General features: G+C 36.5%; 2 protein-coding genes and 1 non-coding gene across 9 annotated transcripts; 1 reads left to right on the top strand and 2 right to left on the bottom strand.

Annotated features, from left to right (window-relative positions):
* Positions 1 to 9,054: 9,054 nt before the first annotated feature.
* LOC109580030 (inner nuclear membrane protein Man1) lies at positions 9,055 to 10,783 on the bottom strand. The gene has a single exon (XM_019992770.3). The coding sequence runs from the start codon at positions 10,625 to 10,627 to the stop codon at positions 9,194 to 9,196; it is 1,434 nt and encodes a 477-aa protein (XP_019848329.2). The 5' UTR covers positions 10,628 to 10,783; the 3' UTR covers positions 9,055 to 9,193.
* Positions 10,784 to 23,802: 13,019 nt separating this feature from the next.
* LOC105233071 (long-chain fatty acid transport protein 4) lies at positions 23,803 to 56,013 on the top strand. Of its 7 annotated transcripts, none has more exons than XM_011215025.4 (8): positions 23,803 to 24,462; positions 47,972 to 48,020; positions 52,817 to 53,030; positions 53,113 to 53,582; positions 53,639 to 53,789; positions 53,847 to 54,241; positions 54,301 to 54,740; positions 54,801 to 56,013. In XM_011215025.4, the coding sequence occupies exons 3-8, from the start codon at positions 52,834 to 52,836 to the stop codon at positions 55,107 to 55,109; spliced, it is 1,962 nt and encodes a 653-aa protein (XP_011213327.1). In that variant the 5' UTR covers positions 23,803 to 24,462; positions 47,972 to 48,020; positions 52,817 to 52,833; the 3' UTR covers positions 55,110 to 56,013. The 7 variants fall into 7 exon arrangements, with proteins under 7 accessions (XP_011213327.1, XP_049308048.1, XP_011213325.1 ...); XM_049452091.1 differs by having other exon boundaries at positions 23,804 to 24,011; positions 53,092 to 53,582; XM_011215023.4 differs by having other exon boundaries at positions 23,804 to 24,446; positions 53,092 to 53,582.
* Positions 30,593 to 30,797, bottom strand: LOC125777936 (small nucleolar RNA U3). Its single transcript, XR_007422457.1, has one exon. It is a non-coding gene; the product is annotated as a small nucleolar RNA U3 (small nucleolar RNA).
* Positions 56,014 to 121,896: the final 65,883 nt, after the last annotated feature.

Raw genomic sequence — 121,896 nt, 5'->3', positions numbered from 1 at the left:
CAGTTATGTTTAAATAGTTCTGTTTCTTTTGCGACAGACCTTGTAGTGTGAGGTTCTCGCTTAGCTTCTGCTGATCCTCAGATGTGGAGGTAGTTCGGGAAAAAGAGTCGACGTCGATTAAAACTGGCGCTGCAGAACTCAATGGGTTTGTGGTTACAATCTTTTTTAAATTACCAACATTCCTGGTGTATGTTTTACCACCAGCGGAAATCTGCGCAACATTTCCTTCTCGCTTTACTACCTTATACATACGTTGTAGGATCAAATGTGGGTGTCAACTTATGTGGAAATATTACATTCTTTAAGAGTACTGTATCTCCAACTTGGATGTCAACATCTCCCGCACTCCTGGCCTTGTCAGTCAATTGTTTCCCTTTCTTTTTTCTCGCATATCGTAATCTTTCTCTTCTGAGTCTTCTATTTCCTCTACAAAATCCTAAATGCAGGGAATTTTATCTCTTATTACTCTGTTAAACATTAGTTCTGTCGGTGGAGCGCCCGTGGTACCATGCGGAGTAACATTGTACATCAAAACGAACTTCTGAATATCTTTCTTGTAGTTGTCGTTGTTTGCATGAGCTATCTTTAAACGTTTCACTAAGGACCTGTTCATTTTTCTAATTCGCCGTTAGCCTGAGGCCAGTATGGGGGCGTAGTCATTGCCAATGCCGTTGGTATTGTAAAAACTTTTAAACTCAACGCTTACGAATTGCCTTCCATCGACAGACGTTAGTGTCTCTGGAAATTCCAATGTTGAAAATATCTCTTCCATTTCATCAATAATGGTTTCAGATGTTATCGACTTAATCACTTTGAACTCCATATATCTGGTGTAGTAATCAATTAGTACCAATATATAATATTATCCCCCTTAGGTAAAGGACCCAAAATATCGGTTGCTAAGAATTTCCAGGGTCCATTCGGGAAAGTGTGCCTCTCCATCTCCGTCCTAACAGAGATTGTTTACCATTTTCGATTACATAAAATGTAGTAATCAGTTCCGGATCGTTTTGTATCGAAATTGGAGTCTCAAAAACTTGTAATACTTTTAGTATACGATTTGAAGCATATGCCCGAAAATGATTCGCTGATTCAGCACGTGAGTTAAAAATAAAATCCTTTTCCTCGCATAATCGTTGCCAATCTGAATGGCTGATCAGGTTCAATTTAGAGCCCGAATTCATGATCATAGTAATTATGTAACCTCCTATTTTACATGGGATCTCCACCTCTTGTGATGACTCATTCTCCACTCTAAATAACCCAGTTCCCTTCGAACCGTCGGGTACATTTCCCATTTCACTGCTTATGGACTACGGTGGATCTCTTCCTCTCCAGCGTTTTCTATCCGGTTCATCTACTTTGAAGTTGGGCTTCCGTAACCTTGTGCGGCATTTCCTATAAAAATGTCCAATTCTATCGCATTTACTGCATTTCCGTAACTCCGTAAAACATTCTCCTTCCAGTGGTGTTATAGAACGAAACAAGTGCCTCTCAGAAGCGTAATTCCGTTGTACGAAAAGACTTTTTCAAAATGTGTTGCTAAGCGCATAACTCAACAACGCCTGGACCAATTTGGCCAATTCTTTTTTTAAATGTTCGTTGAAGTTCAAAGATGATTTTTTCGAATAACCGCCGGAAAACCCCTAAAAACACAAATTTTCTTTTTCCCATACAAACGAATGAGTGGTTGCTAGTAACGCTAAGGCTCGAGAACGGCTGAACCAATCTTGATAAAATTTTCAGAGGTTGTTCGCTGCGGATCGGGGAAGCTTTAGAAATAGCGTATGCTCTTCGTGAGAAAAAGTCAGAAAACTGGACAATTCCAAAAGTAACTTTATTTCATACAAAAATTCATTGGCAGCCCAAGGCACATGACCGAGTACTCCCAGGATGTGATGACATACATGTATACGTGGGGAATTATGGATCGCGGTGAATCAGCAAGCGATCGTCACAATGCCACAGCACGACTTTTCAAACAACAGTTACGAACAGTACTTTATCTTGAAGCAACGTGCTGTTAGATGGTGGATGTACTCTGTTGAGGGGCAAAAAAGAGGTTTCTTTTTTGGCTGGTGGTGGCCAGATCAAAGTAATGCAATCATTTCTGGGGAAATCCCTGATGCAGAGAAAGATCCAGTATTATACAAAGTGATGAAAACCAATATGGTTCATGAACCTTGCAGACACCACAATCCCACTTCAGTTTGTATGTCTGACAATAAATGCACGAAACACTATCCACGTGCGTTTCTTTCGGAAACGCAAACTGGAAATGATGGGTATCCACTCTAACGGCGTCGTTCACCAGATGACAATGGCAGAACATTCAGCATTCAATTTAGAAGAGTGAATATCGAAGTTGTCAACACATGGATCGTACTATATTCACCATTATTGTCTAATTCACATTCAAAACTCATGTCAATGTTGAGTATTGCAGTTTGGTGAAATCGTTGAAATACGTTTGTAAGTACGTTACTGAAGGAAGCAACATGGCGGTTGTTGGTCTATTGGCGCTTTGTAGGATATTTACCTTTGCAATTCATGAACGTTTTCCGATTGCGCCTTGCAGTTAATTTGGAGAAAGGCCAAAGAGTGTATTTCAACACAGAGAATACAGTACAGCCAGTGGAAACAGCGCCAGTAACAAAATTAACACTGACGAGTTTCTTTCTCAACATTCGTCAGTGAACTGTTTGCGAGAACATTGCTTTATTCGGAAATGCCTTGATATTATAAATGGAATGCATCGTCGAAGAAATAGTTTCGCAAAAAGCAAGGCCAACCAGTAGATGGACTTCCAGGAGTGTTCTCAACTAATGCATTAGGACGAATTTACACAATCCACCTGAAAAAAAGCTTCTACCTTCGGCTGCTATTGATTAATGTACGCGCTTCAAATTCATTTGAGTCATTGCGTACTGTGAATGGTACGGTGTGTGCAACTTTTTGAGAAGCAAGTCAGCAATTACAATTGCTGGAACATGATAATCACTGGAATCAAACGATGGTCGATGCGATAGCTACTTCGAATGCAAATGAAGTTCGCACACTTTTCGCGATGATCATTTCGACATATCTGCCTTAAAATACGCCAAAGACATTCTACATCGTATACGCTAAGAACCGGAAATGGCTCAATTCCGGTTGATACTTCCGGTGATTTGATATCAATTCCATCTGCCGTTTATGAATTCACGAAAGATAAACGCATCAATGTTCGGACATTGGCTAATTATTATAACTACGATAGCTGCCAAAAAACTGGAAACTCAAAGTCAAAATGAGACTTGCGCTCATATAAACCGATCTCGACACTAAAGATGACGCCGTGAATTATCCAGTAGAATTTCTAAATTCTTTGGAGAGGCTTGGTATGAAACCTAAAAATGTTATTTATCAAACTGCGTTACATTGAAAAAAATGTAGAAAAATCGCAAATACGAGTATATGATTAACAACACAATATAAATTTTGGGAAGAATTTAGTATACCGTCCCAGGATATCAAGGATAAAAAGGATATGGTCGGATAGAGGAGATTATCCTGATCAAGGATATATATGGTTATAGCCGCAGCAGGCTTATAGTTTCCGAGTTATTCGCGTTTAAATTTGAAAATTTGCAATATTTTATTTACATATTTTCGATATATAAAATTAATTTTGCACCTATATTTTTGAATTTTATATACACCAACACATCACTTATTCATTTGCACATATTTATTTTACATAATATAGTGCAGAAATTGCTTTTAATATACATTTAAGTTATTGTTGAATTATTATTATTTTAAAATAACAAATAAATTACAAATTGTCAAATAATCAGTGCTACTTTATCGACATCATTTGTAAAAATAAATTTATAAATTTGTCAAATAATCAGTGTTGATGTGTTAGTGTATATTAAATTCAAAAATATACGAGTAAGTGCAAAATTAATTTTATGTATCCAAAATATGCAAATAAAATATTGCAAATTTTCAACTTTAAACGCGAATAACTCGGAAACTATAAGCTTCCTGCGGCTATAACCATATATATTCGTGATCTGGAGAATCTCCTCTATCCGACCATACCCATTTCCCAAATCGGGGGACGGTATACTAAAGCCGACCCTAAATTTTTGTCTTTTCATTTCAAAACACATAATTTCACGCAGGACAACGGCTGCGGGATCAGCTAGTATTAAGATAAAATAATATCACGAATAGACGTTGAAAGTTTAGACACTGCTAAAAACCAGCAAGTCGATATATTGGATAGTATGAATTTAGTCCAGTTCAGTTTCAATCGAAGTATGAAGTAGCCCCTTCGTTTACCGCATTCCAAATTGCATCAAATAGGAAATTTTAAATATTGAAATGCTGGTGACAGCAGTTTTGTTGCTCCAGCATCAGAGTGCAGAGCTTTACAGTGGAAGTGGCATCACCACCGCCACCACAGGTAAACAAAAGGCAATGACAACCACAGGAAAAGCACAAAACTGCTACAACAAAGGCACTAGGAACAACAACATAAAATGAAGGCAGCAACTGAAAAGAGAAAGGCAAACAATAAAGGACATCTGCAAAGGAACACACACATACTCCTATGAAATATGCAGGTTATATCATTAGTAAAAGCGATGGCAGCAACAAAAACACGAACGTCAACAACAGTTTGACAACAAACTTAGTACACATCATCTACATATGTATGTACCTTCAAACGCCCATACATAAATTGGGCACAGTGACGATAAAAAAATCTGCACTGGACCTGCTGATGACCTGAAACGATAGAAGAAATTGATTTTTCATTTAAATAACTGATCATTTGGGCCAACTTTTTTTAATAATCCTCTTCTCAACTTCTTTCCATGTAATCCCAAAGAAATAACTAACGTTCTCTCTTCGATTCGTCATTTCTCTCCTCGCTAACTTTGCGGGTGGATTCCTCATTAAAGTGATATAACCGCTGTCTTCAATGCTACCAAATTTCATTCTCCATACTTTAGACCAGATTTACTATTGTGAACGGCTTAAATGGCAAAGGAAAATACAAATTTCTTTTTATTCTCCGATTTTCACAAGTTAAGACTTAAAACAATTTCAACATTTCTTGACTCGAAATATGTCAAAGAAATTCCAACTCTTGGCGAATGGAAGACATGTAAATGACAAGAGCAAGAATTAATATGAATAAAAGTTTCTAATAGTCAAAGAAGACTGTTTGATTTTTGTAATTTATTGGATTATTTTCACAAGCTAGACTATTTTAATCATAGCTGTATATACAACATGCGTAAAACCAAAGCACATATCTTTTCATATCCTCATCCTCATCATGCTTATCGGATTTTTTCCCGTATATTTGACTGCATTTCATACCGTCCTTATATGCTTGCCTCGAGGCGATAAATGCATGTAAAAGAGTGAATGAATGACAAGCAAAAGGACAATGAGAATTGAAGCGTTTTGTGGTGGGTAATGTGTAATTCTGAAACCTGGATAAACTTTTGAATATTCACTCAAGTGCCAAAACCCACCATAGCAGATACTAAACACGAATACAAAAGCCACTCAGGTAGTAAATTTTCTTGTAAACGAAATGCTGAAGGCGATGTAGAATTGAAGTTCGGTCGGATTGTGTGTGTGCTAATTTGTATACAAGTTAATACGTGGTTTCCCAGGTTTCTAATATATTACATATCTATTGTTCAATCTCATTCAAAATCATTGATAATATTTTAGTCAAAACGATTTTGTAATTTTTTTTTACCACCGACCAGAAGCCTTAGAAGTTTCTTTTGCAAGTGTATAAGGAAGCTCCAAGTGATGTAAGGTAAAACAAAGGAATATTATATATTATAAGATTAATGTGAGGTGAGTGGCTGATATTGTACCTGCTCTGGTTTAAATCTGGTTATTTTTGGCCGCTATTGCGATTTTCAAGCAAACTGCATTTTGGTTAAAGTTTTGAAATTCAATATTATGTACATCTTCTTCTTTACTGGCGTGGACACCGCTTACGCGAATATAGCCGACTTAACAACAGCGCGCCAGTCGTTTCTTCTTTTCGCAAGATGGCGCCAATTGGAGATCACAAGCGAAGCCAGGTCCTTTTCACCTGGTTCTTCCAACGAAGTGGAGGTCTTCCTCTTCCCCTGCTTCCCCCGGCGTCGAATTCTTTCAGAGCTGGGGCGTTTTCGTCCATTCGGACAACATGACTTAGTCAGCGTAGCCGCTGTCTTTTAATTCGCTGAACTATGTTAATGTCGCCGTATATATCATACAGCTTATCGTTCCATCGAATGCGATATTCACCGTGGAAAACACGCAAAGGACCATAAGTCTTTCGCAAAATCTTTTCCTCGAAAACTCGTAACTTCGACTCATCAGATGTTCTCATCGTCCATGCCTCTGCACCATATAGCAGGACAGGAATAATGAATGACTTATAGAGTTTGGTTTGTGTGTATGTTGGTCGCAAGAAGACTTTACTTCTCAGTTGCCTATTTAGTGCGAAATAGCACCTATTGGCTAGAGTGCGTTGGATTTCTCGGCTTACATTTCTGAATACTGGTACCAAGGTAGACGAAATTATCTACGACTTCAAAGTTATGACTGTCAACAGTGACGTGGGAGCCTAGTCGCAAGTGCCACGACTGTTTTTTTGATGACAGGAGATATTTCGTCTTGTCCTCGTGTACCAATAGACCCATTTGCTTTGCTGCCTTAGCCATTCTAGAGAAAGCAGAACTAACGGCGCGGGTCTTGAAGCCAATGATATCAATATCATCGGCGTACGCCAGCAGCTGTACACTCTTATGGAAGATTGTACCTGATTAAGTTCTGCAGCTCGAATTATTTTCTCCAGCAGCAGATTGAAGAAGTCGCACGATAGGGAGTCGCCTTGTCTGAAACCTTATTTGGTATCGAACGGCTCGGAGAGATTCTAAATATTGGAAATACAGTTTTTTCTTGAGTTTTTGAAGAACTCTGCAGGCAAGCTAGGAAAGGTAATACGAGTACATATTTCGCAAGTGAGTGTTTAAAAAATATTAGTAGCAACTTACTAAGTGAAACTACGTATCATCAGGGAAAAAGGCCTCACAAAACTCATCTGCTTTTATTCCCCTAACCAAATATTTTATTAAACCGAGTTTAATTGCACGTCTAGTAATCTGCGGAGTCGATTACTTCCTCAAATAATTAAAGTAAAGCATGTGTTAGATTACTGATATATGCACACAAGAAAATCAGTTTATTTTCAGACTTATATAGTATTTACATGGTTTTAGGCCTTAGTTTCTCTGGAGCATCCATTTGCAATGGTCCTCTATGCCAGTCTTCAGACAGTACCAGTGGATAAAACCGGCAAGTGTGTTGCTGCGAGTTCCTGCTGTTATTAAACTCAGAAAAGTTGCATACACGAAGAGTTCCGAAGAAAAACTTTTGACTGCCCCCTTTTGCTTCAATCTTTGCTTACATACCAATGAGAGGAGTGTGGAAGAGGACGAAACAACTGGAGAATAGCCGCAGTAAATTTTTTCATGGATAGACCGAAACTCAAACATATTATAGTTAGTTATCAAGCAAAACAATCATTCCATTAATATAGCGTCAATACAGGCCCTGAACTCGCACGAAGCTTGTAAATGAGTGTTTTGTTCTACTTGTTTGGGTGCTTAGTCCTAACGGAAATGTTTGACAAAATAAGAACTTGATGAACCCAGCAAGCATATTTGTAACTATAAACTGTTTTTGGCTAAAAAAAAGTGCGCATAGATCCGCTGAATTCTTTTCTATTAGTTAAGTTCATCTTGCCGCAACTATAGTGGTTCTTATTAGGCATCAAATAAGAAATTAGAACCAATGTTTACAAGAAACATTGTTGGAATCGGTCACACACTTGAGTTGTTATTAATGTGGCGAGAATCCCATAATATTGAATTAAATATACAAATAATATATTAGAGTGCCGTGACACAGCGTAGAGAAAACAAACTGCCTACCTCGCAACGTTACAATCGACAACAAAACGTGCGGGATGGGATAAATACCGAGAGTTGAAGAAGGAAGCGAGACGCATTTGCAGACAGAAAAAGAGAGAAGTATGCGTGAGTACCGACAGAGTGACCGACAGAGCTAATACTCGAAAATTCTACGAAAATATGCGGCGACTAACAAAAGGTTTCAAGACCGGAGCATACTCTTGTAGAACCACCAAAGTTGACCTGGTAACCGATGCGCACAGCATACTAAAATTATGGAAGGAACACTTCTCCAGCCTGCTGAATGGCAGTGAAAGCATAACGCCCAGAGAAGGCGAACCCGATGAAGAAGTGCGAATAGCAATTGCCCGTCTGAAGAACAACAAAGCGCCAGGGGCTGATGGATTACGGGCCGAGCTATTCAGACACGGCGGCGAAGAACTGATAAGGAGCATGCATCAGCTTCTTTGTAAAATATAGTCGGACGAAATCATATACAACGATTAGAATTTAAGTGAGTTCTGCCCAATCCACAAAAAAGGAGACCCAATATCTGTTCCAACTACCGTGGAATAAGCTGCCTTTATGCCACAATATCTGAATGTGGTATCCCCGCACAACTAATACGGATGTACAAACTGACGTTCAGCAATACCAAAAGTTCAGTCAGGATCGGGAAGGATCCTCCGAACCGTTCGATACCAAACGAGATTTCAGGCAAGGCGACTCCCTTTCGTGCGACTTCTTCTGGATAAGGAAGTGTAGCAGATGGGTCTGGCAGTGAACGAGGGCAGGGCGAAATATTTACTGTCATCAAACAAACAGCCGTCGCACTCGCGACTAGGATCCCACGTCATAGCCATAGACAGTCATAACTTCGAAGTTGTAGACAATTTGGTCTATCTAACGACCTGGCTTTGCTTGGAATCTCCAATTGGCGCCACCTTGAAAAAAGAAGAAACGACTGGCGCGCTTTTGGTAACTCGGCAATAATCGCTCAAATGGTGTCTACGCCAGTAAAGAAGAATAATATTACTCTGATAAATAATAAGACAAAGGAAAGAAATTGAAAGAAAGTAATTTCATTATTTATTTTGTAGCAATGGATAGTTAGCAGAAATGTTATGTTATTAGTAATTTATTTGATCCAGTCATAGGAGATTACTGTCAAAGGTAACAAAGAAATGCTGTGGAAAATTCAAACTTCAGCAGCTAGTTTCTGTCTTAAATAATCCCTCCCTGTGTCCAGGAGGGCTGCCTGTTAGTAATTCCTCGCTGTAATCTATCCAACTTATAGTGCGGCATTCCTGACCATCACGTACCGTCAGGCCAAATCGCACTCGATTGTCGCTTGCCTCCAGCTCCTTCAAAGCCTCATTAAAGAATCTAATTTCAAATTTTCGTTTGCTGGATGGTATCAATTGATCACATAAATGATTCACATCAACTTCGCGACCTTCTGAACTTTCGCTATTTGCTGCACGATTCTGCAGTTCCTCCATAATCTTGTCAATGAATCTGTGCACAGCCTGCAGATGTTGTTTTTGTATGCGACGTACATAGAAATATGAAAAACAAAGCAATATTAGGGCACACACTAGGAGCGATAGATTGCCACTGAGATTTATGAATCGGTAAGCTTTGTTGTACAGATGACATGCCAAAGATATCTCAGGCTGTTTCAGAACAAAAAATATGTTATGATTTGCTAATACATTTTCAACTCCAATAAATATGACCGGATCTCCTTTATCATCAACCATGTCTATCTTCCACTGGGGATTGCAAGTTATGAGATACTGAGCTGCTTTCAAATTGCGAATATCCACTAAATTACCCCCTTTGAGTTCTTGTCTAATAAGTTCGGTCACACTAATAGCTCTCGTTTGTTTCCGGTCGTAACAGTAATTTCGTTCCGATGGTTTTTTTAGCTGCATCATTAGCAGGCGCACAATTGTTAATGCTGGTTCCAAACGTTCCTTTTCTATACAGATGTACGGTGGTCGTAAAAACGGACCTGGAGAGTTAAGCTTGTCACAGATTACATAATTGGTATTCCCTTCATTGATGTTCTTTGAGTAATCGGCAATCTTCGTCATATACATAAAAGTTATGGTTAAGAAAAATAATGTAAAGGCCCACCAAACGCTGTTGGTGTAATTGTCTTTCAAGCCGAGAACTTTACAGAGCATAGTGATGTATCCGCATGGACTGCTGTTAGCTAAACTGAGTTGTGGATCTGCTAATTGAATGCTATTCCTTACATTCTGCTCAAATAAAGGATTCGGTAAAAGGAATCGTACTTGGTCGGCCATTCGATGATCGGTATTTGCGATACTGTACAGATTCGGATCAGCATTTGCTGTATGCTCCTCGCTGAGTAGTGCGCTACTCTGGACGCTTTGATGATTACAGTCCTGTGCTTTAGTAACCAAATTATTCAGCTCCTGTTTGGCGCGCAAGGTCAGATATGTTCGTGTTGGCACCTTTCGATTCTTCAAATTTTTTATATGGTTTTTAAGCTTTTTCACAAGGAAACCGCGACTCGTTTCTGTTATGGGAACATTCGGGAAGTCATATTCTAGCAACTTTTGACGTAATTCAATATCAGTTAAGTTCTCAACATTTTCCAAAGACATTTTCACAAATTAATAGTTTTAAATTTTGGATATTCTATATATAAATAGTGATTTAACAACAAATTTTATCTAATTATTTATTTCTATTTAAGTACAAATAGAATTTTTGTGTTTTATCATTCTCTCAAAATGAAAATTTGTATTTTCTACAAGATAAATAAGACATTGCATTCGTTTAAAAAATATTTTTTCAAACATTTGAGGGTTTGAGTAAATAAAATGATCAATGATTTCTTTTCGACATATAATTGAATATTCCTTCCCGGCAGGAACCCGTAGGGATATACATATGCAGTACTCGTACGTACCAAGTATGTGCACTTTGGTTTTAACGAATGGACAGATACATATATTCGATGGAAAGAACAAAGCTACAGGTAATTAAGCACAACAATCTTAAAGCCATGCTAATTTCAGCCATCCATTCTTTTTAAAGATTTAAAGCATGTATCAGTGCTTAACCTTAATTATACCCTGAATATACATATATTAAGTTTGTAACATTTGCTGCTCATTTGTCGGAACTGCCGATATCGGACTATAACATATAACTGCCTTACAAACAGAACGAGCGGAATAAAGTTCTTGTGTGGAAAACTTTCACATTTGACAATGTATCTTCACAAAAGTTGGCACAGGTTATTTTATAAGGCAATAAAATAATATACGAAGAAATTGTTCAGATCGGCTTACTATAGCATATAGCTGCTATACAAACTAAACGATCGGAATCTAGTGCTGGTATGGAAAACTTTGCATTTGACAAGATATATTTACGAAATGTGGTATAGATTATTTTCTAAGACAACAATGTAATCTCCGAAGAAATGGTTGAGATCGGTTCACTATAGCATATAGCTGCCATACAAACTGAATGATCGGAATCAAATGCTTGCATGGGAAACTTCCTCATTTAACGATATATCTTCACGAAATTCGGTATGAGTTATTGTTTATAAAAATTATGTAATCGAAAAAATTTGTTCAGATCGGCTCACTATAGCATATAGTTGCCATACAAACCGAACGATCGGAATCAAGGGCTTGTATGGAAAACTTTCGCATTTGACGTGGTATCTTCACGAAATTTAAATGAATTACTGCTTAAGGTAATAATATAATCTCTGAAAAAATTGTTCAGATCGGATTACTATAGCATATAGCTTCCATACAAACTGGACACATATGTAGTTACTGAAAAAAATGTACTTGTGAAGAGTATATTAGCTTCGGTGCAGCCGAAGTTAACGATTTTTCTTGTTTTTCTTTTTCGACTAGCATATAATTTTGACAAGGACAGCCCAGTTTTTAACTTCGCTCGAATTTTCATACAATTCTCAATATTCAGATTATCAAAAAATTAGCAAATACGAAAACTCGAGTGTTGTTTTGCATAAGCTAACGGCAGGCGAGCTGCAAACAAATTAAAAGGTCGCGGTCGTTTAAATAATTGATTCAAATGATACTTTATTCAGTTATGTAAATGAAGAAGGCTTCAGTCATTGTTTATTAAATACGCGGTAATTGGTGAAAAGCATTAGGTAAGTGAGCAGAGCCGTTTCCCGGAATACGAGGAGTAATCGTCCGAATATACACCGCGACGTCATTATAACCACTTTTATGGTTTTACAACTATCAATAGAAAAATTCATAGAATCGCACATATGTATAATATTTAGTTTTACAACAGTTTACATATGTACATGTAAACCCAGATAGATTATATTTATTTGCATTGCAGGTATATTTTATAAAAGAAAACATTTTTAATATTGAATCTATCGAAAAAGGAACTTATGTAAATACATACCTACATACATATGTATGTGGAAGTGCTTAAATATTGTATATCCTTACATCTGTGCTCAATAATTTAATTTAAAGTTAAGGCACTTTATATGTTTTCGGTTAATGGGGATATGTGGGCGTGACAGTGACCGATTACGCCCATCTATGAACTCGTAATTTTTTTGTACCAAGGAATCTGCAACATTCGGGAAGTCATATTCTAGCAACTTTTGACGTTATTCAATATCAGTTAAGTTCTCAACATTTTCCAAAGACATTTTCACAAATTAATAGTTTTAAATTTTGGATATTCTATATATGTGGGTGTGACAGTGACCGATTACGCCCATCAATGAACTCGTAATTTTTTTGTACCAAGGAATCTGCATAGCAAGTTTCATCGAGATACATATCTCAATTTTTACTCAAGTTACAACTTTCAACTTTTCTTGTCATCCTGATCTTTTATATACTATATATAACCCTATATCTATTTCGCTTTAGGTCCCATACACAACACATATGTGCGTTCGATCTGTGTGAATTCGTTTCGCCCATACACGACACACAAATCCATTTTGCGTTCGTTCTTCACATAGTTAACATGTGCGACAGGCAAGCGGAACATTTCTTCGAATTTATTTCTAATATAGCACTTTTATCTATTTCTTTGTTATTCGTTAATAAGTTATTCCAACTTTTATTTTTCTTTATTTTATTTTTATATTTATTACTTTTCGTTTGCAAAATTGCCAATTCATTTTTTATAAGATCAATAAATTCTGATACAAAATTTTTATTAACACACATGTGCGCGCACCGATCGTAAAAAATCAAACATTTTCACGAACATGGATCGGTACTCGCCAAGCATATACACGAGTATACCGCATGCGCACACATAGCGATCTATTTGGTGATACGTACAACTGTACAAAAAACTATAAGGCTACGTTTATGACCGAGCGAATTCGCGTCGCGCGATGCGATGAAAATCGCTACTAGCGATCAAATACATAAATCCATACGGAGGTGTTTATCGTGCAGCAATTCAGCGAAAAGCGGTTTCAGCGAAAATGGAGCGACTGCTAGCGACGAAAATCAGCGATCAAAATTTTTGATTCAGTTGAGCGAATCGCGTTAAACACGATGGACAAATTATCGAAAAAGTGCGAAATAAAGAATGTTTGTGGAATCTGCGTCATCCAGATTATCATAATAGAAACAAAATAAGAAAAGCTTGGGAAGAAGTAGAAAAAGAATGCGGTTTGGAAGGTAAGTAATAGTATTATTTTATTTTTATGTAATAAACAACCTATACTTAAGTGAATATAACATTTTTTTGAACAAAATATTCCTTAAAATTGTTTCGTATAGTCGTAGCAGCTTCAGAGCTTCTGTTATACTGCCTCTGCCTATTCATATTTAACCTTCCTATACCCGCGCACATGTCTGTGAGACCGACGAAACAGTTTTTCGTACATATTTTTTTTTGGAAAGTTTTGGAAAGACTGATAGTCATTAAAGTAATACATAATTTACGCTAACAACTGATATTTTTTGTTTTTTTACATCATTTAGTTCCTATAAAATAAAAAAAATATAACCGGTTTTATAGAAAAATAAAAAGGTAAGAGGAGTCAAAGTCTCGGTCTGTCACACCGTGCGCGGGTATAGGTGTTAAAACATTTGGCGCGGGTATAGGAAGGTTAAGGGAATAGTTTGCTGAACTTGCATTAAGGTTTGCATACAAACTCCCTCTTTATAAATTATAATATTGTGTAGCAAACAAATAGTTTTAACAAATAGTTCTGCACCATAAATATCAGTTTCGATTGATTTGGTTAGTAAACGTCATTTGTTTGTAATAATACCAAAAGCACATTCAATGGATTTTCTGGATTTAGATAGCATTGTGTTGAATAGTTCAGAGTCATTGTTCAAATTTGTTTTAGAATATGGGCGCAATAAATATTTTCTGAGTGGATATGCTTCATCCCCAAGCATTACGAATGGTGCTGCAATATCTGTGCCTGGTAGATTCCGCTCTTCTGGAATTTCATATTCTCCAGTTTCTACAAGCTTATGTAATGTTGAAGCTTCAAAAATGCCACCATCACTCTGTTTGCCATATGCTCCAACTTCAATGGCAGTAAACTTGTAGTCAGCAGATGCAACGCCTTGTAAAACGATGGAAAAAAAGTGTTTGTAGTTGAAAAACATGCTGCCAGAATGCGGTGGCCTTTTGCAACGAATATGTTTGCCGTCAATACTTCCAATGCAATTCGGAAATCCCCATTTGGAGTAAAATTCGTCTGCTATTTTTATCAATTCTTCATTTGTTTTGCGATTCAAATGTTTGGAAACCAGAGACGTCCAAAGGGCGGCACATACTTCTCTAGTAATTTTGGCCACTGTAGCAATTCCTATGCGATAAGAAAAGGCCAAAGATCGGAATGAATTTCCCGTTACCAAAAACCTGAAAATAAATTTAAACGAAATTATTATTTTTAAATGTGTTTCAGCTAGCTCTGGTGCAAAAAAATGGAAAAACTTGAAAGACACCTATCGTAGAGAACTTCGTAAGGAAACTGTGGTGGCTTCAGGCAGCGCTGCAATGCCGCATTCAAAATGGACACATTTTAAGGATATGTTTTTTTTACAAGATAATATGGAATCGCCTCCATGTCAGGTAACTTGATCAATGAAACAAGTTGTGATGAATTGGTGGAACTTGATGATGAAGATAAATCGGAAACTCCTGAATCCATAAAATTGATGCAGCCTGCACCTAAAAAATTAAAGAAAAAACTTACAGAAAGCTCAGCGTTTTTGGAGTTGGAGGAAAAGAAGCTCAAGCTTCTAGAAAAAAGCAACGATGAGGAGGATGATGATTACCATTTTCTTATGAGTTTCAAAAAGGATATGAAAAATATGGGTGAAGAAAAAAAAATAAAATTTCGCATAAAAATGCAGGAGGTTCTGTATGACATTACGTACGGCAGAGATAATCAGGAATCGGCTACGCCAGTTTCTTTTATTAGTTATGTGAGTAGCAGCCCAAATATTGAAACGCAGGATTCAAACAGCTTCATTTTTCCAAATGCGCAAAATTTTAATTAAGCTACTTAATATTAATGTGTGTAATATTATATTAAATACATACTTACATATGTAAGTTAACAAGTATAAATATTGAAATTAAATAAAAATTTATTATATATTACTTACCTTATGGTCAGTGCGAGCCTTTCTACAGCATCAATTGGTGTTTTCTGATTTCTAGTATTTTTTTCTATATGTTTGGATATATTATTCAAGATATAATTAAACGTGTCAATTTTCATTCGGTAATACTCCATAAATTTCTCAGGATATTGTAGAAGGCGGCTGTGTAAATGATGGAACTCTCCATGGCTTTTGCGTTCTTTGCAAATTGGATGCACTTGGAATCTTTTCTGTTTACAAAATCTTAAAATCTGCTGACGCACTAAAAGACTACTTTCTGTAAGCAAAATTTTTCGAACACGTGCACACATGTCTTTTTTTAATGAAATGTAAAAGAAACTACGAACGGATTTGACGTTATAAATTTTCAATCGCTTCTGATTTCGCTGTACTGTAAACACTCAAACCGCGAAACCGCTGGTAGCTATATAGCGATTTTCATCGCATCGCGCGACGCGAATTCGCTCGGTCATAAACGTAGCCTAATACTCTGTAGCAATTGGTTGCAAGAGTATAACAAGTAAGGAAGGCCTATGCTCGGGTGTAACCGAACATGTCATATTGCCAGAACCGGAGACTAAGAAATGACGTATGTAAGCTGCAACAAGTCAACCAGAGGGTGGGAATCGAACTAAACAACAAGTATGTATGTATAACTTGTGTATGAGTCATATTTGGCATAAGATTTGTTACAGTAACGAAAATAATTAAATATCTATAGTATAGTTACTACAAGTACGAGGTATGTTCAAAAAGTATCGCGAATTTTGAATTTTCGCGGGTTACGTATATTCGAATTTCGAATTTTTTGTGGCGTTATGTTGGTACTCATGTCTCTCACTTATGCCGACAAGCTCGGTCATTTTGAATGTTCATTTAATTGTTGACAGCTGCTTTGCTTGCACGTGTTTTGGATCGTCTTCGATTTTTACCTTTCAAAAAAATTGCACCACGATAACGCCCCTGCTCACACATCGTTGCTTGTGCGCCACTTTTTGGCCAAAAACAACACACTAATGATACCGCAGCCACCGTATTCCCCAGATCTGGCCCCCTGTGACCTTTTCTTGTTCCCTAAACTGAAGAGGCCCATGAAAGGACGACGTTACGCTTCTCTTGACGAGATAAAGACGGCATAGAAGGAGGAGTTGAAGAAGATAAAAAAAATGATTTTTTGAAGTGCTTCGAAGATTGGAAAAACCGTTGGCACAAGTGTATAATATCTCATGGGGATTACTTTGAAGGGGACAAATTAGATATTCATGAATAAATAAATAATTTTTGAAAAAACATAAAATTCGTGATACTTTTTGAACACACCTCGTAGTTATATGGGATTTTGGGTAATTCGCAGAATTTCGTTCATACGTTCAGTTAATTTTGACGAACGTTTGAAGATGTTATTTAGGTATATAAGAGATAGTATTGACCCGATTTTATCAACTTTTTGCAAAACCTACAAGCAGTTAAGGGGTTATATACAGTTAAATTTAATGTACATATGTATATTTAAATTTCATATCGTTCCGATGAATATTTCGGAAGTTACACCCAAATATGAAAAAACGTTTCAGAGTGAATATAAAGTTTTTAAAGTCGGTGACCAGAATTACTCTAAAACGGCCAAGCCCCAAGTTTTAACACGAGCTTCTCGTGTTACAAAGATACAATGTTATGAGCCAAACACTCTTTTTCAGTTTCATTGAGATATCTCAAATATTGTCCTAAATACGTATGTGGTATGAAGTCACCTAGAAATTCGATAATCTTTATATTAGCTCCCATATGCTAAAGGAAATATTGATCCGATTCAACCACTCTTTGACACACAGACATAATATTATCAGAAAGAAATTTTTCTTAATTATATACAAGTATCTCACACATGAACTGGTACCTGTGGGCTTGAATAGTTTTTGTTGGATTTGGACAATTTTTAACGTGACATACTTCAATGGCCCTAATCGTGCAAAGTTTTTTTTCGTATATTAGTTACTTCTTAATTTATGCACCAGAAAATGAGCGAGTTTGAAATTGTGTTATAAGCGTGGTTGTAACCATGCCATTTTCACAATGTGACATGGGGTATGTACCAAATTTGGTTTAAATCGATCTGACACTTCCTGAGAGTGAATGATTTCACCTGAAAGAAAGGGGTGCAACGCTTATTATCCAATTAAAGCTGTCTAATTTCATCTCTTTGGTAAATGTTATTGCCTCTGAGGTTTTTGGTTATTGATTTATCGCGCTTTTAGTAGATTTTAACAGTACCGTTATAATACGAGTAGGAGTGAGTGGAATAATAATCCGACTTCATTAATTTTCACTATTGGTAGGGCTCTTATAGGATTTCCTTCTAGTGTATTTGGTTATTTTGGCGTGAACACGAGAATAAAAAAAGATAGACGGCAAATCAAGGCTAAAAAAATAGGAGGAAAAATTAAAAAACAGATACCACTGTTTCCTTTGAAAGAGACCATACAAACTTGATGCATTTCGGTGATCAGATAGATCCACCAGGCATTTAGTTGAGACGCAAAATTAACAAATATTTTAGCAGAGAGTGTGGAGGGCTTAGATATCACAACTACATTTTCCGATATAAGCGTCGGCACTGAAAGCTTCAACATGTGTTAAATGGAAATGCCACAAGTGCAGGTTCGTTGTTTAGAGTCAATAGAGAACAATACAAAGACTATTAAGGGCTACGACTTCGTAAAACCCAACTATCATGAGTTGATCCTGAGTAGTCTACAAAATAGTGATATACTTTTTTCGCTTGTCGTAGACACCTTAGAAACAAAAACTAATATTACGCTTTCTGTAATAGTCGTCTCTTTCCTATATTCGGGCGAGTAACGAGTGCCAACAAAACATTATTTTCCCTATAGTTTTAGTAAATCCACATTTCTCCTCGAAGGATTTATTGGACTCTTTTTCTTTTCTCCGATTTAATTGAAAATACCTAAAACAAAATGAAAATAATCTGAAAACGTAGTTTTATTTGAAACTTATATAAGGTATAAGCATATGTGCATATACATATGTAAGTATTTACCTCTCTTCTTCATTTAAATTTATTTTTTTATTGTATGACACAAAGGAGATATTCTTTGGAAGCGTGCAACAGCTTTGAATTAATGAATTAATGGCAATAATTCTGTGTGTGTACCAGACCTGGGTAATATCAAGTACCAGTACGACTTGTAACAAGTACATTTTAAAGGAATTGTACTGGTACTGGTACTGGCATTCCCAAAATTGTAAAGTACAAGTACAAGTACAAGTACCAGTAATTGAAAAGTACTTGAAATTTTAACAAATACTTGAAAGTATTTGAAAAGAATTGAAAGTACTTGAATCTATTTTTCAATTCTTTGCAAGTACTTTTCAATTACTGGTACTTGTACTTGAAAATTCTTAAAGTACTTAGAACATACTAAGTACTTCAATATAAAAATTAAGGTATTTAAGTACGTGCTAGCACCATTACTACTCAGTATTACACAGGTCTGGTGTGTACGAATACATATGTACATACTACTGTGATCAAAAACTCGAAAATGTCTCCATAAACATTGACGGACACAGCATTACAACACAATCAGCACAAGGTACTTTGGTGTAATGATCGACGCGAGACTCAGCTACAAGGTCCACATTGAAAAAGTCTGCGAAAAAGCTTCCCGTGTAAATGCGGCCTTATCCAGAATTATTGCCAATATAGGAGGTCCAAAACAAAGCAGCAGAGCACTTTTGGCCAAGGTTAGCCAGTCAATCCTAATATATGCTGCACCCGTATGGGGACCAGCACTAATGCAAAAAAGTTATGCAAGAATGGCACAATCAGTGTTCCGGCTAAGCGCAATTACAACTATTAGCGCCTTCCGCACGGTATCTCATGAAGCCGCTAGCGTTATATCTGGAATAATGTCGCCAGACATAATGTCCTGAGAACTGAAGGGCATTTATGACAAGAAAAAAAGTATAGGCAGAAAGCTGACAATTGCAGAGCAAAAAGGGGAAAGACAAGAAAGCATAGAGGAATTGCAAAATCGTTGGGACACAACAACAAAGGGAAGATGGACGCACCGATTAATCAGATATATTCAAGAATGGGTGGATCGAAAGCATCGCGAGGTAGACTTTTATATGACGCAGTTTCTAACAGGACATAGGTGTTTCAGAGAGTACCTGCATAGGTATGGTCATGAAAACGGAGTTACTTGCTCTTTCTGTGGTAACGGTAGTGAAAATGACTCTGGAGATAGAAGTGGCAGGCCGAGTAACTCCAGATAACATAGTGACTCATATGTTGCAAAGGAGACGAGTATGGTATGCCATGGAGAAGACGATAGCTCTGATACAGCAAGAGCTGAGAAGAGCCGAACATCACAGAAGCAGTGAAGCTAGAGCCGCAAATAGCTTATGACGTGAGCCAATAGCCTAAGCTGACCCTGCGAAGTAATGCTTAGCGGCGGTCCCGCAGGGCCTTTCCTAAAGCTATAGATGACGGAATTAAGAGTTTAATACGTATGCGTACTGTTTCGCAAGTCTAATGTAGTAAGATATTACTTATTAGGCGTGGTCCCGAATGAGGTTAACCTTTAGCGAGCAGTACGAATCGTGCATACTGCATACTACTAAGTATCAGTATCTATGAAAGATTCCCTCATCGGAACAAAAAAAAAAAAAATACTACTGTGATCAAGCTGAAATATAAATTTTTAATTTATACTTCGCGTGTGTTTTTTTTTGGAAGTTGGTAGTACTGCTAGTCTATGCTAAATTGCACGTCAAAATATTCATGAGTATTTGAGATACGCGTCGTTTTGTGGGGCTCTAAAAGTTAATTCTTCGATAATTACTATGTCGAATTTATTAAAAAAAAAGTGCGATAATGCACCATCTCATACTGCATTGGTGATCCGTGATGATTTCGCCACATTTTCAACTAATATCGTGCAATCGTTGCAATCAGCGCATTCGCCTGACTTACCTTCGTGTAACTTCTGGCTATTCAGCAAATTCACATGATCATTCCAAGGACACGGTTTTGACTCAATTGAGGATATAAAAGCTGAATAGGAGAAGGTTCTGATGGCCAAGTGCTATGGTGACTGAAAAATTCTTTGGCATAAGTGTATTACAGAAGGAGGGGATTGCTTTGAAGGAGATGAAATGGACAAAATTCCTTTTTCAATTTGATCACAGTAGTATATGTGTGTAGAAATATGTGGCCATGAATGGTGGTACAGTACTTGGTGTTGCTATTGTGAACTGGATTGATTCTTGAAAAAACTATATTACTCGATCAAAGTATCAAATGATTAATTGCAAGAATAAAAAAATTATTACAATTAATTGCAAGATATTGTTGGATTAATTCTGATTTTGAAAGTAAAAATAACGCATAAACTTCATTTAAAATTTTTTTTTATTAATTATAGCCACATATAAAATAATTCACTTACTATAATTATTTTTCAAGCTAGTTTGCAAAAACAGTAGTTTTCAAAGCTTTTTGGTTGTTAATCTGCTCCGGCTTTCCGAAGTTCCAGCTTTAGAAAATAGACGTTCCGCGGGTACTGAAACATCAATGAAGTACGAATATATGTACATACATATGTGGGAAAATAGATAAAGTTTATGGAAACAATCTTCATTTCTTCCCTCGTAGCTCGTAGTGAGAACGTTTCGTTATTCATTCCAGAATCTTGACATTCCTACAGATATTGATTGAAATAAAATCATTTAGTTGCCTACTGTTGCTTTATATTCCACATTTTCTCTTTTGCAGACTTTCTTTTAAGATATAAAGCTGTAATTTCGTACAAAGAATCGCAGGAGATAAAACCACTTAAGCTACAACAACTAAATATGCGGAATGCTAATCTTATAAGAAATTCTATCGACAGTGTGAAAATGGATGAAATCTGTGGATAACCCCGCTCGCTCCCCATATAACGGTACTGTTGAGAACTACTAAAAGCGCAATAAATCAATAACTAAATACGCCAGAGACATTAAATTTTACCACCGACATGCTATGAGAGAGCTTTATGGAAGTCAGAGTGAAAATTGAACGATGGGCCCGGCACTGCCCACTTTCTGGCAACTTCATATCTCGAGACGCGACTGACCAATTTCGACTAAATCTAGTTCGTAGCATTCTTCTCATATTCCTATGTCTCATTGTAGAAATGGACGAAATCGGACAATAACCACGTCTATTCCTCATAATCACAATTATAAATTTCATTCGATTCGTTCAGTTTTCAGTACATAAATCAAGAAACAATTAATATAACATAAAACTAATAACGTCTTTTTTGTGCCACCTTATGACCGAAAATTGTTTAAATCCAATAAAAACTGTTCAAGCCCCAAAGGTACCGAATATTTAGACCCCGGTACCTATAGTTGACTTTTGATCGAAAATTTCGGTCAATGTGTGATATATATACATAGCTGAAATTAAGGGATAATCCTTCTCTTATAATGGCATGTCTATATGCCAAAAGTGGTTTGAATCGCACCAATACTTCCCTTAGCCCCCATATACTTAATATACAGATTTTCGAACTTCCGGGTGACTTTGTACCGTATGTATAGGCCAATATGTGAGTTATCCTAATGGAAATAAGAGAGCGTGTTTTACTCATAACAGTGAATCTTTGTGCATAAAATAGATAAATTTGAGCGAAAACTTGGCACATGCCAACCTATATAACTAATATCAGAAATTTCGAGCATCCGGCTGACCGGCTCCATATGAATGGTTTTTGTATGTGGTATTGGGAAAGTAGATAAAATCACGTTAATACTACCCAACTCTCACATATTTCCTTACGGTATTTCCCATTCTTTGGTCATTTGGTCAAGTTGCAAGAGTATATGTTTGGTTACAACCGAACAAAGCTCTTCCTTTCTTGTTTTAAACTGTATTTATTTAAGTTTTGTCCGAGCTCCATCATTAATGAAAACCTCATCTTCGGACTTCCAGAAACATGTTTTAAGATAAACCCAGATTTCAATTTGTTCACTGTCCTGAAAACGAAATCTGCGTAAAAAATGTTCACCCAATTTAAACCCACTTTTTCGGACGGAGGGCGACTGTTGTCGGTAGTAATTTTTATAAATCACTATTACATGTGAGATCTAAATAAATTAAATATTTTAATACATTTTTATTATAATAGTTAATTACCTGTTTGAACAATTTCTTTGTATATTTGATTTTTCTACCAATGAGATAATTTTTGTAGAACAGTAAATTTCATAGTAAACTATGAGGTCTGTAATTTAAGATTATTATTTTACTTGAATTATAGAATTAAAAAAGGCAATGGACTCAAAATAGTCAAACCGCAACCGTTAATATTTATTAAATGGATAAGTTTATGAAAAAATCGTTAAAGATATTTTTTAAAGAGATTTAAATTTCCTAGGAACAAAAACAAATCAAAATATTTTGCACACGTCGTTTTTCCTTAAGGAGCTTGTTTTTCGGAACCGCCAATATCAGACCACTATAACATATAGCTGTCATAATATCAAATCCCATTTTTTATATTGACATATACTTAGATATCATATAAACTTACGAAGTCAAGATAAAAAATCTTTTTAAAACTTTTTATGCCATAAGAAATGTACCTATGAATGGCATTCTAGCATTGATGCAGCCGAAGCTAACATTTTTTCTTAAATCCATAAATATTTCTAACAGTAACTTACAGACATCAGAATATGTGACGTTAATAGTGCAAAGACCAGACTGCAGGATAATTTTATTTATATCAGTAACGATATGACATCATGACAAATGTTTGAAATCAACTCGCGGAAATTAGTATCATATAATTTAAAGTTTTATGGGCGAAGCTTTGAATACGATCATATCCGGTTTGTGCCTTTGCTAAGTGCTTTTACCAACTAAACACGCCAAACTCATATAAGAGTTGCGTAGTAAACACAACTCATTTATCGCCCACTATTTGGCTTTTCTACAGTAATGACATTCTAACAAGTGGCTCGATATTCCACCTTGACGCCTCTTCTAATCATAAACTAGTAATAAATTTATACACTCCTGCATACATATACATATGTTCGAATAGGTAAAAAGCAAACTCGTAAAGCAATCAGCTGTACGCGAGCAGCTGTTGTCAGTTCATTCGCGAGAGTCGTTTATAACGGTTGTGTGATTTATGTGCCGCAAAATCGATTTAATTGTGAAACGAAAAAATAACAAAAGTACTAAAGAAAGCTATAGAACACGGGGGTTATTGCATATCTATTAAATAAGCAAAAAAATAGTATTTATGAATTGACAAAGAAAATTGGGAGCGAGTGCCGGCATTTGGTATGCAGACAAATAATATTTGAAGTGATAAATTATAATTACATACTATACATATGTACATAAGTATATACTAGAATTAGAAGCACTTGACTCAGCCGTTTAATGATTATTTGATGGCCAAAGTAGTTTGGTAGCTAGGTCATTCGGTGTGTGAAACTTGGATTGTTGTGACTCTCATGAGAACGTGTTGAGTATTTAACCGAGTGCCGTGCCAACAAATATATGTATATATATATACATACACCTTCATATAACTGTGCACTCATTTATACGCTAACGGCTAAATATCAAGGATAGAATAACAAAAAGTGAGACGGGAATTGCCAAAGTCAGCTGCGCAGTTGTAACTGATAAGAGGTGCCAGACCGAAGTACATACAAGCCTCGACGAGTGGAGCAAAGGAAACAGCTGACTGATTCATACACGAAGATATAGGTATTAAAATAAAAGGGTGAGTGTCGGGGAAAGTATAGGGATGGGCGGTTTCGTAATCACTTCGTTGTTATGGTTTCGGTTTGACTCGCTTTATTGCTGAGATAACCGTTTTGCTTAGTGTGAGTGGACACGCTCGCAATTATCACAAAAACGCTATATCACTACAGTGATAGGAGCCACAATTATCCAAGCATGAGCTTGTGCATAACAACAATTGGAACTCAGTGCTAATAGACGACAATAAAACTATAATTACGCATAAGTGTATATAGTAATTTCTATATGTAAATGGATGCAAAATTAAGTACATAGTACAGACCCATAATACATATGTAAATCTAAGTATATTAGTAATATTTATGTCGTAAAGTGAATTATTCAGAAATTGATATGTACAGATATATACATATGCAAACATTCGTATGTCAGTATATGCACAGTTGCATATCGAAAGTGGCGGACAAAAGTCTACAGACAACCACTGTTTTCTTTTTTTTCACTTTTTTGAAAATGTGTTGATACCGTTTTATTCTAATCTTATATGTGATTTATATTTAATAAACACAAATAAGTAAAACCCTATGATAATATTATAAAATGTATATCAGATCGGGGTGACTGAAGTACTTTCGCGTAGTACTCCTTTAAAAACCTAAGAATTGTATTATTTTATTGCGTAATATTATCATATTATATGCATGTTTTTGTAAATAGATAAAATCGCGTCAATACTACCCAACTCTCACATACATACTTATTTCCTTAGGGTATTTCCCATTCTTTGGTCATGGCAAGTTGCAAGAGTATATGTTTGGTTACAACCGAACAAAGCTCTTCCTTACTTGTTTAAACTGTATTTATTTAAGTTAGTTGTCTTTCTTTTTGTCCGAGCTCCATCATTAATGAAAACCTCATCTTCGGACTTCCAGGAACATGTTTTAAGATAAACCCACTTTTTCGGACGGAGGGCACCGTTGTCGATAATAATTTTTATAAATCACTATTTTATGTGAGATCTAAATAAATTCAATATTTTAATAAATTTGTACTATAATATTATAATAGTTAATTACTTGTTTGAACTCTTTTAAAAGTTAGTGGAGAACAATTTCTTTGTATGTTTGATTTTTCTACCAATGCGACCATTTTTGTAGAACAGTAAATTTCCTAGTAAACTATGAGGTTTGTAATTTAAGATTATTCTTTTACTTGAGTTATAGAATTAAAAAAGGCAATGGACTTAAAATAGTCAAACCTCAACCGTTAATATTTATTAAACGGATAGGTTTATGACAAAAATCGTTACACAAGTAGATCCTTTTTAAAGAATATCTCGAAAACTAAGCTATAACTCAGATCGCGGTCCCAAAGAAATCGGAATTGTGCCTTTTTTCCTAATCACAATAAACTAAAAAAATTATTGCGTTGAGATAACGGCGAAGTTTCTTTCATTCCCCTTTTAGTTATTTTCCCCCTTCACTGCAATGACTCCGCTAAAAGAAATATCAGTGGCCGGAAGAAATTAAGTGACAAAATATTGTATAAAACAGAAGCAAAAAATTTAAAAATAGCGGTTCTACTGATATTAAGCTGCACAGTGGTCTTCGAGAAAACTATATCGAAGAAACGTTATCGTAAATCTCAAAGTAGTAGACAAAAACTATATATCCAAAAACACTAGAAAGGACCCTAAACGATAACAATTTTCACAATAGAACACCAAGCAAGAAGCCTCTTATTTTGGAATAAATCAAAAATTGATAACTCAGTAATGAATATAAAAAAAACAATGATTTTTCTGAAAAATTTTTTATTTCTAAATGAGTCGAAGCTCAACATCTTTGATAGCGATGGTTAACAGGGACCCAAATAAATCTTAAAATGCCATAACATTTAGAATGCAGTAAAGTTTTCGCAATAAAACACTATGTTTGTAAACATTTGTCAAAGCAGTTTTTTGTGAAAAAGTTATTGAACTTTCCAAACCATGACAACAAAAAGTGTATGAATATTTTTGTTCCTCACTGTATAACTGGCAATTTTACATATGCTAGATGTGTGCCCGAACTTTTCCAACTGGTTCATTGATTTATACATATGTAGGTGGCATTTTGATCGAACATTTGGGCTTCCGAAAGATGTGTGCACGGTTTGTTCCGCACAAATTGACTGACCAACAAAAATTGGTCAGAATGCAACATACGAAGGATGATTTTAACCATTCCCCGGAATCACCTGATATGACACCGTGCGACTTGTTCCTTTTCAGAAAAATTCTTTTGCCCATGAAAGAAAAACGTTATGCAGACGTAGAGTCCATTCAAAAGGCTTGCACCGGCATACTGGCGGCCATACCGGCCAACGAGCTAAAACACTCGTTCGACATGCTTTTGGACCGTGCAAAAAGCTGTATTGAAGCAAAAGGAGACTATTTTGAATAAAAAAATTGATTTTGTCGAAAAAACCATTAGTTATGTTTTTTTTTTTGAAAGTCCTGTTTGCTTTGGAATGCACCTTGTATATCTCACACATTGACCAATATTTTCGATCAAAGTCAACTATAGGTACTGAGGTCCAAATATTGGGTACCTAAGGGCTTGAACAGTTTCTATTTGATTTAAACAATTTGTGGTCATAAGGTGGCACGCAGTAAAGACAAAGTTTTATGCCATTATATTAGTTGCTTCTTGATTTGTGAACTGAAAGCTGAACGAATCAAGTGGAATTTAAAATTGTGCTATATGGGAAGTAGGTGTGGTTGTTGTCCGATTTCGTTCATTTTCACAATAGGGCATTAGAATGTAAATGTAAACAAAATTTTGTCGAAATCGATTGGTCGGGGCCCAAGATATGGGATTTCATCAAAAATTGGGCGGCGTCACACCCATCTTTCCATTTTTACACTAGCTCCAATAAAGCTCTCTTATGCCATGTGGGTGGTGAAATTTAATGTCACTGACGTATTTAGTTATTGATTTATCGCATTTTTAGTAGTTTTTAACAGTACCGTGGGGAGTGAGCGGGGTTATCCTTCAATTTCATCTATTTCCACACTGTCGGTAGAAATTCTTATCATATTTTTACTCAGTAAATTTGGTTGTTGTAGCTTAAGTGGTTTAGGAGATATATGTATACATAAAACTTGTTAGAGGGCGGGGCCATCCTTACTTTTTCAAACAAATTTGTTCACAGGTGCCCTTTGCTATTGTGATACCAAATTACAGCTTTATACCTTAATTTGGTGCTTAGTTATGGCACTTTATATGTTTTAGGTTAAAGACGATTTGTGGGCGTGGCAGTGGTTCGATTACTCTCATCTACGAAATCGAAATTTTTTTTTGTACAAAGGAATCCAATTACTAAGTTTCATCTAGATATCTCAATTTTTACTCAAGTTACAGCTTCCACGGACGACGGACAAACAAACAGTCAATCGGATTTCTACTTTCTCGTCATTCTGATCATTTATATATATTGTATATAACCCTACATCTATCTCGATTATTTTTAGGTGATACGTACAACCGTTAGGTAAACAAAACTATAATACTTTGTAGCAACTGGTTGCAAGAGAATAAAAACTTTGTCGAGCAACTAACTGTATTTAAATTGTTGACAACGTAAGTGGAAGTAAGTAAATGTAAGTGTATTTTTTTGGATGCTAAGGTATTGTTACTCTTGGTTGCAGCTTAAAAGCTGGAAAGGTTTAAGAGAAAATTCACTTCAAAGTCAAATTATCTCTCTGTATAAGTTATTTTTGTTCACTGTATGTTTAGTGATATATTGGAAACTCGGGGATCATCAGTAATAGGACTTCTCTTACTACGGGCTTTTTTAATATTTTACGTCTACAGCAAATCTGAAACTATTAAATTAAGCCATTTTGTGGGCACAAAGAAACAACATCAAAAAGTGGTACTTTCAAAAGTCTTTAAATTTAAGAATGGCATTCGTATATATCTGTCCAGAAATGTGAAATATCTTGCAAAATTAATTCAGATAGTGTTTTCTAATCGCGGACTGCAATGGTACTAATAGTTGTCCAACAGTAAACCAGGTCTCGTATCGTTCCAGTGCGGAGATAATGGGTTGAGTGTGTATATTCTAGCATTTCATACACTGTGCAGTGAATGCCTGCAGCGATGCTCCTACCAGATATGTAGACAAGGGACATTTTGCTTGAATGCACTTCGTGTGCGAACAACTTTTGTTGAATTCGACGTATTTTTAGACACCCATACAGTCGACTGCTGTTTACTTTCGGGCTCATACGTATAAATCCACGATTCATAACCTGTCATGATTTGATAGACGTGTTTCGAAGCACAGTTATCGTATTTTTTAACATTTCTCTCGACCAATATTTAATGTATGCTGGTCTCACTAATGCTTATAGTTGTCTCAATCTGTGATAGGTCACATGACGATGTTGCAATATCAATTTGCTCTCAGCATCAATAGTTTCCGAGACAACAACTGATTTTGGCGACATTCCCGAAAAATGTCTTTGAGTGATCTACCACCTCGATTAAATTCACCATACCATCAATATACACTGATCGAGCGTCATCGTCCAAAATTAAGTGCATCGATGCACAGTTGCTGAGATAATCCACTATGAAAGTTATAAAAATAATAATCAAGCATAAATGTTCGCGATTTAATTCCAATTTTTGGTCGAGAAAAATTAGGCGTTTTCGTGAATTTTTTTTTTAAAGAAAGTACGTAATGGAATATTTCGAACTTCTTTGAACGTAATAAGGTGTATTTTCAGCTATATTTTAAGTTTTTTTTTACAAAAATTTTGAAAAATAACGGACTTATAGGCTGTCTTCAGAGGTGACAAAAAACAAGTGCCCCAACTGCTGGCACGATTCCGGCCGAATGAGTAGCTCAAACAAAAAAATTTGAAAAGCCTATTAAACTTAAAGATTTTTCTACGATCTTTGAAAATATCAAAAATTAACAATATGGCGTCATTTAAAAAAAAGGTGCGTGGAGTCCCTACGCGCGGAAGAAGTTATACTTCTTAGTGATATTCCAAGAAATGCATATCATTTTATATGAAAGAAAACTAGCGAGAGGGAAAGGATAAATATATGGTGAAGTGACCAACACTTTCTTAAATTCACATTTTATAAATTTATCATGCACATTTTATAAAGCAAAGTCTAATTCAATTATCATTTCTGGGTTCTGACGGATTTGATATCTATAATATTTACAATTGGATTATGATAACTAAAATACGATATGAAATGTCTTACATCTATTTTATCTATATTTCTCGCGAATTCCATTTATCATTTCTAATGGAAATTTCTCTCTGAGGCAGCAATGGTTCAGCTTCTGGCAATGAGAAATTTACATTGAAATCTCCCGCAAGGAATACCGGTTGTTCGCTACACTCTACTGGTTCTCCGATAATATCTGCAAAAAGCTTGCGAACCTGCATTTGACAACGGTAATAAAGCTTTACCGATGACAAATTTTATATATCTCATCGATGAATTTGGTGATATATAAATGGCAATTAAATTCAATTTTTTACTATTATGATTATCGCTAGGGTTCATTTTGCATTCTACCGCACACAAATCGCCAATTCTTGTTGATGTTGATATCGTCACATCAGCATCACTCGCGTACGGAGCCTTTATATCTAAATGAGGAGTGAGAAAATGACATTTTTCTTTCTCATTGTGATAAATAACAACGCCTGAATTTCTTTTTTCATTTCGCAAAGCGAGACATGACCTGTCATTGCTTCCAATGCCATGATAACATTTTTTCTGTTTGTTCACTGGGATAATGTAAACTCCTTTAATGGCAACAGTTCTTGATAGTGCGGCATAAACTAACTGTTGAGATTGAACTTTTTCATAATAGTAAACAATTTCATTGAAAGTTTCTCCTTGCGACTTGTCAACGCAGAGTATTTCAACCAAAAGTCAAACAAAGAATTCGCAGAAATGAAACAGAAACGAAAGAAATAAAGTCATACAAAATAGTTGAGAATTCGCAAAAATGAAAGACAAACGAAAGAAAAATAAAGCGAAAGCAAACAAACATACATAAGCGTACTGTACTTATGTATTTGACTGCATTATTTTTGTGTAAAACCTTGGAATTTATTTATTAAAACCACCACTCAGAAGTCGTTTTATCCGTTGTAAGCGAACGATTTTCGAAGAAACATCATTTCTAATACGCCACAAGGCAAAATTAGAAATGAAGTTCATAAACCTCACGCTGTCAGATAAAATGATATACCTCGTCATCGCGGGTCGATTTCCAAAAAAAATGTAAATGAAGACTAACTGCAGAAATGATCCTGTGAAGTATAGTCTTAATTTTTCAAAGGCCAACGCAGAGTACTTCAACCAAAAGTCACACAAAATAGTTGAGAATTCGCAGAAATGAAAGACAAACGAAAGAAAAAGAAGTATAACTTCAATAATGCACAAGCATACAAATATACATATGCGCACACATGTGAATATGTCACCAACCAAAATTTGAAACATTGTTCTACAAAAACAACAATAGCATAAGCATGGCAACATTGTGTTGTTGATAGAAAATCCGAGCTGTGCCGAAAGAAACGATCGCCGATTGTCACCGCTTCCCTTGCTACTCGAACATCTTCGGAGACAAGGTTACGCAATATGAATCTATCGCAACCTTTTCCGAACTCGTATAAGAAGTATAACTTAAAAAAAATCGTTTTTTTACGAAAAAAATGGTCGGTTTTAATGCGAAATTGACAATTTTCAACCAATCAAAAAGATCGTAATTCATTGTATAGTAAATGTATTCAGAAATACTCAGTTTTACCGTGCGATTCTGTAACGTGAGACAGTCTCAAGTCTCTAAATTTGAGATTTTAAGTTAGAGACAATTTTTGAGACTTGAGACGATTTTGCTATTCTGTAAGTGACAGTCACAAAATCTATTACATTTCATCATTCAGAGATGTTTTTACAGAGATGTTTTGAATGGAAATAAATATGTCGATAACAAATATTAAATTTTCTAATAACATCGTCAAAAAACATAGTTATCAATAAAAATGAAAATATACGAGTATGTTGACTTGGTTTCATAATATTTACGAAATTTATGTAAAATTTATTTATTTTTAACTTTTTCGTGTTTGAGTTGCTTACAAATATAAAAATACCACAATCGATTAATATCTATGATGATCTCTATTCAGTATATTCAAAATGGCAGGCAAGAGCTCTTTTTAGTGTTGTGACCGGCTAACTACCAGGTCTGAATATTTTGAGACTAACGCTAGAGACTGTTTAGTGAATAGTAACTAGTCTCAAATTGAGACTTTGCCTCAAAATGTCTCAAATAGAGACTAGAGACCGGTTACAGAATCCCGCTATTAATTTGAAGTCGATCGGTTAATTTTTCGTTGAGTTTTGATGTCAGCAATTTTGAAAAATGTCGCTTCGAGAAAAATGCGTTTAAAGTTTCACTTACATATGTATGTATGTTTGCACCCCCGAGCGGTCGCTCTTTAAACGCTGCCAAAACTATTCTAGATACGACCTTCCCAATTTCACAAGATATTTATGAAAATATAAGCTATCGAAAAATCAAATAAAAAAATTTTTTTTTGAAAGTGTCACTCTGGTATAGACCCCTAAAATCACTGTAAACAACACAAATAGCCTGAAAGATGACATTGAGTTTTACTAATGGGGCAATGTCATGGCTTAGCACGCTTAATTATAAATACTTTTTGGCGCTGGTACTCTTGCTTCGAAATAACTTTTTTAAGTAGGCGCCTCTATTTTATTAAGAATGAGGGTAAATATTTTCAATTAGTTCCCAATGCCCTAACATTTCTTGTAAATTACGTACAAAGTGCAAATATGTAACATATACAGAAATGTGTTCATATATGTACATATGTGCATTAATTTAAATACAGACATATTTTCATAACTGACGGTCAAAGAATGAATGAGAATCAACTTGCCAATGCTATTTTTCGCGCGATCTCGTGTGCTGGCAATTGTAAAAATTTCGTCCCGCCCTTCTCAATAACTTTGGCTACTTGCCGCACTGATTGACGCGAGAATCTATCAACGCATATACATATGTATATTATAGTATACTTACATATGTACATACAAGTAAACGACCCCGATTTCTGAGTAAGTAAATAGTTGTTGTTATTGTCAACAGTGAAGTCGATGGCTCTCCGTTGTATGTGTTTCGAATACAAATTCATTGAACTACTAGACTTTAGATGTATGCACGTAGAGTTTATCAGCATGTCAGATAGGTTTGCTTTCATATGTATGTACGTATACTTAGAGATAATTTGAGATACAGCAGCGGGCAATGTAATAGTAGTAAGTAGTTAAATTAATTTTGGGATATACATACATATTTGTCACTACGACAGATATTTTTTGTCAAGTGTATTTCGGAGAACAGAAAATATTGCGATGAAGTAGTAGTGAGCAATAAATTTGAAAAAAATTTGATTTTACGTCAAGATAATAGTAGACATCAATGAGTTTTTACTGGATTTCCCCATTTTTCGAACAGATAAAAATTTATAACACGTTTGTGTCCTTTAGTGGGACGAGCGAAACATTGTAGTGAAAAACGGAAAGAGGAAATTTGAAACCATATAAAAAGCTTCAAAAATTATCCATATTGCAATAATGTATAAAAAATAACAAGAAAATTGAGCTCGCAAACGGATTTTTCAAAAGTTGCTGAACGTCAGGTACGCTAAAACACTATTTTACAAATTCGAGATGATTAAATTTTAGTATGTGATGAACTGTGTTTTCGAGAAAATAACTACTTAGCTAGTAGCCTTCGTAAGGTGCCTTTATTAAAAAAAAATCACGTAGCACGACAATGAACATCTGATATGGCCAATTGAAAAATGGAGTAACATACATATATTGGACTGATGAATCGAGAGTATGTGAGAAGTCCCCCTAATACAGAGGATGGGACACAATTCACCCCAACAACTTTAAAACATGGTGAATCGAGTAAAATGATATTCACATGTTTCCGATCCATTGAATTGAAACATCACCACGCATATACTATAAAATGTTATGCTACCATTTGCAGATGACCCACTGCCATTTATACCAGGGGCGGGCACGGTAAAGATTTTGGGCCTGACTTCTATCCGATTGATGACCTTTAGGTTGATATGAAGAAAGTGTTCGAAAGGCTAAGACGAAAACAACAACAAACTGGGGGCGAAGCTAAGTAATAAGTAGATATAGAATTTCAAAATCAAACCGGAACCAAAATTTGTTAACAATTATGGTAAAAGAGTTTTCAGCAACTGGTAATCACTACTATTTCTTTGCTTGCAACATGCATATTTGTACAATAAGTATGTATTTAAAGGAAGGCATAAGTACATTCTTTTACATACCAACTAGTCAATAGCTTCATTTTTTAACTTACTGATATATATTCAATTACTTTATATGCGAACCAAATTCCAAAAACAAATCTGATTGCTCAACCTCTGTTTGGCTCAGTATTAGAAGTTCCTTTGATATAATTGAAGAGTATAAATACTACGTGTTAAAAATTTTTGATTTTTGAGCTTGTCGAATTCCACTTAATGCGAAGGTTTACTTAGATTCAGGCCGAATCTACTCAACATATGTTAGACATATTATGAAATGATTTTGGAATAATTATAATTTTGAATACTTGTAATTAGGTAGATATAGACTATATGTATATACTATTTTTCTGTATTAACATAAAACTTAACTTAAATTTATATTTGAAACCTTTGTCTTTGGACCATTTAAGTATATGTAAAATTGTTTTATTTACCCAGCGAGACAAAAAAACAAATTCATTGTAAACGGTATTGAGTAATGCCCGAATTCACTTGCAGACGTGCGGTTGTTTAGGGAAACTTTTTAGATATTTTGCTTTATATTTCAAAAATTTTAAATCATTTGCTTGTGTGATTAGCTCTTGTAATTCATGTTTTCTTTTAAATAAAAAAAAATTATGCCTACGCAAACTCAGCTTTCTTTGTCACAAAAAGCTATTAATATTTCGTCAGCTCAAATTCATTTTAACGAAAGCTCAGTGCGTGTTTTTTTAATATCGTAAAACTATCGAACTAGAGAGGAAGAGAAGGTAAGGGAGAAAGACATGGGTTATTTTGGTTTAAAAAAAATTTAACTAGACGCATAACAAGTGGACTTATGTAAGGTTTTCTGATTGGTCGAAGTTTAACCTTATTGAACCTGATGGTTATCAAGCAGTTCGTCGCAGACGTGGTGAACGATGCGCCGAAAATTGCATTATTCCTACTGTGAAGCATTCCCCCTGTATAATGGTATAAGGATGCATTTCCAAGTAGATATCGGAATCAATTTTAAATATTAATCGAGAATGATCGAAGCCCTATTTTTAGGATAATTCTGCACCTTATCTGTCTGTTCGTGCAATCTGTAACTTGAGGAAAATTGGTATGCCGGTTTCTTAATACAACAAAAATTAAGAGTTAATGGGCGTAATAGAACCAATGCCCCGCCCACAAATCGCCATTAACCGTAAATTTGTAAAGTGTCATATCTAAGCACTTACCAGGTTGTTCAATAAGTTTTGTCGTTCGATAAGAGAGGGCGTTGCTACTAACCAAAATTCTTTCTATGTTTTGCTGGTACACTCTTCATATGAACTTATGTGAAGTTTCATTGCAATCTGTCATTGTCGCCGTGTCCCAATATTTTTTTACAATGGAAAAAATTTAATATCGTGCAGTGATAAAATTATTATTTTTGGAAGGATTAGCACCAAGAGAAATTCGCGAACGAATGTTAAAAGTATATATTATATAAACGTAATCGTACAAGCCTTGAAGACGATCCACGTGAAGGACGCATCAACACCAGAAATCATAGCCAAACTACAGGTTATGGTTTTGGAAGATCGTCGATTGACTGATTGTAAGCCATATTTTAAGTGAAATTTTGGGTTTTAGAAAGCTATGTGCACAATGGGTGCCGCATTCGATGGAACAAAAACACATTCGAATGTGACTTTCTCAGCAACATGTGGAGCGTTTTAAAAAGGTTAAAGTAAATTTTGTGCCTCGATTCATCACTATGGATGAGACTTGGGTCTATCACCATGTTCCTGACCAGGACCAGTTGAAGGAAAAAATTCATGAAAAAAGACCCGGCTTGAAGAAGAAAAAATCTTTTCATCAAGAGTATTTTGACAATGGCTAAAATCCATGAATTAAAGTTCGAATTGTTGAAGCATGCACCGTATTTACCAGATTTGGTCCCCAGCGACTTCCATTTCTTTCCAGAACGCAAAAAATCCGGACCCTCACTTCTGGGATGGGATCCACAGATTGTAGGATCGTTGGAGCAAGTGTATTAATGTTTAGGGAGATTATAATATTAAATATTATTAAAGTGAATTTTGAATCATAAAATTTTGTTTTCTTATCAAATTACAAAACTTATTGAACCACCCTCTAATTAAGACATAAAACTGTAATTTAGTATAAGGTATCGCAGTAGCAAGGCGCACTTGCAGGCAAAATTTTTTTAAAAAGTGGGCGTGGTATCGCTCTCTAATAAGTTTAATGTATGTACATATGTCCTAAACTACTGAAGCTGGAACAACCAAATTTGCTGGACACAATATTATAAGAATTGAATTGTGAAGTGGATGAAATCGGAAGATAACCCTGCTCACTTCCCATATAACGGTACTGTTCAAAACTTTTAAAAGCGCAATAAATAAATAAATAACCAATAATGCTAGATACGTTGAATTGTATCTCCGAAATAGTATTTATTGGAGCCGGTGTGAAAATTGAACGATGGGCGTGGAAGATGGACGGTATGCCTACTTTTCGGTGAAATCACATATCTCGGGACCTGATCGACTAATTTCGATTAAACTTAATTCGTGACATTTTTTCATATTCTTATATAAAGGCGCGAAAATGGGCGAAACCGGTCCACAACCACTGCCAATATACAAATCAGGAAGCATTCAATATAGCGGGCTATATCCTTGCAATAATAATTCCTCCTTATTACCAAGAATTGTCTAAATCTAACGAAAACTGTGCAAGCCGAAGTATCTATAGTTGACTTTTGGCCGAAAATATCGGTAAATGTATGAAATATATAATTGATATAATTGAAATTCAAATAAAAACCTTTCTTGACAATAGTATTTCTGTCTATCAAAAAAGGGCGTGATTTAAAGTTAAAATAGTCGTATATGTATTTAAGTGCTTTATACGAACCCAATCCAAAAAAAGTCAAAAGTGTCAAAAACGCTAAAGTGCCACCAGAAATTAATAAAGAGATATAAAATGAATTTGTTGTTGCAAAATTGAATTAATATGCGTTTTCTTTAATTTTAGATGAAGAATTACTGCAAAAAATTATAATATAAAATATTTTTTGGTGAAATATAATATTAATGCCGTCAATAAAAGCTTGAAAAAAGTCCACTATTTTTGAAGGCACTCTTTATTTAGATGATATGGCATGTTTATTCGTGAAATGTTGTGTTTAATTTTTATGCACACATTATTTATATAAACTTCAAAAAAACTTTAAAATTAAATTTAATGAGTTATTTGAAGTTTCAGTGGATCTTTTTCAATTTAAACTTCAAAATAACAAAAATATTTTGAGAGCGCCATTTTTTTGTTTCGTTGGATGTACTTACTTATATATTCATCTTCTGAAATTTTGTTTAGTTCGCAGTTCACTGATTTCTGCTGTACAAAAAAATCTCACCGTTTTCATTTATATGCAAAAATTTAAAAAAAATACTGTATTCCTTATTACCAGGTCAAAATTTGTTGTATGCTCACGATTTTTCAAGACAACTTGACATCTGCGATATTTCTACCAGTTGCATTTACTATATGGAACTAAATACCACGCTTCCTTATTTTCCAGCCCAAAGATCTTCGGAATTTTCTAATTTTTTGCCCGATCGTAACTTTTATATAATTCCAGATGTTTTCTATCGATTAAGGTTACTTTTCGCTGGCTATTGCAATACATCTATTAGAGGTGTGCGTCATTGAGGCGTCGGCACGATTCCGATTACTTTAACGATCGGATAAAAACACGAATTTCGGTATAAATGGGGTATGTACGGATAGGGGAGCTTCTCCAGAGAAGGGATACGCAAAAATAATGTGGCGAACGCTTGTATTTTTTAAAATATTCCCGATTAAAAATTCAAAAATACTTTCCAAGATTTTTCAAGCTATAATTGAGTGAACACTTTTTCCATATACACAGATTTATATGTATGTATAATATGTGATTTATCTAAGTATATAAATAAAAATGAATTGTTGTTCGTTAGTCTGATTAAAACTCGAGAACGGCTGGGCCGATTGAGCTGATTTTGGTTTTAAAATGTTTGTCGTAGTCCAGGGTAGGTCTAAACGGTGAGCAAATTAGGAAAAATTGCGAGTAAGATAGAGTAAGACGACAATTCCATTTTCCCATATAAAAGTTGACCAAACTGTATGTACGTACGCTCATAACTTACATACGGCTGAACCAAATTTGATAATTCTTTTTTTAAAATATTCGTTGAGGTTCAAGGATGGTTTTTACGGAGAGAAACATTCAAATAATTGACGGAAAACCACAAAAACAGCCCTTTTCTTTTTCTCATACAAACGAATGAATGTTTGTTCGTTAGTATCGCTAAGAGAACGGCTAAACCAATACGAGTATTGATGAGATTTTCAGAGGTTGTTCGTTGTGGATCAGGGAAGGTTTAGAAATAAAAATATCTTATACTTTTCATGAAAAGTCGGAAATTTGGATAATTCCGGAAAGTAACTTTTTTCCATACAACTTTTTTTTCAATTTTTGTTTGTTTTGTTTTCAATATTTCGATTTGTAAATTATTTGAATAGTTCAATTTCGGTCGCTTGCTTTTTTATTGCGGCTATTCAAAAGAAAAATTATTGAAAATTATTTAGTGAAAACTTTAAGTGTGTTTCACACAAAGAGGTCAATTGTAGATTGAAATTTGTTACGAAGCCACCAAGAAGTCGCCCTAATATCGGTCGGTGTTCTTTTTGCCATCAAAGTATGGCAGCCCAAGGCAAGGCAAGCCAAGAAGTACTCCCAAGATGCGGTGACATAAATGCGGAATTATGGATCGCGGTAAATCAGCAAGCGATCGTCACAATGTCACAGCACGACTTTTCAAACAACAGTTACGATTTTTGATTGACTTTATCTTGAAGCAACGTACATGTGGTGCTGTTGGATGCTAAATGTACTCTGTTGAGTGGCAAAATAGAGGTTTTCCGCACGCACACATTCTTCTTTCGATGATGGTTACACCAGATCAAATTGATGAAATCATTTCTCCAGAAATTCCTGATGTAGAGGAAGATCCAGAATAATATGAAGTAGTAGAAACCTATATGGTTCATGAACCTTGCGAACACTACAATCCTTTTTCGGTTTGCATATCCGACAATAAATTCACGAAACACTATCCACGTGCTTTTCTTTTGGAAACACAAACTGGAAATGATGGGTATCAACTCTATCGGCGTCGCTTACCAGATAACAGAACATTCAGCATTTAACTTAGAAGAGTGAATATCGAAGTTGACAACACATGGATCGTACTATATTCACTACTATTGTATAATTCATATTCAAAACTCATATCAATTTTTAGTATTGCAGTTTGGTGAAATGGGATGGATGAGGATGGAGTCATGTGTAGAAGTTCACGCAAGTGAGGAAAGTTCTCTGATCGCCATTCACTTGGGAGCGGCCAGAAACGATTCTTTTAAATATGACTCAAGCAACTCACGACTTCCGGTCTTTGACCAAGTATCCTCTAGGTAGCCTAAGAACATCCGTTTGAAGGCGAGCTAAAGTGAGAAGGCGAAACATCCCCTGCATAGGGTTGTGCGCTGGGTTTGGGATCCGCCACGTAAAAAAAACACCCCCAATTAAAAGGAAAAAACAGCATCGAATGAGAGACCCCCCCTATGATTTGAGGGCATGCACCTGGAATGTCCGGTCCCTTAATTGGGAAGGTGCCGCTGCCCACCTGGTAGATGTCCTCGTAAAGATAAAGGCTGACATCACCGCCGTCCAAGAAATGCGATGGACGGGACAAGAACAGAGACGAGTAGGTCCTTGTGACATTTACTACAGTGGCCATATAAAGAAGCCCAGGTTTGGTGTGGGATTCGAGGTGGGAGAGAGACTCCGTCGCCGAGTACTATCATTCACTGCGGTGAATGAACGTCTAGCCACAATCCGCATCAAAGCGAGGTTCTTCAACATATCGCTGATGTGCGCCCACGCCCCGACGGAAGAGAAGGAAGATGTGACCAAAGATGCTTTTATGAGTGCTTGGAGCGCACTTATGAGAGATGCCCCCGCCACGATGTCAAAATCGTGCTTGGCGACTTCAACGCCAGGGTGGGCAAAGAAGGTATCTTTGGCACTACGGTCGGTAAATTCAGCCTCCACGAGGAAACATCCCCAAATGGGTTGAGGCCGATCGACTTCGCCGGGGCCCGAAATATGGTTATCTGTAGTACTAGATTCCAGCATAAAAAGATACATCAAGCTACCTGGCTGTCTCCGTATCGAAAAACCACCAACCAGATCGATCATGTTGTGATAGACGGAAGACGTGTGCTCCGAGGTCCTAACATCGACTCGGACCACTATATTGTTGCAGCCAAAATTCGCACCCACCTCTGTGCAGCAAAAAACGCACGCCAACAAACACAAGGAAGGTTCGACGTCGAGAAGCTGTAATCACAACAGACAGCCGAAAGATTTTCCACTCGGCTTACACTCCTGCCCTCTGAGAGCACTCGTCAACAACTCGGTATAAGGGAACTGTGGGACGGCATTTCAAACTCCTTCAACCGAAACCATTGGTTTTCGGAAAGTGCAAAAGAACAGCTGGTACGACGAGGAGTGGCGTGCCGCAGCGGAGAGAAAACAGGCTGCCTACCTCGCAACGTTACGATCGACCACAACACGTGCGGGATGGGATAGATACCGAGAGTTAAAGAGGGAAGCGAGACGCATTTATTGACAGAAAAAGAAAGTGGCCGAAATGCGTGAGTACGAAGAGCTTGATAAGCTGGCCGACAGGGGTAATGCTCGAAAATTCTACGAAAAAATGCGGCGGCTTACAGAAGGTTTCAAGACCGGAGCATACTCTTGTAGAACCCCCCCAAGGTGATCTAGCCACCGATGCCCAGAGCATACTTAAATTATGGAGGGAACACTTCTCCAACCTGCTGAATGGCAGTCAACGCATAACACCAGGAGAAGGCGAACCCGATACCCCAATCGATGACGATGGAGCAGACGTTCCATTGCCCGACCATGAAGAAGTTCGAATAGCAATTGCCCACCTGAAAACAACAAAGCGGCAGCGGCCGATGGATTGCCGGCCGAGCTATTCAAACACGGCGGCGAAGAGCTGATAAGGTGCATGCATCAGCTTCTTTGCAAAATGTGGTCGAACGAAAGTATGCCCAACGATTGGAATTTAAGTGTGCTATGCCCAATCCATAAAAAAGGAGACCCCACAATTTGCGCCAACTACAGTGGGATAAGCCACCTTAACATCGCATATAAGGTTCTGTCGAGCGTATTGTGTGAAAGATTAAAGCCCACGGTCAACAAACTGATTGGACCTTATAAGTGTAGCTTTAGACCTGGCAAATCAACAACCGACCAGATATTCACAATGCGCCAAATCATAGAAAAGACCCGTGAAAGGAGAATCGACGCACACCACCTCTTCGTCGATTTCAAAGCTGCTTTCGACAGCACGAAAAGGAGCTGCCTTTATGCCGCAATGTCTGAATTTAGTATCCCCGCAAAACTAATATGGCTGTGTAAGCTGACGTTGAGCGGGACCAAAAGCTCCGTCAGGATCGGGAAGGACCTCTCCGAGCCGTTCGATGCCAAACGAGGTTTCAGACAAGGCGACCCCCAATCGTGCGACTTCTTCAATCTGCTGCTGGAGAAAATTATTCGAGCTGCAGAACTTAATCGAGCAGGTACAATCTTTTATAAGAGTGTACAGCTGCTGGCGTATGCCGATGATATTAATATCATCGGTCTCAACACCCGCGCCGTTTGTTCTACTTTCTCCAGACTGAACAAGGAAGCAACGCAAATGGGTCTGGCAGTGAACGAGGGCAAGACGAAATATCTCCTGTCATCAAACAAACAGTCGTCGCACTCGCGACTTGGCTCTCACGTCACTGTTGACAGTCATAACTTTGAACTTGTAGATAATTTCTTCTATCTTGGAACCAGCGTAAACACCACCAACAATGTCAGTCTGGAAATCCAACGCAGGATTACTCTTGCCGACAGGTGCTACCATGGATAAATTGATCCGAAACTCCTCTCTTCGATTTCTGAGAGAGCCCATGATCTCACGGTTTGGTATGGCAATACTGAAAGTTCATGGGCTACGAATCAGGTGACAAGTAAAACAATGAACTGCCAGACAAAATCCCATTAAAAATAACTGACAAAATCAGTTCGTTATTTTTCATTGTGGAGTACATAAGTAATTGTGTTGTGAAAATATAGTGTTTTTTTTTTATTAAAAATACAGTGTATAAGTGTTTTTACTAAAAATAAAGTTGGTAAGTGTATTATTAAAGCCATCGTAAATACATGTATATAAATACATTATGTTTTCCTAACGTATTATAGGAAAATGCCGAGAACTAAAAATAAGTGTGTGGCTGGATGCGTAGGAGCGCGACGGTTTTTCCCCAACAAGGAGAAGGATGGATCCAGGTTCGTAAATAATTTTAATTAGTAGAAAAATATAGTTATTTAGTGAAATTTAGAAATATTTTTTCATAAATTGTGCCTATTTTGATATTGTTTTAGATGCAATTTATTGCATGACAAAAATATATCATACTTGCGAATTGTAATGTAATTTAATAAATAGTATTGTAATATTTAATAGATCCAATTTAATATGTTGTTTGGAGTAGCGTAGTAGATGTAAATATTACTATAATTATAAATTATAAGTACAAATAAATGTAATACTAGTAGAAAGTATCGTAAATACTAATAAATGTTGTGATTTTATTTTGTACCTATATGAGTGATATAGGCCTATAGGGGAACCGAGCACCCAAAACTAACTTCGGTAACGCACCTTTTGTATACCTCAGCGGTGGTGTGGAAATTACAAACTCCCAAAACATTTACTAAAAATTCCCTAACACATTTCTTCCATAGTGGCATCATTGGCAAATGTTATAAAAAATGTGGACTTTGACAGCGCTCTCTCGAATCAAAGAGTTTCGTATCAATTTATCCATGGGTGCTACTTCGGACTGAGTAGGCAATTGAAAAGTAAAGTCCTCTCTTGACGAACAAAAGCCAAACTCTATATGTCGCTCATAATTCCCGTCCTGCTATATGGTGCAGAGGCTTGGACGATGACAACAACCGATGAGTCGACGTTGCAAGTTTTCGAGAGAAAAGTTCTGCGAAAGATTTATGGTCCTTTGCGCGTTGGCCACGGCGAATATCGCATTCGATGGAACGATGAGCTGTACGAGATATACGACGACATTGACATAGTTCAGCGAATTAAAAGACAGCCGCTACGTTGGCTAGGTCATGTTGTCCGGATGGATGAAAACACTCCAGCTCTGAAAGTATTCGACGCAGTACCCGCCGCGGGAAGCAGAGGAAGAGGAAGACCTCCACTCTGTTGGAAAACCAAGTGGAGAAGGACCTGGCCTCGCTTGGAATATCCAATTGGCGCCACGTAGCGGAGAGAAGAAACGACTGGCGCGCTGTTGTTGACTCGGCGGAATCGCGTAAGCGGTGTCTACGCCAGTAAAGAAGAAAAAGAAGTTTGGTGAAATCGATAAAATACGTTTGTAAGTACGTCACCAAAGGAAGCAATAAAGGCAATAAAGCGCTTTGTTGGATATTTACTTTTGCAATTCATGAACGTTTTCCGACAGTTGTGCGTCTCGCAGTTAATTTGGAGATTGGCCAAAGAGGCATTTAACCCCAGAGAATACAGTATAGCCAGTGAAATCTTCGCCAGCAACAAAATTAACATTGACGAGTTTTTCTCAACTTTCATCAGGATCCGTTTGTGAGAACATTGCTCTATTCGGAAATACCTTGATATTAGGGGTATTCAGACCGAAGCCTGTTAATTTGGTAATTCATTAGTTAATACTTCGTTAAAAGGCTTAGCTGTGAACATACTGTGGTAATATGGTACATTTTATTCCGAAACAGCTGATTCAATTTTATTAAAGAGTAAAAATGCCTCAACAAAGTGCAAATTCAAAAATTGTCAGTCTTTTAATTGAAAATTATGTGGAGCAGATCAAATTTATTACTGGTAAGTACCTTAGATTGATGTACAGAGGAACAGGAGAACAGCTGATGTGATATTACCGAGTAACGAAACAATTATCAAGCTTGCCAAAAGGATAGTTCGTTACTCGGTAGAATGATATGCTAATTTTACAAAAACAAAATACATGTAAAAAACTACCGAACAACGATTGACGAATTAACAGGGCTGGTCTGAATACCCCTATTATACATGGAATGTATCGTCGAAGAAATAGTTACGCAAAAAGCAAGGCCAACCTGTAGATTGACATCCAGGTGTCTTATCAACTAATGCATTAGGACGAATTTACACAATCCACCCGAAAAACGACGATTGTTTCTACCTTCGGTTGCTATTGATTAATGTACGCGGTTCAACTTTATTTGAGTCATTGCTTACTGTGAATGGTATATGGGAATATGTGCAAGTTTTGGAGAAGTAAGCCAGCAATTACAAATGCTGGAACACGCTAATCACTGGAATGAAAATGAAGTACGCATACTTTTCGATATAAACCTCGACATTTTCAAACACATTTTACATCGTCTTCGCTAAAAATTGGAAATGGTAAACAATTTCGGTTGATACTTCCGGTGGTTCGGTATCAATTCCATCTTCCCTTTATCATTTCACGAAAGATGAACTCATCACAAATGTTCGTACATTGGCCAAATTATCGTAACTAAGATTCCTTAAGTGCACGCGCAATGTTAGCTGCCAAAAATACCGATGTTGTTGACTTAAACTGGAAGATTCAAAGTCAAATTCCTGGAGACTTGCGCTCATACAAATCGATCGATCGCCTTGACAATGAAGACGACGCCGTGAATTATCCAGTGGTATTTCTAAATTCATTTGCGTCTCAAAGTAGGATCCGTCGTTATTATGTTTCGCAATCTTCATGCGCAGAAAGTATGTAATGGAACCCGACTGATTGTGACGCACCTATCGATTTGAGATGTCAATCAACAGGACCTAAAGATAGTCGCATAGTGTGAGGCATAAATTTGGAAATGTTATGTTTTTCATTCGGCCGTGGCGTGCTCACGAGTAGGAAAACCATCTTTTCTGTACACCGGAACAGAAACCAAAAAGTGGAATGATAAATTTAACTTTCTTTTCATTTCAAAGTACATAATTTCACGCAGGAGAACGGGTGCGGGGTCAGCTAGTATTTAATAAACACAAATAAGTAAAACTCTATGATAATATTTCAAAATTTATATCATATTGGTGACTGAAGTACTTTCGCGTAGAACTCCTTTCTGCGTTGGCGGGCTTCGGCTGCACTTTAAAAAATAACCCTGGCCGAGACCAATACCCGGAATAACTGAAGCACTTTCGCATATTACTCCTTTAAAAAAATAATCCTGGTCGAGCCAATACTCGGAGTAACCTATAATATTATTATATAATATTACTTAGTTGTTTATTAAATTTAAATAAGAAAAAATCCATATGCAATGAAAGATTGTTTATATTCATTTTAATTTGAAATATAATTTATAGACAAACTTGTTTTTCTTAGAACTAAGATTGCTAAATAAAGGAAGAGGAATTATATCGTAACAGAGAAATTCAGCGAATTGCTCAGATTTTCTTATTATCATATGACAGCGCTCCATTTCCTCATAATTGTTAACACATAAATGATGCTCACTACGAAAAAGTGATTTTTAAAATATAGATTTCTTGCTTATAAAACATGCTAAAAGTGTAAATTGTGAATTTGTTTAAATGTTTACGGTTTAATTAAATGAGTTTGAAGTGAAGCATGTGCATAAAGTGTGTTAAATGTAGTGAAATAGCTTGTTGAAATGTTCGAATTTTGGGAATTTTTGAAATTTAAAGTCGAATATTTCATAAATTAAGACTTTGCGGTACCTACTTGTATAACCCTATATATTTTTTAATCAGAAGGACTTCCTCTTTCCAACAGTACCTTAAATGAAACAACCTTACATTTTCCCACAATTGTTTCTGTGATTTGAGAAGGATTTTCCGCGTTTTCAAAGAGCTCATATACATATATTCAAAATTTTTAGTTAATTTTTGACAGCTTTTTGCTTAAACGCGTTTTGGTTCTATTTTTGCTTATTCTAAAAATGGATCAAATAATACATATACACTTTCGCGTGAAAAAAAATTAAGTGCGCGCACGCATTCCGCATATTGACTGTAACATATGATGAAGCTACCATAGACAAAAGCAACGTTTATCGGTGGTACCTAATGTTCTCAGAGGGTCGAGACGACAAGGGTCATACCGGGCTTGGTTGCAATTGTACGACGCAATATATCTGGGGGTGATTACTTTGAAGGGGACAAAATACTTTTAGTAGTTATTCATGAATAAATAAACACTTTCTTAAGAAATACAAAATACTGTTGTAATAAACCTCGTTACGTGCCGTTTTTCTGGAGTACAATGTATACCTCTACCCAGTTATTATTATTTAAATAAATTAAAATACCACACCAAAATCAATACCTTTCTTGTACAACTTTCGATTTTCAAATGATTAATTATCAATAATAGTCAACTAAGATACATACATATAGTAGAATCGCGAAAAAGTTAACCAAATTGTCCCAAGAGTGCTTTACTATTCCGAATTATTAACTTTTCCAAAAGGTTTTCGAATTTGAAAAAAACTCGGAAATAAATAATATTAGTGATATAATACGTTCAATTTATTTGCAGGATTAACTTTTACTCGTAGCAAAACAGAAACTTAGATTTAGTTGTGCTTTTTCACTGACATGTACATATTAATTTGTAAGGGCTGATTTAAAGAAGCGTTCGAGACTTGTTCGTTTCTTTTCTTTTGTGTAATAGCTCTTGGCAATTTTCGTAAGCATATCTGATTTGCATGATTATTGTTTGCATACCTCTTTATCAAGGTGTTGACGCATTTAACTGCTTTCGAAAAACTCACTTTCTGCTGTTGCATATTCTCCTTGATAACTGGTTCTTCAACTTCATTGTCAGACACTTCGAAATCTGCGAAGATGACGTATTTTGATCGTCGTTCCAATTTTAGATGTCTTCACTGCTGTCGTCAACCCCACTCACCTAGGACAATAACGATTGTACCTCCCGAAATCGTTTGAATTCATCCAATACTTTTGCGATTTAGCATATTTCGAATGGGTTTTCAAACCCTTTGAAGCAAAGGGGAATGCGGATTTACCAGTTATCAATGATTTCAATTTATGCGAACCATCTGCGCTCGCACACAACATAAATGTGAACCTATCTAGCTCTCCTAGCTATTTTTCGTAAATTTAATCTGATTTGCAATGATTTTTTCTGCTTTTTTGACATTTTTTAATACACTAACTATAAACAACTCACAAGTTCAAACGCCCATAGCAATAGTTTTTCTTGCTAAACAAACGGTTGGGTTTGAAAAAAAAATAGATATGTAAGTTCAAAAAAATTAACCAAAATTTTACTTTTTAGAGCGGTACGTGGACGCACAAAATCGGTCAACTTAGCCGAAGGTTTAACTTTCTCGCGAGTTAACTTTTGCGCAATTCTAATGTATATCTCAAAAAAATTGTCATAAACAAAATATTAAATTGGGTAAAGGGGTCATTAAGCCGGTCAACGCAAACACTTAGATGAAAAGTGAAGCTTTGACATATATTAGAAATAAGTCTACCTCAAATATTTGCACCAATAAGTGTAATATTTCTCTGTACCCATTCATTTGAAAGAGATAATCTTCAAAAAATAAAGGCCAAAAAATGTTCTTTCGAATTGTAATAATCATTCCCCATTAAAATTTAAGTTTCTGTAATTTTTCTTTTAAAAAGTAGACAATCTCGAAATGAATCACCCTTTATATTCTTTTCTACGAGTATGTACTTATGTATACACGCTGGAAGATTGTCAACCGTGGCTGGTCATTGCACTCTTAATGAGAGTATTGACTCTGATGTCGTATTAAAAATAAAAAATTTTGCATTAAATGTAGTTATAATTATACAATATGTTAAATGAGAGATTATACTACAAATGAAATCAGTTAAATATGCACTAACTGCAAGACATTATTTACTTATAGATCCATTGCAAAACGTTGCCGAACTACTTAAACTTACTTATATGAAAATGTAAGTATTAAAAGCAAAGACATATAATATGTATTATATAGTTACTTTCGAGTTTTTACCTTAACTCCAATTAAATAGTTCCATATTACGGTTCCTGACGGTCAGACTGCAAAATTAGTCACTCTGTAATATGTTTTTTAGTATACTTAATGATTTCAATATTGGTAAGTGTATTTTGTATACTTATCTGTGAGGAGATTAGATTTAGATACCCACATCCCGAACAATTTGGTAATAAAAACAGTGGAGCTAGGCGTATGAGGGCTGCTATATATATTTCTGACCTAATAATGAAAATAGGCATATTTATCAACGAAAATGTTTTTTTTTTTTTGTTGGTTTTGGCTTCTCTTGGAAGACCCACACAGTCGATTGCTGTTTTGTTTCGGGCTCATACGCATAGATCCATGATTCCTCACCTGTGACGATCTTATAAACGTCTTTTGAAGCACCGCGATCGTATTTTTTCAGCATTTCTTTACACCAATCCACACGAGCCTTTTTTTGAGCGATTGTCAAATTGTGCCGGATCCAACGAGAACAAACCTTTTTTACGGCCAGGTGTTCATGCAATATCGAATGTATGCTGGTGGGAGAAATGCATAGGCATACCTATATCTGAAGTTATGTTACATGACGGTCTTGCATTATCAGTTCACGTACGGCATCGATGTTTTCTGTCACAACGGCTGTTTTTGGACGACCTTCACGGAATTCGTCTTTGAGCGAGCGTCGGCCACGATTGAATTCGCTGTACCAGTTTTTCACAGTGCTATAGGATGGTGCTTCATAGCCATATAAAGATTTTAGTTCATCGATGCACTCTTGTCGTGATAATCTACGTCGAAAGTTGTGAAAAATGATCGCACGAAAATGTTCACGATTAATTCCATTTTTTGGCCGAGATGAATTTTTTAATTCCCTGTAAATAAAACAATTCACTATTAAATGACAAAACGTTCTGAGTGATGTTATGCTAAAAAATGTCAAACTGGAATGGAAATGTCAGATTGCACCTGGCAACACATAGTGTTGCCTAGTCCAGAAATATATATAGCAGCCTACGTATTTAGCCACACCGTGCAATGACGTCACTAACGCGAGAGAAATTAACTATCGAGTAGCTCAATCTTGTAGTCAGCTTATTTACGAAATTTTATTTCAACCGATGCGGGTGTGTCCGTGGATTGGAGAAAGAGCATATCTCCCAGATCTACATATACGGTATCTGGGGCTTAAAGAGAGGTGGTACTGGGGAAATCTTTTAAAGGCGAGTGGAATATTTTCAGGTGTCTAAAAGCTTTCACTATAGTAATAATTTTTGTGCTGTTATCGTATTTATCTCGCTTAGTTTTATTATAACGGTAAATGGTCATACATATAACGCTGTAAAGTCAGCCATGTCTAAATCTATAAACCATTCATGACAATTACAGTGCCTTTGTTATTTTTTAAAGTTATTCAATTATATCCTGCTATTCTCCGACAAGAAAATGTTTATATCATAACAATTATCAATTACGAACGAATTAGTATTTAACTTTGCAATTTCATACAAAGAACAGGGTATATTAAGTTTGCCACGAAATTTGAAACACTCAGAAGAAAGCCTCGGAAGATCCATTTGCCCATCAACGGTACAATCGGCGAAATAATTGTACTATATCTAGATTTTTACAGTAATTTAGATATTTTTTTTTTCAGTTCAAAATTATCATAATTCCTTTTCCACTTATTATATAGTTTTTCTTTGGTACGACATGACTTCATAATGCCAGTCGTGATCCAATTTTTACGAGGTTTAAGTTTATGTTTATTGTTATTAGGTTTTATATAAGCATTTTGTATGTTAGTTTGAATTTTATCTATTAAGTTGTTAATTGCAATATTAGGATCCTGTATACATAATATGTCACTCCAAGCTACATCATTACACTTCTTTACCAGTACTTTATAATTAAGATAATTTTCGGGTTCCGTACTATTTTTAACATATTGAATTTTAGTGATAAAAATATTGGAAAGTGGTCAGTAAGCGTATGTTTATATGTAATTGAGTTAATATTAATAATGTTAGTCTTAACGAACATATTATCTATACAAGTTCCATTGTCGTTGTTTGGTCTAGTGGTATCATTGAAATATGAGATGTAATTTAAGTTTAACAGTTCAGATATGAGTAAGTCCGCGTGATAGTCCATGTCTTTTAAATTTATATTGAAGTCGCCAACTATTATGTGATTTTTGACTTTCACATTAGATTCAGCATAGTTTTTTAAGTTGTCTATAAATTCATCTTTACTTATATCATGGCATCTATAAACTCCAGTTATTTTTAAATGTGAGTTATTATTAATATTTATATTAGTAGAGATTAAGTTGGAGCGACCAATAATATCTACCGTTATTGTATGTACCAATGATTTTATTCCGCTTTATTTACCATACTGTGATTATAGTGTATGCTATAATTCTTCAATGCAAAAAATTGATAAGTTATTAAATTCCACGTTTCTGTACATACTATAACATGTGGTTTGGATTGTAGACTGTTAAGAAATAACTCAAGTTTCTCATAATTAGCATTTAAGCTTCTAATATTAACATGTAGTATCAATACATCCGTATCACTAATTTTTGCGTTTAAATTTTCTAAGGTAACCGCAAATTCTTCAATTACACAGTTTCCCTCTTGATCACTGTCTGTATCCATGTAAAGTAGTATTGGTTGTAGTTAGTTTAGTATTGCTATGTTGACGCCCTCTTCGGCACTGGTAATTTACCAATATGAGTCGGTATCAATGGGCTCATCGGATAATCAGTGCACTTAATAATTTTATTATATTGACATCAGTTGCTTCGTGGTCTATACAGTTACTCTTATTATACTGTTTATTGTAATACATACAATTAACGCATCTCTTGACAGCACTGGTACACTTTCTGGTGTCATGATTTCCAGCGCAGATTAGACAGACAGTTTCATTATTACATTTTTTGTGACTGTGATTGGCACGACAGCTTTTATACCCGATGTAGACTACTCTCGATGTCATGACACTAAGATAGATATTAGGAGACCTTTCTAATATTATGCTACGCTTATTTTTACCACTAGTAAAGTCAGCAACGATATTATAATCTCCGTCAAAGAAAGCACTGTTTCCTCAACCAGTTCTTCCTTATTCAAGTCACTTTCTATATCAAATATTTTTATTTTAGGCGAGTTTAGTTTTTCCTGATCAACTTCATAATTATCACCAAGTTTTTCGGCAAGCACTGACTTGGTTCTGGAGACATCTTCTTTATTTTTACACTTTACAATAATATCACCTGCTTTTGTTGATAAGACGTTTTTTATCTGTGCACAGGTATTCGCTATAATATTATTTTTAACGATCTGAGCATAATTTTTATTTGCTGACTTGTTTTTTGTTCTTATAACAATATCAGGGACCTTTACCATAACTTTTTCTTTAGTGTTTTCTTTTAGAATTTCAGCATAAGTTTTACTTTTGTTTACTTCAGCTTTTCGCAGTTCTAAAAGATCAGTTAACAATTGATTTTTAGATTTTAATTCTGAGTTTAAGTCCCGCAATAGTTCAATTTCCACTTTGTCGTTGATCAGTTGGGCTTCATCAGTATTCCTCACTGTTTTATTTAGTAGTTCTTGAGGGTTTGATGTATCCACCAAAACACTAGCCCTAAGACATGTTTTAAGCTCCTCTTTTTCACGCAGTTTTACATGTGCGATAATTTTCTTTGCATTTTCATCAAGTCTGGCGTGGTCGGCAGAGGTTATGTTTTCAATGTTATGATCAGAACACACCAATAATCGTTTTCCGACATATAGACCCTTTTTACTTTTATACTTGTTAAAATCTCCTTCATGAAAAACACTTTCGCAAACAATACAAATTACAATTTTAGGTACTTTTATATTAGAATGACACTTGAAAGTTTCGTCACATTTTTCCGTAGGCTGCATGTTCGCCGCCATTGATCAATTGTTCCCTTGTCAAATCGAGACGGTATTACATATGGGCTTAATCCGACCACTGCCACACCCACAAGCCCATTTCATATGAAGGTCTATTACTAAGTGGTAAATTAAGATACAAAATCATAGAAGGTATACATATATAACAGTGGCAAAGCGTATCTGTGGGCAGAAAATTTTTAAAGCGTGACCGGCGAAGCATACTCTAAGAGGTTTAATGAGCATATCTTTCAAACTAAACCAAACAATGTCAACCAAATTTGCTGAAATGACCACTTCTTTATGCACTGTAAAAATTAGATGATAATGACGCCCACTCCCAATAAAACGATTATATTAAAATAATTACGTTGGAAACATTTAATTTTGTTCCCGAAATGGTACGGGAGACCCTTATAGGAGTCGGTATAAAATTTGGACAATGTTTGTTAATATCGTACAAGCTTCGCGATATCGATCCAGTTCATTAGTTTAGAACTTTTTGACTTAATACTTGATTACTGAAAATTGCTGGTCGAGTTTGGAAGATAAATTGATACAGATTTTACTATCTTTGCTCAGCGTTAAACTTGTACATGTAGATTGATTGGCATACATTTCCCCATCTAAAGTACAATTTGTCCCAACATCACTTTTCAGAAGTTTTTGCACGATATGTTGATTTGTATTTTAGGTGACAATATTTAGAAGTCTGCTATTATCGAATAGTTTGAATTCTATCAATGGCGTTCTTTTACGTTTTTAATTTTGGGCCGTTCTTAATAACCAAATTTATCATTACATTTCCTTTGAATAGATTTTAGATTGAACAAAATGCAGATATTGTTGGAGTTGAATTTTAAGCAACGCAACTCCACCCGTCTGGTCATACTTATTTTTGGCTTATTGGCATTCATAGCATTTAAAGACAGTACTAAGGGATGCCTGTTTTTAGGCGCTGCATTGGCTTTAATGTTTAGGAACCCGACGTATGTGTACGCTTTCGGGACTACAGTTAAGCGTGATATTATGTAAGTTAATTTTTTTTGGAACAAAATGGTATTTTTAGGTGCTTGATTTGAATAATTTCAGAGCTGGATATCGTTTCCTTAGAATGAACCTCTTTATTATGCTCATGGAACGAAAACAATGGACAATAGCACGCATATTTCAAGAACGTGTGAAGAAGCAACCGAAAAAACCATGCTTTATAATGGACGATCGGTCGCTTAGTTTTCAGTGGATAGAGAACTATACAAACAAAGTAGGTGCATATTTCAAAGCACAAGGTTTGAAACATGGTGATTGTGTAGCTCTAATCATGGAGACCAGGCCCGAGTATGTATGCTTGTGGCTTGGTCTCTCCAAGATCGGTGTCGTAACAGCTTTAATTAATTCGAATCTACGACGCGATACCCTACTGCATTCCATTAAAGTGGCAAAAGCCAACATAATAATTGTTGGTACAGAGCTCAGCAAGGCTTTGGAGGAAATTTACGATGAGGTGGATATCAAAACCTTGCCGATTTACCAATTTAGCGATGAAGAACAACGGGATAACGATAATTTTAAGCTTTTTAAAGGTTAGCGTGTATGTTTTTGTTTTGTGGAATCTACAGAATAACACGATTACATATAGGTGCAGTTGATCTCACCGCCGCCCTAGAACTACAGCCAATAGAGGATCTAAGCGCGGACATTGCAGCTTGTAGTACAAAGGACAAATTATTATTCGTCTACACTTCTGGCACTACGGGATTACCAAAGGCTGCTGTAATAAATAACTTAAGGTAAATTGAATAATTATATCTCACTCCCGGACAAACTTAATGCCTGAATGTTTTTAGGTACTTATTTATGGCTAGCGGAATCCACCACATGTTGTCTCTTAACGCCGGCGATATTATTTATACAGCGTTACCACTGTATCACACGGCTGGAGGTATAGTCGGTGTGGGAAATGCGCTGATTCATGGTTGTACCATTGTAATGCGAAAAAAGTTTTCAGCATCAAATTTCTGGAAGGATTGCATCAAATACAACTGCACTGTAGCCCAATATATTGGTGAATTATGTCGCTATCTGTTATCCACATCACCAAAGCCAGAAGATACACAACACCGACTACGCTTGATGTACGGCAACGGGTTGCGTCCACAAATTTGGTCACAATTCGTATCAAGATTTAATATTCCGAATATTGGAGAGGTCTACGGCTCAACAGAGGGAAATTCCAATCTCGGTATTATTTAATACTTTAATATTTTATGCACTTAATAAAAGTGGCATTACCACTTTCAGCCAATGTCGCCAATCAAGTGGGTGCTGTGGGTTTCGTACCATTAATTGCGCGTTACTTTTATCCAGTGCAAATCATTAAATGTGACGAAGAAACTGGCGAACCCATTCGCAATGCGAATGGGTATTGCCAAAGATGTTCACCGGGAGAGACAGGTTTGCTCGTAGGTAAAGTGAATCCTAAACGAGCGGTAACTGCATTCAATGGGTATGCCGACAGAGAAGCATCCGAAAAGAAGTTACTGCGAAATGTTTTCAGATCAGAAGATATCTTCTTCAATTCTGGCGATATGGTGGTTGTGGACATACTCGGTTATTTCTACTTCAAAGATCGCACTGGTGATACATTCCGTTGGCGTGGCGAAAATGTCGCCACACAAGAAGTGGAAGCGAACATTACGAACGTGATTGGTCTAAAAGATTGTGTTGTGTATGGGGTGGATGTAAGTTTCGCTGTGATGATGTAGTGATTATTGTCTCAATATTTTTACAACTCTTTAAAGATTCCCTACGTAGAAGGCAAAGCTGGTATGGCAGCTATAGTTGATCCCGATCGCAAAGTGGACATGCAACATCTATCAGCTGGCGTTCGGGGAAGTTTGCCAGCCTATGCGCGACCGCTTTTTATTAGATTAATGAACGATATACCACGCACCGCTACTTTTAAACTGAAAAAAATAGAGCTTTCCAGGGAAGCATTCGATATTCGTCGAATCAAAGATCCAATATATTACTTAAACAAGGATGGCATATATCGCTTCTTGTCTGAGGAACAGTTTGAAGATATTTTGCAGGGCAAAGCCGGACTGTAACATGACAGAACAGAAGCGATTAATCTTTCCATATTATTGTATATACATTCATATTTTATTTTTAAAAAATCAGGTTACTGTGTATATATATAGTGAATGAAATAGCTTTGTTGAACAATTTAGGACGTGATGCAAGAAGAACCTTTAAATGTATGTAGACTGTATTTTTAGATAATTCCATGACTTAGGCCGTTCTCTTCTTAAACACAATAATATTTTAGGATCTTTAAATAATGGTATCTTTTTTACTAATAGTAAGCCAAAAGTATCGTCAATAGATTTTAAAATTACTTCGACGAATCACGAACAAATAGGTTCATTTTAGGTGGTATTACATACAGCATAAGGGAGATTCTCTTTCTCTTACAAAAAATTTGTGAATTGTTATGCAATAGCTGAAAATAATTGCAACCCTATGGCATATAGACACACATATGTATACTTTTCGCTGGAATTTATGTTTCTGCTATATGGTGTTTTCGTACTCTTACATACTTTGGTCATAGGAGTTTTGCACTTCATTTAATCGTGCGTTCTTACAAGAGCAAGAGAATCTCCCCTTTTATGCAGTTAGGTAAAGTTTTATTTTCGCTTCATTGCTATTCATTACTCAAAAAGGTTGGTTTTGATTTAAGAATGCAATGTTATAAAATTGAAATATGCTAATGTCAATTTCCTCTTTGAAGTCGTCGTGTGCATGATAATTAGCTGCGAATAATTTTATAAAGTTACCTTCAAATTAATTTTACCAATTTTAGTAAAAGTTTACAATACAATAATAATATGAAACCTAAGAAAAGTTTGACACAATTAATAATTATCATTCACCACTACAGACCTCTAACATATCGTGATATATACATGTACATACATTAAATATATGAATACAAATTTGATACTTTAATACCAATTTATTGAAAGCTTAAGCTAATAATTGTAATTGGATAACACAGCTCTACATATAGTTTTTTTTTTTTTTTGGATTTCTTAGCAAATTTTGATGTTTTCAAGTGACCATATTACAAATTTATTCATGAAAGTATTAGATGTGCTCTTATTTTTTAGTTATTTGCTTATCTTATATTTTTTATCTATTAATATTAGTAATAAAATTAATACTTTCGGACATGATTAGTGTTCTTCTTTGAGTTCCTTTTCCCCGCATAAAAAATCGCGATTTCTACTATCAGGATCCTTACCAAAGATATCCGAAAAATTATGCGGAAAGTTTTAAGTTTTAGTAAAAATCAAACATGGAGATATTTTAATGAATAAAAATCTCCCATTGTGTTTCAAAAGTAGCTCGCATGCACTCAAAAAAATTAAGTCAGCAACTTACAAAAAATCGGCACAATTTCGCAATGGAAGTGAAAAAGAGGATAAAACATCTATATCAAAGTTATTTTCTCAAAATTTCGGATTGAAGAAGTTTTTTTAGTCGAAATGCTTACATTTTAAAATATAGTTTAAAGCACTAATTAGGATAATTTAGGAAACTATAGTGAGACACAGAGAGAGCGGTTCCACAAGGGACAGATTATTGCTGATCCTTAAAAGGATATTGTTAACAGGAAAATTATAATGCGAAACTTCATAATAGGGGTTTAATAGCGCAATTTTGTAAGCAGTCTCTAGTCACTAATGGAGACATTTTGAGGTGAAGTCTCAATTTGTGACTAGTTACTATTCACAACAGAGTCTCTAGTCTTTAGTCACAAAATATTCTCACAAATGTGTGACCTGATAGTTGGAAATATAAAATTATTAACTATAAAGAACTGTTGTGTGCCATTTTGAATATACTGAATAGAGATCATCATAGATATTAATCTATTGTCGTTTTTTTATATTTTGTAAGCAACTCAAACACGAAAAAGTTAAGAATTAATCAATTTCACATAAATTTTGAAAATATTGTGAAACAAAGTCAAGATATATTTTTAATTTTATTGGTAATTATACTTCTTGACTATTTTATAGAAAATTTAATATAATATTTGTTATCGACATATTTATTTTCATAAAAAATACATTTCTAAATAATGGAATGTAATAGATTTTAGTGATTGTATTTTCGAAATTTCTATTATTAGTTACATAGGTGTAGGTCAAGTTTTCAACCGATTTTATAAATTTTAGCACTTTTCATTGAGATAACTCACATATAGGCCGATATATGAAGTATAAAGTCACCCGGAAGTTCGAATATCTTTCTATTAAGTATATGGAGGCTAAAGGAAGTATTAATCCGATTCAAATCATTTTTGACAGAAACATACTATTTTGAGAGAAAGATTCCCTCCGTATTTCAATTATATATCTAACATATTGACCGATATTTTCGGGAAAAAGGCAACTGTAGAAAATGGGGTACTTATATTCTGTAGGGAAGAGTAGCGTTAAAGTTCGATTTATAAAAGTTTTGGCTATAAGATGGCATTCTTCAAAGGCGTTTTTCAAGCAAAGTTCTATCCCGTTATTTTAATTGGTAAATACTTTATTTGTGTACTGAAATGTGAAAGAATCAGATGGAATTGTGTTATATGAAAACTAGTCGTTGTTGTGCTCCGATTTCCATCAGTTTTGCACAGTAACATAGAGATATTAGAAGAATGTTGCGTATCGTATTTAGGTGATATCGGTAGAGTAGGTCCAGAGATATGAATTTTCACCTAAATGTAGGAAGAGTCACGTCCAAATTTGACAATACATGTTATAAAGCCTTCCTGTAACAATTCAAGTGTAAAAGTTTATGACTCTGATGCATTTAGTTATTTATTTATCGGACTTTTAGTAGTTATATAGGGAGTGGGCAGGTTTATCATCCGATATCGCCTATTTTCACACCATCATAAGGAGCATTATAAAATTGTGCTGTGTAAATTTGGGTAATATTATATTTGTTGGTTTGGAAAATATATAAATTAAACTTAATAGAGAGCGATCCCACGTCCCCTTTTTGGGCGTGACAGTGGTCCGAATGTGTATATCTACAATACCGAAATTTCTTTGCTGCCAAGGAACAAGCAAAATTTCATCAATATATCTTCATTTTTACTCAAGTTACAGCTTCCATGGACGGACGGACAGACAGTCACCCGAATTTCAACTTTTCTCTTCATCCAGATCATTTATATTGTATATAACCATAACTTTATATCTCTCTCCTTAAGTTTTAGGTTATATAATAACAACCGTTAGATGAACAAACCAAATTAGTTAACCAATACCAACGGCTTAACCAACTACTTTTTAATAACAATGCTTAGTTAACTATTAGTTAAACCCCCAATCTCTGTTGTTTAACTACTAGTCAAATAACAGCTGATGTTGAAAAAGTATAATTCCGAATTGCTTTCACTGATAATTTATTGAAACGCTTTGCGAATATAATATTGAGTCTGATATTGATAGTGATGACGACATCAAGGACTTTGGAATATAATTATAGATCGTCGCCAAAAAAATTAGTAATCGTCCAAACTTTTTCCAAATGTATGATCCCGTAGAGTTTCGGAACCGGTTCCGTCTGAGCAAAGAAGAAGCGTGGCTAGTTCTGGAGTGTATACGATCAGGAATTCAAAGAAAAACAACTTGGATAAATTTTAGTTAAATAAAAATTACATATTTATATATTGAAATATTTACAGGATGCTGCCTGAGCAAATTCTTTACTGACCCTTCGCTATTAAGCCACCGGATGAACCAGAATAGGGTTTTTTCTAAATAAACGTCAAACATATATTGTGGCTCATTAGTCAGGCTCTACACATGATACCACGACTTTTCGAAACTTTGGAATTTGCCATCGTTTGAATTCTATAGAATTTGGACGAAGTCTTGTAATTGCTGACAGTGGTTATGAAAACTCGAATGTTGAAATAACGGCCCTGTTAAGGACCCACACATGTTCAGAAATTAATCTATTATTAAGACAAGAAAATGCGTTGAAAGGTCCTATGGATTATGGAAGAGAAGATATCCTTGTTGTCTCTAGGAATACGCATGAATTTCAAAAAGGTTTAAAGTATTATAGTCACAACGGCAGTTTTTCATAACATCTGCTGCCACTATGATGAAATGGAAGCACCAACTCTTCCACCAAATTTACGTACCACATAACCGGAATATTAGAGGTGAAACCTTAAGTACACGAAGAAAACAAATTTTTGTTTATGGGCTTCTTTAATTTTTCGGGGTCGTACTTCTGGCAGCTGCATGACGGTGTTTCAGTGTCAAATTTATATCCTCTTGGGAAAAATTTGCAGAACGTCCGTTGAGTCTTTCTATTTTCAAAAATTCAAATATAAATGTAAACAGAAAACATTTGTTTAGCAATGGTACCAACGTAGAAAAATATGCTGTCACATATTTCCGTTAAGAGAAGTATTTTAGTATATATTAGTTTAGCAATGGTTAACTAATAACAGTAAATTCGGCCCTAAACGGCGTACGCAGAAACAACTTTCAGACGGGTTTTCTGTTCAAATTGGAATCATGTTGAAAAAAGGAGAGAAAAATAAAAAACAGTTAGTGTATGGTGCTACCGTGTATTTTTTAGTATAGTGCACTATGCCTAAAATTCCTCTTTGCTTCAATAATTAATTTGGGGAAAGTGCGGTGACATAAAAAGGCTTCCCGTGTATACCCAAATAGCAATTTATGGTATGTCTTCTTAAAATAAAGGATGTCCCAAAATTATCGCAAGATTGGAGTTAAATACGGAACAGTTTGGAGCCTTTCGATTGCAAGTTTTTTATTGAATCATAAAGTACAAAAGATAGAGTTATTTATGAAATAATACATACATCGAGCAAATGGCCTCTAAGGCTTTCTATACATATAGCCAGTCGTTTTTCGATATTTTCCATGACTATTCTCCATAAACGTGGCTGAATTAATTGTAACGGGGTTGTGGGCGTTTTGCAATAAAAGTTTGATTTTAAATATCCCAATAAAAAAGAAATCGAATAGCGTTAAATCACGCGATCTAGAGGGCTATTTCTGATCACCAAAACGAAAGAGTACAAGTCGTGGAAATACCTTAATATCATCAATTTCGGCAAAATAAACTCGGTTCTCATGTCGCGATATAGAACGCCGCGCCTAAAACTGTGCTGCGGACGCATTTATTTTTCGACATTCACATGGTTCTCAAAACCCCAAAAGCGGCAATTTAACGATTAACAAACCCATCTTGGTGAAATTATGTTTCAACGCGTAGGATGGTTTTGCCGCAAAAGCTTTCATTATTATTTTCGTGCAACTTTTTGTTACAGAGTATAATAGTTTAGTTCCCGTTCGCTCATATACTTCGATATACTTATTTAATAAGAAAAGTGTCATAAACGAAGCTAACTGTGTTTTCATAAGTACACAACACATCGTTCAGCTGTCGTTGATCCCTTAACTTGCGAGTACCCATCACAAAGTAATAACAGTATTAACAATGGATGGGAAATCGCTATTTCTAAATCAAAATTAAAGAAACAATACGAACAATTCTCGTACATAACTGAGAAGTAATTTATATTTGAAGTTTACTGGTATATACGGAATCGAAGTTTGTGCATTTATAGATCATATTAAGTTCTTAACTCATAAAAATTACATATCAAATATTTCTATAAATTACTGTCTGCCGAGGTATCATCGAAGGATACTGAATAAACACGATGACGTTGGACATAGCAATTCTACATCAAAACGTTTCGCACAAAAGTTTCTTGTGAAAACGTGAAACTTTCATACTTCTTAAAATCTATATACAACATTTTATATAACTATTATGAGGCCAAACCACCACCCTTTGCCCTTAACTATCCGAATGCAAATTAACAAAGTGGTTGAGTAAATCCCACATTTTGTATTTGGATTCAACGAATTTCACTTCATTGATACTAAGAGTTTTGTTAGATAATTTAAATTATTTAAAATGATTTTATCCATGTACGAGCGTCGTAAATATTACCGTAAAATATAAAGAAATTTCCGTGAAAAAAGAAAACACTAAATATGTATGTATATAACAAAGAAGTGAATAAAATCCTCAAGTTGTATATCAGAAGCCACTAAACGACGCGGCAAGCAGCTGTCGAACTACAATAAATGTTTATCCTCCTACTTAGAAAAATATCGACGAAGCAGGCAAAATGAGATTCATGAAAAATGCAAGGAAACTGCAGTTTCGTGCGTTCGAAAAACTCGCGCCTGTAAAGTATCGGTAACAGCGCAGAGCTAAACCGATAATGGATTCAATATATTTTTTCTTCAAAAAACCATAAAACTATGGTAGCCACATAAACGCAACACGAACGTATCCATGCTCAATACACGCACCCAGCAAGAACAATATGAAAGTTCGTTACCCCGCTGACAAACCCAACTAGTTAGATAAATATCTAGAACAGGTCTTGTTGAATAATTTCTGCTAATTAGACTAAGTGAAGATTTCTTTTTCTCACCTTAATTATCACTCACTTATTCATGTTTTAAGCTATATTTACTTAAGGGATTTTTGCTATTTTTGGCTCTTTCTTCCAAAACTAACTAAACTAACTAAAACTAAAACTATGTATTTACTGTTATTGTTAAAATTATGGAGGCTTGGAGTGGTTTAATCATTAAAAAAAACTTCAGATACACACCAAATTATACTTTTTGAACGAATAGTATTCAGTGTTTCTTAATCTAAAACTAAAAATTCAAAATAACGACCTTTTGACCTCTAAATGAACCAATCTGGTTAAACATGAATTAGATTAGATTAAATCTCTCAAGTTCGTTAGGGGCCCCAATACCAATAATCATATTGGTCAGAGTCAATGAACTTTAAAATGGAACCTTTTGAAGTTGTACTAATAATACCTTTACTTGGCGCGGACTGGTAATTTACAACCGATTAACGATTCTACCCTGCTTGTTTTAATTCTTGGATTTATATTTACTACATTGAGGAACGAATGAAAAACTAATTATGGTGCTAAATGTGCTAAACTAGAACCAGTTCATCATTAGTACCCAACTACCACAGAGTTGCAACGTTGAAAAAAAGCTAAATGTTTGCTCCCAAGATATATTGGAAAGTGTTAAATCCCAAGAAGATTAAGTTTTATTTCATTGGCAACATAGCAAAAGGAAAAGCAATGGAATCAGAGGCAGCAGCAGAGTATCACCAACGATGCAACATTAACGCCATTTCCGACACAACCAGCAGCTGAGCGCGTTCCCACAAAGCTAGGAAAACCAACAACAACAGCGGCGAATGCTAGGCGTAAGTTGGGGTTGCTGTGGGCGTTAGGTGTCAGCAAAAAAGCAAAGAAATTGCGAGCGCAAATTTTAAAATAAAAGAGAGAAACGATGTAAAAACCTGATAGAATGCGTATAAACGACGGGACGGAAGGCGACTGCGAGCAGCAAGCAGCAAGCCAAAATACCAGAACAATATGCGCGTTAGTTGCGAAAAAATAGGTTACATGCAACAACAACCACAACATGCCCAACAAATAGAGCCCTTGTGTGCAGTCTGTATTTGCTGCACACCGCTATAAAAATTCGTTGTTTGTAGAACCCAAAAGCCGGAACCTGAAATGTGAGCTGCCAATTTGTGTTAAACAAAGCACAAAGCAAGTGCAGAATTTGGCGTGGCCGCTGTGGGCGTCAGCACACTCGGGCAGGTGACGGTTTCGCGCGCTACTTTTTTCAGCGCGGTGCAAATTGTTTTGTTGCCTTTGATGGCAATGTGTACGCTGTGTGTGTGCGTTCGACAGTGCGATGTTTTGTTGTATTTATTTGTATTTGTTTTTGTGTTGGCAGTAAACAAACACGCATGGGAGAAATTAAATTTTCCAATAATTCGAAAGCTTTGCCAGTTGGCGACAACTGCTGCTGCGGCGAGCCTGGTTCGGTTGTTGGCTGGTGAATGACGCAGCTGTTGGGCGCCTGCCGTTGAGATTAAATCGTTCCAAAGTGCCCGCAAGCCAGCGGCGCCTATGTTGTTGCCGCGCGAAATACTTGCGCAAACTTCCAGTGTATGTATGTAAGTACACTCATCCATATACATACATATGTACGTTTGCATACATATAACTATAATTTCCTTTGCATTTTTCCCACTGCTATTCTACGAGTAATTGTACCGTTGTATGCGTGGTGGTCTCTCCCACATGCAAATGGGCTATAAGCACATACATACATACATACGTACATATATTAATGTTTTCACTCTGTGATTTTTAAAATATTAGTTTACATGTGCGAAGTTTTCTATTTTCGTTTAGTTTGAGTTTTGTAAACGTTTGAGTGCTTACACATGCCAATATTTAATATTTATTTGTCTGTTACTCTGCTCAAAGATGACACACTTTTTAATGATTTGTCCCAATCACACCATGAACAGGGTACATTATGTTGATCAGCATGGCGGGATAACTCGATTTAGCCATGTCCATCTGTCTATTCGTTCCTAAGGTTTTGAGATATCGGTCTGCAATTTAGCACACGTTCTTTTCTCACCAAGAAGTTGCTAATTAGTCGGAACGACCGATATCGTAGCACCATACCATATAGCTGCTTGTCAAACTAACCGATCAAAGTTCTTCTACAGAACCTTTCGTAATTGTGTTTTGTGTTGTAGCTTCGGTTCCCTACAAGGGTGATACAACAACCCTCCGACTTTTTTATAACATTTATGAGGTACTAATTGTGCTTTGCTTCAAAATAGGCCTCACTTTCGGAGATCACTTTAAAATTTGAGAGGAGGAAGTAGGCGCTGGGGGCCAAATCTAGAGAATACTGTGGATATGGAAGCAATTTTTGTCATCATTTTCAATGACTTTTCATGCGGTACACAACACTTTCTTTTTTTTTTAATGCCGCCGTTTTTCGGCGATTTCGTCCTTCAAATGGTACAATAACTCCATGTAATGATCGCCGTTGCTGGTCCTATCAAGATAGTGAAAATTACATAATACAGGCGCCATTACCTTGTTAGTCAACAGTTGTGTTTTTCCACGCTTTGGAGTGGGTTCAGCGTATGCGGTCCAATGACTGTCGATTGATTTCATTCATTGTTACATATCGACACAAAAAATTGGATTTATTACGCTTAAATATCTCCAAAATAATCACGTCTTTTGATGATTAGAACTAACTATAATCATATGCCACTTATGTATATGTCAGACCGGGGACGCCCATAAAACTATATTTGGTACAGAGGAGGGGGAGACAACTGTGGTTTAAAATGTTTTAAAAAGAGGTCGTTGCCCCAGCAACTAGTATGTTTAAAGTGTAAGAAAAATTTTTCCCCAAGAAGCTTGATTGACATAGATTTAGTGATTTGCAGGATGCTTCTTTTAGCACTTCATCTTATAGTGTGAAAATGGGGAACGTTGGCCAAGCACAAAAAGTTCTAAATTTTGAAGCCAACAGATCTGAAAAATGAATCGAAAAGGGCCGAATTATTAATTTCAATAGATCCAGTGAATACAAATACCTTATATAAAACAATTTTAACTTCCGATTGATTTTGAACCCGATATATCGCTCAATATGGGAATTATCTTTACCAAATTCGAAGAGGCTCTTGTGCCGACAATGATTGCAATCTGCTCAGTCCTGACATATATAGTTTATATTGGTCAACATGTGCGATATTTTAATGAAATTCAAAGTTTTCTTAACCACCAGCAGAACATGAATGAAACCCAAAGCACTAACATACAGGTATTCGAGTCTCCAGTTGCTTTTCCCCATATATCCAATCTTTTCAATATCGATCGTTGGATTGAGTTTATATCCATATACTACTATACATATCTCAATGGAAGTTATCTCAATTAAACAAGAAAATATTAGTATAATTCGCTATGTGCCTTCCCGCTTCCTCAACTAATATGATTGACACAAATCTCTGTGTCAAATCATAGCTTGATTTTAATATAAATATAACTAATTGATTATATTAGCTTAAATATAATATCTAATATGATCGTTATCCATTCATAAGTTCATCAAATACATGCAGTAATTGAATTTTTTGCATCATTTTAATACCCTGAACAGGGTGTAATAAGTTTACCACGAAGTGTGTAAAAGCCCGAAGGAAACGTCAGTGACCCTATAAAATAAATTATATAGAAAACAGTTTTTAGTCTTTCGATTGTAATTTTTTTATTGAATCATAAATCACATAGGTTAAGATTATTTATAGAATAACAGATCGCGGCAATTGGCCTCCACGGCTTTCCATACACATACGCACTCGGTTGTCGATATTTTCCATGACTCTTCTGCATAAATGTTACTGAATTTCATTGGTGCAAGGTTGAATACTATCCTTTAAAGTACACCTGGTTGTGGGCTTGTTGCAATAGACCTGTGATTTTATTACAGAGAAATTTAAAGGTAATAAATTACACGATCTAGAGGGCCAATTCTGATCACAAAAATGAGAGAGTACATGATCTGGAAATATCTCATGCAGTAATTGCAGGATGATATGTGGCACCGTCTTGTTGAAGCCGCATTTAGCATTTATCGACATCTTTGTCAAATTTTACATCCAAATAATCATTAGTGTTTAGTGTACGCTTGTCTTTCTGAAGTACATATATAAAGCGTATTCGGCGTTTATTACGACGAGTGAAATTATTCAACAAAGAAGTTCCATTAAATTTTGTGTGTGGAATCAAATTTCTGGTGTCGAATGTTCAGAATGTCGGAAACAGCCTTCCGTGTTAATTGTTTGCCGCGAGCAAGTGTTTCAGCTCCGTTTGACCTTTGGTTATTCAGCAAACTCCAACCACCGGGGAAACCGTTTTGAATCAATTGAAGACATTAAACGTGAGTTGCTACTCGCATTGAAAGCTATTCCCGAAATTGACTTTAACAACTCTTGCACAAGTCTATTGGGGCCAAGGGGGCCGATATAGATTTTAAAGAATACATTACGAATTTAAAAATTATGAACAAATTACTTTGCTCATAGTAATATTAAGCATCTTCCCATCTTTCAACATTGACAACATATTAAAGTTTTGTCACCAGAGGTTATCCAAGCTAATTGAATACTACATAATAAATCGTGTAAATATCATATTGGCTATGAAAGCTTCTTACAAATATTACAAGTATATAAGTGTAAGTAGTGATTCTTACAACTCTACGCAAATATTTTAGCATTTTTTTAGGCGAAATTATTCTTCACAAATAACTTTTTACTTAAGTACTTATATTCCAGAAATGCATTTGGAATGAAAATCAGTTAGAACCAGTCGTTGTCGTGTTTCGGTTCTGCTTTCCCCGTTTATTCTCTTGTATTCAGTGCGACTCATTGACGTTACTCGTTGTTCTGCGATTGACATCATATATTTGAAAACAAGAAAAGAACAACTATGTGCGCGTGTAACAGAACATTTTCCTGTTTTGGAAAAATTTCATATTAAAGAACGTTCTGTAAAAGCCCAACAAGCATTATTAGAAGAAATGGGAATATTTATATTAAAATCAAACTAATTAACTCAAATAAGATATGCTAAATTTAATATATGATGTACAAGTAGCGTCCCAAAGTAAGTAAAGTAAAGTCCTTTTTGAATCTAGCGCCCCTACATGTGGTCCAATCAAAATCCGTGATCACCGCAAATTCAATCGAAACTGAACGTGAATGCATCAAAACTTCAGCCGAAATCATCATTGAAATTCATGGAAATGGAATTGAACATCTCCAAAACATCGATTTATCGCATTTTGACCAAACATTTGGGCTTACGAAAGGTGTGTGCACTGTTTGTTCCGCACAAATTGACTGACGACCTAAAATTGCTCTCATCAATCGACGCTTGTGACCGACAGCATTTAGACTAAAAATTACATTTTAACCATTAACCACTCCCCGTAATCACCTGATATGGCACCGTGCGACTTCTTCCTTTTCGGAAAAATGCATTTGCCATGAAAGTAGAGATGCAGATGTGGAGGCGATTCAAAAAGCTTGCACCGGCATACTGGCGGCCATACCGACCAACGAGCTAAAACACTGGTTAGACATGTTTTGGACCGTGAAAAAAGGTGTATTGAAGCGGAAGGAGTCTATTTTGAATAAACTAAATTGATCTTATCGGAAAAACCATTTGTTCTGTTTTTTTTTATAGTCCTGTTTACTTTGGAACGCCTCTTGTATAGTATACGTATTGTGTATATGAGAAAATAACTAATAACATAATCGGAAATCATTTTATTGGGCGTACGAGGCTTCGAGCAAGGTCCTTCCTTTATACTCTGCGCTAAATCATATTATGGTTAGCAAATCGAATACTTCCGCTAAAATATCACATATTTGGCCTGATCTGATTGCATGAACTTTTGCCACTACTCAAATATAACCAATATATTCGACATAAAGCTTGGGAACAAGTTTCACATTTTTAATACGCTTTTATTAGCTTCACTTGTATGTATGTATGTATGTATGTATGTTTGTAACTTTTTTAAGTGGTACTGAAACGTAGAATATTTGAGCGGCACTGTAGGAAGGCGATAGTAAGTTTAAGCAGCTCACCAAAAAGATGCGCTTAAAAGTATGCAACGTCTATATAAAACAAGTTTTAGTGACATTTAAATAGCATACTGATTTGGGCGTCGACCGTTCATAAGATGCAAGGTTGTACAGTAGAACATGCAGTAATTTATCTGGGCTCTCGACTGCTTGCTGCTGGACAAGTTTATGTAGCACTTAGTCGTTGTAGATCTTTGGACTGTATTCGAATTGAAGAACTGGACTGTTCAAAGTTGACAGGTAAACCCCATGTAACAGTGAAGCTTTAGAAGAAATGATTCGATTAAGAAGTAATAATTCGTGAGAAAAGCGTGGGGTGCTTTGTGACATATTTTTCATATACCGAGCATGCCACGCTTTTCTCACAATAATGCAGGAATTTTTCCTTCATTATTATTGTTAGTTTATACAAAGAATTATTTTTCACTTTTTAGTTTGATATGCTTTAAAAGCGTTTTTTTTTTAGTTTTTTTAAACTATATTTTTAAGAAATTAAGTAGTAGTTTATCCCATATTCTATGCTACTTCAGTTTGCTAAGGCATCTTACGGATTGATTGATCACCGAATGTTTTAAATTATTTACGTTAAGGATATGAGGGCTAGCAGTAGTATTTATCGGTCGACAACGACATACTATTACCAGAAAAGGATGGTCTCTTAAATATATGGAGTTTCCTTAAGATGGCTAACATATTGACACGTACTTTCATGTATAGCGATATTATCATTGGAACTTAATTATTGAATCAGATGGTATTTAAAATTCTATTACATGGTAACTAGGCATGCTTGTAAACCATTTGCGCCTATTTTCACATTGCAACATAAAAATATTCAAGTAAAGGTATACACCGAATGTGGTTGAAATTGATCGAGTAGTTCCTAAAAAATTGGATTTCATTTAAAAGTGAGGGATGCCACGCCTGTCGTCATATTTTGGTATTTGCTCCTATGAAATACGTTTCTACCAATTCGATTGTCTGTCTCTAACGCATTTATTGATTAAGTAATCATACTTTAAATAGTTTTCAACACAACTGTTACATTGAGAGTGGAATTGGTTAGTATCTGATTTCATTTATTTTCCCATTATCTTAGGAGATGCCGAAGGATTCCTCCTTAACAACTTTGGTTGATACAACTATAGGAGTTTGTGATAGTATATATTTACATTAATCTCTCCATAGTTCCAAAGGACCCGTTTAGAAAGTTTCATCACGATATCTCCATTTGTACTCAAGTTATCACTTGCATGGGCAGACAGACGTATAAACAGCCAGTCACCCGGGGTTTAACTCGTCTCGTCCTCCTTATTTTTTATACTTATATATTTAACTAACTCTGTAGTTTTAGTTTTAGGTGTAATTCTATGTAGCTTCATGTTGCTAGAGTATATGGAGAACTAAACAAACTGTCTCAGCAACTACACCAATAATAAACTACAAATGCTGCTTTACTAACAACAAAAAATTGTAATTCCTTTTTCTTGTTTTGCGTTAGGAACAGAACAATTTTGGAAAAATTGAGAATTCCGCTCGGAATCAATTGGATGCTGGCAACAAAAGCAATCAAAAAACCAAAACAAAACATTCAAAAACAAAGTGCAAAGACGCACGTCAAATGTATTCCACTTTCCATAAAGTACATATGTACTTATGTACCACAACTCATAACATATACATACACACACGCCAGGAAGGAAGGCGCGCCAGGGCTTCACGTGTGCATTATGTATGAGTGCTTGCTTGTGGTAAAGTGTGTAGGTGCGAGGGTGTGTGAAATCCTTCATGTAGGAGCTACTGGACGCCGGTTGTATGCCGTTGGGTGAGAACTTGGTGTACTGGCGGGAGTTTTGCATTTGACAGCTTCGTAATTAACTGCTGCATTGTCGACGCGTTTTCAGAGGCATTTCTAGGTAAATTCATTTGTATGTAGGTCCGCACATGTTTATACACAATAGTGTTCACAATAATAGCAGTGTGTATTTTGAAAAAATATCCCGAATAAGTACTAAATAAATTGAGTTAGTTATTATACAATAATATTCCTTTGTTTACATAAATTGAAATATTTAAACCAGTTTCGTTATTCCTTCACAAAAATATAAATAATTTTATTCCCAAAGCTATTAGCAATATAAGGCAAGTAAAACAAGCTACCAAGTACCAAATACATCCTACTTTGCTTTGTTGAGCCGACATTAACATTTAAACGCTACTCCGTAGGTAATATTATAATACAAAGGAATTACTCATTGAGCGTAGGCGGCTTTGCCGTGGCGAAGGTCTTAAGTAATAGTATACTACAAATACAATATACAAGGTGTGTTCCAAAGTAAACAGGACTTTTGAATCCCCCTGGTGGCGCCATCTATATGTCGACTGATGCGTTAGAATCTGCTACTTTTATCGATTGTCCAGTGAGAATTTTATGATTGGAAGTGAAGTTACGAGTATTGCGTTTAATTGTCAGTATGTTTGTGTTATCGGTGTGAAAATGAGCTTCGAACAAAACACCAACATTAAATTTTGTTTTAAAATTGGTAAAACTTTTATCGAAACGTTCCAATTGATGAAACAAGTTTATGGCGATTATTGCCTATCCCGTAGCAGAATGCACGAGTGGTTTGAATGTTTTCAAAATGGTCGTGAGGACATAGATGACGGTCAAGATCAAACCCAAAACATCGCGCATGGAGAAGTCAAAAGTGAAGACAATGCTGATTTGGTTTTACCATTTGCTACATGATAATGCGCCGTCTCATCGATCGACCCTTGTGACCGATTATTTGACCAAAAATGACATTTTAACCATTAACCACTCCTCGTATTCACCTGATATGGCTTCGACTTCTTGCTTTATGCAGACGTAGAGGCCATTCGTAATCCTCGCACCGGCCATACCGGCCAACGAGCTAAAACACTCGTTCGAAATGCTTTTGGACCGTGCAAAAAGCTGTATTGAAGCAGAAGGAGACTATTTTGAATAAAATAAATTGATTTTGCCGAAAAAACCATTTATTCTGTTTTTGTTTTTAAGTCCTGTTTACTTTGGAACACACCTTGTAATACCAAGCGCAAATATGGAACTTTCCACGTACAAATCAAAGTAAACTGGCTGATAAAGGAGAGAATCGGTGCAAGAGGTGAGAATTATTCCTAAATCAGATGATATCAGCCGGTACTAGAGAGCAGTCTATATACTAGGTAAATTTTCCAAAGACCAAGCTACTGGCACCGCAGCTGACGAAGAGGAAGTCAAGTGCAAAAAGAAAATAGTGGAGGAGTATGAAAGGTGCCTAAAAGAAGCAATCAGCACTTCTCATCAAAATCAACAGTCAACAGACCACAGAAAGACAAGCGAAGGGGAACAGAGCAGAATTTTGCAACATTTACAAGATACTGGATATTGCCGTCAGATTTTCGAGTGCTGTTTTGTACTTTGTACTGGACAGGGATATCCGGAGTATTTATTTTATATTTATTTCTCAAATACTCTTAGTGGCTACAAAGTTATGACTTTCCAGAACCAGAAAACAATATGCCGCGATCAAGGATCTAAATAGCAATACCTATATCAGAAGCAAAATGAAGGTTCACCAATTGTTCTAATTACAGCACAGAATATACCACAGCGGTTAAGGTGAAACAAGAACTTACGTTATCAACAGAAACAAATAGTCTGGTCGTCAATGATGGTCGTCAAGATCCGAGAAGCCATCTACACATGCCGGATCACGCCTCGTTTATTTTCAGCATTAGTGTGTGTAGTAGTGGAGGATGGAGTCATGTGTAGAAGTTCACGCAAGTGAGGAAAGTTCTCTGATCGCCATTCACTTGGGAGTGGCCAGAAACGATTCTTTTACATATGACTCAAGCAGCTCACGACTTCCGGTCTTTGACCAAGTATCCTCTGGGTAGCCTAAGAACATCCGTTTGAAGGCGAGCTAAAGTGAGAAGGCGAAAAATCCCCTGCATAGGGTTGTGCGCTGGGTTTGGGACCCGCCACGTAAAAAACACCCCCAATGAAAAACAACGCACAGCCTCGGATGAGAGACCCCCCTTTTGATGACGACCATGGCAAACGAAATAAGGACTATGATTTGAGGGCATGCACCTGGAATGTCCGGTCCCTTAATTGGGAAGGTGCCGCTGCCCAGCTGGTAGATGTCCTCGGAAAGATAAAGGCTGACATCACCGCCGTCCAAGAAATGCGATGGACGGGACAAGGACAGAAACGAGTAGGTCCTTGTGACATTTACTACAGTGGCCATATAAAGGAGCGCAAGTTTGGTGTTGGATTCGTGGTGGGAGAGAGACTCCGTCGCCGAGTACTATCATTCACTCCGGAGAATGAACGTCTAGCCACAATCCGCATCAAAGCGAGGTTCTTCAACATATCGCTGATTTGCGCCCACGCCCCGACGGATGAGAAGGACGATGTGACCAAAGACGCTTTTTATGAGTGCTTGGAGCGCACTTATGAGAGATGCCCCCGCCACGATGTCAAAATCGTGCGTGGCGACTTTAACGCCAGGGTGGGCAAAGAAGGTATCTTTGGCACTACGGTCGGTAAATTCAGCCTCCACGAGGAAACATCCCCAAATGGGCTGAGGCTGATCGACTTCGCCGGGGCCCGAAATATGGTTATCTGTAGTACTAGATTCCAGCATACATCAAGCTACCTGGCTGTCTCCGGATCGAAAAACCACTAACCAGATCGATCATGTTGTGATAGACGGAAGACACGTCTCCAGTGTTTTAGATGTGCGTGCGCTCCGAGGACCTAACATTGACTCGGACCACTATATTGTTGCAGCCAAAATTCGCACCCGCCTCTGTGCAGCAAAAAACGCACGCCAACAAACACAAGGAAGGTTCGACGTCGAAAAGCTGCAATCACAACAGACAGCCGAAAGATTTTCTACTCGGCTTGCACTCCTGCTCTCTGAGAGCACTCGTCAACAACTCGGTATAAGGGAACTGTGGGACGGCATTTCAAACTCCTTACGTACAGCTGCAACCGAAACCATTGGTTTTCGGAAAGTGCAAAAGAACAGCTGGTACGACGAGGAGTGTCGTGTCGCAGCGGAGAGAAAACAGGCTGCCTACCTCGCAACGTTACGATCGACCACAACACGTGCGGGATGGGATAGATACCGAGAGTTGAAGAGGGAAGCGAGACGCATTTGCAGACAGAAGAAAAAAGAGGCCGAAATGCGTGAGTACGATCAGCTTGATAAGCTGGCCGACAGAGGTAATGCTCGAAAATTCTACGAAAAAATGCGGCGACTTACAGAAGGTTTCAAGACCGGAGCATACTCCTGTAGAACCCCCAAAGGTGATCTAGCCACCGATGCCCAGAGCATACTTAGATTATGGAGGGAACACTTCTCCAGCCTGCTGAATGGCAGTGAACGCACAACACCAGGAGAAGGCGAACCCGATTCCCCAATCGATGACGATGGAGCAGACGTTCCATTACCCGCCCATGAAGAAGTTCGAATAGCAATTGCCCGCCTGAAAAACAACAAAGCGGCAGGGGCCGACGGATTGCCGGCCGAGCTATTCAAACACGGCGGCGAAGAACTGATAAGGAGCATGCATCAGCTTCTTTGTAAAATATGGTCGGACGAAAGCATGCCCAACGATTGGAATCTAAGTGTGCTCTGCCCAATCCATAAAAAAGGAGACCCCACAATCTGCGCCAACTACCGTGGGATTAGCCTCCTCAACATTGCATATAAGGTTCTATCGAGCGTATTGTGTGAAAGATTAAAGCCCACCGTCAACAAACTGATTGGACCTTATCAGTGTGGCTTCAGACCTGGTAAATCAACAACCGACCAGATATTCACCATGCGCCAAATCTTGGAAAAGACCCGTGAAAGGAGAATCGACACTCACCACCTATTCGTCGATTTCAAAGCTGCTTTCGACAGCACGAAAAGGAGCTGCCTTTATGCCGCGATGTCTGAATTTGGTATTCCCGCAAAACTAATACGGCTGTGTAAACTGACGTTGAGCAACACGAAAAGCTCCGTCAGGATCGGGAAGGACCTCTCCGAGCCGTTCGATACCAAACGAGGTTTCAGACAAGGCGACTCCCTATCGTGCGACTTTTTCAATCTGCTGCTGGAGAAAATTATTCGAGCTGCAGAACTGAATCGAGCAGGTACAATCTTTTATAAGAGTGTACAGCTGCTGGCGTATGCCGATGATATTGATATCATCGGTCTCAACACCCGCGCCGTTAGTTCTGCTTTCTCCAGACTGAACAAGGAAGCAACGCAAATGGGTCTGGCAGTGAACGAGGGCAAGACGAAATATCTCCTGTCATCAAACAAACAGTCGTCGCACTCGCGACTTGGCTCCCACGTCACTGTTGACAGTCATAACTTTGAAGTTGTAGATAATTTCGTCTATTTAGGAACCAGCGTTAACACCACCAACAATGTCAGCCTAGAAATCCAACGCAGGATTGCTCTTGCCAACAGGTGCTACTTCGGACTTAGTAGGCAATTGAAAAGTAAAGTCCTCTCTCGACGAACAAAAGCCAAACTCTATAAGTCGCTCATAATTCCCGTCCTGCTATATGGTGCAGAGGCTTGGACGATGACAACAACCGATGAGTCGACGTTGCGAGTTTTCGAGAGAAAAGTTCTGCGAAAGATTTATGGTCCTTTGCGCGTTGGCCACGGCGAATATCGCATTCGATGGAACGATGAGCTGTACGAGATATACGACGACATTGACATAGTTCAGCGAATTAAAAGACAGCGGCTACGCTGGCTAGGTCATGTTGTCCGGATGGATGAAAACACTCCAGCTCTGAAAGTATTCGACGCAGTACCCGCCGCGGGAAGCAGAGGAAGAGGAAGACCTCCACTCCGGTGGAAGGACCAAGTGGAGAAGGACCTGGTCTCGCTTGGAATATCCAATTGGCGCCACGTAGCGAAGAGAAGAAACGACTGGCGCGCTGTTGTGGACTCGGCTATAATCGCGTAAGCGGTGTCTACGCCAGTAAAGAAGAAGAAGAAGTGTGAAATCCAGTACACCCCACCCACACCGATTGCAAGTTGACATTTCTCCTTCTCTACCTAGTTAACAACAGTGCTCCAGTCGTTTCTTCTTTTTTCAATTTGGCACCAATTCGAGATACCAAGTGCAGCCAGGAGCTTCTCCACCTGATCTCTCCTACAGAGTGGAAGTCTTCCTTTGCTTCACACGACGGGTACTACGTCGATTACTCTCAGAGCTGGAGTGTTTTCATCCATTCAGACGAGATGACCTGACCTGATTGTTCCATCGACTGCAATATTCGCCGCTGCCAATTCGGAAAGGACCGATCCGATCTTCCGCATAACCTTTCTCTTGAAAAATTGTGACGTCGACTCATTAGATGTAGTCATTGTCCATCCCTCTGTAGCATATAGAAGAACGGGTATAATGAGTGAATTTTAGAGTTTGATCTTTGTTCGTCGAGAGAGGACTTTACTTCTCAATTTCATGCTCAGTCCTAAGTAGCACCTGTTGGCAAGAGTTATTCTGCATTGGATTTCCAGGCTGGCATTATTGTTGGTGTTATTACTGGTTCCAAGGTAGATAAAAATATCTACGACTTCGAAGTTATGACTGTCAACAGTGACATGGGAGCCGATTCGCGAGTGCGACGGCTGTTTGTTTGCTGACAGGAGATATGTCGTCTTGCCCTCGTTCACTGCCAGACCCATTTGCTTTGCTTCCTAATCCAGTCTGGAGAAAGCAAAACTAACTGCGCGGATGTTGATGCCAATGATATCGGCGTACGCCAGCAGTTGCACACTTTTGTGGATTAATTATTCTGCAGCCCGAATTATTTTCTCCAGCAGTAGATTAAAGAAGTCGCGCGATAGAGAGTCGCTTTGTCTGAAACCTCGTTTAGTATCGAACGGCTCAAAAAGGTCCTTCTCGATTCTGACGGAGCTGTTAGTGTTTTCCAACGCTAGTTTACAAAGCCGTATTAATTTCACGGGGATACCAAATTCAGACATCGCGGCATGAAGGCAGATATTTTTCGTGCTGACAAAAGCTGCTTTGAAATCGACGAAATGTGGTGTGTGTCGATCCTCTTTTCACGGATATTTTCCAAGATTCGTAGAATTTTCGAGCATTACCTCTGTGGGCCAGCTTGTCAAGCTCTTCGTTACACATTTAGTCCTCTCTCTTGTTTTGTCTAAAAATCCTTCTCGCTTCCCTCTTCAACTCTCGGTATCTATCCCAACACCTGAAAATGCCACCTGTTGTGATTGCAGCTTCTCGACGTCGATCCTTCCTTGTGTTTGATGACGTGGGAGTGTATGTATGTGTACATAAGAGAAGCTGGGGAACAGGAAAGTTCTTAATTCTTATAAATTTGCAGCAAAAAGCACGGCAACAAACACAAGGAAGGTTCAACGGCGAGAAGCTGCAATTAAAACAGGTGGCATTTCAAGCATTGATTGGTATTACGTTCCTAAAATTATAACCGTGCCATAATAAATAGCACACTAATTCGAGAGCAAAGCACAAAATCACTTTGAAAGGTAAAACTTTAAACTTTATATAGCAGGGCCCAACTGAAATAAAAAAGGGCTTCTAAATAAGGTTAAAAATTTTGATTGGCACAATAGTTTCAAGCAATAATCTGGTTGGCAATTATAAAATCATTTGGAAGTTTACCATTTTTAGATTAACGTAGAAAATAAAACGCTGTAAAGTCGTCAGCCATAAGAAAAATTATAGACGATTATTTTTTTGAAACTTCACTAGAATTAATCATTGCTTGTTCTCTCTACATGATTATTTTGACCTATTACAAAATGAAAGCTATTATGGTAGTTGGCTTTATCGGTTCTTCAATTTAGTGGATTAATATATGTGGGACTCTCCCCTGAACTGTAGTTTGTATTGCATTATGAATTACTTTCTTGCCACACTGGCATAGGGTAAAATGCAACAATTTATCAGCTTCGTTGTTAATCCTTGTTTGCAAAAATGTCTGAAAACGACCTGACGCTTTTTTTCACGAAGCAAATTCACATAAATCTTTCCCGCAAAATATGTCGTGTAATAAAATTGCGCAATGAAATAAAAAACGGATGACACACAGCATAGGCGACATGCCAAAAGCCAGAAGCCACAACCAAGGGTCAACAGTTTCCAAATTGTTTCAATTTGCCAAAATTTCCATACGCAACAGCGTTTAGAGTGCCATCAAGCAAAGCAGAAACACAATAGCAACTGTTACAAAAAAAAGCTTTGAAAGTGGAAACCAGGGGAAATTTTTATTGGCACATGTCGCTGGTACAGCGCGTTTTATTGTTTTCACACGCTTGTCCGCACACCCAGATTACTCCAAACGTTACACCAAGTAAAGCGGCGCTCTTCCTTCATTTGTCACCAACTCGTGGCTTGCAGTGAGCTGTTAACATCGAAATTGAATAATAATTTTTATGTAACGCCTTCTGAAATCGATTAGCAATAAAAATTCAAATTTCCCCAAAATGCGAGAGAGTGCCCTTTGTTGGTCCCACAAGCCAGGTCTTTCACAGACACGCAAAAACACCTCCACGAGTTCGGGGTTCAGCATTTACATACAAACAAACATACACACGTGTGGTGTGAGAAATATGAGTTTTGGCCTAAATGCGTGGTGTGTTGTTGTGCTTACGGCCATTCGGAACACGTTGTCAATATGGAGCCATAAAGCATTACGGTCGCTTCAACACTTGCGCACAGATCCACAGAGCCAGGCCACATTGCCAAAGTAATGTGACACAGGCGGCTGCGACATCTAATATTGTGCAAGTATTAGCAATTGTTTGGGCGAATGCTGCTAAATCGCGGCTACTCATACTTTCAGCAAGGAGGCAATATAGCCTGGCCACTGACTTTGTTGCTGCGAGGAAATAGCGCAGTATGGTGGTTCTTTGATCATAAATAACGACACTTTTGTCATTTATTCACATAAATTGCAGCAGACGCACTGAACATTACTGCAAATCCCCCAGATCATACAGACTCTCCAATTCCCTCCCCCCGCAAGTACCCACGGAAACGTATCAGATAGCCAAATAAGGGGCGCAGAATACAGCGTAGAGGCACTGCTTGTTGGATAAAAAAACTAATTATCCTTAAGAAAAGAAATTATGTATATATACAAGTAAAAAACTGTGCGAAATTATTTAAATTTTTGCCAACTGGAAATGCAACCGCGTGTGCAGATCCTGTCAATGTCGTTTGCCCAATACGCGTAATTACTAAACCTGCTCCGCCACCCCAGTACTGAATGTTGCATTTCACCTGCCAGCTGCACATGAATCACATCGCCTTTTCGCAAATGACCAACGCAATCAGCGCGAAAACGCAAAAAAGAGCGAAGAGCGAATCATTTGATTTGTACTGGGGAAAATGTACATCACTCTTTTATATGAAAAGCAGAAGAAATCTGTCATAAATTTAACTACCGCATCAAGTTTTTCGAGCTTAACTTCGTCACGCATATTAATTTTCACTACTATGCCTGTACATCTGTTGTACGAAAATATATGTGCATACTTATCAACAATTTAAAATTACTATTTGAGATATGCAACTATATTTTCCGAGACTATTTAAAACCAATGAAAAGGTCCACACGTTGACCCACCCTCTTCTGGATAAAAAATATGTACGAGATGTTTTGTTGTCATCGAAACTACCATTAATTTGTATAGGTTAATTATTTTTAGATTTGATTTCCACATTCATATCGTCAACAACTCGGTATAAGGGAACTGTGGGACGGCATTTCAAACTCCTTACGTACAGCTGCAACCGAAACCATTGGTTTTCGGAAAGTGCAAAGAGAGTGCCGTGTAGCAGCGGAGAGAAAACAGACTGCCTACCTCGCAAAGTTACGATCGACAACAACACGTATGGGATAGATACCGAGAGTTGACGAGGGAAGCGAGACACATTTGTAGAAAGAAAAAGAAAGAGGCCGAAATGCGTGTAATGCTCGAAAACTCTACGAAAAAATGCGGCGGCCTACACAAGGTTTCAAGACCGGAACATTCTCTTGTAGAACACCCAAAGGTGATCTTGTCACCGATACCCAGAGCATACTTAAATTATGGAGGGAACATTTCTCCAACCTGCTGAATGTGAACACACAACACCAGGAGAAGGCGAACCCGATTCCCCAATCGATGACGATGGAGCTGACGTTCCATTGCCCGACCATGAAGAAGTTCGAATAGCAATTACCCATCTGGAGAACAACAAAGCAGCGGGGCCGATGGATTACCGGCTGAGCTATTCAAACACGGCGGCGAAGAACTGATGAGGAGCATGCATCAGCTTCTTTGCAAAATATGGTCGGAAGAAAGCATGCCCAATGATTGGAATTTAAGTGTGCTATGCCCAATCCATAAACAGGGAGATCCCAATATCTTCGCTAACTACCGTGGGATAAGCCTCCTCAACGTCGCGTATAAGGTTCTATCGAGCGTATTTTGTGAAAGATTAAAGCCCACCGTCAACTGATTGCACCTTATCAGTGTGGCTTTAGACCTGGAAAATCATCAACCGACCATATATTCACCATGCACTAAATCTTGGAAAAGACCCGTGATAGGAGAATCGACACACGCCACCTCTTCGTCGATTTCAAAGCTGCTTTCGACAGCACGAAAAGGAGCTGCTGTCTGAATTTGGTATCCCCGCAAAACTAATACGGCTGTGTAAGCTGACGTTGAGCAATACCAAAAGCTCCGTCAGAATCGGGAGGGCCTCTCCGAGCCGTTCGATACCAAACGAGGTTTCAGTCAAGGCGATTCCCTATCGTGCGACTTTTTCAACCAGCTTCTGGAGAAAATAGTTCGAGCTTCAGAACTAAATAGAGAAGGTACAATCTTCTATAAGAGTGTACAACTGCTGGCGTATGCCGATAATATTGATATCATCGGCCTCAACACTCGCGCCGTTAGTTCTGCTTTCTCCAGGCTGGACAAGGAAGCAACGCAAATGGGTCTGGCAGTGAACGAGGGCAAGACGAAATACCTCCTGTCATCAAACAAACAGTCGTCGCACTAGCGACTTGGCTCTCACGTCACTGTTGACAGTCATAACTTTGATTTGTAGATAATTCTGTCTATTTAGGAACCAGTATTAACACCACCAACAATGTCAGCCTGGAAATCCAACGCAGGATTACTCTTGCCAACAGGTGCTACTTCGGACTGAGTAGGCAATTGCCTACTAGCGAAAAAAAGAAATGACTGGCGCGCTGTTGTTAACTCCGCTATAATCGCGAAAGCGATGTCTACGCCAATTAAGAAGAAGAACAACAACAATTCTGTAACTATAAATTTATCCAAATTTATGGTGTGGCGTGTTTTTGTGTCGGCCTAGTCTTAAAAAAAGCCGGTATTTACCGCAAAAAGCAATAAAGCAAAGTTACTGCAACATAAACTTGTGATGTAGGTATCAATATGTACGCGAATACACACGCACATACACATATATAATTAAACACATATATAATTAAACTGATGTCCATACTCTTTGTAAAATTTTAGAAAAATAAAAACCATTTTACTTTAATCTAAAACTGTCAAATAGTGCAGAGAACATTAAAAGAAATTTTATTTTTCCCGCAATGCATAACTCAGGCGAACACCTCCTTTTTCTACCTTGACACTTTTGTCTTATTTATTGAAACTTTTAATAGCGACGGATAATGGTGGGTAAAGGGCGGGTGAAATAAAATTAACGTTTTCTTTTCTTGAAAATGTATAAAATTTATATTTATATATTATATATTTAATAAAAAAAAAATAATATATTGAATTTAATCCTTTGATCCAAAAGATTTAAGGCAAAAAGTAAAAATTGTTTTTAAACGGACTCTAACTTCTCCGAATGGACTTGATAACTATGGTTCCAAGCCACAGAATAATAATGATATAGCCCTCACCAAGGATATAAAAAGAATTTTTGTTGAAAGCGGATCCCTAGATTCTTTAGACCAAAGTTTAACAAAACTAAGAGCGCCTTTAGCTTCAAAACCGTGGAATATGCGTGAAGATGAAAATTGAGTTTGGGGTCTATAGTTACTCCAGATCAACAAAACTACATACTTGCTCCAACCTATTGTTTTGTATTGCGTATGAAGTAAGGTATACAGCTCTACGTGAAAAGCACTTCGTTTTACACTTTTTAAGGTTCAATGGCGTGTAATTTCTAACACACTAAGAAACGAGGTTGTTTAAGTCTATTTGTAACTGACATCTTTCGCTATTTGAAGTATACGATTTAAAAAGTTCAAATCGTCAGCATATAATAAAACTCTTGAATACTTGATAACAGATGATATGTCATTAATAAACAACAAGAATAGGATTGGACCAAGTCTAAATTTAGTCTTTATAATGAGGAGAGGTTTCATCTAATAAATAATGGATTTCATCGGTGTCTTCACCTCTGCGTTCTTCTTGAACTTGCTCTTTAATTTGTATACATCTATCTTCATAATTCAAATTTCTTCATTATCTTCTTTCTGCATTTCACAAGACTTCTTAATATTAATACCATTTTATGGATAATTTGTACAAATTGAACCAGATACATAAATTTTAATACTCTGATTATTTGGAAATACTTACATATATGTTCATATACAAATGTATGTATGTATGTATATTAGGGTGTTTTTTTAACTATTAATTTTTTTCAATCCCGTCACGAAATTTCCTTGGAAATACCCTAAAAAAAATTCCCTGAAAATTTTAACCCTTAATATTAACATTAAGAACTGGACCAAGGCATGTAAAAATTTTCCACAGAAAATACACTACAATCGTTATTTTTTATCTTTAAATCCCTACAGATACACTACAATCGTGATTTTTTATCTTTAAATCCCTACAGATCACAGGTATTTTATGGTCTAAACCTGACTTTTCTACGAAATTCGCATTTTTTTTGTATATAAAAAAGGTGCGAGGTCAAAATCGCTGTCATTAATACTTCTCGAGATATTTAACTTTTTAAGTAAGGCTGTATGGAATTCTCATAGATTTTTTATTACATACCATCTACATTTCCATGGAAATTTCGTGACGGGATTGAAAAAAATTCATAGTTCAAAAAAAAAAAACAACACCCAAAGTATATACATACATAACTCCAAAGCAATACGAGTATTTTGCGCTTATGTACTATAAATAAAAATGCCGCTAAACGACATGACTTACAATCATTTGAAACCAATTACAAACCACAAAGTTGAGTACACCTTTTAAAATGCCACCTGCTGCACAGAATATACAAATAACTTTTAAACAACGATTAAAAGACAAGAGAGATAATTTATTACCGAAAAGCCCTTAACAACTTATTAATTATAACACAGTTGAGAACTTACCCAACATTCACACAAAACTTAAATTGAACTTTCGGCCATTTCCAATTCTTCTAAAATTGTATTGAAACCTACGAAAAATTAAGTGAGTGTAAAAAACGATTAAAAATTAGAGAACAAATTATAACTATTCAATAATAGTATTATTCAAAGTATTCCATATCTGAAGCTATAATATTTTCCCTTCTCGCTGACAATTTGTGAATTCCATCCCAAAAGAACTACTTGGAAGTCATGAATGAGTTAAGGTAATGTTTGATATCCTATTCTGATGTGAACCGTATTCTAGTGAGGATGTTCTGCATTGACCGGAACAGACAGAAGTTTCTGAGTCTCTAGGAAATATGCATATATGTATGTACAATAAAAACCAGCATGATGAGCCGAGTCAATTAGCCATGTCCGTCTGTTTGTTTATATATATACACTCTATTTCAGTTTTTAAGATATCATATTTCAATTTTGCACCTATGTACGAGGTGTGTTCAAAAAGTATCGCGAAAGTTTTGCTGACAGTTTTCTTCGATTGCAGGGGCGTGATGCATCATGAGTTCTTGCCACAGGGAAGAACGGTCAATAAGGAATATTACCTGCAGGTTATGCGCAATTTGCGCGAAGCAATCCGCCGTTTTGGATCGTCTTCGATTTTTACCTATTCAAAAAAATGGCACCACGATAACGCCCCTGCTCACACATGGCCAAAAACAACATACTAATGCTGCCGCAGCCACCGTATTCCCCAGATCTGGCCCCCTGTGACTTTTTCTTGTTCCCTAAACTGAAGAGGCCCATGAAAGGACGACGTTACGCTTCTCTTGACGAGATAAAGACGGCATCGAAGGAGGAGCTGAAGAAGATAAAAAAATGATTTTTTGAAGTGCTTTGAAGATTGGAAAAACCGTTGGCACAAGTGTATAATATCTCTTGGGGATTACTTTGAAGGGGACAAAATAGATATTCATGAATAAATAAATAATTTTTGAAAAAAAAACAAAAAATTGGCGATACTTTTTGAACACACCTCGTATACATCTCTCACCAAGTTTCAGTTCATTTATCTGAACGACTATTGCTGGCTACGATATCTTCACGAAACATGGTATATTATCTAATACAACCATGCAATTTCTGAAGTTATTGTTCAGATCGGACCACTATAGCTGCCATGCAAACTGAACAATTGAAATCAATTTCTTTTATGAAACCTTTTGTACATATTTGTGAAAGGTATTGTTACTTCAATGCAACCGAAGTTAACGTTTTTTTTTTTTATCATTAGGCCAGTATGTCGGCTTACCAATTGCCGGTAAGGTGTAAGTCACAACCCCAATTTTTTAGGGATATTGTTGTACGAGTAGCTTGTAACTGTGCTGTAGCATGAGATTCTAGAGCATAGTGATTTAACCGATTTCTAATCAACACTACCGTGCCACCATGCGATTTTCCATCCGGATGATTTGTAACATAGATTTTAAATCGGGATATATTGAAATTATTTTTATTTGTTAGATGAGTTTCTGATATAAGAATTACATCTATATCTATATTTTTTTCAGACATAAATCGAATGATCTCTAATTTATGTTGGTTAACACCGTTAGCATTCCATATGCAGATATTTAGTAAGCTCATTTTTTACTTAATAAATTTTGCAGCATATGATTTTGTGATTTTATTAAATCTTGAATCATGCTTTGCATGGTAGACATAAATTGTGTTATACACTGTGTAAGATTTAAAATCAATGTTTCAATACCTCCATTTGGAGGATTTTGCGGCAGTTGCATTTGTACAGTGTTGCCTTTCACTACATTCGCAAAGCTTATTTTATAGTATTATTCTTAAAAGTAATAGGATTTGAACTTTTTAAGGTTGCTATAATTTCATTACTCCGTAATGTGTATAACATTTGCTTACGACGTGCTTGAATGCTCTGTGACAGCCTCAATTTCAAATTTTTATATACAGGACAACCCCTGTAGTTAGCAGTGTGATTTGCTCCAAAATGCTGCATTTTTTATTTAAATTGTCTTTCTTAACGGCGGATTTGGAAGTGGGATGTAAATCACCACATACCGCACAAACAATGCGTAGAGTGCAGTTTGATTTGGTATGCCCATATTCTTGGCAGTTAGTAAATACATTCTACTGGGCCTATTTTTTTATTCTCTTCTACAGTTACTCTGCGATGCAATAAATATTTTAGATTATATTACATAGGGTGTGTTTAATTTTTTTTTAATTTTATTAGAGTTCGGCAACAATTCAATTTTAAACATTGGCTGTGATACTTTGTTTCTATTAAATACATTTACAACAGTTTTAATACCAAAACCGCATTCTTTCAATGCTTCTTTGACTTCACTAGAGTGTACGGCGGACTCTATACCCTAAATTACAACAACTAGGCCCTTAGAACTCTTCAGTTGCTAAGAATAATGATTCTTATTTTTATTCGACTTTTCATAAAACCGTTTTCAGTGCAAAACTGAATTTTTATTTCAAAGGCACTGTATGAAAATTGTTAGTGCCTATCATTTCGCTACGCTCACTCAAATATATTGGAGGTGGTTTGGCATTAATTACTGTGGTGTTATCCTTCGCATCGTCGTCTGAACCATTGCTTAGGAAAGCAAATATGTTGCCATTTAAAAGTTCCGTTTTATTCTTATTTGGAGTGCCGCCTTGAAATTTTTTAGGATTGACCGCTGACTTTGAAGGATGACTCATCATCACCATTGTTGTTGGCTCGACAAAGCTGAAGTAGGTATTTAAGGAATGTTCCTTTTGCCGGGAACCCAGATTTAAGGAATGCCTACGGCCTTGCTGGTGGGGCTGTGAAGCACTCATTATTGTTTGTTGATTTTTTTTTTTGTTTTTTACTTTTTGACTCGTGCACTATTGGTTTATGTTTATTATTATTAATTTGTGTGCACTGTTTGTTTACAATTCAATATTTTTTTTTTAAATTTTGCCTTGAGTACTTTTTTTTTGTAAAGACGGAATTCCGTACACTTTGAACACTCTCTAACAATGATAAAAAAAATTGTTGTTGTAGCTTTATTGGTTCTTGAGATATGTACATAAATCAGACTTATTAGGGAGCGGGCCACGCCCACTTTTTACATTTTCCCTCACAGATGCCCGGTGCTACTGCGATCAGTTCTGTATCTTAATTTGGTGGTTAGTTATGTCACTTTATATGTTTTTGGTTAATGGCGCTTTATCGCAAAAGTCTTTTCGTATTTTGTCAATAGACGTCGTTGCTGTCGTATATCTCCAGTTCTACCAATGACATTGTGTCATACCATATAGTATTAAAAAGGTGAGATTTAAGCTTCATCAAAATAATGAACAAATTCGCTGAATTTTGAAATTTGTATATAAAAAGGGAAGAATACCACGCAAGCCACCAATGAAATTTGTGAAGTTTACGGAGACGATGCTGCATCAGTTCGTGTAGCACAACAATAGCTCGCTCCTTCCGTTCTGGAAATTTCGATATTTCTGGTATAAATATAAAAAAAAATGAGTTGAAGTTTGATTAGAAATACGAAAAGATTTTGTCGAATGCCAATATATACCAATCTATATAAATATATAAAAATCAATGCCACTTTCTTTGTAAGGTCATCACTCATAAACGGCTGAACCGATTTGGCTGATTTTTTTTTTGTTGTATTTGTTATTATAAGGAGAAGGTTCTTATGTAAGAAAAAATTACGAAAGTTGCCGGAAAGCCCCTAAAAACAGCCCTTTTCTTTTTCCCATACAAACGTTTTATTTTGTATATACATACATACATACATATGTACATATGTAAGTAAAAATGATTGTTTGTTTGTTAGTAACGCTAACGCTCGAGAACGGCGGAACCAATCTTCATGAAATCAGAAGTTGTTCGCTGTGGATCTGGAAAGGGTTAGATATAAAAAAAATCATTTACTTTTCATAAGGAAACGTCGAAAAATTGGAAATTTCCAAAAAGTAACTTTTCATACAGTTCTTTTTTGTTTTGTTTTTCAATATTTTGATTTGTAAATTATTTGAATCGTTCAATTTCGGTCGCTTACTTTTTTATTCCGGAAAAATTATTAAAAATTATTCAGTGAAAACTTTATGTGTGTTTCAAACGAAGTGAACAATTACAGATTGAAATTTGTTACGAAGCAACGAAGACATCGCGCTAATATTGGTCGGCGTTCTTTTTGCCATCAACGTATGGCAGCCCAAGACACATGAACTAACGGGTGATTTTTTTGAGGTTAGGATTTTCATGCATTAGTATTTGACAGATCACGTGGGATTTCAGACATGGTGTCAAAGAGAAAGATGCTCAGTATGCTTTGACATTTCATCATGAATAGACTTACTAACGAGCAACGCTTGCAAATCATTGAATTTTATTACCAAAATCAGTGTTCGGTTCGAAATGTGTTTCGCGCTTTACGTCCGATTTATGGTCTACATAATCGACCAAGTGAGCAAACAATTAATGCGATTGTGACCAAGTTTCGCACTCAGTTTACTTTATTGGACATTAAACCAACCACACGAATGCGTACAGTGCGTACAGAAGAGAATATTGCGTCTGTTTCTGAGAGTGTGGCTGAAGACCGTGAAATGTCGATTCGTCGCCGTTCGCAGCAATTGGGTTTGTGTTATTCGACCACATGGAAGATTTTACGCAAAGATCTTGGTGTAAAACCGTATAAAATACAGCTCGTGCAAGAACTGAAGCCGAACGATCTGCCACAACGTCGAATTTTCAGTGAATGGGCCCTAGAAAAGTTGGCAGAAAATCCGCTTTTTTATCGACAAATTTTGTTCAGCGATGAGGCTCATTTCTGGTTGAATGGCTACGTAAATAAGCAAAATTGCCGCATTTGGGGTGAAGAGCAACCAGAAGCCGTTCAAGAACTGCCCATGCATCCCGAAAAATGCACTGTTTGGTGTGGTTTGTACGCTGGTGGAATCATTGGACCGTATTTTTTCAAAGATGCTGTTGGACGCAACGTTACGGTGAATGGCGATCGCTATCGTTCGATGCTAACAAACTTTTTGTTGCCAAAAATGGAAGAACTGAACTTGGTTGACATGTGGTTTCAACAAGATGGCGCTACATGCCACACAGCTCGCGATTCTATGGCCATTTTGAGGGAAAACTTTGGACAACAATTCATCTCAAGAAATGGACCCGTAAGTTGGCCACCAAGATCATGCGATTTAACGCCTTTAGACTATTTTTTGTGGGGCTACGTCAAGTCTAAAGTCTACAGAAATAAGCCAGCAACTATTCCAGCTTTGGAAGACAACATTTCCGAAGAAATTCGGGCTATTCCGGCCGAAATGCTCGAAAAAGTTGCCCAAAATTGGACTTTCCGAATGGACCACCTAAGACGCAGCCGCGGTCAACATTTAAATGAAATTATCTTCAAAAAGTAAATGTCATGAACCAATCTAACGTTTCAAATAAAGAACCGATGAGATTTTGCAAATTTTATGCGTTTTTTTTTAAAAAAAAGTTATCAAGCTCTTAAAAAATCACCCTTTACATGAGACTCCCAGGATGCGATGACATATGTGTGGAATTATGGATCGCTGTCAATCAGCAAGCGATCATCACGATAATATCTATATATATAAAAATCAATGCCACTTTCTTTGTAAGGTCATCACTCATACATGGATGGTAGTTACACCAGATCAAATTGATGAAATCATTTCTGCGGAAATTCCTCATGCAGAGAAAGATCCATTATTCTACGAAGCGATGAAAACCAATATGGTGCATGGACCTTGCGGGCACCACAATCCCACTTGCAATAAATGCACGAAACACTATCCACGTGCTTTTCTTTCGGAAACGCAAACTGGAAATGATGGAGATCCACTCTATCGTCGTAGCTCATCAGACGGCAATGGCAGGACATTTACCATTCAACTTAGAGTAGTGAATATCGAAGTCGACAACATATGGATCGTACCATATTCGCCACTATTGTCTAATTCACATTCAAAACCCATGCCAATGATGGATATTGCAGTTTGGTGAAATCGACTTTTCCGACTGTTGTGCATTTCGCAGTTCATTTGGAGAATGGCTAAAGAGTGTTTTTCAACCCAGAGAATACAGTACAGCCAGCGGAAACACTTCCAACAACATTAACATTGACATTGACGAGTTTTTTCTCAAATTGCGTCAGTGATTCGTTTGTGAGAACATTGCTCAATTTGTCAATGTCTTGATATTATGCATGGAATGCATCGCCAAAGAAATATGTAGCTACGCAGAAAGCAAGGCCAACCAATATATTGTCATCCAGGTGTGTTCTCAACTAATTCCTTAGGACGAATTTACATAATCCACCCGAAAAACGACGATTGCTAATACCTTCGGTTGCTATTGATAAATGTACGTGGTTCAATTTCATTTGAGTCAATGCTCACTGTGAATGGTAGAGTGTGTGTAACATTTTGAGAAGCATGCAAGCAATTACAATTGCTGGAACATGATAATAAATGTAATCAAACGATGGACGATTCGATAGCTACTTCGCATGCTACTGAAGTTCGCACACTTTTCGCGATGGTCATTTCGACATATCAGCCTTCAAATTCGCGTCACTTACGGGATACGAAAAAAATTACATTGCCGATGAGATTTTACATCGTATTCGCTACGGATTGGAAATGGGCAAATTCCGATCGTCTTGACAATGACACGAAGTCGTGAATTATCCAGTGGAATTTCTAAATTCTTTGGAGAGGCTTGGTATGCCGCAGCATCATTTGCGTCTCAAAGTTGAACCTGTCATTATTATGTTTCGCAATCTTCATGCGCCGAAACTGTGCAATGGAACCCGACTGATTGTGACGCAGCTATCGACTACAGGGGGGCAGAATGCTTGATTCTACGAATTCTTTTGAGTTCCAACGATTTGCCATTTCAGTTCAAACCTATTCAGTTTCCAGGTAAATTGCATTTGAAATGACAATCAACAGGACAGAAGGATAGTAGCTAGAAGAGTGTGGGATAAATCTGGAAATGCGTTTTTCACACGGCCAGATATGTATGCGTGGCGTGTTCACGATTTCGAAACCCATCTTCTCTGAACATTTACGCACCAGAAAAGAAACCAAAAAAATTTTGTTCATCAAGCTGCGCTACGTTAAAAAAAAAATTAGAAAAATCGCAAATAAATGATTGTCAACACAATATAAATTCAACTTTCTTTTCATTTCAAAACATATAATTTCACGCAGGAAAACGGCTGCGGGGTCAGCTAGTATATGTATATAATATCGCGCCGGAATCACCGTATTTGCCTGATTTAGTTCTGTGTGACTTCTGGTTACTCAGTAAACTCAGACGATCACTCCGGGGAAACCGTTTTGAGTCAATTGAAAACATTGGCATCAAAGTTGAATGAAGGTACTTTAAACGTTCGAAGTCTTCGAGCATTCTCTGATCTTTTACAATTCTTCGATATGCAATATCTCTTATAATCTCTCTGTCATCACCAAGCATGGCAATGAGAAGATTTTCTGGGTGACCAAATTAACCATTTCGTTGGATTACTTTGTCAACGATTGCTTTCATATCGGAATTCAAATAACGACTTAGGTTAATCGTTTGTCATATGTTTTTGGAATTATATTTTATTGTAAACCACATTGGTTCATAAACTTTTATAACGTACGTGCCTAATACAACTAGCTTTTCTTCTGGGTCAGTTTTAGTGACAAACAATCTTCGAATTCGACTAGCTGTTGTTAGCCATCTAGAATGGTTAAGAGATTCAGCTTCCATATTAGCTAAATCAGAAGAAAATATACCAGTACTGATAGCGGTCATTATGTCGTATAAATACTTTTGGTCGAAACTAAGCTCTTCCCTAGTTATTTAAGATAATATTGTAAGTATAACGGTAAATTCGACTATTGCCATTGACAAGTTTGTAATTGAGATCCGATGGCGCCTGAAAAACATTTAGGTCCTATAATTTTTCCGTCTAAATGTAACAAAAGATGACGTAGTGGTAAATCGTTTGTATGCAATTACAGATAAACCACTTTAATGGCCTGTTGACTTCTTCCTCCATCAGACGAATAACACCACATTTGAAACCTGTATTCACTACAGTTCCATCGCACCCAACAACAGCTAATTCACTCACATTTACCGACTTAGATTTCAAATATAATAATATAATGTCTTTAATATTTTCAGCAGTCCCCGCTTCCTGGTTCCGATAAAATCACATAATGCTTTTCTATTTGTCGTTTTTTGTAAAATTTCCCTTCTTTATCAATCCGAACCAAAGTCTTAACCTTCCTTCCATCAAAATACAAACCACGAAGTATTTTATTTATTTATTTATTTATTTTAATATGACTTGTAAATAAATTTACAGACATACTAGAAAAAAAAGGAAACTGGCTGCATTTTGTATAGATACATAGAAATTTACTTATATGAGCATTTCAATTCTATGTAAATTAATTTTAATAGTATAGGAGGTAGATGTGTCTTATATCTTCGTAGTCCAGTGTTGCTATCACGGTATGCAAATCAATATTTTGCGATGTGTCATTGTAACAGTTTATTAGGTGTTGCATGGTCAGGGTATCATTACAGTTCATGCAAAGTGGTGGTGATTCTTTTGAAAGCAAATATCCATGCGTTAGTTTTGTATGGCCGAGTTTAAGTCTTATTAAAACAAGTTGCTGGTGTTTTGTCTTAAAATTCGATTTGCTGCCATGTTGTTGGGATAACTGATGCATAGTTTTATAATGAGCATTAATTTTGTTTTCATAATTAGAGACACGTTGATTTTTAATGAAGTTTGCGAGGCACCTTTTAATATCTTTTTCAGTGTAGTTGTTTATTAAAAAAGTAGGATGAGTATGTGCGTCTTTTGCTAATTGATCGGCATTTTTATTACCCGTAATATTTATATGCGCTGGCGTATATAAAAATTTTATATTTTTGCCTCGTATGAGAGTCTCTTTAACCCTACGTGTGACAATATCGCTAATTTTTGCCGATTTTAAAGCGTTTATTGATGAGAGACTATCGGTACATACATATTATTAGTTTACAGCCTTTGGGTTTTAATTTGGCAGCTTCTTCAATTGCTGTAATTTCCGAGGTAAATATAGCGGTGTAGCTAGGCAAAAGTCCATTTTTGATTAGTTCCTTAGATTCTGTTGTAATAGCAAAAGTGTTTTCAACTTTTTTGAACCATCACAGTACCAAATTAGCCAGTTCTTTTGCTTCCATTTTTGCACTTCCTCAGCATGTAGTTGCCTTAAAGTAAGTGGGTTCATGCTATTTTTGTTAAAACCACTGGAGATGAAAACATATTCTGCAGATTTCCAGATAGGACTGAATACCTTGTAAGTTTTTAGTTTCGAAAAATCTATATCCATCTTCTTAGTCATTTTGAAGATTTCCGTGATTGTAGACTTAATTTTTAGGTATCTTTTCTAGTGAGCTAGAGCCTTAAAGTCTGTGTACAGGATGTTATCTGAGTTTTGTATACAGTTATATATTTTATTTCCAGTTAATTTAAAAATGCAGTCTTCAATAGTAGGGAGTTTCAGTTCAAAAAGTATGTTTGCAATTGGAGTTGTTCGAAACGCGAGACTAATTATGCGCGCTGCCATGTGGTAATATTTTTTGATTTTCTGCAGACAGCGTTTGGATGTTTTGCCATATATAATAAGGCCATAGTAGATTTTCCCCAATATCAAAGCTTTCATAATATTTAATAGAGACTTTGTATGTGCACCACTTTTCATGCTGCATATGATTTTGAGTAGATTTATTCGTTTTGAAAGGTCTTGACATAGGTCTTCAATTTGGTATTTCCAAGTCAGTTTTTGATCGAAGGTTATTCCAAGGATTTTAAGATAGCGCACAAAGTGTATTATATGATTTTGAAATACTGGATCTGGAAGATTGCAGTTCCGCTTCTTGCATATATGTAAGTGCTTACACTTTTCAAAATTAACAGATGCATCCGATGTTAAAGATCAATTTGTAAATAAAGTAGACAACTTTTCCAAATCATTAATGTAAGTGTTTACATCATTAATCTTCGAAACAAAATAGAGGTCATCTGCGTATAAATAGTGGGATATGTTATTAACTTTTTCCATTAAAGCATTTATTTTTTCCAATGCAATTAGAAATAACGTCACTCCATTTTCTAATTTTTATACTCTCGCAACAAAGTTGGTAAAGAGAGTATTATAGTTTTGTTCACATAACGGTTGTTTGTAAGTCCTAAAACTAAAAGAGTCAGATATGGGGTTATATATACCAAAGTGATCAGGGTGACGAGTAGAGTTGAAATCCGGATGTCTGTCTGTCCGTCCGTCCGTCTGTCCGTCCGTCCGTGCAAGCTGTAACTTGAGTAAAAATTGAGGTATCATGATGAAACTTGGTACACGTATTTCTTGGCTCCATAAGAAGGTTAAGTTCGAAGATGAGCAAAATCAGCCCACTGCCACGCCCACAAAATGGCGGAAACCGAAAACCTATAAAGTGTCATAACTAAGCCATAAATAAAGATATTAAAATGAAATTTGGCACAAAGGATCGCATTAGAGAGGAGCATATTTGGAAATAAATTTTTTGGAAAAGTGGGCGTGGCCCCGCCCCCTAGTAAGTTTTTTGTACATATCTCGGAAACTACTATAGCTATGTCAATCAAACTCTATAGAGTCGTTTCCTTCAGGCATATCCATATACAGTTCAAAAATGGAAGAAATCGGATAATAACCACGCCCACCTCCCATACAAAGGTTATGTTGAAAATCACTAAAAGTGCGTTAACCGACTAACAAAAAACGTCAGAAACATTCAATTTTACGGAAGAAATGGCAGAAGGAAGTTGTACCCAGGCTTTTTTTAAAAATTGAAAATGGGCGTGGCGTCGCCCACTTATGGACCAAAAACCATATCTCAGGAACTACTCTACCGATTTCAATGAAATTCAGTATATAATATTTTCTTAACACCCTGATGACATATACGAAATATGGTGGAAATCGGTTTACAACCACGCCTTCTTCCAATATAACATTATTTGGAATTCCATCTGATGCCTTCTGTGTATAATATATGTATACATTAGGAACCAAAATAAAAAAATATGTAAATGACGGATAATGAAATCTCGATTATCACTTTATCATGCGAGAGTATAAAATGTTCGGTGACACCCGAACTTAGCCCTTCCTTACTTGTTTTAAATTTGATTTATAACCGTTTACGTTGACCATAAATGTTCTATTTGATAAAAAAGCTTTTGTATAGTTGTAGATTTTTGGACCAACTTTCCACTGATCAAGTTGATTGAGTATAGAGTGAACACCCATACGATTAAAGGCTTTTGTAAAATCAACACTTATAACAGAGCAGTGATTTCGAGTTGACAAATTACTCGCTAGGAAGTGGTCTAGATAGATTATTGCCTCTATCGTGCCAGACCTACTTTTAAAAGCAGTTTGTTTTTTACTTATCAGATTGTTTTGAAATAAAAAAAATTGTATATGTTTCGATATTATTTTTTCCAACAGTTTGCTTAAACATGATAAAAGCGAGATAGGACGGTAATTTTTGTAGTCATCTTTCTTATTCATATTCTTTGGAATACAAATAAAGTTTGATTTTTCCCAAGAGTGGGCAAACACACCAGTCTTGACGATTAAATTATATAAATTAATTAAACGAATTTTTAGTACCAGAGGAGCATTTTTTATCATTGCATAGGTGATTCTGTCCGGGCCAGGACAATTCTCTTTAGTATTTTTAAGATTATTTTCCAGTTCAAACAGTGTAATTTCTTCTTCAAGACTTCTAGCAGACTTTGAAATTTTATTCACCTTGTATACCGATTTGAGGACACGATTTGTTTCAGAAATGTATTCACTTGAAAATTGTTCATCTGCAGAAGCCGATGCAAAATAAGTGGCAAATATTTCTGCAATTTGGAGTGCTTCTTTTATAATTCCAGTAGAAGATTTAAGTGAGTGAATGTAACAAGAGGTGGGATTGTCTTTAAAAGCTCTTACTGTTCGCCAAACCTTATGTGTTGGAGTGTTTGGGCTGATATGAGCCGTAAATTCTCTTACTTTTTTGCGAAAAAGAGCATTACATTTCTTATAATTGAGCAAATTCTGTAAGGTTAAGTTGTTTTTAGAGCATGCCAGTACTTCATTTTCTCGTTTCTAAGTTCTTGCAGCTCTTTTGTCCACCAACAGGCATTACGTCTCTTCTTGTATGGTTTAGATTGCGGAATACTTACATTGGCTGCTCGCCTAATAGCTTTCGTTATGTTAGCCGCATCTTTATTAATGTTATCAGTATACGGGTATCGGTCTACTTCTATTTCTAATCTCTTAGAAAAAAGAGGCCAGTTTGCGTTTGCGTTTGCCGTTTTGTATCTAGGGTTATGGACAGTATTCGCATACTTTTCCCTATAACTGAGCATTATTGGACTATGATCACTACCGGACTTATCGTCCACCGTGTCCCAATTTATCTCGTTCGATAAATTTGGGCTACATGCTGAGATGTCAATCGCAGTGAAAGTATGATGAGTGGAATAGTGAGTATACTCGTATTTGCCGTTGTTAAGAATACACATATTATTTTGTAGTATAAAACTATCAAACATTATTCCTCTGGAGTTGGTATTGTGAGAGTCCCATAGTGGATGCCACCCATTTATATCACCCAATATAATATTGTTCGCAAAATTAGTATCAATTGAATTGTTCAACTCATTGAAAGAAATGTTTATGTTTGGTGGTAAGTAAATATTTTGTATTTTAATTTCTACACTAGTTTTCACTTGGATTGAAGCAATTTGAATATTTTTGCGGATGTGAAATGCAATACCTTGTTTATTTGACATGTTCGTATTGTAAAGATAAATATTATACCCTTTTGGGCATTTGGTTGTTTTCAAAGCCGCGGTTGGAATTCCGGTATAAATATCTCCAAATTATTGTAATTGTTCCAATAGCCTTTGATATTCCACTGAAGAACTTTCATTATAAAATATGCACAGAGATATGAGTACAGTTATTCAGAATTAGAATCTGTTATTTTATTTTCCTGATTATTGTAATGAAGTTGAGAAAGAATCTCATTGATGTCTGTACCCATATTATTCTGTGAGTCATAATTGTTTTCGGTAAATTTGCTGGTGTTGGGAATGTAATTATATTTAAATTTGTTTACCTGCTTTACAGTTGATTCGGTTTCTTCCTGACAATTTGATGATGTGGGTATGCTTATTGAGCCAATAGGAGTTACACTTAAGTTATTATCAGGTGGATTTTCTTTATTTTGATTGTTGAGATGAGTTGTTGGTAGTGTAAAATCTTTGATTTGAATAGTTTCGAAACCAACTTTTAGGTCTTTAGGAAGCTGGTATAAGTCAAATGATAGAATATGTAAAGGAGTATTTACATAACCGTTATTTGTTATTTTTTTAATTTTATTAACTTCGATTACATTTTGATCCGTAAGGCCAGTTGTTATTTCTTTTTCTGAAAGGTTTGTTAATGCTGGTATTAAGTTTTGTATGATATTCACAAGTAACTTCGCATAAATTCGACAGATTTTTTGTTTTTATTAAAAAGTTTGTTGTTAACTAACGAGTAAATTTCCAACACGTGTAAATTTCGTTTATTTTCTATTATTCTCACTAACGATATGGTTTAGCGCTTTTGTTAAGAGAAAAATATTGTATGTATTTAGTGGATTTTCATTATTTGTACTTTTAATGGTTACAAATTTTTGAAAATCAATGTTTTTATTATTATAGAGATTTTCCGTAATTGAGGTTAAAGTAGGAAAAATCTTCGGGTTTTTTTAAGTTTAAGTCTTTTTTCATTGAGCTTTTTTTTTGGCTGGGGGATCCATATCAAGAATCCCATAATAGCCTCCTCCAGGAGGCGGCCCTTCGGTCATAACTGCGAGCGAGAGATCACTATAAGATATGTATGTACTTGTAAAGTCGACGTTTGAAAAAAGAACAATTTCTTCACAAAATTATAGATTTTCAATTTAATTCTTTCACAAAATTATCCTCAAAAAAATTTTTATAAGCTTGAGAAAAAAATGCTTGCTATGGAATCTCATCAGAGCATCTACGAAGTATTTTATTACAGTCCGCTTCTTGTAAAGTTGATCTGACCTTAGTTCTTTCACGGCGCAACTTTGAACGATCAATGGCACAACTTGAATCGTTCGACGAAATAATACCAACGTCTTTTAAGATAGAGGAAGCTGTAATTGCAGCGGCTCTGTCGGAGACTCCAGTACGATCATAACGACGGTAAATTTAATCTATTTTTTCTCAGAGGTGGTGATAATTTTCCCTTGCCCTGTTGTGGGTCTTTTTGATTAAGACTAGATTGTATGAAAAAACTAGCACATGAGCTGCTGCTTTCAACTGAAAAATCATCAGCCAAAGAACGAGAACAACACGGTTTGGCTAAATAGTGTGCCTCTGTGTTACGCGATAATTTTTTTTCTATCTTGTTTTTTTCTTATTCTTCACAGTTGAAACTATATCAACATCACCTGTCATCATCATTTTTCTGGTTGGTCTTTGGTTGATCTTCCTCCTTGGCAACACGACACCCTTTTAAACAGGAACTCCTGATATCTTTGCACTTGCAGCTGCAGATATCAAATAATATATGGGACTCTGATAAAAATGTTCTTATCTTTTTTTGGTATTATATGTTAGTTTGATGGCCTTGATATGGTTTCATTAAGCTCCTGTATTTGTCGTGGTACGTAACAACGAATCAACTGCAAAATTCTTTTTACACTTACAGTTGGCAGTGAAGATTTTTGCCATATTTTTAGAACTTCACCCGCTAATCTTTCAGATATTTCAAGAACTGTTGGCTCCTTTGTTGTTTATCGCTCTTCAATTCATGTTTTATGAACAGATAACATTTCATCAGATCATTATAGCTAGGTAAGTGAGAAACAGGTAACTTCTCCGGCAAACCAAAGACAGGACACCTCGTAGTTTGTCGTGTTTTAACTTGAGACATATTTCTACAATCAAGACAAGTAATACGAGTAAGTACTAATTAAATACATGATAAATACTAACTACAGCAAATATTCCGATAATAGCTGTAAAATTTGATGTAACAAATAAATGAACGACGAACAAGTGAGCTGCTATAAGCGTGCGACTAAAGAATATAGGTATCAAGTTAGGTTTTTTTAATTTTTTTAAATCAAACCACTTTATTCGACATCAAACTTAAGACTGTACCAAATTGACATATCGCAGTCAGATGCTTACTTAAATCTACCGTTATTTGGATATTGTTGGCCTGGGATTGTGGAAAGTGAGTCCCCGGGAAAATTAGCATAACATATGGAATGCGGGAAGTTTTGCAGTGTGGAATTTGGAATGTGAAATTGAAGTGCGGAACTTAGCTATGTTATTATAATATGGTAAGATAGTAATTTACATATGTATATGTTTTAAGATAATTTATTTCTATCTTACTCTAATATAGCATCGCTTTGAACGTCAAATAACGTTTATAACATTTTATGTTTGCGAATTTATGAGTATTTGGAATAAATTCTAAAAACTTCGAGTCGATGGGGGTACCTCTAAACATAGCATGAGATTACTGATTTTTCTTGTGTTTAATATTTACCTAAAACAGCAACTTTCTACAGGTATACCGAAACTGAAATCAAAAATTAATAAAAATCGCTCCACCCTAATGTACATCATACCAGAGGTGGTAGATTTAATAGATAATTGATATTTATTTGCAAACAAAGAAGAAAGAATATGAGCTAAGTTTGGGTTTAACCAAACATTTTATACTCTCGCAAAGTAAAGTCATAAATAGGATTTTCACATATATTTTTATTAAAATAGAAAGAATCATTAAGATTTCTTACATATTGACCGATAGATGATATATGAAGTCAACCGGAAGTTCGAAAATATAAGGACATTATTGACCCGATTTTAACCATGTTTGGCATACTTTCATCTCCAATATACTATATTCTCCTCGAATATCAATTACTAGAACTCACGGATTGTTCGATATGTTTAGTAAAAAATTAGTAAAACACACTGGGGTTCAAATATTTTGTGTATAGTTCCTTTAAAAGTAAAAGCCCAATTTCGCTAATACCTCAACGGCAGTACTTGTGTAAAGTTTTAAAGATTAGCCACACATATAATATTTGAAATTGGTCAGGTAGTTTCTGAGTTACATGATTTCACCTAAAGGTGGACAGCGGCAGGCCAATTGTAAAATTCTTATCCCTGGTTCCCACTCCTACAGGGTAGGCCATTTAAAGTTGACCCATTTGTTTCTAAAAAAAAAAGAACAAAAGAAAACAATGTTTTTTGTTCATTTCAAAAATAATTTATTTTGGTCCAAGGGGATTTGTTTCAGCTAATATTTAAAAATTAGATCGCGTAAATGGGCACCTTTAGCTTTGACAGCTAAATGCACTCTTTTTTCGACATTTTCCATGACTTTGGCCAATGTTTCGGATGATATGGCGGCTGTTTCAGGTCGAATGTTGGCTTTCAGTTGAGCTAAGGTCTTTGGCTTATTAGCGTATACCTTGGATTTCAAATAACCCCACAAATAAAAGTCTGGTGGCGTCAAATCTGGTGATCTCGGTGGCCAGTCAACATCACCATTTTTCGATATCAATCGCCCATTGGCCCATTTGCCAAAATTAAGGCGTCGCGGATAATCAGCTGGGTTTAGTTTTTGTGCCATTTGAATTTTATATGGAAACATCTTCAAATCTTTATGAATTATGCGTCGGAGAGTGGTGCGAGAGATGTCTAATTCCTGAGAGCGGCGATAACTCGATGTCGATGGAGTCTCCTCAATACTGGCTCGTACAGCTTCGATATTTTCATCAGAACGTCTTGTGCGTTGTCTGGATGCATGACTGGCATTACTGAGATTACCGGTGTTCACAAATTTTGCGTATAAAGACTTAATTGTGTTCTTAACTGGAGCACTTTTCACTTTATTTTTTTTGCGAAACGCACGTTGAGTTAACACAATTGAAAAGTTATTTTGAATATAAAGCTGAACAATTTCAGCGCGTTCTTTTGGAGTGTACTGTTCCATGGTATAAATTGTCTTCGAATGACGCTTCTAACGCGGTATGACATTAGCCGATTTGTCAGTGCTGTTAAAAGTTACAGCGTTGCCAGATGGGTCAACTTTAAATGGCCTACCCTGTAGTAGTTTTCAACACAATCGGTATATGGGGGTTTGAAGAGGTGCTCAAACGACTTTTATAAACATTTTTTATATACATATATAACTTTAATGGGTTCGAAAACTATTTACTATTTTTTTGTTTTGATAGCTGAACAAAACCAGCATTATACTCTCTAGCAACATGTTGCAAAAGTATGCAAATGCGACAAGTCTTGGAGAAAAAAGTAAAAGCTACACCATGCTGCAAAGGAAACATAGAAGCATGTGGACATTTCAAAGATTCACACTTGTGAGGTGAAATTTCAGATTTTCAATTTATTTGCTAAATAAACTACATATATGTTTGTTGAAAGAGGGATGCAGCGAAATGCCGACCAACGTGAAATTAGCACGCGCAAGTGACAGGATTTGCAACTGGAAAAATAAAAGCATTGCCAACAGTAGTACAGGTATCCCTCGAATAACACGGTTAATTGGTTCCGTGTTATTCGAAATCGTGTTATTTGAAATTTAAAAGGTAAAACTTTATAAACGCAATAATTTTTAAATTACATATGTTCAACCACTGTCACTCTCCAAAGATTGATTTGTTTTTCCTTGAAGAGGTAGAGGATCCTTAAATTTCAATTTTTAAAAGGAATTTTCGCGGCTTCGTGTAATTCGAACCCCGTGTTATTCGAGGGTTGTCGCAATTTTTAACCGTGCTATTCGAGATTTCGTGCAACTCAAGTACCGTGCTATTCGAGGGATACCTGTACCACCACAGCGAGATAACTGGGTTTGTTTGCATACACACATGCGCTTTACTGCACGTGGAAAGCGTGTATGTGTGTTTATAAAATGGACGCTTGTTGCAGTGTTCGACTGGAGCTGCGATTAGCAGTCCTTCGCGCTCCCTTTTACCTTATCAAGCGTACGCATGCACACTGGTTCAGGAGCGTCTGCGCATGGTTTACACTGAGTGCTGAGGATTAAAGGCGACAATATGTGTGCATAAACAAATGAAATGATAGGCTAATAATGGAATGTGTGAGCGGGAGGGGGCTGTTTGTAAACATCAACAAACCCGCAGAGCGTTTTAAAACAAAGCAAAAGCAACAACTAACACTCCATTGTGTTAACTGCGAATCTATAAGCGCTTCACGGAAATTCCAAAACAAAACCGGTGCTATTTCACAGCAGTGCATTTGCTGCGGGCCATTAAATACATGTGTAGCTACACATGTCTATACATATGTATGTATGTACATATGTACATATGTGTACATAATGTGGGCGCGCACATAAGGTAAATCAAGCGAAACGAATTTGTAAGTTAATTTGGTTGAGAAAATATAAATTCATTTGCCAAATTTGTGTGTGACAGAAGCATTATTGTTAAAACACAACAACGATACTGGAAGATATGTCAACATCCATAACAATCGGTGAAAATTAATTTGGATTGTGATAATTGCCCTTTAGAAACACACCAAAGCTATCTATTGGGTTTCACTTGAATAATTTTGCCCATAAAATCATAAAATTAGTTAGCCAATAACCCCTGTTGTTTCTTTGAGAACATTACAGATTTGATGAACAACCATATTTGAGATTCATTCCTTCTTATACAAGTTATGAATTTACTTGTCAAAAGAAAATAAAAAAAATCTTATGAGTTTACCGGTCTTGCGACCTTTATTATTTGACAGCTCGCTTAACTCTAAATTAACAATTTTTATAATTCTTAAAGTAACTTAAGTAACTTAATGCTCTTGCCGTTCTGCTGACGTCGGTTCCCACATTCCGCTGGATTTCCAGGGAATCACGCCGCACTGCGCTAAACGCATCGTCAGCACTTTTGCAAGTATGTAGAACGGATGCGCGTGTGCTTACAATGTTATTGTCGCTAACTATTGCTTTAAATGTTATTGTTGCTAACTCCTCCCTTCTTAAAATCAATTGTCCTCAATTGATCAAAAATATGGTAGGTTGTCAAAATTGAAGTATGTTGTGGGGTTTGCTGTTTTTGGTACTATTTCTGGTACTGCTGGGTCCTTACCTTTGGACGATGTTTCTGATGTAAAGCTTGTTTGCAGGATTATCTTCTTTCTCCTATGGCAGAAGAATATTTAGAGTGAGAATGGCCATGATTGCCACAGAAGTTTGAGTGGTATTCGTATTATTCTGAAGGCGATCCAAACGTTTTATGTTGTCTATGAATAACTCGTGGATTGATTCCAATGACAAGAGATTTATTCTTTCCTTTTCCGCTGGAGCAAATTGTGTTCTGACTGGTAACGCCCCGGTTAAAAGCGTTTCGCCATTGTAGAAAGAATCGTTATTTATTTTTATGGTAAGATTGCTGAATTTTACGACGAATGTGCCTGCAACGGACATTTCTTCCAGGCTATTATTTACGGTACCATTAAAGTTGTTTAGTAGAATTAGTCCAGGTTGAAGTATTTCTATTGGTTTAACATGATTTGCGTTGCTATATTGACAAGTTGGATTTTGTTTACTATTTAGAAGTTTTGTTATGCAGGTTTCATTAACTAGGCTAACAATTTGGTCTTTCTTACAAATAGATATAGAATTTATTGTCTTACACTCGCTATTTATTCCAAGTATATTATTTTCTTTCTTAATAATATTATTGAAAACAATATTTATAATCGTATTATTTCTCTTAACAGGTTTGATTAAAATATTTTCATAAGTTTCCTTTTCCGTAATTGGTATTTTTACGATATACGCTAACATTGTTGAATTATAAAGGACGCTTGTTTCTGCAAAACTTAAGGCTTCTTCAATTGATGAAAAAGGCATCTTTTCCTCTTCTAGTGTTTTAAGAGTTAATTCTAATTCTTTCTTGTTCAATAAAATGCTATTTACTAATTTTAATTTTGCCCATTGGATGGCATATCTAATGTTTACAATTTCTTCCTTAACTAAACGTAATCTATTTTGAATACTTATTACTAGTTCGTCGTTGAAGTAGCTGTCTTTTGATATTGCGTTTGCTAGTCTGTCCGTAATTACTGTGAGGTTATTCATACGTTCTGTTAGTGCTTGATTTACTAGAAATTGTTTATTGTTATTGTCGTTTAATTGTTTTGTGTCGTATTCTAATGCAGCAAAATCGTCGTGATCTGGGGTTCCAGCTAAATATTTCCATGCTGTACCCAGGATGTTAATTGATCTTCTAATTTTTCTACCTGATGGTTTAATAGATTTAATTGCTTCTTTGGTCTGTTCTATTTCTTGTTTTAAAGTTGAGTAAAATATACTGTTCGTCTGTATGTTTTTGTCCGTGAATTGCTTTACCTCTGCTAAAAATTGTTCGTACAGTTCAACGTTGATAAGGTGTATTAGTTTCAACGTTCCGTCTTGTATTTTGGTCAGTCCTTTGCTTATTGTAATTATATGAGCTGTTGAGAAGTCTGTAATTTGGAAGTCGGTCAGAGCCATTGTTGTCGCTGTAAGCGTTAGTCTGCAAAAAGAAAAAATTTAGTACTTAACTTTTAATATTACTCTTATGAACTATCCTATTTGACTCGGTCAGTACCGTAGTCGACCTGTTTTCCTTAACTACTTCCTTCTTATACCTAGGTGAGATTTTAGTTCCTAACCTATTGTGGACCTTCACGTAAATCGTTTCTCCTGGATTATAATCAATAATTGGTTGTAATTTGCTATTGTGATTTTTAAGATCTTGTTGTTGTTTATCTTTTATTCTTTGAATATTATCTAATCTAGCTTTTTCGAATTGTTCGGGGTCTGTGCTAACCGTACGACCGAAAAAAATTTCTATTGGTCTATTATTAATTGTGCTGTGAATTGAGTAATTATATTCATAGACAGCTCTGTCTAAAAGTTGTGCAAATGATTGATCTCGATTTTCGGCTTTTAGACAACGCATAATCTCGGAAAGTGTTGAATGGAATCTCTCGATTTGGCCATTCACTGCACTTTTATATGGCGGGGATTTGAAAATTTGAATGTTTAATATGTCTTCCAACATAAAAGTAATAGTCGTTGAATTGAATGCCCTTTCGTTATCAAAAATTACGGTTTTGGGTACTCCAAACTGAAAGAGAAGTTCCCTTAGAGGTTCTTTTATGTCTTGAGTAGCTTTTGATTTTATTGGTTTTACCTGCGCATACTTTGAGAATTTATCGACAGCAGTGAGCACGAGATTGCCTTCCGTTTTGTAAATATCTATATGCACTATTTGTCCTGCATATGAGGGGATAGGTGTCTCTTTAAAGACGGGCTTATTAGGGTGTCTATCGTACTTATTTGTTTTGCAAATACTACATTGTTTGACTATCTTATTTATTTTGTTATTCATGCTGGGGAAAAAATATTTCTCTAGTATATGAGATTTATTCTCTCTACCATTACGATGAGCTCTTCTGTGTGTTTCTATGATAATTTCTTCCTGCCTTTGTTCTTCTAATACATCTTCTACTTTTCTTCGTGCAAACCTAATACGATATTTATTAAAGTGGATTGAAAAAACTTTTTGTATTATTCCCATTATTGGTTCGGGAGCGCTGATCCCATTTACTACCGAAGGGTTTAAATATTTTTTTAATAAAGATATGATTGTCTCCTCGGAAAATTCTATTTCTGTTATAGTGTGACGGTGATAGTTGGAAAAACAATTTGAAATTTATAGCTTGATTCTGTAGACCAATTGAAAAATATCTGATTTTTGAAAACGTTTATAGGTACATCCACGAATTGAATCAAGTTTTGACCTGAACTGTCATCGCTATGGGTCATAACTGACATAGAATTTATTTGTTGCTGTGATGTAATTCTTGATAGTGCATCAGCCACAACGTTAGTTCGACCAGTTTTATGAAATATTTCGTGATTATACTCTTCTAGTTCTGCCTTCCATCGTTTCATTTTACTATTTGTATTTTTTTTGCTTAAAGCGAAAGTTAAGGGCTGATGGTCTGTAAAGATTTTGACCTTAGCGTGCCCGTACAAAAAATTCCGTAGAGTGGATAATGCCCAGACAATGGCTAGCATTTCCTTCTCGTTTGCGGCGTAATGTTCCTCCGCCTTACTTAGAGTTCGAGAAATAAAAGAAATAGGTTTTCCACTTTGGGAAAGAACGGCACCAAGTGCAAAATTTGAGGCATCAGTTGTGAGCTCAAAATCGTTATTGTAATTTGGAAAAGATAAAATTACCTCATCCGAAACCAATGTATTTTTAATTTTCTGAAATGCTTCTTTAGCTTGTTCATTGAATTCAATCGGTACTTTTGCGGACTTGTTTTTTGAAATTCGGCCTTCTTCGCCTCTTAGTAATATTGTTAATGGCTTTGCTAATTTCGCGTAATCGCGAATAAATCTACGATAATAGCCGGATAGGCCTAAAAATGAACGCAATTCTTTAATATTTTTGGGTTCGGGAAAATTAGTAATTGCTTCTACCTTTTTTGGGTTAGTTCTAATGCCCTCTTGTGATACTATAAATCCTAAAAATTCTACATCCTTTTGAAAAAAGTGGCATTTGTCCAGTTGAATCTTTATATTTGCTTCCTCTAAGGTTTTGAAAACTTTTCGAAGATTCTGTAAGTGTTCTTCTTCAGATTTTCCGAATATTATGATATCATCTATATACACATAGCAAATCTTGCCTATATGTTCATGGAGGATATCGTCAAGTGTACGCTGGAAAATGGCGGGCGCATTTTTCAGCCCAAATGGTAGCCGAGTAAACTCGAACTTCCCATTATTCACCGAAAATGCCGTTTTTTCTATGTCTGAAGGCTTTAGTGGGATCTGATGGAACCCACTTTTGAGGTCTAGTGTGGTAAAAAACGAATTGCCGCCTAAATGCGATAACATACCCTCTATTTCGGGTATCGGATATTTATCCGCTATAGTTAAACTATTTAATTTCCTATAATCGATCACCAACCTATACTGTTTATTTCCACTGGAATCGGGTTTTTTTGCCACGATCCACACAGGGGAATTATAGGGGGATCTGGATGGTCTTATAATGCCATCTCTTAGTAGTTTTTCCACCTGTTTCTCTACTTCGCCTCTAAGCGATGCTGGATATGGATAAAACTTACTATATATTGGAGAATCGGATGACGTTCTGATTTCTCCCACTACTTTGGTAGTATAAGTTAACCGTTCATCCGGTTCTGAAAATAAGTTGGGATGCTCTGTAACCAATTTCTGTAGAGCTATTTTTTGATGGGGAGTAATGTTGTCATCGTGTATTTTGATAGCATTTACTGCATCTGTTTTTAATTCTTTAATTAATATTTTTAAATTATTTTTAATTGTCAAGGTTCCCTCTCTAATGTTAATTACAGCATCTAGCTGCCTAAAGCTATCATAGCCCAAAATGCCATGAAAAGTTCTTAAAGGGGGTAGTATAAAGAATTTTAAAGTTTCTGTTTGATTAAAAAGCTGTAAAAATGTGTGGTGTTTTATTTCTATATCACCAGCAATAGTTTTCGCTAAAAATATATCTTTGTTTTCTAGTACTTTTTTTGCTAAATTGGGTTGAATATAATTCTGGCTGGAGCCAGTGTCAATTAAAAATTTGAATACTTCGCCGCTCTTCGTGCGGCATTCAAAGTATGGCAACGAAGAGCTTCTTAACCTAAAAAATGAATATCGCTATATTCGTAATATTGTCCTTCATCCTGTATATTGTCGTCCGCCACACCAAAATAATCATTCAGATTATCTTCTGAGCCAGTGTTCGAGGTAGCGCTTGGAGTATTACTTATATGAAAATTGCGTTGCGCCTTTTGTGGCTTGAGATTTCTTTCAGAAGTGGTCTCTGGTGGCCTTTTGCCGAATAATTGATTATTTTGTGGCCGGTTCATATAGTTAATGCGGCGCGAGCGCAAAGTTTCGTCTATCTCCATGGGCACCGGCGGTTTTGGGGGGCGCATAGGCGGTTGGTTAAAGTGTGTTTGTGCATTTAAGTTCCGATCAAATTTTTGATTTGGAAAGTTATGTGAAATAATTTGTGGTTGTGGCTGTGGTAAGTAAGCAATTTCGGGGAAGAAACCTTGTTGGTTTACTTGCCTCCGAAAATTTCTTGAAGGTAAAGGTGGTGCGGTGTTTCGCTGCATCCCTCTACGATCCATATTGGTGTTGTGTGCGTACCGTGTGCGGAATCCCTGATTTTCCAGCTTCAGGCACAAGTGTAATGCTTGGGGCAGATCCATTGGTTCCTTCATGCCCAATAGTTTAGGCAAGTCGCCGTTGAGGCCGCGCACAAACGTATCTAGCGCCTTGTTTCTGTATGTGTGAGTAAGAAGATTACGAGCCTCGCTACCCACCTCCATACAACCTAGTTTATTAAGTATTAAAGATAAATTGGAATAAACGGCCTGGTAAAATTCTTCAATTGATCTATTTCCCTGAACCAAAGAAGTCATTTGGTATTCTAGGGTGGATACATCACGCTTGTCGGCGTAATGTAAGGTTAGACACTTACAAATAGCACCCCAGTCTAAGGGTGTATTGTATGACTCAAGGGCAGCGTCCGCGTTGCCGACGATTTTATTTCTTATCACCGTAAGGATTCCGTAGAATTTAGGTGTGCCCTTACTCGCTTCGTAAATATTTAATATTCGATTTACACTTTTCTTCCATGAATTGAATTCAGCGGGATTTCCCGAGAATTCGCGTAAACATTTTACCACATCGGGTATCTTGTCTAAATCTGATAAGTTGCTTGCATGTTCTATATTGATGGTTTGGTCGCACGCGTCTGCGAAGCCCGCATTCGGATTAAGGGTTGCCCTAACTATGCTGGGCCCCTGCCTGTTTACCACGTCTAAAGCTACCCTTCCTATTAGGTTTACGAGGTCATCTTCGTTTATTGTAACGTTAGCTGATCCTGAATTTCCTGCAGGATTATTCGCCCTGATTATTGGTGGACGAACCAGATTATTTGGATTCGACATTGTTTATTTTGTTGTGTCTGTTGAAGAGTTCGTTTTATATTTTTTGTCACTGTCCACTACTCTGTACGTATCGGTTTCTTTTCTACTTCAATAACGTTTCAGTTTTTCACTTACAAATTAATGCTTAAAGTTTTTATTTCAATTTTAGTTTGGCAAAAAAAAAAAATTCACAATCTGGGTTTCACTTAATATTCTTAATTAATAATTATCACTTAACTTACAATACAATAACGACTTTCATGCTTCGCCTCTTGATATTGTTGGTTGTTAATGTAGATGCTGATGAGTTGGCTTGCGTTCAACGCGTCCTTTTTGCTCTGCTACTAGGGGGCCTGCTCTCACACTAGCACAGTTGTTTTTATTATCACTCCACGTTCTCCGAAGAAGGATTCTTAACGCCTTTTATTTTCCTTCGCGACGTAGGAGCTTATTTTAGCTCGGGCGCCAGTTATGAATTTACTTGTCAAAAGAAAATAAAAAAAATGTTATGAGTTTACCGGTCTTGCGACCTTTATTATTTGACAGCTCGCTTAACTCTAAATTAACAATTTTTATAATTCTTAAAGTAACTTAAGTAACTTAATGCTCTTGCCGTTCTGCTGACGTCGGTTCCCACATTCCGCTGGATTTCCAGGGAATCACGCCGCACTGCGCTAAACGCATCGTCAGCACTTTTGCAAGTATGTAGAACGGATGCGCGTGTGCTTACAATGTTATTGTCGCTAACTATTGCTTTAAATGTTATTGTTGCTAACTTACATATTAGGTTCGTATTCCAACTGCTAGTAGCTGCTAGCTATCAAGTTACCCTCTTCTTCTTCTTTACTGGCGTAGACACCGCTTACGCGATTACAGCCGAGTTAACATCAGCGCCAATCGTTTCTTCCTTTCGCTACGTGGCGCCAATTGGATATTCCAAGCGAAGCCAGGTCCTTCTCCACCTCGAATACGATATTCGCCGATATTCGCCGTGGCCAACGAGCAAAGGACCAATAAATCTTTCGCAGAACTTTTCTCCCGAAAACTCGCAACATCGAATAGTTGTTGCCATCGTCCAAGCCTCTGCCATATAGCAAGACGGGAATAATGAGTGACTTATAGTGTTTGGTTATTGTTCGTCGAGAGGACTTTACTTTTCAATTACCTACTCAGTCCGAAGTAGCACCTGCGTTGGATTTCCAGGCTGATATTGTTGGTGGTTAAGTTTTAAAGCCACAAAAAAAGGATATATTTGTGTTTTTTTTTTTTGCGGCGACATGAGTAATATAATTTTATTGAATTTAATGACATATTACTGTACAACTTTTGAGGTATATAATAAATAAGCCTGTGACGGTAAATCAAACGATTACTCGACGTAATCACAAAGATATTTTTTTCTATTTTTTGCACAACTATATCCTTTTTTTGCCTTTAAAAGGATGTAGGAAAGTCATTCCACCAGGATCTTAAAGTGATGGAAGAAATGTATCAATATTGATGGGATCGTTAGTTGATGGCAGATTACTGCTAGTGCTTAAAAAGAAAAGAAGCAACTGGGAAATTAAAGAAGAAAAACTAAAAACAAGTGCTTTTGTCGTTTCATCCATTCTGATACTTGTAATGTCAAATAAAAACAAGAAAAACGTTAACTTCGGTTGCACCGAAGCTAAATACCCTTCACAGGTGCATTTCTGTTAGTAACTATGTGTTCAGTTTGTATGAAAGCTATATGCTATAGCAATCCGATCTGAACAATTTCTTCGGAGATTACATTGTTGGCTTAAAAAATAATCTATACCAAATTTCGTGAATATATCTCGTCAAATGTGAAAGTTTTCCATACAAGAACTGGATTCCGATCGTTCAGTTTGTATGGCAGCTATATGTTATAGTGGTCCGATATCGGCAGTTCCGACAAATGAGCAGCTTCTTGAAGAGAAAATGAATGAATGCAAAATTTCAAAACGATATCTTAAAAACTGAGGGACTAGTTTGTATATATACAGACAGGCAGACGGACAGACGGACATGGCTAAATCGACTCAGCTCGACATACTGATCATTTATATATATATACTTTACAGGGTCTCCGACCCTTCTTTCTGGGTGTTGCAAACATCGTGACAAACTTAATATACCCTGTTCAGGGTATAAGAAAGGCTTAAAATAAACATTTTCTATCCATCTTACAAAATCATTGACACTTTCATAAATTTTGATCTCTTATGTATAATAAATCTTAAATCTGAGGCGACAAAATCACTGTAGACCAGTGTTATCGAAATACACTAATCGCTACTCACAATCCGCGCATTGTTTCTGATAAAAAAATTTTATAATTACATATACAACATAAATAATATAACTATTTCACCTATATATATTGCTCCAATGAAATTGAGATGGATCGACTTATCGCACTCTCAGTATGAATAATAAACATGGAGAATAAACGTTTATCATACTCGACACAGATCGAAATGTTAATACATATGCAAACCATCAACTACTTTGGGTCATAAATGCAATATGTCAGTATATTTTTATGCAATGTTTTTATACTCTCGCAACAAAGTTGGTAAAGAGAGTATTATAGTTTTGTTCACATAACGGTTGTTTGTAAGTCCTAAAACTAAAAGAGTCAGATATGGGGTTATATATACCAAAGTGATCAGGGTGACGAGTAGAGTTGAAATCCGGATGTCTGTCTGTCCGTCCGTCCGTCTGTCCGTCTGTCCGTCCGTCCGTGCAAGCTGTAACTTGAGTAAAAATTGAGGTATCATGATGAAACTTGGTACACGTATTTCTTGGCTCCATAAGAAGGTTAAGTTCGAAGATGAGCAAAATCGGCCCACTGCCACGCCCACAAAATGGCGGAAACCGAAAACCTATAAAGTGTCATAACTAAGCCATAAATAAAGATATTAAAATGAAATTTGGCACAAAGGATCGCATTAGAAAGGAGCATATTTGGAAATAAATTTTTTGGAAAAGTGGGCGTGGCCCCGCCCCCTAGTAAGTTTTTTGTACATATCTCGGAAACTACTATAGCTATGTCAATCAAACTCTATAGAGTCGTTTCCTTCAGGCATATCCATATACAGTTCAAAAATGGAAGAAATCGGATAATAACCACGCCCACCTCCCATACAAAGGTTATGTTGAAAATCACTAAAAGTGCGTTAACCGACTAACAAAAAACGTCAGAAACATTCAATTTTACGGAAGAAATGGCAGAAGGAAGTTGTACCCAGGCTTTTTTTAAAAATTGAAAATGGGCGTGGCGTCGCCCACTTATGGACCAAAAACCATATCTCAGGAACTACTCTACCGATTTCAATGAAATTCAGTATATAATATTTTCTTAACACCCTGATGACATATACGAAATATGGTGGAAATCGGTTTACAACCACGCCTTCTTCCAATATAACATTATTTGGAATTCCATCTGATGCCTTCTGTGTATAATATATGTATACATTAGGAACCAAAATAAAAAAATATGTAAATGACGGATAATGAAATCTCGATTATCACTTTATCATGCGAGAGTATAAAATGTTCGGTGACACCCGAACTTAGCCCTTCCTTACTTGTTTTTTTTAATATTTCGCTAAAATCATTTTGCACTCATGGATTTGCAAATTAATGTCGACAAATGATCTGAAGGTATATGTTTCTGCGTGCATTTATGTAATTATAATTATAAAACCAACACACACACGTAAAAGTTGACAAAAAAGAAAACATTGCAAAAATAACAAATTCAACAAAAATTAAGCATAGCGTGAAAATGAAATACATAGAAGTATAAATATTATTTTTCAATTAGCAATCAGCGGGAGCATCAGTAGCAATGAAAGTATATAATAACCCGAGGATAGGCGCCAACTTTAAAATGTCACGCACACAAAGTTTTAAGCTTACGCAAAATTAAATGAAAATCAAAAATTTCAACACAGCAACACGATTTATTTCTGACCCACCCGACTGTCGCCCACAAAAATGTATATGTTGCATATGTACATATGTCGAATGGAGTTTCGGCGCACTGGTGAGGTGACACATTTGAATGGATGTTTGCGAACACGGCTGGTGAAAATTTCGTGCGATTTAAAGTAAATTTTACATTGACGCAAATGGCCAAGCGGATTAGTTTCGGTCGCAAATGAAATAATAAAGCCACGAATCTACATATGCTCTGATTGGTAGCTGAGAATGCTTTTTGTGCTGCCATACCACTAAGGATATGTAGTTCGGTACTGGTGTGTATGGTAAACAGTGTTGCATTTTTCTGCAGAATAACATTTTCACAAGTGGTCAAATTCTCAAAATACAACACAATACATACAAAAATTTTCCCCTCACAATGAATTCATGGCGGTTGTGATTGCAACGTGTGCAGGTGTTTTGTTTTTCAACTTGCAAATTGCAATCCAATGTTTGCATTTCCATTCACATTTGCATATCGTCAGTCGGTATTTGTTTGCCTTAAAAGTGTTCATTGTTCCCTGTATAAATGTGTCTGCTTACAATACTTGCGTACATTAAACAATACATGTGTGGGAGTTTGCGTGCTTGCCCATTAGTGTGCGGGTTTGAATAAAATCGGATGTGCCAGGGCATTAATTTAATCTGTTATCTAATTTTTTGGAATTGAACCACTTCTTCCAACTTAATCAAAAATCTCAATGAAACTTTGTACACGTGCCCTTGACACTCTGCGAAAGTTGATGTTGAGCGGAATCTCACCACTGCCACGTTTTCATAATGTTATTCAGAAAACTATAAGAGGACAGAAAGACGGAACACTGTAATTTAGGACAGAGTACACTACAGAAAGCGACATCTGTGACGTAAAATCAAATCAAACCAAACATTGAGTTCCAGTCCTGCTGCCACTTCATTATACAGGGAGAAACACATACTTATCCCCAACGACATGTTTAAAACTATTAAAATTTGACAGGAGGCTTTGACGCTTCGTTTCCTTATTCAGTTTGGAGAAAGCAGAACTAACTGCACGGTTGTTAATGTCAATGATATCAGTATCATCACCGTACGACAGTAGCTACACATTCTTATAGAAGATTCTACCTTCTCTATTTAGCTCCGTGCCCGCACCGACTGGATTCGGTAAAGGGGGTTCCTCGCTAACAAACGAGCGGCTGGTCAGTTATCTCTGAGCGACGTGTTTCTTAGGTACGCGATTAAAACTGTGTGAAACTCGGTAAATCTGCAACAGAGACGTTTGATATGATCAAGCAGGCTTATGGATCTCTGAGTATGATCCAGGGACAAAAAAGGCAATCTTCCGAGCGGCACACGTCGGCGTGCCCTGGCCCGAAAAAGGGAAGAATGAGCAAATCCAAAGTGAAAACGATGCTCATTTTCTTTATTTTAATTAACTCACTCCTATTACTTCCCGACAAACCCTGTAGTTTTGCGGGGATACCAAATTCAGAGATAGCGGCATAGAGGCAGTTCCTTTTCGTCCTGTCGAAAGCGGCTCGAGACAGAGGTGGTGTGTGTCGATCTTCCTTTCACGGGTCTCTTCCAAGATTTTGTACATGGAGAAAATCTAGTCGATTGTAGACTCCTTATATACGATATTAAGGAGGATTATCCTAATATAATTGGCGCATATTGTAGGGTTCCTTTTTTTTTTTTTAAATTGGCAAAGCACACTTACAGAGGTTCCAATCGTCAGGCAATTCATTCGACCATATTCATAATATAAACTTGCGATCCTTTATGTGACTGCTGTAGTAAATTTCATAGTACTTCTTGGACGATGGTGATTTCAGCCTTTACTTTTACGAGGACATCAACCAGGACCTATAATGTTTTGCCAGGATCTAATGGTATTCCAGCTTTGGGCCTGGCAAGTTTCAAAAGAGTGAAATGTTTGGTTTCACCCGAACTTAGTCTATCCTTATATGCATGTTTAAGACGTCATTAATTGTTACTCCCGCTAACATCATAATCACCGCATAAATCTACGCGAACAGCCGCAAAATGAAGGTACGAAATTAAAATAAAGAGATTTAAATTTCCGATTACACAGGTCAACACAATTTTTTTAGTTTTTTGGTACATAACTTCTAACGGGGTTTTCAATAATAGCACGTTCAAAACTTGGTTTTCAACAAATCGATTGTGACATTCGCTGTGTGGCTTCTGGCGTCGTCCTATTAGATCCACATATTGTTCAAGTATTATCCAGATCGGACCAAAAATATCTGGTTATTATTGAGCCGATTCCGATTTTCAGTAACGTGCCGGTCTTGATCATCACGGAAAAAGTACGACCCAATGACGCCACCGGCCCATTAACCGCACCAAACTGTATACTATCGGGATACAATGCTGATGTTTGTTCTTTACTGGCGTAGACATCGCTTACGCGATTATAGCCGAGATGGCAACAGCGCACAGGCTCTTCACCACCTGGCCTCACCAACGGAGTGGAGATCTTCCTCTTCCTCTGCATCCCTCGGCGAGTATTGTGTCGAATACTTTCAGAGCTGGAGTGTTTTGATTCATACGTACGACATGACCTAGCCAAGGCAGCCGTTGTCCTTCTATTCGCTGAACTATGTGAATGTCGTCGTATGTCTCATACAGCTTATCATTCCATCGAATGCAATATTCACCGTGGCCAACTCGCAAAGGACCATAAATCTTCCGCAAAACCTTTCTATCCAAAACTCGTAACGTCGAGGATCAGATGTTGTCATCGTGCATGCCTCTGCACCCGATAACAGAACGAAAATAATGAGTGACTGCGATCTATTGAATTTTTAATTTATAATTCGCGTGTTTTTTGAATCGGTAAATTTTTGTTTCTGTAAGTTAATAGTAACAATATCTTTGCTAAATTTCAAATGAAAATATTCATTAGTATTTGTGAGTAGTATAGAGTTTGGTTACTTCTGGTACTTCTCAATTACCTACTCAGTCCAAAGTAGCACCTGTTGGCAAGCGTTATTCTGCGTTGGATTTCGAGGCTGACATTGTTGTTGCTGTTAATTCTGGTTCCAATATAGATGAAATTATCTACAACTTCGAAGTTATGACTGTCTAAAGTGACGTGAGAGCCTAGTCGCGAGTGCGACGACTGTTTGTTTGATGACAGGAGATATTTCGTGTTGCCCTCGTTCACTGCCAGACCCATTTGCTTTGCTTCCTTATCTAATCTGAAGAAAGCAGAACTAACGGCACGAATGTTGAGGCCAGTCCAGGCCGCTCGCTTCATCCCGGTTGGAATAATTGCGGAACTCCGCCCTAATATCACAGCCGAAGCAGCTGTTTTAACGACGCCATGTAGAGGGAATGTTTCGCCTTCTCACTTTAACGAAAATTTTCTGGCTACCCAGAGGATACTTGGTCAAAGACCGGAAGTCGTGAGCTGCTTGAGCCATAAGTAAAAGAATTGTTTCTGGCCACTCCTACGTGAATGGCAATCAGAGAACTTTCCTCAATTGCGTAATAAGAGATTGAAGACTATCAAAAAGTAAAGCAGTGTTATTGGTGTTGCGATTAAACAACGGAACTTAAGGGTTTATATACAGTTAGAATTTAAAAAAAGTATATTTGTTTTTATCCTATTTTCTTAGTGTACCTTTATTTAAAAAAACGCACAGTACTTTTCATATCGTTCCGGTAAATATTTTCGAAGTTACACACAAATTTGAATAGGCGTTTCAGAGTGCTTGGAAGTACAAGCCCAAGCTTTAAACGTGTTTTTCTTAAAATGGTGTTTTCAAAGTCAGGGACCAACATTACTCGAAAACGGCTAAACCGATTAGTCTTAAATTTTAAAACGAGCTTTTTAAACACTAAACCTAGTGATGATCCTTATATACTTATTATAGTTATCGATTTTCAATTAAGATTCAAACAGATAATTGTTGATTTATTGCTAAATGTAATGTAAATAAAAAAATTTCATGTAGTTTAGTCCAAATATATGTATTTATACTCTCGCAACAAAGTTGCTAAGGAGAGTATTATAGTTTTGTTCACATAACGGTTGTTTGTAAGTCCTAAAACTAAAAGAGTCAGATATAGGGTTATATATGTATACCAAACTGATCAGGGTGACGAGTAGAGTTGAAATCCGGATGTCTGTCCGTCCGTCCGTCCGTGCAAGCTGTAACTTGAGTAAAAATTGAGATATCATGATGAAACTTGGTACACGAAAAGCTCCGTCAGGATCGGGAAGGACCTCTCCGAGCCGTTCGATACCAAACGAGGTTTCAGTCAAGGCGATTCCCTATCGTGCGACTTTTTCAACCTGCTTCTGGAGAAAATAGTTCGAGCTGCAGAACTCAACAGAGAAGGTACCATCTTCTACAAGAGTGTACAACTACTGGCGTATGCCGATGATATTGATATCATCGGCCTCAACACCCGCGCCGTTAGTTCTGCTTTCTCCAGACTGGACAAGGAAGCAAAAGAAATGGGTCTGGCAGTGAACGAGGGCAAGACGAAATATCTCCTGTCATCAAACAAACAGTCGTCGCACTCGCGACTTGGCACACACGTCACTGTTGACAGTCATAACTTTGAAGTTGTATCTATCTTGGAACCAGCGTAAACACCCCCAACAATGTCAGCCTGGAAATCCAACGCAGGATTACTCTTGCCAACAGGTGCTACTTCGGACTGAGTAGGCAATTGAAAAGTAGAGTCCTCTCTCGACGATCAAAAACCAAACTCTATAAGTCGCTCATAATTCCCGTCCTGCTATATGGTGCAGAGGCTTGGACGATGACAACAACCGATGAGTCGACGTTGCGAGTTTTCGAGAGAAAAGTTCTGCGAAAGATTTATGGTCCTTTGCGCGTTGGCCACGGCGAATATCGCATTCGATGGAACGATGAGCTGTACAAGATATACGACGACATTGACATAGTTCAGCGAATTAAAAGACAGCGGCTACGCTGGCTAGGTCATGTTGTCCGGATGGATGAAAACACTCCAGCTCTGAAAGTATTCGACGCAGTACCCGCCGCGGGAAGCAGAGGAAGAGGAAGACCTCCACTCCGGTGGAAGGACCAAGTGGAGAAGGACCTGGCCTCGCTTGGAATATCCAATTGGCGCCACGTAGCGAAAAGAAGAAACGACTGGCGCGCTGTTGTTGACTCGGCTATAGTCGCGTAAGCGGTGTCTACGCCAGTAAAGTAGAAGAAGATAAGAAGGTTAAAATCGGCCCGCTGCCACGCCCACAAAATGTCGAAAACCTATAAAGTGTCATAACTAATCCATAAATAAAGATATTAAAGTGAAATTTGGCACAAAGGATCCCATTAGGGAGGACGTAATTTTTTTGGAAAAGAGGGCGTGGCCTCTCTCGGAAACTACTATAGCTATGTCAACCAAACTCTATAGAGTCGTTTCCTTCAGGCAGTTCAAAAATGGAAGAAATCGGATAATAACCACGACCACCTCCCATATAAAGGTTATGTTGAAAATCACTAAAAGTGCCTTAACCGACTAACAAAAAACGTCAGAAACACTAAATTTTACGGAAGAAATGGCAGAAGGAATTGCACCCAGGCTTTTTTTAAAAATTGAAAATGTGCGTGGCGTCGCCCACTTATGGACCAAAAACCATATCCCAGGAACTACTAATCTAATTAATTTTACAGCAAAATAAAAAAAATATGTAAATGACGGATAATGAAATCTCGATCATCACTTTATCATGCGAGAGTATAAATGTTCGGTGACACCCGAACTCAGCCTTTCCTTACTTGTTTTATATTATAATAGGTCATCGAAGAAAGGACTGGCGGGTTGTTGTTGACTCGGCTATAATCGCGTAAGCTGTGTCTACGCCAGTAAAGAAGAAGAAGGTCATCAAATACTCGTATTTCCCTTCCGCTTTTTTGCTCTTTATTCAATGCTCTATAAAAAGTGTTAGGGTGATCAGTTTTAGTTCAAATATGCGCCGTTTCGTTCAATAATCTGTTTCCATCTAGACGGCAACTTCATAATACCCCTTCGTAGAAGCCGCCCCTTATTTGCAAAGAACTCGGACAGCCACTTTTCACAAGCCTCTTTTGAGTTCAACTTTACATCAACAAGGGCGTTCACCATGGACAGGAACAGGTGGTAATCACTTGGCGCTATGTCCGGGCTATATGGTGGATGAGATAAAACCTCCCATCCGAGCTCCCGTAGCTTCTGACGAGTCATCAACGAAGTGTGTGTCGTCTGGCGTTGTCCTGGTGGAACACTACACCCTTCCTGTTGGCCAATTCTGGACGCTTCTGGTCGAAAAATTTAATAGTTTCCGGTATGCGTTTGTTGCTTTTTTCTATTTCTATTGAGTTAGGTTTAAGACTTAGGACAAGCACTTTTTATACCCTTGCAACCAGTTGCTACAGAGTATTATAATTTTGTTCACTCAAAGGTTGTTCGTATCACCTAAAACTAATCGATATAGATATAGTGTTATATACATACATATAAATGTCCGTCCGTCCGTGCAAGCTGTAACTTGAGTAAAAATTGAGATATCTTGATGAAACTTGGTATGCAAGTTTCTTAGTACAAAAGAAAAATCGAGTTTTGTAGATGGGCGTAATCGGACCACTGCCACGCCCACAAATCGCCATTAACCGAAAACCTATAAAGTGCTTTAACTAAGCACTTACTTAAGATATAAAACTGTAATTTGGCAAAGGGGATTACAGTAGTAAGGGGCACCTGTGGATAAAAATCTTGAAAAAGTGGGAGTGTTTTAATGTGCATATCTTCTAAACTGAGGACAAAATGTGGAAGGTGAGATTATTTTTATATATTCCTATGTCGCTCTGTGAAAATGCGTAAAATCGGACAATAAACACGCCTACTTCCCATATAGCACAATTTTAAACTCCACTTGATGCTTTTACTTTCCAGTACGCAAACCAGGAAGAAATTATTATAATGGGATCAAACTATGCACGAATAATGCCCTTAGTGTATGCCACCTTATGACAAACATTTTTGTTCAAATCAATTAAAACTGTTCAAGACTCTACGTACCGAAAATGTGAACCCCAGTACCTATAGTTGACTTTTGATCGAAAATGTCGGTCAATGTGTGCTATATGTATAATGCTGAAATTAAGGGATTCTCCTTCTCTTCCAATGGTATATCTATATGTCAAAAATGGGTTGAATCGGACCAATACTTCTCTTAGCCCCCATATATATACTTAGTATAAAGATTTTCTTTTCTTTCTTTGGCAACTCTTTCTTGTTTCCACGAATTGTTCCAACAATGTAGTTTTTTTTTAAGAAATTTCTTGGCTCATGATACACTCGTAAAAAAATTATCAGTTGTTACGTTCCTTCTGTATTCTGTGAAAGCATCCATCAGCTTTAGGACAACGAACTCTCCAAGGGTCATTGAGCAATCGCTCTTTTCATCCCTTTCCAAATAGGGAAACCCATTTATTATGTAGTTACTATTGACGTCGTACGCCAACCAATTTATTCTAAAATTATCTGGTTTGTTTGGCATGTATTGGGTGAATCTACACTTTGTATTCGGCGGAAACAACTGCTCATCAACAGCAATATATCCACCAGGTTTATAACAATTTTGTGAATTTTCAATAAATCGATCCCATATTGTAGATATCATGGCAAATTTATTGGTTTCTAAACGCTGACTTATTTCATTCTTCTTATCAAATCATATAAACTTCCTAATTTCAGTAAAGCCATTTCGGCTCATTGTTTTCAAAAAAAACAACAAAAAATAAGTTGACATTGTATTTATTCTGAAAATTCTTTATTTATTCTTCCAAATCAATTTCATCCCCTTCAAAGTAATACCCTCCCGATGCAATGCACTTATGCCAACGGATTTTCCAATCTTCGAAACAATGGTTGTAGTCACTTTCCGGAATGGCCTTCAGTTCCGTCTTCGCCGCGACTTGAATCTCCTCTATCGTATAAAAACGGTGTCTCCGGAGCGGTCTTTTGAGCTTGGTGAGCCTTTCGATATGCCAACTTCATCAGCAAGGTCTCTAATTGTTAATCGTCGGTTGAGGTGGATGATCGCCCTGGACGCTCTTCGTCTTCGACACTTTCACGGCCGGCTTGGAACTATACCACTTGTAAACATTTTTTTAGACATAGCTTCATCACCAACGGCTTTCTGCACCATCCTTAACGTATCCGCAGCAGAAAATTGATAAACTCGTAAACGAAATTTAATGCAAATTCTTTGCTCAACAAATTTCGACATCGCAAAAAACGAAAAACTCACTGTGGTGGTTATAATATGATGTGCACACTGTGGCTGTCAGCAGAAGAAGAGAACTGCTCGTATGATGCGTAGTCCTATATAGTAATAACCGCGGGCGTCCTCAAGCTTAACGGTTAACTATGTATTCCTTGTTTCGTTTTGTGTCGTATTCGCTTCAGCGTTGCTTGTAAGCCAGGCGCAGCTGACTTGCTGACATGATGTTGCCATGTTGTATTAAACGTTGACATGTAATATTATAATATATTGTGGCTCGTCCCACGCTCACTTTTAGCAGCTCACAAAACGACACGTATCTCAAACATGAATGATTATTTTGACATGAAATTTAACATAAATGTGACTGACAGTACTACCAATTTAAAAAAAATAATTCTCCAAATCCTTCGAGGCGCGCAGTTTAAATTCAAATGTCACCTTATTTTTTGGACACAGTAGTAAGAAATAAAAAATTTACATCCAAGTATTAATACTTTACCTTATCTTCTTTAAATAAACCATTATAAAAATTGTAATGTAATTGCAAAAGGAACTCTTTAGAAGTGCCCTACTTGACACTGTAATCAATCAATACTACTATCGTTTACTTATTTTCATTGAAACCGGCGCTGAGATAATCATAAAACATTTTATTCTGAGGCATCTGTTGTATAATACATTTTCACAATAGTCATATTGACCAATCGCGGTAGGTAGGCTACAAAAAAATTTTTCTTGGAGACTAGAAAAAATAACTAAAATAAAAAGTTTGAAAACCGGTACCGGTATGTTTACTGTTAAATATATTTATACCCTGAACAGAGTATATTAAGTTTATCACGAAGTTTGTAACACCCAGAAGGAAGCATCGGAGACCCTATAAAGTATATACAGACATATATAAATGATCAGTATGTTGAACTGATTTGATTTAGTCATGTCCGTCTGTTTTGAAATTTTGTAAACGTCATTTTCTCTTCAAGAAGCTGCTCATTTGTCGGAACTGCCGATATCGGATCACTATAACATATAGCTGCAATACAAACTGAACGATCGGAATCAAGTTCTTGTGTGGAAAACTTTCACATTTCACAATGTTTTTTCACAAAAGTTGGCACAAAATATTTTCTAAGGCAACAATGTAATCTCCGAAGAAATTTTTCATTTCGGCTCACTATAGCATATAGCTGTCATACAAACCGAACGATCGGAATCAAGGGCTTGTATGTTGTAACGAAAACTGTTTGTTTTTCTAATTTATTAAATGATTCAGTTCAGAGATATAGTGGTCACTGCAAAACGTCTTTTTTGAGAGGAGCTGCCGGATATCAGCTATAGTAAGTAAAAAATATATAAATATTTTTAAGAATACTAAGTCTTAAAATTCAGTTAAGCGATACCATAATTGGTATACTAATTTTTGGACCAATAAATTTAAAAGCTTCTTTCAGCCTTCTAACTGTAAATAACCCCTTAAAAATTTCTGATGTTCGAATATCACATCAAAGAAGACGAAGAAGGAAATGATTCATCCTTGTTTCTTCAGTAAGGAAGATGAACTCTTTATTTTGTAATGACGTAAAAGGTTTATTTGAAGAAATTGGTATTCATTGTAATACAACTGAACTGCATTTTAAAATATCTATTGTAAATTGAATCTTTTAACTTTTATCATGAGGTATATCGTGGAGTGTATAAAAAAATTTTTTTGGAATTTTTTCATGACATCTGTCGGAGAAATGGCTGGGTGAATGAGATGCGTTTTTTCACTAGCGGACACGATTTCTCTTGTAGTACGTTATCGTCCTTACTAGAATCATGAAAAATGTTGATAAATAAAAAAGTATTAATCAAATTTTACATAAATTTTGTCATAACATTGTCAATAAATTATAAAAAATTATGATCTAATAGGGACGAAAGCCAGGCGTTTTGTGAACATTAAAAAAAAATTAAGCAAATCGGTAGAGTAGTTCGATCGGAATCATCTCCACCAGTTTAAAAAAATGTGTTTTGAGAAAAACGCGTTTAAAGTTTGAGGTGTGCACTCCGAGCGCTCTGAACGTCGAGCGGTATTATTATTTTTGGGCCTTTTTCGAAACCTTCCAATGGTAAAGTCGGTTTTTACATTAATTTTAAGAGTAAGGCAAAAACAAAAAAAAATTTAAAAAAGATTACCCTACTAACACCTTAATAAATTATTGACATGTTTGTGTATTTTATTGGCCACTATTTACACATACAAGTAATAAATATAATTAATTCGATGTTTATACATATTCTTACAATTGGCAATTAATTATTTGACCGTTTTCCGTAAAAATTAATAAAAGTCAAAACTC

This window comes from Bactrocera dorsalis, chromosome 3 (assembly GCF_023373825.1).
Source record: "Bactrocera dorsalis isolate Fly_Bdor chromosome 3, ASM2337382v1, whole genome shotgun sequence".
Lineage (NCBI taxonomy): Eukaryota > Metazoa > Arthropoda > Insecta > Diptera > Tephritidae > Bactrocera > Bactrocera dorsalis.
This window is presented reverse-complemented; position numbering and strand designations above follow the sequence as displayed.

Coding starts and splice junctions, on each gene's coding strand:
- LOC109580030 (XM_019992770.3), bottom strand. CDS start 10,627: ATGTCTTTGGAAAATGTTGAGAACTTAACTGATATTGAATTACGTCAA.
- LOC105233071 (XM_049452092.1), top strand. CDS start 52,834: ATGCAGATATTGTTGGAGTTGAATTTTAAGCAACGCAACTCCACCCGT. Junction 54,242..54,300: donor AGAGGGAAATTCCAATCTCG/GTATTATTTAAT, acceptor TACCACTTTCAG/CCAATGTCGCCAATCAAGTG. Junction 54,741..54,800: donor GTGTTGTGTATGGGGTGGAT/GTAAGTTTCGCT, acceptor AACTCTTTAAAG/ATTCCCTACGTAGAAGGCAA.